Source organism: Cervus elaphus, chromosome 19 (genome assembly GCF_910594005.1).
Source record: "Cervus elaphus chromosome 19, mCerEla1.1, whole genome shotgun sequence".
Lineage (NCBI taxonomy): Eukaryota > Metazoa > Chordata > Mammalia > Artiodactyla > Cervidae > Cervus > Cervus elaphus.
Window position 1 is genome coordinate 5,829,269 of NC_057833.1, and position 144,179 is coordinate 5,973,447.

At 37.2% G+C, this 144,179-nt stretch overlaps 3 protein-coding genes and 2 pseudogenes across 3 annotated transcripts in view; all 5 read left to right on the forward strand.

Moving 5' to 3' along the window:
• Window positions 1-9,898, forward strand: part of LOC122676063 (arylacetamide deacetylase-like 2) — a 24,454-nt gene extending 14,556 nt beyond the window's left edge. The window contains exons 2-5 of the mRNA XM_043875371.1: window positions 757-979; window positions 4,162-4,231; window positions 6,149-6,320; window positions 8,273-9,898. Of these exons, the coding sequence (XP_043731306.1) occupies window positions 757-979; window positions 4,162-4,231; window positions 6,149-6,320; window positions 8,273-8,875 (1,068 nt within the window). The 3' untranslated portion in view covers window positions 8,876-9,898. The remainder of the gene's footprint in view (window positions 1-756; window positions 980-4,161; window positions 4,232-6,148; window positions 6,321-8,272) is intronic.
• A 41,285-nt stretch (window positions 9,899-51,183) lies between these two features.
• LOC122676044 (arylacetamide deacetylase-like) lies at window positions 51,184-76,401 on the forward strand. Its single transcript, XM_043875333.1, has 5 exons — window positions 51,184-51,520; window positions 62,802-63,024; window positions 64,612-64,681; window positions 66,045-66,216; window positions 71,025-76,401. The coding sequence occupies exons 1-5, from the start codon at window positions 51,383-51,385 to the stop codon at window positions 71,619-71,621; spliced, it is 1,200 nt and encodes a 399-aa protein (XP_043731268.1). The 5' UTR covers window positions 51,184-51,382; the 3' UTR covers window positions 71,622-76,401.
• A 5,351-nt stretch (window positions 76,402-81,752) lies between these two features.
• Window positions 81,753-106,353, forward strand: LOC122675864 (annotated as a pseudogene).
• LOC122675823 lies at window positions 104,219-104,811 on the forward strand (annotated as a pseudogene).
• A 9,495-nt stretch (window positions 106,354-115,848) lies between the features above and the next one.
• Window positions 115,849-132,305, forward strand: LOC122676102 (arylacetamide deacetylase). Its single transcript, XM_043875434.1, has 5 exons — window positions 115,849-116,040; window positions 123,297-123,519; window positions 124,478-124,547; window positions 125,758-125,929; window positions 130,943-132,305. Exons 1-5 carry the CDS (start codon window positions 115,903-115,905, stop codon window positions 131,537-131,539), a joined length of 1,200 nt encoding a protein of 399 aa, XP_043731369.1. The 5' UTR covers window positions 115,849-115,902; the 3' UTR covers window positions 131,540-132,305.
• The last annotated feature ends 11,874 nt before the right edge of the window (window positions 132,306-144,179 follow it).

The following is a 144,179-nucleotide window of genomic DNA, read 5'->3' on the forward strand; positions in this document are numbered from 1 at the left end:
TGAGAGACTGTCTTTCCTACATTATGTAGTCTTGCCTCCTTTGTCATAGATTAATTGACTATAGGTGCATGAGTTTATTTCCGGGTTTTCTATCCTGTTCCATTGACCTATATTTCTATTTTTTTGTACCAATACCACACTGTTTGATGATTGGTGCTCTGTAGTATTAGTTAGGGAGCCTGATTCCTCCAGCTCTGTTTTTCTTTTTAATAATTGCTTTGGCTATTCAGGCTCTTTTGTGTCTCCTTACACAATTCTGAGATTTTTTTTTGTTTTAGTTCTCTGAAAAATGCCAATGTTAATTTGATAGGGATTGCATTGAATCTGTAGTTTGTCTTGGGTAGTATAGTCATTTTGACAATATTGATTCTTTCAGTTCATAAACATGGTATATCTTTCCATCTGTTTGTGTCTTCTTTGATTTCTTTCATCAGCATCTTATACCTTTCAGAGTACAGGTCTTTTGTCTCTTAGGTAGGCTTATACTTAGGTATTTTATCCTTTTTGATGCAACAGTAAATGAAATTGCTTCTTAAATTTCTCTTTCTGATCTTTTGTTGTTAGTGTATAGAAATGAAACAGATTTCTGTGTATTAATTTTGCAACCTGCAACTTTACCAAATTCATTGATGAGTTCTAGTAGTTTTATGGTATTATTCATCTTTTATTCTTCCTCTTTGAGTATATATTTATATGTATTGATATTACTAAAAACTGAAATATTTAAAGTTCTAATTTTTTTGTTTGTTTTGACAGTCTACTATATTGGAAAAAATAGGCCTTAAAAGATTTGATGAATTGTTTTCCATAATAATAAAACTGGACTATACACAACCAATTTCAGATGAAAATGTTACAGTGATGGATACAACGTTTAGTGATATTCCAGTACGTTTGTACTTGCCGAAGAGGAAGAGAGAAAGCCAGAGACCAGCTGTAATTTTTATTCATGGTGGTGCCTTTGTCTTAGGAAGTTACAGTAAGTACTTTTTATATAAGCAAATGTTTGTGAGTATATGTGTTTGTATGTGTTGCACATTATAAGTATTTATATTAAAATAATTTTTGTATATTATATTTGGCAGAACTTTTGTTTATATAATTTATGTTTGTAAGTAAGTGTACTTAGCAGAGAGATAAACTATATCAGTCAAGGTTCATATATATATCTTCATATACTTTTTTGTAAATAAATCATAAAAATATCAGGTGAGATTTTTGCTTTAAAAAAGTTATTATCAAATAAAGTTACACTGACAATGTATAATGGGAGATTCAAGTAGTAAACTTAAAGTTTAAGTTTGAAATTACCTGATGACATGATTTTAGGTTCAGAAAAACAGAAGTGAATAAGATGATTTAAATGTTTGTTCAGAAGTGATAATATCTGCAACTTCCAAGTAGCAAATGTATACTCATATTGTAGACAGTGATGCATCAATACTTATCACATTGAGGCTTAGAATCCAATGCATATTTTTGAACTTGAAAAATAAAATACACCTGAGTAATCAAGTACCTCTCCTCAAGTATATTTCTGTCTAATGTTTGGAGATGATTCCAAGAGGTATGATGGAATAGCTAAGACAGTTACACACTCATGTACATTCCCAAACAGACACAAACTCAAACATGCTCAAACATACACACACACTCACATACACACATATATACACAGTTGCTTTTAGACTATTGATATTATTGATCTACCATACAGCACAGAATATGATTGATATTGTATTGAAGAAACTCCAAAATGTAAGGAACAAATGAAAAGACACCTTTCATCAAAGAGACACAGCCTGAGTGATTATATCTAGAATTTTGATTTTATGATCTGTTAACATTTCAAAATAACCACAAATGCTACAGTAGTTTGGTGAGTGGTCCACTCTTATTTGATAGATACTCACAATATTAGGATATGTATTATTATCATGCTTTTAGAGGTAAGGTAGCTACAGAATGGTTCAGTAACTTGTTCCAAGTCCTATTAGCAAGTGGAGGGACCAAAAACCAAACCAAGGCCTGTCAGCAGAATCAACAGACTTAACCCTCACACCACTGGTGAGCAGTCTCATCCTATGAACCCTCAAGGTGGTTTTAAGATGTTGTCTCTTGTGTGTATTTAGTTCCTATCCTTCATATCAATGCAATTTTCAAAACCTCATGCTCTTTCAAGTCTCTCAGCTTATCCTCCCTCATCTATCAAGAATGTCTGTGCAAATTCAGCAACCATCCACTCTTTACTCCTTGCCAACCATATATGTCCTCAAAAATTATAGACTGTATTAAGTCTTAACTTTACTTCTTTCTACTTACATTGTAGAAAATGCATTTTTATCTTTGCCAAGATTTAATCTCTTTTTTGTCTGTGGTCATATTTCCTACTATTGTTAGGATTTTAATCAATATTTTTCTTCTATCTATAAATGTGTCCTCTCTATTGGCACCTAAACATGTTATAACATCTTCTACCTTGATCTTCCTTGGTTCCAAATATCTCTCTCTAGATAGTCACTTATCACTCTCTTATCTTTCTCAGGCTCATTTTTATACACTGTGGAATCCAATTTCTCCTTTAATAATTCTTAAATTGTGTAATTTGACAATGATCCCTCCTCTTTGCTTCACTGAAATTCTCTGCTCCTTTGGTTTCTATGAAACAAACTTCTTTTGATTTTTGCCTCTCCCCCTTAACTTCACATGTTCCTCTTTCTTTAAAATAAAGCAAATATAAACAAATGCACAAAATGGGCCTGTTTTTAGATTTTTTTTTCCATTTATTTTTATTAGTTGGAGGCTAATTACTTTACAATATTGTGGTGGTTTTTGCCATACATTGACATGAATCAGCCATGGATTCACATGTATTTCCCATCCCGATCCCCCCTCCCACCTCCCTCTCCACCCGATTCCCCTGGGTCTTCCCAGTGCACCAGGCTCGAGCACTTGTCTCATGCATCCAGCCTGGGCTGGTGATCTGTTTCACCCTAGATAATATACATGTTTCGATGCTGTTCCCTCGAAACATCCCACCCTCGCCTTCTCCCACAGAGTCCAAAAGTCTGTTCTATACATCTGTGTCTCTTTTTCTGTTTTGCATATAGGGTTATCGTTACCATCTTTCTAAATTCCATATATATGCATTAGTCTGTTTTTAGATTTTTATAAGTGTTCGTGTTCTCCAGTAGCCCTTTCATTAGTTTTTGACTCTGCATGCTCTTGTATTTAGACCTTTCCACTTTTCAGCACTACCCCTCACACCTATGCTGTTGAATTCCAAAGCTATACCTCCAGCTGTAACCACGGTCCTAAGTTTAAGATCAATATGTATAGAACTTCAGAGCTTGCCAGCATATTTGGAGGAACCACAGATAATTTAAGGTTAACATGATTAAACAACCTGAATCATATCTACTCCCCACCCCAATAGTCTAGGAAAAAAAATAAACCCAAATAAACAACAAAAGTAAAAACAACTTCAAGAAAACAAGCAGAGGAACTGCTCCTCAGCTGTTCTATGAATGTGAGAATTGCAATCGATTACTTATTGTACCTTAGCATCTACGTTTAGTAACCAATTCTGTCCACCTGTCTTCCTAAATAGCTTTTTCTCTCTCTCCACACTTAAAAAAATTATTATTTTTATTTCCTTCTGTTGCTTCTCCTTTTTTTTTTTTTTGCTCACCACTATTTCCTTGTTTATGTCACCCTTTTTCTAATTTGCTTCTGTTATATGCTAATCTGGTCATAAATTTTATAACTAAATTCTTTGGTAAGATCTATCGCCTTGTTGACAAAGAAATCTTTAGTGTAGCATCCAAGTACTGGTACCGGTATTCCTATTTTCCAATGTGGTTTCACTTTATATCCTACTTCTGTCTCAATACTTGTTTCAGTTGTACTTAACAGTTAATTCCCTGAGCTCTGTATGTATTCTCATGATTCTTTGAGTGTATTTCCTTCTGCAGTGACCTTCCCCATTTGGTGGCAGCCATCAAATCTTTCATCTCTGGATCCTAACATGCGGCAGCAGGAAACGTGGAAGTGTGAGGATCACACCAATTAATCATATTTCTGTCAGCTTTCACAGTGTTGTCGGTTTTCAATTGCCATTTATTTACAGGGCAGATGTTCATATTAATTTCTTCATTTCAGAGCACACACCCTTGGACCTCCTGAATAGATGGACGGCAAACAAAGTCGATGCAGTTGTTGTTGCAGTGGAGTAAGACCGTGATTTTTACTAAGATTCTTGCCCTTGTGACATAGTTTTGGTTTCCAAAGAAGGCACCCAAGCCTCCCAGAGGGCTTGGGACCTAGGGATCTTACATTCATGTTAGTAGCTTTTGCTAATGTTACATTATCTTATCTTCCTCAAAGGTACTTAGTTTCCCTTCAACCTCTGTCATTGCACAGACTTCTGAGAGGCACCACAGGCTGAACGTCTTTGGCAACACAGCTGTGGTACTTCTAGAAATGTCTAGGCGCTTAGCTACCCATTATGCACTTGGGATGTTGAGTTTTGTGGTTTTTTTTCTTTTCAGTTGGTGATAAAAGATTAATTTTATAGATTTTTTTTTTTCACTGAAGTGCCATTCTTTACCATATTGTGTTAGTTTCAAGTATACAGCAAAGTGATATAATTACACTCATATATATTCTTTTTTAGATTCATTTTCATTATAGTTTATTAGAAGATATTGGTTACATAGATACTCTTAATTGGAGAAACATCAGATGCAAATGTTGGGACCGTCTGAAAATTTAAAATCATTCTCAAAATGAGAGAACTTAAGTGCTAATGATTTTTCCAACAATATACAAGAAAAACTAGCATATGTCCAGTACTATGTAATCTATTCAGGGGTTCTCTGTACTTCATTTTCATAATGAAGTTTTTTTCCCCATTTTCCAATCAGTTAAGTAGATTTAAGTTAAGCAAACAGAGAACACAGTAGTGTTTCTGTTAATTGAGAACTTAAGGGTATTAAATAGAGCATACAAGTGCAACCACTGCTGTCCTACTCACTAATGCTGCCTCAGGGCAACCAGAAGAGTCAGATGTTTTCAGAGGTACTTCTTATTTACAGTAGTTAGGATGCTCTCCCTTTCTCTCTGTAATTGAACCTAATATACCACTTTCTTATTTTAAGATGCTTTTAAAATCGTGATGCGTATTGTACTGAGTTTAAGAATTCAATCAGTTACTTCTGATATTTGTTCTTTCTTTGTACCCTGAAGACCATTTAAAGTAACAATACATTTTTGATATGCTATTTTCCTTAATTTATACTACATTTCAGATATTTTAGATATTGTTACAATATGACAAGATTGCAAGGGTCATCAGGTCAGCATTTAATGGTTGATACTGACATTATTAATTCACCAATTCTTTTGCAAAGTAAGGTTACTATTATAGGTAGAAATAATACAGCCCAATAGAGTTCACCTCAATATTGGAAGAAAAAATTTAAAAAATATATATATATATAGTGGATACATTAACAGATGCTCTAACAATTTGTCTTAGAATGACATTTACAGTTGTCATGCAAGATCACTTACTATATTTAAATATTTATTTTGAATTGTGTTTTCATGTCATATGTAAGCTCATACTCATGTACTCAGCTTATGATACAAATTCTGATAACAGAACACACTATTTTGTAGAATTTTTACCTAAATAAATTTCTAACATAAGACCTCTACAAATCATTCATTCTCAGATTTGCTGCTTTGAAAATCTAGTGCACACTCTTAATATGGTTGTGAAAATATTTGCTACCAACTGCATTTGAGAATCTAATAAATGCTACAGAAAGATCATCTCCCCTATTGATTGCACATTTGCTGAAAAAATTCTATACAATTTTATGAGGATAAAGATAGAATCCTGATCTCTTTCATCTTCCATAGAACAAATATTTTAAAAACATTATACAAGAATCTACATTTTATTTTAAAAACAGAAGTTAGTAGGAAGTCCAGGTGTGACTGATGACACTAAAGATCGAAAGTAGGGCCAATTTTGTTCTCTGGACCTGCTGGTTAAATCGAGAGATACGTGGATATACGCAACTGAAGTTTAAACCTAAATGCTTTGTCTCTTTCTTTCTTTCTTTTTTTTTTCCTGAAGCCCTAGACTAGGTCCTCAATATCCATTTCCTGTTACCCAGGAGGATGTTGCCTCTGTGGTCAAATTCTTTCTACAGGATAAAATCCTTGCAAAATATGGAGTGGACCCCAATCGAGTTTGTATTTCAGGTGATAGTTCTGGGGGCACACTTGCAGCAGGAGTGACTCAACTGGTAAGCTGTGTGTGTTATATGTTATATATATATTTATAACACATACACACATGCTATAACTCTAACACAAAATAATCATTTTCTTTGTTAGGATATTTTTAATGGTTTTATATTTTAAGCTATTAAGTGGGGAAAAAAAAAAAACAGAAGAAACCCTCCTGTCCTTTTACATAATTTTACCATTAGACAATGCGGCTTTAGCAGCATTGAGGAAAAGTGACATATAGTAGTAAGAAAGGCTTTTAATTAGTTAACAATTTTGAAGGAAACAGAACAATGTCTAGGAATCACTGTTTAATATGACAAGGGATTTTTTGTTCTCCTTAGCTATTGTAGTTCATGTATTTCAGTGGAATGTTAGCAGATAACATTTGGGCCACATGGCATGCTTGCAAGGAAGAATCACTAGTGTAATAAAAAAGAAAATGGTCTATGTTAAAACCATTGCTGTGTGCAGTTAAATAATTGTTGTTCCCAATAACTAATATAGTTGAAAAATGAATTCAGTACAATAGATAATTTTTACCCCCAAAACTAAATTTTATGGACCAAAACTAACATAAGAAGAAGGATACCTACCAGTAAAACCAGCAGGCTCTTCTAGCTCCTCTTGTATGACTTTGCTACTAGCCTGGGAAAGTATTGGTTGAGTTTCTCTCATTTTTGATCTCTCATTCTGCCTCATTTTTGTTTTTGAGGTTGCTGTTGTTTCCTCCACTCTGCTTATGACATGAGCCAGTTGATTTAGAAAATAATCTGTATGGAGGACACTGGGAAGGGATCAAGGGCATAAGAGAGATTGTTAGACAGATTTGTTTTTCTTCATTGTCTTTTTGAAACTGTGCTCCCACTATACCTTGAGTGTGTAGTTTGCAGTTGGTTGGATATCACGTCTCCTTGTGAGGTTCTACTGGGATTAATTTCAATTAATTCTCATTTTGTATGTCAGCTACTTCTGGGAGGGGTTAGCATTAAGAAACACCCTCCAGAGAGTGAGCCTTTCATGTGTAGTGGCAACTGGTATATTCATTTCTATAGATGTCACCATTGAGGCTGTTGGTCTGGGGTTAGGCTCCTCAGATTACTTTTAAGTTTTCTTCTTTAGAGTGCAGAGGTAAAATCAAAGGAAAGGAAAATATATGGTGGCTCATCTCACCCCATAGTTGAGATATTAGGATGCTTCTTATTTCTGTAAGGAAGAAAAACTTCAAATACAATGCTCCATGTCTTTTTTTGCCCTTAAAAATTTCATTAATTACTATGCTTATTTCCCACCACACTACACTTTTGTCTTTTGGTTTTCTCCAAAAGACAAGTTGTTTATTGTGCGTGTGTGTGCTCAGTCACTTCAGGCATATCTGATTCTTTGTGGCCCCATGGACTCTAACACACTAGGTTCCACTGTCCATGGAAGTTTCCAGGCAAGAATACTGGGGTGGGTTGCCATTTCCTACTCCAGGGGATCTTCCTGACCTAGAGATCAAACCCATGTCTCTTGTGTCTCCTGCACTGCAGGCAGATTCTTTACCACTAGTGCCACTATACTGTCTTCTCCAAAAGACAAATGGTATGTTAGGAATATTTTTTTTAACTTGATTGAACTCCATTTGAATTTAGTTAATATGTGAGTTTGAGTAATGGTATTCTATTATTACATTCATTATTTCTTCTCAGGTTACTGTAGGTCAGATTTTTCAGTATAGACTGCTTGTTCACAGGAATTACATAATTATTTTTTTTTTATTTGGTTGTCATATGTGAGTAAACCTGTGTGTGAAGCATTATTGATGAAAGTGGGATGACACTTTTTAAAGCACTCAATGTGCAACTATGAGGTACTATATCATTCTTGTAATTATTTACATAAAAGCTGATGTGACTGGAGGAAAGCCTCCTACTCCTATAGCGTGGAAGGCTTGGACTCACTCACATTTTACTGCATCTTTTTTCAGATACAGAATGATCCAGAATTCAAAAATAAATTTAAAGCACAAGCTTTAATCTACCCTGGCTTACAGCTAGTTGATTTGTCCTTGCCATCTCACCAAGAATTTGAGCATGGTCCACTTCTGTCAATGAAACTGGCAATCAGACTTGCAAGCCTACATTTGACCCAGGATAAAGCACTCGCCCAGGCAATGATGAAAAATCAACACATGCCTCATGGATCAATGCATCTGTTCAAGTTGGTTAACTGGAGCACCTTCCTTCCTGAGAAGTACAAGAAAAACCATGTATATACTGAACCAATTCTTGGAAGACTTAACCCTTCGTATTCAATACTTTTGGATAGTAGGTTATCACCCTTGGCAGTCAATGATTCCCAGTTGCAAAATCTGCCCTTAACTTATATCCTCACCTGTCAACATGATGTTCTAAGAGATGATGGACTTATGTATGTCTCACGACTTCAAAATGTTGGAGTTAAAGTTTCTCATGACCATATGGAGGATGGAATCCATGGAGCTTTATCATTCATGACCTCGCCAATGTACTTACAACTAGGCATTAGAATAAAAGATAAGTATATTAATTGGCTAGAAGAAAATCTGTAAGTAGTACATATAACTAACTAGCTAATCAGTGTTATAGTCCAAAGGCTATGTTTTGAGATTTGTGAATTTAAGTGACAGTATGATGTTAGTTTTGATCAATCAAGGTTTAAATCAAAGCAAAATTATTGTGTATCTTTGAAAAAACTTAATTTCCCTAATATTAGATCTTGATAAAAAGGAGACTGTACCATATTTATCCCAATAAATGTAATTTATTCAGAGTGATACATATTAAATATTCACAAATTTCATAGTAAAGTATAAAAATAAGTATGATTATAGGCAACATACACATGATAGTTTCCTAGTAGTGACATGAATGGTAATGGTGAGTGACAAGTAATTTTAAGAAAGGAAAATTGCAATGGCTTTTAGATGAGATTGGGAAGCAATACCTTTCAAGCCTTTTTATCATTTAGTGGCCCATACATTAGTTTTATCCTCTCTGTATAAATCATTAGTTTTCTTTCACTCACACAAAATCTGCTTTCAGACGTATCGCTAGCCTTCTTTGCTGATACAGGGAAAAGGCCAACATCTGAACTGTAAATCCTTTCAAAAGCCTAAAATTTTAGCCCATACTCAAATGTTTAGAAACATCAACCCAGAAGATAGATGAGTTACTCCACTGATTTCTACGTGCTGATTATCCAAGATGTCCCCTCACCAACTGTACATTGCAGTAAGTATTGGGTATTCTATTATTTTGAACTTCTGGACTGATACATTTATCTTTACAGGGAGCTATATAACTAGAAAGATATTTAAGCTGATGATATCTGAACCTATGGACTCTCCCGTGATGATGGGGCCCACACTCATGTTAGTCTAGGTGAACCTCATGAATAAAATTCATTCCCATTAGGACACGTCATAAACAGTGTCTCCTTTTCTGAAGTCCCTGTGACGCTACTCTTTGCATGCTGTTGTTCTGTGTCTTTTTTTAAACTGAGTAAATTTGGTGCTGTCTAAGTGTAATTGTATTTGCTCATTTGTTTGATAATCTAATCCCCAAACACATTGCTTGAGTCTGCAGCTTCATTATTTGCTTTTTGGTCATCTCAGCACCTAATCTGTTCTCCAATCTCTTAACATATTCTACCATGTTAAGCTCTTCCCTGAAATCCAAACACTGAACTATTATATCAGGACCCACAAGTATAGACTATTCTGTTTTTCACTGGTATTTGTTGTCTCAGCCCATGTATGAAATAGCATCTTATTCAACAATCATCTAGTTGTGTTTTTTATAAAAGAGAGACACTATTCAAAGATATTGTCTTAAATCAGATGAAAAAAATTTGCTTGCCTGAATTAATCATTGGAATCATGTGAATCTTTGTGGTTCAAGATTCATTCTGTAAACATCATTAATTACATTAATCATAAAACTTAACATAAAGCTTATAGCTTATATGTTAAAGCTTATGTTAAAGCTTATATGTTAGGTCAGTATTACAAACCAGCAAGTTGATATGTAAATACTACAGTGACTAACACACGATTATTGAGGAGAGGAAGGTCTGTGGCATTGAGGACAATTTTTAAACTATGAAAAATTTATGACTCATGCAGATATAAAAATACAGATATGTTAAAGACTATATTTTAATTCAATTCATTCAGTAAGATAACCAAGCCACTGTTATACAAAAGATAATTCAGAGGACCAATATAATAAAAAGAGGTCAAAGACAATGAGCAATAGAGGGTGTGCTTAATGTAGACAATGCATAGTTGTAAAATATTTCAAAGGCCATAGTATACTAGACCCAGATAACCTAGAGGAACACACAGATGATACAGAAGAAAGAAGATCTCTTTATTCTAGGCAACACAGAAGATCAGTTTTGTATTAAAGTACATTCTTTTTCCTTTAGTGGAAAGAAGGACAAGATGATAGTGAAGTTCTCAACTCTTTAAAGCATCAGAAAAATTTGCTAGGTGAATTATATCTGTAGTTGTAGAGCTGTATCAGTGAGCCAATTAAAGAGCTTTAGGAGAGGGGGAGAATCAAGATGGCAGAGGCATAGGAAGTCAAATCACCTCCTCCCACAGAAACATTGAAAATACAAGTGGAAAGATTCACACAGAAAAGCTCCTGAGAATTGACAGGAGACCTCAGATCTCTGAAAAGACAAGGAAACTTCCATGTAATCAGGAAAGAACAAAAGGAAGAAGAAAAAGAAGGAATCAGTCCTGTGCCCAAGGGAGGCAGCCGTGAAGAAGGAAAGGTTCCCACAACTCTGGAAGTCTTCTTATCAGCGAGGAGATCAGCCTGGACAGATGGGAAATTTCAGAGCCTAAGCGGAGAGAGCAGCAATCCATCTGTGGAAGGCATAACAGAGAGTAACTTGTCCAGAGGGTCCCCACAACCTAGACAGTCCTCTGCTGGTAGGGGTGAGAGGTGCATGCTGACACTCAGATTCAAGAGCTCAGTCCCAGGGAGAGGACCAGGGTTGGACATGGAAACAGCTGAAAAGTTCAGGCTGTAGCAACTGAGGGTGTACTAGGAAGAAGCCTGGGCCTGCCAGAGCGGTGAGGCACCATTATTGGGAGATGCCCAAGGAGAGGGGTGGGACCGCTGTGAAAGTGTCTTTCCCCGTGAGAGCCCTCAGGCTCCAAGCACCTCCCAGAGGAGCTCTGGGGATGGGCACAAGTCGCCACTGCTGTCCTGGGCTCCAAAGATGGGCACTGGCCACCTCTTCCAGACCACAGGCAGATGCCAGGCTCTGCATCTGTGGACCCAGAAGGGTATGGGCAATTCCTACCACTACAAATTTCAAATTTTGCCAGTGGGCCCCAGGACCACCCCCTCCACTGACTCAAACAGGCACAGAGAGCTTCCCAAACTAGTAATTCCACCAACAGGCCATAGGACCTGCCCACGCTGGCCCAGCAAGGAGCTGACAGCTCTGGCCTCTAGGAATTCCACCAGTGGGTCCCAGGATTTGCCTGAACTGTCCTCAAATGGCAAGGAAACATCTGTGACTAGGGCATCTACCAGTAGGTGCTGGGACTTGCCCTCCAGTCCTGGGAGATTTCCCCTACTAAGTCCATCAGTGAGTGCTGGGACCTGCCCCATTTTCCCAGATTTGTGAGGAAGGCTCTCACTATTAGGAACTCTGTCAGTGGGTCCTGGGATGCACCCTGCTATCCCAGGAGGACATGGATAGCTCCTCCAACTAGGAGGCATTGAAACCATAGCTGAGCCCCAGTGGCTGTGTGACTGAGGAAGAGGAGTTGAAATCTCTCCTTGTAGCTGCATGAACCTCCTTTGATGGCTTCCTAAATTCAGTGGTTACAAAAGATCTGAAAGAATAAATACCTTCGGAGCTGGAATAGGTCTGACTTTAGCAGCTGTGGGCTTTGTGGGCATGTACACATAGAGATTAGGTCAGGCCAGAATCGGAGATGCTTCCATCGCTGGTCCCAGTGCATGACCACTGAAGTCCTGGGTCCTGATCTCAGTGGATCTGTGCCAGTGTCCTGGTGAAAACAACACCCGAGATTCACCAGGGCCAAATTCAGGCATCCCCACAGGTAAGGTGAGACAGAGCAACGCCAGCAGCAGTGTCCTTTGTGAGCCTACACAAGACCAAAAGGGAACACGGCAGAGGACATTCACAAACGAACGGCTCCAGAGGAGGAATATTCAGTGGCTTCTCTCCCAGGGGGAGTGCTCTAATACAATACTCCTTGTGCCACAGATCAAAATGACAGCTAAGAAAGGGATCAGGGGCCTCTACTACAACAACTAGGGAGCAGACCTCACTCCTGGCAGGGCAGTGACAAGCAAAGAGCAAATGGGAGGCCATGCTCAATATCCAGGGCAGGCTCTGGTCACTATAGCACTAACCAACCCCCCTATTAAGAGGATAGTGGCACAAACATCTGGATCAACCTCACACACCAGGGATCAGACACCAGAAACAAGAGGAACTATAATAGTGCAGCCTGCAGAAAGGTGACCACAAACTCAATAAGTTTAACAAAATGAGGTGACAAAGAAATATGTCTCAGACAAAGGAGGAAAATAAAAACCGACAATAACAACTAAATGAAGGGGAGATAGGCAATCTACTTGAGAAAGATTCAAAATAATGATAGTAAATATGATCCAAGATCTCAGGAAAAGAATGGAGGCACAGGTCAAGAAGATACAAGAAAAGTTTAGCAAAGACTTAGAAGAACTAAAGAACAAACAGATGAACAATACAATAATTGAAATGAAAAGTACTCTAGAAGGAATCAGTAGCAGAATAACTGAGATAGAAGAATGGATAAATGACCTGGAAGACACAATGGTGGAAATCTCTGTCAAGGAACAGAATAAATAAAAAGAATGAAAAGAAATGAGGACAGTCTCAGGAGATCTCTAGGACAACATTAAATACATTTTTTTTTTCCTCAGAAGAAGAAGAAAGAGAGAAAGGGCCTGAGAAAAAATTTGAAGAGACTATAATCAAAAACTTCCCTAACATAAGAAAGGAAATAGTCACTCAAATCCAGGAAGTACACAGAGTCTCATACAGGATAAACCCAAGGATGAAAACACTGACACATATTAACCAAACTATCAAAAATTAAATAAGAAGGAAAAAAATACTAAAAGCTACAAGAGAAAGGCAGCAATTAATATACAAGGGAACCCCCATAAGGTTGTTATTGTTTAGTTGCCCAGTCGTGTCTGACTGTTTGCAACCCCATGGACTGCAGCACGCCAGGCTTCCCTGTCCCTAACCATCTCCTGAAGTTTGCCCAAGTTCATGTCCATTGCCTTGGTGATGCCATCCAGCCATCTCATCCTCTGATGCCCCCTTCTTCTGCCCTCAATCTTTCCCAGCATTAAGGCTTTTCCAATGAGTTGGCAGGTCTTCCAATGACTATTCAAGGTTAATTTCCCTTAAGATTGACTAGTTTGATCTCTTTGCTGTACCAGGGGCTTCCAGGAGTCTTCTCCAGCACCAGAGTTTGATGGCATCAAGAGTTCTGGCTTCTTTACAGTCCAGCTCTCACAACCATACATGACCATTGGGAAGACCATAGCCTTGACCATATGGACCTTTGTTGGCATAGTAATGTCTCTGCTTTTCAACACACTATCTAGGCTTGTTGTAGTTTCCTGCCAAGAAGCAATTGTCTTCTGGTTTCATGGCTGCAGTCACCATCCACAGTGATCTTAGAACTCAAGAAATGGAAATCTGTCACTACTTCCACACTTTCCCCCTCTATTTACCGTAAAATAATGGGGCCAGATGCCATGATCTTAGTTTTTTTTTTTTTTTTTTAATATTTAGCTTTAAGCCAGCTCTTCCCCTCTCCTCCTTCACCCTCATCAACAGGGTCTTTAGTTCCTCTTCACTTTCTGCCATTAGAGTGGTGTCATCTGCATATCTGATGTTATTGATGTTTCTCCCACCTATCTTGATTCCAGCTCATAACTCATCCAGCCCAGCATTTCTCATGATGTGCTCAGCACATACTTTAAACAAACAGGGTAACAGCAGATAGCCCTGTTATACTCCTTTCTCAGTTTTGAACCAATGAATTGTTCCATACGGGGCTCAAACTATTGCTTCTTGACCTGCATACAGATTTCTCAGGAGACAGGTAGGGTGGTTTGGTATGCCCAGTTCTTTAAGAACTTTCCACAGTTTGTTATGATCCACACAGTCAAGGGTTTTAGCATAGTCAATGAAACAGAGGTAGATGTTTTTCGGGAATTCCTTTGCTTTCTCTATGATCCAGAGAATGTTGGCAATTTGATCTCTGGTTCCTTTTCCTTTTCTAAACCCAGCTTGGACTTCTGGAACTTTTTGGTTTGTATAATGCTGAAGCCCAGCATGCAAGATTTTAAGAATGACCTTGTTAGCACTGGATATGAATCCAATTATCTGATGGTTAGCACATTCTTTGGTACTATCCTTCTTGGGAATTGGGATAGAGATTGACCTTTTCCAGTCCTGTGGTCTTCCAGATTTGCTGACAAGTTGAACGCAACACCTTGATGGCATCATCCTTTAGGACTTTGAATAGTTCTACTAGAATTCCATTGCATCCACTAGTTTTATTAACAGCAGTGCTCCCTAAGGCCCGCTTGACTTTGCACTCCAGAATGTCTGGCTCTGGGCAACTGACCACACCATCCAGTTCATTAAGATCTTTTTTGTACAGTTCTTCCATGTATTCTTTCCATCTCTTCTTAATCTCTTCAGTGCCAACTAGTTCTCTCTACTGTTTCTGTCCTTTATTGTGCCCATCTTTGGGTGAAATGCTCCCTTGATATCTCCAATTTTCCAAAAGAGATCTCTAGTCTTTCCCCTTCTGTTTTTTTCTTTTAGTTTTATGTGCTGTTCATTGAAGAAGCCCTTCTTGTCTCTCTCTGCTGTTCTTTGGAACTCTGTGTTTAGCTGGATGTACTTTCCCCTTTCTGCCTTGCTTTTTGCTTCTCTTCTTTCTTCAGCTGTTCATAAAGCCTCCTCAGATAATCACTTTGCCTTCTTGCTTTTCTTTTTCCTTGGGATGGTTTTGTTTGCCGCTTCCTGTACAATATTACAGACTTCCATCCATAGTTATTCAGGCACACTGTTAACTAGATCTAATCCCTTGAATGTATTCATTACCTCCACTACATGTTCATAGGGGGATTTGATTTAAGTCGTATTTGGCTGGCCTAGTGGTTTTCCCCACTTCTTTAGTTTAAGCCTGAATTTTCCTATAAGGAGCTGATTATCTGAGCCACAGTCAGCTCCAGGTCTTATTTTTTCTGACTGTATACAGCTTCTCCATCTTTGGCTACAAAGAATGCAATCAATTTGATTTAGGTATTGACCATTTGGTGATGTCTATGTGTAAAGTTATCTCATGTTGTTGAAAAAGGGTATTTGCTATGACCAGTGCATTCTCTTGGCAGAATTCAGTTAGCCTTTGTCCTGCTTCATTTTGTTCTCCAAGGTCAAACTTGCCTGTTTGTTACTCCAGGTATCTCTTGACTTCTCATTTCTGCATTCCAATCCCCAGTGATGAATAGAACATCTTTTTTTGGTGTTAGTTCTAGGTCTTCTAAGTCTTCATAGGACTGATCAACTTCAGCTTCTTCAGCATTGGTGGTAGGGGAATAGACTTGAATTACTGTGATGTTGAATGGCTTTCCTTGGAAACAAACTGGGATCATTTTGTCATTTTCGAGGTTGCACCCAAGTATTGCCTTTTGGACTCTTTTGTTAATTATGAAGGCTACTATATTTCTTCTATGGGATTCTTGCCCATAGTAGTTATAATGGTCATCTGAATTAAATTCGCCCATCCCTGTCCATTTTAGTTCACTGATTTCTAAAACTTTGATGTTTATTCTTACCATCTCCTGCTTGAACCACACTAAAGTTACCTTGATTCATGGACCTAAAATTCCAGGTTCCTATGCAATACTGTGTTTTTTTTTTTTTTTTTTTCAGCATTGGTTTTTTCTTTCATCCCCAGACACATCCACAACTGAATGTTGTTTCCACCTTGGCCCAGTTGCTTTATTTTTCTGGGGCTATTATTAGTAGTTCTCCTCCACTCTTCCCCAGCAGCATATTGGATACCTTCAGCCCTGGGGGACTCATCTTTCAGTGTCATATCTTTTTGTCCTTTTATACAGTTCATGAGGTTCTTAAGGCAAGTATTCTGGGGTGGTTTGCCATTCCCTCTTCTAGTAGATCATGTTTTGTCACAACTCTCCCATAATATTATCAGCTGATTTTTTAGCAGAGACTCTTCAGGGCAGAAGAGAGAGGCACAATACATTTAAAGTGATGAGAGGAAAAACCTACAACCAAGAATACTCTACCCAGCAAGTGTCTCATTCAGATTCCATGTAGAAATCAAATGCTTTACAGACAAGCAAGAGCTAAGAGAATCCAGTACCACCAAGTCAGCTCTACAACAATTGCTAAATGAACTTCTCTAGGCAGAAAATACAAGAGAACAAAAGGGGAAGGGAATAAAAAAGACCTAAAAAACAAACCCAAAACAATTAATAAAGTGACAATAGGAACACACATGGTTGCGTGGCACTGGAGCAGTGAGTGGCCAAGAGGAGACACCCCACGTCCAAGGTCAGTAGCAGCGGCCATGAGGACCTACCACACGTCCAAGGTAAGGAGCAGCGGTTGCACTTTGCTGGAGCAGCCATGAAGAGATATTCCACATCCAAGCCTTGTCTAACTCAGCGAAACTAAGCCACGCCATGTAGGGCCACCCAAGATGGATGGGTCATGGTGGACAGTTCTGACAAAATGTGGTCAACTGGAAAAGGGAATGGCAAACCACTTCAGTATTCTGGCCTTGAGAACCCCATGAACAGTATGAAAAGGCACAAAGATAGAACACTGAAAGATGAACTCCCCAGGTCGTCATGGGAGTAGCTCGACAGGCTCCTCTGTCCATAAAATTCTCCAGGCAAGAATACTGGAGTGGATTGTCATTTCCTTCTCCAGGAGATCTTCAGACCCAGGGATCAAACCTGCATCTCCACAGTTACAGTATAGGGACTGTCTTATGATTTGTTGCATGTGTATATCCCCAATTAGATTCTAAGTGTTTTGAAAACTGGGATAATAATTTTTTAAAAAATCTTTATATTTCTGAAGTCTGGCAGCATACCTGTCTTCTCTCTCCACTCTTCAGAATATCCCAGGGTTTGAACTCCTCCTCTCTTCAACTTGTTGTACCTGGTTAGCTACTTTACTTAAGCTGTCCCATTGTGTAATAGAAAACAATCCTACAGTTAATCCTCAATGTCTTTGTAGAAAAAAATTAGAGCTCTTGTCACAGAGCGCCTGGTTGAGCTTGTGGTGTTATACTGCAACTTCCCACAAGCTATCTGTTTTACAAATGGTAATGTATATGTTTAAATGCTAATCTCTCAGTTCACCTCACGGTCTCTTACTTGCCCAAAAGACTGTGGGTAGATTCTCTTTGTCTCTCCCTGTGCGGGTTGTCATTGTTTGTTTCCTTCCTTGGCTTCTGATCCAAACAAATGAAAGAAGTCCATACGTGTTATAACAGAGGAAATGAGGAAAGTATAGTGAGTGATGAGGTTAGAAACACTGGTGGGACAAATCATGAAAGGACCTTGTGGGATATGATTCCTTGACTCCAAGGGGACAATGAAGTTATTGAAAAGTTTCAATCATATTCTTATGTAAAAATGACTGATGTTGGGACATCCCGGGCAGTCCAGTGGCTAACACTTCACTTTCTAAGGCAGGTTCCAAAAACCCAAAACATAAAACAGAAGCAATATTGTAATAAATTCAATAAAGACTTTAAAAATGGTCCATATCAAAAAATAATAAAAATAAAAAAAACTTTTGTTAAAAAAAATGGAGAGTAAATTGGAAAGTGGGAAAGGAGGGAATAGGGAAAGAATTTCAGTACTTTGAGCAACAAATAGAGTGTCGTGGATTAAGATAGTGGCAGTGAGAATGGAGAAAAGTGGATGAATTAGTGAAATAAAAAGAAGTGGAATTGACAGGTCTGGGGAACTATAGTATTGGGTTGGGGAATAATGAATAAAGATGAGTAGAGGAAGTAGATTTGAGAGTTTTATGATATATACGAGAGGCAATTCAATATAAAGCAGTAACCAGAATGTCTTGCTTGGAATAAATATACATTGAATATTAGTAATCATGACTTCTCAAAGAGTAGATAGCTTGGATCCAAAGTGAACTTCTGGGAGCTAGGATTGTATTTAAAAGTGGAGGTGGGGCTTCTCAAAAATGTGTATTTTAGAGAAATAAGGGAAATAACAATAGGAGAGAACTGGGTAACAGACCAGATTGAGCAAGTCATTGAAATGGTAAAAAGAAGCAGTGCATGACAACGCTGCTCCATCATATAGTGATACTTACATAGGGTTGGGGGAGCATATATTTTTCAGAAGCCTTTTGTGGTTTGAGCCATGGTTTCTGTAGGAGTTATTAAGATGTTTGTCCAGTTCAGACAGTACCTCTGTATCTTCAAGCAAAAATGGAGCTAAGCCATCATTTCCTATGGTTTGCCTGCTGGAAGATCAACAAATATTTTCTGAAGCGTTCCAAAGATAAGCTGTTGGGTTCCTTCAACATTTATTTCAATGGCAATAAGAAATATAGTCAGTATTTACTGAGTGTCTTCTGTATGCCAGAAGCTGTACTATGAATGCTTTATCTCACCCTGGCAAAAACCATATGCCACACTGACTATTATTACATCAGTTTCAAAGATCAAGAAACTGAGCGTTTACAGGTTAAGTAACTTGCCCAGGACTCAAACGCAGATACAAAAATCTTAAGCAAGAAGTAGCACTGATTTCAAGCTCCTCTTTCCCAACTGACTGGGTATTGCACCTGGGCATGGGTCACTGTGAATCTGGCACTTTTATGTCATATGCTGTGTTGCACTGTCCTACTTTTAGAACATAATGGGAGGTGGCATTCTTGAGGGGATAATAAGAAACAGGAAAGGATGGGATGAATCCATAAAGAGGAGAGTTAAGCTGGGTTCTTCAAAGGGCCCCATCTTAGTCTGTTTGAGCTGCCGTATATAATACCAGTGTCTGGGTTGCTTATAAATAACAGAAACTTATTTCTCACAGTTCTGGAAGTTGAACTGGGGCCCTCTCCCAGCTCACAGGCTTTTCATTGCATCCTTACATGATGGAAGGGGAGAGCTAGCCATTTGAGGCTTCTTTTAGAAGGGAATTAATCCCATTTACCAGGGTTTCATGTCATGACCAAATCAATTCTCAAATGCCTTCTTACTAAGACCATCACCTTGGTCATTAGATTTTTAATATATGAATAATGGAGACACATTTAGATAACATTTAGACTATAGCAGGCCTGGTGTGGGATTTCTCCAGCTTCCAGTATGGTTGTAACACGTGTCCTAGAATGAGACCAAAAGGCCTTTCATATTGGAATTCCTTCATGGTCATCCATAGTACATCCAGATACTCACTGACTACCTGTGTTTTTGTAAAATTGGGTGTGGTGTAGGGGGTGGAGTTAGGTCAGTGGAGAGGAAATTAGTTGGTGGGGTGGGGAAAGGAGGGCGATAAAAGCTGAGGGTTCAAGGTTGAAAAATTACAGATTTGCTGGGCTGTGTGAGTACAAAGACATTGCTAGCAATGTAGGAACACCATAAATAAGTTAACATCTTGCACACATCCATTCTCTATGAGGATGAGACGGCTGAATGGCATCACCAACTCAAGGACATGAGTTTGCGCAAGCTCTGGGAGCTGGTGATGGACAGGGAAGCCTGGCATGCTGCGGTCTATGGGGTTGCAAAGAGCCTGACACCACTGAGCAACTGAACTGAACTGATTTTTCTACGAATGACAGGCAGTGGGTAAGCTGCTGTGGGTGTGTAGGGCTTTGGATGGATAACACACCCCCAAACCAGGAGTCTAAGTTTGGAAGGGACCCTTGTGAACCAGTGAGTGGAGAGAGGCAGTGGATAATGAGGGATTCAGTGCAAGGACTGCAGTATAGTCCATTGGAAGGAGGAACCTACCACTCTCCAGGAAGGCACCATGCTCTAGATATTTGGTCTCAGGACATTTGGCAGGTAGAAGAGGACTTGATAATGCTTCAAGCAGCCTGGAGCAGGCTTTATACCAGGCATAGTTGTTCATGACACAGACAACTGCTTTGAGTGGGCTTCAAAGTAGCTGAATTGGTGGACCGATGCAGGCCTCTCTGGGCATGGTAGAAAGTCATGGAGCATCATCTCTTCTCTGACTCTGTGACCAATCAATCCTCAGCCATGACTCCCAACTCCTGGGGATTGGTTGTGAACAAAGAAATTGATGTAGGAGTGTACATGTTACAACGAGCTTTAAACCATAATATAGATGCCTTTCATGAACTGGTCCCAAATCTTGCTCTCAAATATCGAGTTCAAGGATGATCTCCTTGATTATTAACATGATGTTAATAAACTACTCTCACAATAACATACTATTAGTGACAAGGCCTATAACTTGAAAAATTAGGGATTCAAATTAGGTAATTTAATAAATAAGGGACAGAGTGAATGATTTATATAGGATAATTTTTCTTTGAGTAGCCTAAATTTAGGATTAATGCTGTTTAAATATATAAGGTTTAATATCAAACCCCTTGTACTCTTATTGAAAAAGATTAAGAATGGGCTTTGTTGAACATCTTCCATAACCATTTAATTACTGAGTTACCCAAAGGTCTTTGTTTTACTGAAAAAGTAATAAAAAGTGAAACGGACAATTTAAATACAGTTACTGATGTCTAATCCTCAAGAATATTGCTATGAGCTGGGTATGTTTTTCAACTTTCTTGACTTTGTACTTTCATTCTTGTTTCTCCAAAGTAGTGACATCTTGAGATGAATGTCTTACTTATTTTTTGCATTCAGGTACATATAAGTTGACCACAAAATGAGGAATACATATCCATTTATGTGATATTCATGTCCATTTTATAGTGTGTTCCATTCAGGGCTTTTTCAGCATTAATATTTATGGTTCAAGATTAATGTTTATTTGTACCTTTGCATTCTGATTAACTGGTTGTCTTTGAATCCAGGTGGCTTTAGAAGGGATGAACTAAGCTATAGATAGTTCAATAATTCAGTGTTATTTTGGGGATCTACTTATATGCCTGTTACTGCTTTTTATATCCTGTGATTCCTGGTCCCAAGAATAGTGTCCTCTTAACAAAATTATAAAATGAACAGCAATATTTATTCATTCATTTTCTATTATTTTTTCAAACTGTATTGAGCATTTTACTATCTTAGACCCAATGGGAAATAAAATAATAACAAGTATTGAGCCAGTGTTTGTGGAATTTGAAATCCAATAGAAAGATTACTATGTACATTTTTATAAGGAGGGAAAACTTGATCATTGGCTTGAAAGAGGTAAAAGTCTTTGGAATTTAGAGGTGTTGAGAGAAAGAGAAGTCTACTTCAATCAGATGTTTACATGCATCAGTTCAGTTCAGTCGCTCAGTCATGTCTGACTCTTTGAGACCCCATGAACTGCAGCACACCAGGCCTCCTTTGTCTATCACCAACTGCTGGAGTCTACCCAAACCCATGTCTATTGAGTCAGTGATGCCATCCAACCAGCTCATCCTCTGTCATCCCATTCTCCTCCTGCCCTCAATCTTTCCCAGCATCAGGGTCTTTTCAAATGAGTCAGCTCTTTGCATCAGGAAAAGTATTGGAGTTTCACATCAGGCCAAAGTATTGGAGTTTCAGCTTCAACATCAGTCCTTCCAATGAACACCCAAGACTGATCTGCTTTAGGATGGACTGATTGTATCTCCTTGCAGTCCAAGGGACTCTCAAGAGTCTTCTCCAACACCACAGTTCAAAAGCATCAATTCTTCGGTGCTCAGCTTCCTTTAGAGTCCAACTCTAACATCCATACATGACCACTGGAAAAACCATAGCCTTGACTAGATGGACCTTTGTTAGCAAAGTAATGTCTCTGCTTTTTAATATGCTGTCTAGATTGGTCATAACTTTTCTTCCAAGGAGTAATCATCTTTTAATTTCATGGCTGCAGTCACCATCTGCAGTGATTTCGGAGCCCCCAAAATAAAGTCAGCCACTGCTTCCACTGTCTCCCCATCTGTCACATATATATGGTTTAAGTATATAGAAAGTGTGGAGAAAATATCTGAGAAGTTTACAGGAGACTGAGAACACAGATATTGAGACTATGGAAGAACTGCCAAATGTGAAGGATCTAACTAGAAGGTGCTCTCCCAATATCTTGAAAATGGTTGACTTTGAAAGGAGCTTTGGAGGACAGGAGAGAGACAGGAAAAAGTATTAAATAGCAAGAGGGGGCACAATAGGAATGCAGGGGTGGCAAAGAGTGACACATGCATAGGAAAATGATTTATTTCATGCAACAGTACAGAAAGGAAGGTTAGAGCTAGATAAGAGAGTTGGTAGATTCCTTTTTGCCTCATCCTTGGGCATGTGATCCCTGTCTCTTAAGTGTGGGACACTGAGGGTGAGTTGCAGTGGGCCTTTGCTCATTAGATCATCTACCTGAGGGTGCGTGGGAGAGCTTTGGATCTAGGGGAGTTTCTGTCAGGGGTCTTTATCTTGGCTCAGTTTTATTATATACTTGTGAAACGTCTAGAACCCTGAGCATGCCTTATGGAGGTGCATTTCCCTTTCTGGTGGGCCTCTTGAATTTCAATGTATTCCCTCCATTAGGTTCAGCTAGACACTGTGGTGAGAGGTTGACCAGAGATACATCCTTCTGTCCTGAGCTTTGACCTGGAGCAGTAGCAGGTTTTTTCATTTGTCCAGATGCCACTGTCTCAGATGCCACACTTCGGCTGAGACACTTGTTCCTTGGGCATTATCCTGAGGTTCTCTATGATAGTCTGCAGGGTCACAGATGAGACTTCAGGATACCCACTACCTCTGGAAAGGAAAATCCTTGTCCATTATTCCACATCTTTCCCTTGCACGTAAAACTGTGTGAAGGTCATCTAGATGTTTTTCGTAATTTTATCCCTTTGTTTCACAAACACGTCTCTATTTTTTCACAAGCTAAGTTCCTATTGATTGGCTTCTGTTTATTTTTTGTCTTGGTACTTCTACATTTGGATAATACTTCTTAAAAATTTATGGCATGATGTTGGGAACTTTTCTTATTAGCTAAATAACATTATGTTAAATGTTAGGAATATTTTAGAATATTTTAATTTTTAATATTTATTTTAAATACATAAACATTTATCTTTAATTTTAAAATGAAATAAGATTATTTTAATAGTTACATTGATTTCTTCTATTCACTTTGGTTACTTTCAGCCAAGAATTTTTACAAACTTATATATACTGTCAATTTTCCATAGGAATGTCTTATTTAGGTAATTTTTATTGGTGATTTTTGACAAAAACACCATACACGTAGGTACCTTCCTTTCTCCTCTCTATCTCTCCCTCTCATTCTTTATTTTCCCCCTTGCCCACTGTGCTGACCTCATTTTATGTACTGACGCAACTGATTATAAGACACCAATTTGCTAACACAAATCTAAGCAATAGTTTTTGCTGTTACTGTGGTAACGGAGCCAGGTTACTGACACTTTGTCAACATCTCAGATTGAGAACCTCACTGAGGCTGAGGCTCCAGTTTCCCCAGCTTCTCTTGGGTATAGACCAATAGTGCACCTTCTGCCATATGACTTTAGAAAAATGTGTATTGAGATGTAACTGACATATAACAGTATATCAGCTACAGGTGTACGGTATAAAAATTATATACATATGTATATATAAAACAAAAAGACCACCACAATAAATCTAGTTAATATCCATCACCACATGTATTTAGAACTTTTTTCTTGTGATGAGACCTTTCAAGATTTACTGTCTTATCAATGTTTAAATATATGACATAGTATTATTAGCTATAGTCACCATGTTATATATTACATATGAGACATTTATTTTATAACTGGAAGTTTGTATCTCTATCAGTCTCACCCACACCATGAAAACTTTTAAATCTTTACTATTGAAATAAGTTTGACACTTTTTTTTCATATCACTGAAAGATATAAGTATTGTGAAAATAATTGTGACATCCATCAATTTACATAGACTTGTTTATCTCAAGACTGCATAAATTATTAAAATTAATTTTCCTTCTCCTGGTGTTTCAGAAGTCTTTGCATTACAGGATACTATCTTTTTTTTTCAGGTGCAAAATGATCTTGAAATAAAACATAAAATCAAGATACAAGCTTTGCTTTCCCCTTTCTCACAGGTAATTGATTCTTATTCGCCATCTCACTGAGAAATTGAACATGGTATAGTTCTGACAAGAGACATAGCCATAAAACTTGTGAGTGTGCATTTAACCAAGAATGAAATATTTCCCCAGGCAATGAGAAGAAACCAACATATGCCTCTGGAATAAAGACGTTCATTCAAGTTTGTTAACTGGAGTACTCTCTTACCCAAGAAGTATAGAGAGGGCCATATTTATACTAAACCAATTCTTGGAAGATCTAGTTATTCATCACCAGCACTTATGTATATCATATTATCACCCTTTTGGACAATGATTCCCAGCTACAGAATTTGCCATCAACCTATATTCTTACCTGTGAATATGATGTCCTGAGAGATGATGGACTTATGTATGTTTCAAGACTTCAAATGTTGGAGTTCAAGTTGCTCATGACCATATTGAGGATGCAATCCGTGGAGCTTTATCACTTATGAAATCACTGTATTTAAATCTAGGTCTCAGAATAAGAGATAATGTATGTTAGTTGGCTGGATAAGAATTTATAAATACATTTATAGAAAATATGTGTGGTCATGACTTAATGGGTTGTAATTTTTGATATTTTGTGATTGCAGTGCAAAGAATAATATCATTTGTGTTGTCTAAATCTGGATTTGAATGTTACAACATTAACTGTAGGTCCTTGAATAGGTTATCAATTTTTCTGACTCACAGAACTTGTATATAAAAAAAGTATGTAATCACATCTGTTTTCCATGTGTGTGTGTGTGTGTGTGTGTGTGTTAGTCACTCAGCAGTGTTCAACTCTGCAAGCCAGTGGACTGTTTTACATCCCTGGACAGCCCACCAAGCTCCTCTGTCCGTGTAATTCGGCAGGCAAGGATATTGGAGTGGGTTGCCACTAACTTCTCCAATTTGCCCTTACTTATAGTTTATTGTAAGTATGTTGGTTTTAAAGGGACAAGTGCTTATTAAAGTTGAGAAATAAGATGGTAACTAGCAAGTTAGAGAAGAGAGTTTCCAGACAGGCACAAAAATTGCTGTAGCAAGTGGAAAGAGGAAAAAAATTGCAAGGTAATTGTATCAGTTTCCAATGCCTGTTGTACTAAATTATTGTAGGTTTGGTGGCTTACAACAATAGAAATTTACTCTCTCAAGGTTCTAGACAGCTAAAGTCCAAAATTAGTATCATTGGGTCAAAATCCAGGTTCTGACAAGAGCCATGCTACCTTTGAGGCTCTAGTCAGGCCTCCTTGACTCTTTCATCTATGGCTGCCAGTGTTCCTTGCTGTAGACAAGTCACTCTAATCTCGAAGGTCAGCATCTTTAAACTTCTCTCTTCATCTTTATATGGGCTTCTCCTCAGCCTTCCTCTCAGAAAAACACATGTTTTTGCATTTAGGGTCCATTCCAATAACTCAGGGTAATCTTCCTATCTCAAGATCCTTAATTACAGTTACAAATATTCTGTTTTTTTTCCCCCCATATCTGGTAACATTCATAGGGATTAAGATTTACATATTTTTTAGGAAGCCTTTTTTCCCCACATTTTCAGTCAATTTGTATTTTTTAAAAGGCAACAGATCAACATTATAATTTATAACTCAATCAAATCTAAATATGCACTCACCAATGTAGCCCATATGAAAGTGAAGTGAAAAAGGTTTTACAAAAAAACCCATTGTAGTGCAAAAGCTTTTAAGTTTCATTAGGTCCCATTTGTTTAGTTTTGCTTTTATTTCCAATATTCTAGGAGGTGGGTCATAGAGGATCTTGCTGTGATTTATGTCGGAGAGTGTTTTGCCTATGTTCTCCTCTAGGAGTTTTATAGTTTCTGGTCTTACATTTAGATCTTTAATCCATTTTGAGTTTATTTTTGTGTATGGTGTTAGAAAGTGTAAGTAAGGTGAAAAGACAGCCCTCAGATTGGGAGAAAATAATAGCAAATGAAGAAACAGACAAAGGATTAATCTCAAAAATATACAAGCAACTCTTGAAGCTCAATTCCAGAAAAATAAATGACCCAATCAAAAAATGGGCCAAAGAACTAAACAGACATTTCTCCAAAGAAGACATACAGATGGCTAACAAACACATGAAAAGGTGCTCAACATCACTCATTATCAGAGAAATGCAAATCAAAACCACAATGAGGTACCATTACACGCCAGTCAGGATGGCTGCTATCCAAAAGTCTACAAGCAATAAATGCTGGAGAGGGTGTGGAGAAAAGGGAACCCTCTTACACTGTTGGTGGGAATGCAAACTAGTACAGCCGCTATGGAGAACAGTGTGGAGATTTCTTAAAAAACTGGAAATAGAACTGCCATATGACCCAGCAATACCACTTCTGGGCATACACACTGAGGAAACCAGATCTGAAAGAGACACGTGCACCCCAATGTTCATCGCAGCACTGTTTATAATAGCCAGGACATGGAAGCAACCTAGATGCCCAACAGCAAATGAATGGATAAAGAAGCTGTGGTACATATACACCATGGAATATTACTCAGCCGTTAAAAAGAATTCATTTGAACCAGTTCTAATGAGATGGATGAAACTGGAGCCCATTATACAGAGTGAAGTAAGCCAGAAAGATAAAGAACATTACAGCATACTAACACATATATATGGAATTTAGAAAGATGGTAACGACAACCCTATATGCAAAACAGAAAAAGAGACACAGAAGTACAGAACAGACTTTTGAACTCTGTGGGAGAAGGTGAGGGTGGGATGTTTCGAAAGAACAGCATATATATTATCTATGGTGAAACAGGTCACGAGCCCAGGTGGGATGTGTGAGACAAGTGCTCGGGCCTGGTGTACTGGGAAGACCCAGAGGAATCGGGTGGAGAGGGAGGGGGGAGGGGGGATCGGGATGGGGAATACGTGTAAATCTATTGCTGATTCATGTCAATGTATGACAAAACCCACTGAAAAAAATAAATAAATAAATTTAAAAAAATAAAAAAAACAAAACAAAACAAAACAAAAAACCCAAACCCCATCAAATACATCATCTGAAAATAATCAAGTAATAAATTATATCTGCAAGAATTTTGTTGAGTGGAATCATAAAACAGAATACTTATTGTTGTAAAAACAAATCTATAGTACAATGGTATGAATTATGAACCTTGTGTATTATGCTTAATCAGTTGAATCAAGAAGTTGGAAATGTAGTAAGAAATCATGTGTGTGTTTTTGGGGAGTGGCAAGAAAATCTAAACCCAGCTGACCCAAGAGAAACTGAGATATCTAACTTCTTCAGTTGAGAACAGACATTGTGGCAAACCTACATATTTCAGATGGCAAATTAAAAATGAAAATTTCAACAGCCCACAAACCACACACATTTTTCAAATGCATAAAGAAATTAACTATGAGCAAAGAGCCACTTTTCTTCAGCTCAATTTTAGCACCTAAAGGATGAAAAATAACCCCATGACTGTCACAAATGAAAACAAAAGTCATTGTCATCAGTTATTTTCCTGCATTGTGGTTTATACACTCTACATAGAAATTTGACAATATAACAACTTATACTTTCACAGTTTTGATTTAATTTCCTTTAAACTCTTTTAATATATATTTTAAAAGTTGTTTTAAAAGTATTTCTTTTTTAATAATAATGAATCTCCTTTCAGTTGTCATCATGTAGAATATTGGCTACTAGTTCTTATCTGGAAAAAAAACACTCTTGTAAATCTCTTCATTATGAAAGCATATTCAGCAACAATAACTGATATGTAAGCAAACCATAAAAACTGCAGTTTGCCAGAAAAAATACTTTGTTGGTTGTTCCACAGTTTGGATGTTTTTTACAGTAATTCTTGACAAAAGATTCTTTCAACCTTATGAGTGTTAGTGTGAGTCCCACTAGCATATAGCTTTACATCCTTGGACAGGAAAGTGGCCCACATCTAGAGAAAAGCTCAAGGAGTTTAGGTTTTGATTCCTGAAAAACTTTATACTCCTCTGAGCAGGAAATCATTTTTTAAATTCTTTTCCTTCTTTTTTTTTTTTCTCTACTTAAGACTGTGGATAGATATATGCTAAGGTAGCCCAGTCAATCCTCGTTTATTTACTTTGTGAATTTGGTCTCAGGACATTTCTGAAAGAGACTGTTGAAAAGAGCCTGGATAAACTTCCACTGCAAACTCTAACAGTAAGCATCTGGCTTCCTCTTAAGTTTGGAAACATCTAAGCAAAAGTAATCTTTTGTAATTTCTTTATTGGCAGTATAAAGGAAGACTTGATTGGATCCCATACCATAACATCTAAAATTTCCAAGCTTTTTATTCTTTTCTCTAGCTATGAAGAGAAAGAGAAAGTTTTCTATTGTCATTTGTATCTTAGATCCAGTATTGATATATCTCTGTAATCTACTTCTATGGTACCTGGAGAAAGTATACGGAGGAAATTCTTGATTTCATATATTCAAACTTTGCAAATCTTCTGTCACTTTTACTGATAATCCTCCCTATGCTTCTAGAAACATCTAAAGTATAGATTTCCACTAGCATATGACACAAATGAGGTTATCTACAAAACAGAAACAGGCTCACAGACAGAAAACAAGACTTGTGGTTACTAAGGGAGAGATGGGGATTCTGGATTAGCAGATGCAAACTATTATATATAGAATGGATAAATAACAAGTTCCTATTGTGCAGTACAGGAAGCTACTTTCAATATTCTGTGACAACCACAATGCAGAAAAATATGAAAAAGAGTGAATATATACATATAACTGAATTAATTGGCTGTCCAGCAGAAATTAACACCACGTTGCAAATCAACTATACTCCAATAAAAATAAAAGAAAACATAGATTTCCTAATCGCATGTCCAACATGCAATCCAGTAACGATGTCCAAAGTAAATCAACAGTGCCCAATCCGAAAGGAAATTCCTAGGTGTTCTCCTCCTCAAATATATATTCCAGCATTGTATTGATTTGCTAGAACTGCCTAACAAAATACCACAAATCAAGTGGCTTAAACAAAACAAATTCACTGTCTCACAGTTTTGGAGGCCAGAAGTCTGAAATCAAGGTGTCTGCAGGGTCACGTTTCTTCCTTTCCTCTGCAGGCACTAGGGAAGGATCCATCCCAGGCCTCTCTGCTAGCCCCTCTCCTAATTCCTTGCTTTGAGGCAGCACAGATCCAATCACCACATGCTAGTCTCCCTGTATACACGTGTCTATTCACATTTTCTCCTTTTCATGAGAACACAAATCATATCGGATGGGGGCCCACCCTACTAAACTCACTTTAACTCGGCAATGCCCCCACGGTGGGCTCTGGACGCCTGAGGTCCGGGTGGGTGGGCCCGATCCTAGCCCCGCCTCCACGGCGCCGCGCCGCCTGCGCGGGACCTTCGTGGGTCTCTGAGCCGCGTGGCACCGTCCGGCATGCGTGCCGCGACTCCCACGTGATGAGGTCATCGTGGCTCCCCTGGCCTGTGCAGCTGCTGGGGAGCCTGGTGAGGCAGCATTTTTTCAGCCTACTGTGGTAATTATAAGGCCGGGGCATTTTGCTACCTTCCAGTCTATTTATGAATGCATGCGTGTGTGCTAGGGCGCTTTAGACGTGTCCGAATCTGTGCGACCCCGACTGCAGCCTGCCAGCCTCCCCTATCTATGCGGTTTCTCCAGGCAAGGATACTGGAATGGGTTGCGGGTTGCCATTTCCTCCTCCAGGGACTCCTCCCAGACCCCGGGATTGACCCACCCACCCCCGCACCCCAGCGCTCACCGCCAGGGCCACCTGGGAAGCCCGTTTATGAATGAGCAGCAGTCAAACCAGCTGCAGTCAGTGTGATATGTCTTCCGCTTTTATGTGAGCTCAGTGAGGAAATCCCGTGGACAGAGGAGCCTGACGGGCCGCGGTTCATGGGGTCCCAAAAGAGTCGGACACGACTTGGAGACTAAATAACAACAAATATGAGGAAATGCGCCTTCCATTGTATGACAGTTCTTTTTGCTTTGTTTGCCTCCTGGGGAATCATCCTGTTCACTAATCTTGCAGCTGGTAGTTCATAAAGCAGTCTTCCGACTCAAGTCCTGAGCTGTTGCCTCACTTCAAAAACGTATTGGTGGATATATGTTGTCCTTCCTGTTATCACAAGGTACGGTGTGCAGGGCAGGGTCAAATGTATATGATTTTATATTCCACCACCTTTGGGCTATTTATCAATTCCACCCTTTTCCATTAATGTGAACGAGTATGTGCTCAGTCATGTCCGACTCTTTGTGACCCCCATGGACTGTATTCAGACTATATTCCAGACTGGAATTCCAGTCTGGAATTCTGGACTATATTCCAGAATCCTCTGTCCATAGAATTCTCCAGGAAAGAATACTGGAGTGGGTTGCCATTTCCTTCTCCAGGGGATCTTCCTGACCCAGGGATGGAATCGGGGTCTCCTGCACTGGCAAGCTACCACTGAGCCACTTGGGAAGCACTAATGTGAATACTTGGACATTATTTCTTTCATAAAATATGTGTGCAAAATATTTCCACAGAGGCTAAGCGGAATGTTTAACAAAAGTGCTGGTGTCATAGTAATTCTGTGAATGTATGTATATTTGGATGTGTGTGTGTATAACATTTTGGTTCCTTGAAAAGCTAAAAATAGAGCTACTGTGTGATCTCACAATCCCACTCTTGGGCATATATCTGGAGAAAACCATGGTTCAACAGGATACATGCACGCCAATATCCTTACAGCGCTATTTACAATAGCCAGGACATGGAAGTAACCTAAATGGCCATTGACAGAGGAATGGATAAAGAAGTGGTACATGTTTACAATGAAATATTACTTAGCCTTTAAAAAGGATGAAATAATGCCACTTCAAGCAACAGGGATGGATTTGGAGATTATCATACTAAGTGAAGTAAATCTGAAAAAGACAAATGTCATATGATATTGCTTATATGAGGAATGTTTAAAAAAATTATACAAGTGAACTTATTTGTATCAAAACATTTAAAATAGATAACCAACCAAACAGAAACATTTAAAATAGATACCCTACTATAAAAAAAAAAAAAACTAGTAATTTTTGATGATCAGTATGACAAATAATGGGAGTTCTCTGGTAGCTCAGATGGTACAGAATCTACCTACAATTCAGGAGACCTGGGTTTGATCCCTGGGTTGGGAAGAGCCCCTGGAGAAGGGAATGGCTACGCACTCCAGTATGCTTGCCTAGAGATTTCCATGGGCAGAGGAGCCTGGCAGGCTACAGTCCATAAAGTCACAGAGAATCAGAAAAGACTGAATGACTAACACATATGCCCCCTGACACACACACGACAAATAACTACCACCTTGATACGTAGGATAAAAAAATAACAACTTTCTAACAATTTTAGTAATGAAAAAGAACATGGGAAATATTAATCATAAGTGATTACTATATGCCTAAGAGGGCAAAATATTTAAAACATAGAAGGCGTGGGCAAAATAGGTACAAAAGAAACTGGACCCTCCCTCAATTTGTAAAGGTGAAGAAATATAGGAAGTTAATAATACATAATTAGAGAAGATACAATGACTAGATGGATCCATAGTAGCATGGATTTTATCTAGTTAGTTAATTTCAGTAGTTTTGAAATTATTCCAAATGATATAAAGACAATAAAATCTCCTAGTTCTTTTTAAGAAGCAAGAGAATGATACATCAAAAGAATGATATCATTTGACCAAGCAGATTTTCTTTCAGGCATGCCATAATGACTCAATGCTAGCATATATATCAACACAACTTATTCTATTAAAAAATTAAGAGAGGAACCAAATAAGAAAATCAGATTTTAAGAAGGCATCGTAAAAGTTAATAACTCGTCCTTAATTTATATAAATTAGGGAAAATAAATGAAAATTTGTTAATAAAATAAAGACTTAATTACCAACTGTAGCAGAAATGATTATCATAATTAATGAATCACTGTAACACTTTCAATTGAAATTGTAAACAGGAAGTGATGCCTATTATCACTAATAAGTTTAATTCTTCGATAAAATAACTCCTGAGTTCATACTGAAATTTTCAATTCAAAGCCTGGACTTTGGGACATTTATCAGTGTTTTCCTTTACATCTCTATCTTCTTTTCTTCACACTGAGATTCCTAGTTCTTGTGTACACTGGAAATGACATAGTTATAATATAGTATAATTGTTAATCTGCTTTATCCCACATTCCTTAGAAATCATTTCCAGAATAATATACTGCCACCAAAGTATGGTTATTGAAAATATTTAAATCTTTTTGCATGTATTCTCCTTTTTTGTTCCCCATTTTTTAAAGTAAATTTTTTACTCTGAAATAATTTTAGATTTTCAGAAAATTTGCAAAGATAGTACAGAGAAATCCTATATACCTCTTCCCCATTTTCTCTTGTTGTTGATTTTATAGAACCATGATACATTTTTTAAAACTAAGAAACCAACATTAGTATATTACTATTAGCTAAACTTCAGATTTTATTCAGATTTCACTGTTTTTTCCAATAATGTCCTTCTTCCATTCCAAGATCTAATTCAGGATACCATATTGTGCTTAATTGCCATGGCTCCTTGGTCTCCTCTGGTCTTTCATAGTGTTCAAAACCCCAGGAATGTCTTGTAATCTGAAACCTGCCCCTTAAATGGAGGGCAGGGAGAGATCAAATAAATAGGCCGACCACTCCAGATTGGTAGGTAGCAGGTTTAATAAGCAAGGAAACTTAACTTTTGAGCCTTGTTTTGGGCATCAAGACAAGTAGATTTCTGCATCTGTCAGCAAGAATCTTAAAAGGCTTTAAGACTATATCCTTGTGGAAGCTTCTGGGAACACAGAAGGCAACTGGAAAGAATATTCCAAGGACAGTGACAGGGTGAGGAGCCTCCTGGTCAATAGTCAGGACTCAGCTTGCAGGTGACATCAGTTGTTACATCTTCTTGATAACCTCCTCCAACAGATAGTTTTAATCTTTGTTTTTCATGATCTTGACAGTTTTGAGGAGTACTAGTTAAGTATTTTATATAATGTCCTTCAATTTGAATTTACCTTTTGTTTTCCCATAATCAGTCTGCATGAAAGGCTTGGGGAAGAAATGCTACAGGTGAAATGTCCTTCACATGTCATCATACCAGGGGATACAGTACTATCAACATAACTCATAACTGATGATGTTAATCTTATTCATTTGGCCAAAGTAGTTTTTGTCAAATGTCTCCATGGTAAAGTTATGTTTGCCTCCATTTTTCCATACTGTAATCTTAGTAAGCAAGTCATTAAGTTCAGCCACGCTCAAGAAGTAGGAAGAATTAAACTTTGCCTCCTGCAGGGTAAGATCTACATCATTTATTTGGAATTCTTCTGTGGGGAAAATTCATATCTTCTTTCACATTTGTTTATTTAATCATTTACTTGTGACAGTAGGGGCTCATAAGTATTTGTTTTGTATTTGGGGTTATAGGCTAGTACTATGTTATTTTTTTTTGACACTCAAATTGTTCCAGCTTTGGTCATTGGCAGCTCCTCCTTCAGGTTGACTCATGAATGAATGCCCTTCATATATCCCCTACTTCTGATTTTTGAGCACTTCCTTATTTCTGGCACTATAAGAAGTTCCAAGCTTATATTTATCCTACTCCAGTCCAAAAGTAAGCCATTTATTTAAGGAGTCTTGGTTTCTTTTATTAGATAATATATTTAGAAGCAAACATCTGGGTATGTTAATTGGTACTTTTAAAAAACAAACAGTTGTACTCTAGCTACATTTTCAGAGCATGTAGGTAGACATTGTAGGCTGTGCTTTCTCATCCTCTAATTTGTTTATAGTTGCACATAATATATACTTAATGCTCACCACCAGTGTTCATCTTTATGTCACTCCAGTAATTTGGCTGTTTGATCCTTTCTCAGTGTTGTCTGATGCCTTCACAGTAACACTCCAGAGGAAGAACTCATAGAGATATTTCTTGAATTCTTGTATGTTGATGGTAGTTTCTTGTTAGCCATTAATATTTCATATTAATTTCTGCTGTATAGAAAATCATTTATATATATACACACAATTTTTCTTTTTCTTCCCCCTATAAGTTAGTTATTTGGTCTTTTTTGCTCAAGGTACAAGAGACTTTTATTTTTTTCTTTAAAGTCTATAATTTTTGCTAAACTATATCTGAATATTCATTATTCTGGTTTGATATTTCCCAGGTGTGTCATTTACCTTATCAATATCTACATATATATGTATATATATGTGTGTGTGTGTGTGTGTGTGTGTGTGTATTTGATTTTAGGGGCATCTTGAATTATAGCTTTTAGTTATTGTTCCATTCTCCTGCTTTTGTTTTTCTTTATATCATCATACCTATTATTGGATGTTCTTTCCCTGTGTTCATTATTTATTGGCTTTCAAATATCATTTTAATCTAGTTCATTATCTCTTTTTAGCATTCACATTTTTACATTGATAATACTGTATAATTCACTAGATTTGATGTATAATCCAATGTGTTTCAACAAGTGCATACCATCCTGTAAATTTTTCCACAGTGAGGCACAGAACAGGTTTATAACCCCAAAAACAATCTGGAACCCAAGAGAATTACTGGGAGAACCTAGAATTGTCCAAACACTCACTCTGTGGTGAACGTTAAATAATTCCATATACCAGGAGGACAACAGGAGATAAAAAGAGATGATAAAAGTAAGGGTAAAGGAAAAAAAAAGTAGGGGTAGCAATCCCATCAATTCATTAAATGGCCTGTATGAAAAATGAAGATTAAGTACGTGCTTTGGAAGAATAAAGTATTCCTACCAGTAACCTCTGCTCAGCCAAACATGATAAAAGGTCCTTGAGAAGAACATCAAAATAAAGGTGTCTAATATGCTTTCATGGGCTTCCCTGGTGGCTCAGCAGTAAAGAATCTGCCTGCAATGCAGGAAATGCAAGTTTGATCCCTGGGTCAGGAAGATCCCCTGGAGAAGTGTAGAGGAACCCATTCTAGAATTCTTGCCTGGAGGATCCCCGGGACAGAGGAGCCTGGTGGGCTGCAGTTCACAGGGTCCCAGGGTCAGACACTACAGAAGCAGCTTAGCGCACACACACGCAGTATGCTCTTACAGATTTAGTCAGAGCTTTCTTTTTACCCCAACTTCAGAAAAAAATGGAAACACAATGTGTCTTCGTTTGAACAGGACTCCAGTATATGTTTATTGTCTATCCCCATGATATCTGAGCCTTCTCAAATATTGCCACCACTACGTTAGGGGCAATTTTGATATGAGTATTAAGAGGAATGTAATTCATTGTTTCAGTAATATGAGGATAATTTCTCTCTGAGGACAAAACCAAAGTGCAGTTGATTGGCTGAGGATAGTTAATCAAACTATCTAAAATTCAGGAAGCAGCCTATATTTCCCAAGAATAACTTGATCCAGAATATTGAGATACATTCTGTGAATGTATGTACAAAAGAGCACCTCTGTTTGATGAACAGTAAGAAAGAAACACATTCACTGCAGACTGGGTGATGGTAGATGTAGATACCAATACAGAAACCCTGCTAGCTACTATACATTAAAATAGTTCTGCATTTGGCTGGGATCCAGAACAAAAAAAAAGGTATGTGCAGATGATTTTGGAGATATCCACTATTCAGACACTTGCAGATGAAGTCAAAACTGCCACAGGACTTTGGAATTCAAGACTTTGGAATTCAAGATTCAAAATCAACTTGATGCAGTAGCAAAGTGTTGCTGTTTTTGAATGACACCTGTTAGTCTATTATTGAGCTCAGGAGCAAACAGCTTCCATTACAGAAGTCCAATGTGCTATGTGCTGTGCTAAGCCACACTCAGTCGTGTCCGACTCTTTGCAACCCCATGGGCTGTGGCCCACCAGGCTCCTCAGTCCATGGGATTCTCCAGGCAAGAATACTGGAACGGGGTGTCATTTCCTTCTCCAGGGAATCTTCCTCACCCAGGGATCGAACGCACCTCTCTTCTCTCTCCTGCAGTGACAGGTGGGTTCTTTACCCAGAAGTCCAATAGATAATTGTAGAAGCAAAGATACCATTTGTGTCATAGGTAATGTCAGAGACATATCCTAATAAATACAGGACATCACAGCAGAGCTCTTGGATAATATGGAAATTATGTATTTAGGATATGTCTGGAGAAGTATATGGATGGTATTAAATCATCCCATGACTTGTTTCCTCTTTGTCATATTTGCTCATTTTTCATCATTTTTCTTGCATTTTGGATTAATTCAGTATTTTATAATTTAATCATGTTCTTCATTTTTGGGTTTTAAAATACATGCCTTGGTTTTATTATTTCATAGTAGCAATGTTCATCTTTATGTTATCATGTATAAGTTCAAATGTACTTCAGTTCTGGTCAGTTTAGTCTCTCAGTCGTGTCTAACTCTTTGCGACCCCATGAATCGCAGCACGCCAGGCCTCCCTGTCCATCACCAACTCCCGGAGTTTACTCACACTCATGCCCATCGAGTCGGTGATGCCATCCAGCCATCTCATCCTCTGTCGTCCCCTTCTCCTCCTGCCTCCAATCCCTCCCAGCATCAGGGTCTTTTCCAATGAGTCGACTCTTCATATCAGGTGGCCCAAGTATTGGAGTTTGAGCTTCAGCATCAGTCCTTCCAATGAACACCCAGGACTGATCTCCTTTAGGATGAACTGGTTGGATCTCCTTGCAGTCCAAGGGACTCTCAAAAGTCTTCTCCAACACCACAGTTCAAAAGCATCAATTCTTCACCGCTCAGCTTTCCTCACAGTCCAACTCTCGCATCCATACATGACCACTGGAAAAACCATAGCCTTGACTAGATGGAACTTTGTTGGCAAAGTAATGTCTCTGCTCTTTAATATGCTATCTAGGTTGGTCATAACTTTCCTTCCAAGGAGTAATCATCTTTTAATTTCATAGCTGCAATCACCATCTGCAGTGATTTTGGAGCCCCCAAAAATAAAGTCTGACACTGTTTCCATTGTCTCCCCATCTATTTCCCATGAAGTGATAAGACCGGATGCCATGATCTTAGTTTTCTGAATGTTAAGCTTTTAGCCAACTTTTTCACTCTCCTCCTTCACTTTCATCAAGAGACTTTTTAGTTCATCTTCACTTTCTGCCATAAGTGTGGTGTCATCTGCATATCTGAGGTTATTGATATTTCTCCCGGCAATCTTGATTCCAGCTTGTGCTTCTTCCAGCCCAGCGTTTCTCATGATGTACTCTGCATGTAAGTTAAATAAGCATGGTGACAATATACAGCCTTGATGTATTCCTTTTCCTATTTGGAACCAGTCTGTTGTTCCATGTCCAGTTCTAACTGTTGTTCCTGACCTGCACACAGGTTTCTCAAGAGGCAGGTCAGGTGGTCTGTTATGCCCATCTCTTTCAGAATTTTCCACAGTTTATTGTGATCCACATAGTTGAAGGCTTTGGAATAGTCAATAAAGCAAAAATAGATGTTTTTCTGGACTCTTGTTTTTTCGATGATCCAGTGGATGTTGGCAATTTGATCTCTGGTTCCTCTGCCTTTTCTAAAATCAGCTTGAACATCTGGAAGTTCATGGTTCACATATTGCTGAAGCCTGGCTTGGAGAATTTTGAGCATTACTTTCCTAGCATGTGAGATGAGTGCAATTGTGTGGTAGTTTGAGCATTCTTTGGGATTGCCTTTCTTGGGGATTGGAATGAAAATTGGCCTTTTCCAGTCCTGTGGCCACTGCTGAGTTTTCCAAATTACACTTACTACATGAAAATGTCAAAACTTTACAACAGTATACTGCCTTTTCTTTCATTCCATTTTTTGGTTACTGTTACCATATATTTCATTCTATATGTGTTATCAACCCAACATTGTATTAATATTTTTGTTTTAAATAGTTTATCTTTTCAAGCATTTTTAAAATGAAGAAGACACATCTTTTCTGTTGACCCTAATGAATATTTCTGGAACTGTTCATTCTTATCTATGGCCTTTTGTATGTAATTTTTTTTTTCTTTTAATGTCAGGTTCACTTGAAGAACTTCCTTTTCAATCATAGATTTTCAGTAATGTCTTTGTGACATGACTTGCTGTGGCTTATATTTTTATTAATCAGGGGGGATTTATTGAGGTTATTGGATCCTTGGGTTTATAACTTTATTCAGATTTGGAAAATTTTTGACTTTTTTAACTTCAAATAAATTCTTTCCCCCTTCAATAATTTATCTGCTACCTCTTTCTAGAACTCCAGTTACGCATATTAAGTTGCTTTATAGTTTCCCAGAGGTCACTGAGATTTCGTTTGTCCATTCCTCTGCCCCCACCATGTACCTCATTTTGAATACTTTCTATTGCTAGTCAAGTTCACTTATCTTTATACTAAGTTTGAAATCTGATTTGATAAATACTCTAACTTTGTCCTTCTTTAAACTGTCTTGGCTATTCTATGTTCTTTGTATTTAAAAAGAAATTAGAATCTATTTGCCAACCCTCCCCCAAATTTTTTGAGATTTTTAAAATCAGATTTCATTGAGCCTGTGCATTAATTTTAGGAGAATTAATTAGCTAAAAATAGTACATTTTCCAATCCATAAATGCATATCTCTCAATTGATTTAAATATTTTCTAATATCTTTTGACAATGTTTTGTAGTTCCCAGTGTTATGGACTAGAGGTAGAAATTGCTAGGCAGTCATTGTACAACTCTGAGACCACCATCTTGTTTTAAATAAACACCTCACTCCATTAGTCTAAAGCTATAGCCTGTGTTCCAAGCTCTGGAATGTGTCCTTGGTCTGATAAATAATCAGTACTCAGATCCAGGATGTGTGTGCTCAGTCACTCAGTGGTGTCCGACTCTTTGTAGCCCCATGGACTGTAGCCTAAGATCATGGCATCCGGTCCCATCACTTCATGGCAAGTAGATGGGAAACAGCGGAAACAGTGGCAGACTTTATTTTGGGGGGCTCCAAAATCCCTGCAGATGGTGATTGCAGCCATGAAATTAAAATATGCTTGCTCCTGGGAAGAAAATCTGTGACCAAACTAGACAGCATATTAAAAAGCAGAGACAGGCAGTCCTAAGATGGTGGGGGAATAGGATGGGGAGACCACTTTCTCCCACAAAAATTCATCAAAAAATCATTTGAATGCTGAGCAACTTCCACAAAACAACTTCTGAATGCTGGCAGAAGACACCAGGCACCCAGAAAGGCAGCCCATTCTCTTTGAAAGGAGGTAGGACAAAATATAAAAGACAAAAAGAGAGACAAAAGAGTTAGTGATGGACACCCATCCCGGGGAGGGAGTCGTGAAGGAGGAGAAGTTCCAAACATCAGGAAATCCTCTCACCAGCGGGTTTATGGGGCGTTTTGGAATCTCAGAGGGCAGCATAACCGGGAGGGGGCAGACAGAAAAGAAAGAAATCCCACAGAATACCCGCCTTAACTGCAACTCCCTGGAGAAAGAGTCCAGACACTTGCGGCCACTGCCAGCGAGCGGGGAAGGCACAGGTTGCATATGCTTAGGATAAGAACTGGGCCTGAATGCCCTGAGGACAATCCGGAGGAGCTAATGTGAAATAGCAACCCAAACTGTGGGATAGCTGCGGGGGTGGGGTGGGGGGGTGGTTTGAGAGAGAGAACTTTCCCCCCAAAATCTCTAACCTAACGCACAGCCTGGCCCACTCACAGAACAAAGGATTGAGCAAACACAAAAGGAGAGCTAGCTGGCTGCAGACCGGCCCCTCCCCCCACCGGAGGCAGAGAGGCAGGAGGGCAACACCCAGAGCCGGAAGGCAAGGGGCAATGGCCCCAGTGACAGCATCCTCCACCAAACTGTGAGCAGGCTCCAGTTGCTAACCAAGTCTTCCTGGGACCCTGGACAGTTGACATCTGCCAGGAGGGTTGCAGCCTGAGATCAGCTCCCCAGAGGAGACACAGCTGAGACAGCGCTCCTGCAGTGCACTCAGGGAACCGAGCGGCCGGGACCGGGGAGGTGATTAAGACTCACTGCCCACCCAGGACAGTGTGCTTACCAAGCACCTGGTTGCCTGAGCTCCTTAGACCTGGGAAGAGCACAAAACGCAGGCCCAACCGAGTCTGTGCCTTTGTGAAGTACCCAAGACCCTGAACCTGAGCATCTTAGACCTGGAAAGGACATGCAACCCAGGGCCCACTTTGGACAGTTCCCCTTCAGAGCAACCTGGAGCCTGAGCAGTGTAGACCAGGAAAGCACACATGCTGTGAGCTGGGGCAAACCCAGTGTGGTCCATACACTGTGAGCATTCCCCACACACCCCAGTGACATTTGCTTGAAGTGTTCCTCTGCCCCCTTGTGTCAGGGCGGAAATTAGATACTGAAAAGACTTGCAAGCAGAGGAAGCCAAAATAAGCAAAGAGGGAACCACTCTGGAAGTGACAAGTGCAACAGATTAAAACCCTGTAGTTAAAAAAAATGAAAATAAAAATAAAACCCTGTAGTTAGCATTGACTAAGCTTTGGAAGCCTGGAGAAGGAAATGGCAACCCACTCCAGTACTCTTGCGTAGAAAATTCCATGGATGGAGGAGCCTAGTGGGCTACAGTCCATGGGGTTGCAAAGAGTCGGGCATGACTGAGCAACTTCACCGTCACCCCCTATAGACCTTGAGAAGAAGTATAAGCTGGGACAAGGAACTATCTGAAACTGAACTGACCTCACACTGCCCTCAACAGCTTCAGAAAAATTCCTAGATACATTTTTACTATTATCATTTTTTAATTTTTTAAGTAATTTATTACTCCTTAAATTTTCATTTTTATAACCTAATATTATCTTGAAAAAAAGGACACCATTTTTAAGGCAAATTTCACATATATATATCTTATAATTTTTGTGATTGATTTTGATTTGTATTTTTAATGTTGTATTTTTTACAGTCTAACCTATACTATAGATTTTTAATCTTTGCTTTTTGGTATTTGTTATCAATTTTGTGCCTTTAAGAATCTAATCCTCAGTACCCGTTTTTACATAGGGGTGTGATTACTGGCTTGATTGCTCTCTCCCCGTTTGACTCTCCCTTTCCTCCCCCAGGTCACCTTATCTCTTCCCTCCCCCTTCCCCTCTCTGCTTAACTGTGTGAGTCTCTCTGTATGTTCTGGGCTGTGGAGAGCACACAGGAAACTGATCACTGGCTAGGTTGGGTCTCCTCTTTTGATTTACTCCTCTTCTCCTTCTGGTCACCTCTATCTCCCTGCTCCCTCTTCTCCATGTAACTCTGTGAACCTCTGGGTGTCCCTCACTGTGGAGAATCTTTTCACCATTAACCTAGATGTTTTATCATCAGTGCTCTATGGATGGAGAAGGCTTGAGGCTATTGTAAGAATAAGACTGAAAACCAGAGGCAGGAGGTTTAAATCCAAAACTTGAGAACACCAGAGAACGCCTGACTCCAGGGAACATTAATTGACAAGAGCTCTTCCAAAAGCCTCCATACCTACCCTGAAACCAAGCTCCACCCAAGAGTCAACAAGTTCCGGAGCAAGACATACCATGTTAATTCTCTAGCAACACAGGAACATAGCCCTGAGCATTAAACTACAGGCTGTCCAAAGTCACACCAAGCCCATAGACACCTCAAAACTCACTACTGGACAGTTCATTGCACTCCAGAGAGAAGACATCCAGCTCCACTCACCGGGACACTGACGCAAGCTTCCCTAACCAGGAAACCTTGACAAGCCAATCGTCCAACCCCACCCACAGGGAGCAACCTCCACAATAAAGAGGAACCACAAAATTCCAGCATACAGAAACACCACCCCAAACAGAGCAATTTAAACAAAATGGAAAGGCAGAGAAATATTCAGCAGGTAAAGGAACATGATATTGCCCACCAAACCAAACAAAAGAGGAGATAGGGAGTCTACCTGGAAAAGAATTCAGAATAATGTTAGTAAAGATGATCCAAAACCTTGAAAACAAAATGGAGTTACAGATAAATAGACTAGAGACAAGGATTGAGAAGATGCAAGAAATGTTTAACAAGGACTTAGAAGAAATAAAAAAGAGTCAATCAATAATGAATAATGCAATAACTGAGATCAAAAGCACACTGGAGGGAACCAACGGTAGAATAATTGAGGCAGAAGATAGGATAAGTGAGGTGGAAGATAGAATGGTGGAAATAAACAAAGCAGAGAGGAAAAAAGAAAAAATGAAAAGAAATGAGGACAACCTCAGAGACCTCTGGGGCAATGTTAAATGCCCCTACATTCGAATCATAGGAGTTCCAGAAGAAGACGACAGAAAGAAAGGCCATGAGAAAATTCTTGAGGAGATAATAATCGAAAACTTCCCTAAAATGGGGAAGGAAATGGCCACCCAAGTCCAAGAAACCCAGAGGGTCCCAAACAGGATGAACCCAAGGCTAAACACCCCAAGATATGTATTAATCAAGCTAATGAAGATCAAACACAAAGAGCAAATATTAAAAGCAGCAAGGGAAAAGCAACAAGTAACACACAAGGGGATTCCCATAAGGATAACAGCTGATCTTTCAACAGAAACTCTTCAGGCCAGAAGGGAATGGCAGGACATACTTAAAGTAATGAAAGAGAAAAACCTACAACCCAGATTACTATACCCAGCAAGGATCTCATTCAGATATGAAGACTTCAGATATGAAGAACGACACAAGAGAAGACTCTACAGGTGGACATCACCGGATGGTCAGTACAGAAACCAGATTGATTATATTCTTTGCAGCCAAAGCTGGAGAAGCTCTGTACAGTCAGCAAAAACAAGACCAGGAGCTGACTGTGGCTTAGATCATGAACTTCTTATTTCCAAATTCAGAGTTAAATTGAAGAAAGTAGGGAAAACCACTAGACCATTCAGGTGTGACCTAAATCAAATTCCTTATGACTATACAGTGGAAGTGACAAACAGATTCAAGGGATTAGATCTGATAAGAGTGCCTCAAGAACTATGGATGAAAGCTCATGACATTGTACAGGAGGCAGTGATCAAGATCATCTCCAAGAAAAAGAAATGCAAAAGGGCAAAACGGTTGTCTGAGAATGCCTTACAAACAGCTATCAAAAGAAGAGAAGGGGAAGGGAAAGGAGAAAAGGAAATATATACCCATTTGAATGCAGAGTTCCAAAGAATAGCAAGGAACGATAAGAAAGCCTTCCTCAGCGACCAATGCAAAGAAATAGAGGAAAACAATAGAATGGAAAAGTCTAGAGATCTGTTTAAGAAAATTAGAGATACCAAGGGAACATTTCATGCAAAGATGGGCTCAATAAAGGACAGAAATGGTAGGGACCTAACGAAAGCAGAAGATAAGAAGAGGTGGCAAGAATACACAGAAAAACTGTACAAAAATGATCTTCATGACCCAGATAATCACAATAGTATGATCACTCATCTAGAGCCAGACATCCTGGAATGTGAGGTCAAGTGGGCCTTAGGAAACATCTCTACGAACAAAGCTAGTAGAGGTGATGGAATTCCAGTTGAACAATTTAGAATCTTAAAAGATGATGCTGTGAAAGTGCTGCACTCAGTATGACAGCAACTTTGGAGAACTCAGCAGGAGACACAGGACTGGAAAAGGTCAGTTTTCATTCCAATCCCAAAGAAAGGCAATGCCAAAGAATGCTCAAACTACTGCACAGTTTTACTCATCTCACACGCTAGTAAAGCTCAACATATTACATATAACTTTACATGTTTAGAAACTTTTTATAAGCAATTTAAACTTTTTGGAAGAAGTGTTAGAGAATAATCAGGCATTCAACCAGAAGAGAATTAAGCTGTTTTTAAATAAGGAAAGAATCTAAATGTTCTCACCTTTAAAGAAAATTTTATTTATTTATTTATTTAAAAAAAAGAGTACTGAATTCCTGGGCCAGGGGTTAGGCAAGTAACCATGAAAGAAACTGTTAAGATAAGTCATTGTTATGATGACTGACATCCCTGGTTTTCTGGATGCTGAGAAGTTTCTCAGGATGCAAGACTTCTAGTGGTAAATCCTGAGACACTTTAGACGAGAGAGACACATCCACAAGGAGAGAAAGAGAGACAAAGAAGTACAATAAAATATGAAAACTTTAATAGAAATATGTCTGTGGGCACTGGGTGTATAGAACAAGGTCTAGTTTATTTAAGCTGTTATTTAGGGGTGGTTCATAAAATCACCAACCAGATTCCCTCCTTTGTATTCTGTAATGCTCTTCTGCTTTCCTTTGGGGCTTTACAGTGAGATGTACACGGATAAAATGTTAATAGTTGTCTTGTTCTTGAATGTCTGCAGTGATAAACTGTATGTTTTACATCAGGCTTATCCTGAGTCTTTCTGTGGGAAATATAATTAATTTTGTTGGTAGCCTCTTTGATCCCCAATATCTAGTAAGAGCTCATTGAAAATTAGACTGTTGGGAATCAGAAAAACAAGTAAGTGATTAATGGCATCACTTGCTCCTAAACCAGAAAATATTGTATTTTTTTCCAAACACATAGGAAAAGCCTTGAGTTTCTTTTTTGTGGAATCATTTAAATGTTAGCAACTAGTATACTCATAGACAATAAACTTCTATATTCTAGCTAGTATTTAAATTTCAAAGGCATTTAAGGACATACTGGAACCTTATACACAGTTGCAAGAGTGGCAGATGTAGGCATTACTCTGACCCAGTGAGAGCTAAAATATTGCAAAAATATCCAGGTTCACAAATGGGTTGATTTGTTGGTATTTTCCTAGGGTTGTCACACGTGTTATTCTGATATAGCAAATTTCCTGTCATTATTGGGCTCCTGTTCAAGAGATCCGGTCAAAGTGTGTGCTGCTTTTTTCATTGGATCCTTTATTTCATTGTTGTTACTGATTCGTAGGAATTCCTTATGTAATTTGGACATTAACCCCCTTATAGATATGTGGTTTGTAACTATTTCTTTTTCCCATTTGATAAGCTGTTCTTTTATTTTGTTGTTTATTTCTTTTGCCATGTAGAAGATTTTTATTTTGATGTGGTCCCTCTTGTGTATTTTTGTTTTTGCTGCCTGGCTCTTGATGTCAAATCTCAAAAGAATCATTGAGAAAAACAATGTCATGAAGCTTTTCTCCTATGTTTTCTTTTAGGAGTTTTACAGTTCCAGGTCTTATGGTTAAGTTTTTAATCAATTTTGGGTTGATATTTGTGTATCAAATAAGATACTTATTTCCATACATATGTCCAATTTCACCCTTTAACATGAAGAAATCGAATTTTTACCAGCACCATTTGTTGAAGAGACTACTCTTTTCTTTCTTTTTCTCTCTCTTTTTTTAATGCCAAACTTTACTTTCTTTTTTAAAAATTAATTTATTTATTTTAATTGGAGGCTAATTACTTGACAATATTGTAGTGGTTTTTGCCATACATTGACATGAATCAGCCACGGGTGTACATGTGTCCCCCATCCTGAGCCCCCCTTCCTCCTCCCTCCCCATCCTATCCCTCAGGGCTGTCCCAGTGCACTGGCTTTGAGTGCCCTATTTCATGCATTGAACGTGGACTAGTGATATATTGCACATATGATAATATACATATTTCAATGCTATTCTCTCAAATCATCCCACCCTCACCGTTTCCCAGAGTCCAAAAGTCTGTTCTTTATATCTGTGTCTCTTTTGCTGTCTTGCATGTTGGGTTGTTGTTACCGTCTTTCTAAATTCCGTATATATGCGTTAGTATATGGTATGGTGTTTCTCTTTCTGACCTATGTCACTCTGTATAATAGGCTCCAGTTTTATCCACCTCATTAGAACTGATTCAAATGTGTTCTTTTTTGTACCTGAGTAATATTCCATTGTGTATATGTACCACAGCTTTCTTATCCATTCATCTGCTGATGGACATCTAGGTTGCTTCCATGTCCTGGCTATTGAAACAGTGCTGCGATGAACATTGGGGTACATGTCTATCTTTCAGTTCTGGTTTCCACAGTGTGTATGCCCTGCAGTGAGGTTGCTGGGTCATATGGCAGTTCTATTTCCAGTTTTTTAAGGAATCTCCACACTGGTCTCCACAGTGGCTGTACTAGTTTGCATTCCCACCAACAGTGTAAGAGGGTTCCCTTTTCTCCACACCCTCTCCAGCATTTATTGTTTGTAGACTTTTTGATAGCAGCCATTCTGACTGGCGTGAGATGGTACCTCATTGTGGTTTTGATTTGCATTTCTCTGATAATGAGTGATGTTGAGCAATTTTTCATGTGTTTATTAGCCATCTGTATGTCTTCTTTGGAGAAATGTCTGTTTAGTTCTTTGGCCCGTTTTCTGATTGGGTCATCTATTTTTCTGGTATTGAGCTGCATGAGCTCTTTGTATATTTTTGAGATTAATTATTTGTCTGTTGCTTCATTTGCTATTATTTTCTCCCATTCTGAAGGCTGTCTTTTCACCTTGCTTATAGTTTCCTTCGTTGTGCAAAAACTTTTAACTTTAATTAGGTCCTATTTGTTTATTTTTGTTTTTGTTTCCATTACTCTGGGAGGTGGGTCATAGTAGTCTTGCTGTGATTTATGTCAGATAGTTTCTGCCTATATTTTCCTTTAAAAGTTTTATAGTTTCTGGTCTTACATTTAGATCTTTAATCCATTTTGAGTTTATTTTTGTGTATGGTGTTAGAAAGTGTTCTAGTTGGAGGCTAATTACTTTACAATATTGTAGTGGTTTTTGCCATACATTGACATGAATCAGCCATAGATTTACATGTGTTCCCCATCCTGAATCCCCCTCCCACCTCCCTCCCCATCCCATCCCTCTGGGTCATCCCAGTGCACCAGCCCTGAGCACTTGTCTCATGCATCCAACCTGGGCTGGTGATCTGTTTCACTATAGATAATATACATGTTTCCATGCTGTTCTCTCAGATCATCCCACCCTCACCTTCTCCCATAGAGTCCAAAAGTCTGTTCTGTACATCTGTGTCTCTTTTTCTGTCTTGCATATAGGGTTATCGTTATCATCTTTCTAAATTCCATATATATGCGTTAGTATACTGTATTGGTGTTTTTCTTTCTGGCTTACTTCACTCTGTATAATGGGCTCCAGTTTCATCCATCTCATTGGAACTGTTTTAAATGTATTCTTTTTAATGGCTGAGTAATATTCCATGGTGTATATGTACCACAGCTTTCTTACCCATTCGTCTGCTGATGGGCATCTAGGTTGCTTCCATGTCCTGGCTATTATAAACAGTGTGCGATGAACATTGGGGTGCATGTGTCTCTTTCAGATCTGGTTTTCTCAGTGTGTGTGCCCAGCAGTGGGATTGCTGGGTCATATGGCAGTTCTATTTCCAGTTTTTTAAGGAATCTCCACACTGTTTTCCATACTGAACTGTACTAGTTTGCATTCCCACCAACAGTGTAAGAGGGTTCCCTTTTCTCCACACCCTCTCCAGCATTTATTGCTTGTAGACTTTTGGATAGCAGCCATCCTGACTGGCGTGTAATGGTACCTCGTTGTGGTTTTGATTTGCATTTCTCTGATAATGAGTGATGTTGAGCATCTTTTCATGCCAGCACCACTTTTTAACTAGGATCTTTTGTCAAGATAGGCAGCAAACAGACTTGATACCTTGTCAAGTAATTGTAGTGTTAGTTATACTTTAGGCTTGATGCCCCCGATATCAATATCCTCTCAGTTTTCCCAAAGTAAATCTGTGTCCCAGATGAAACTGAGTATGGAAAGAGAAGCTAGTGTTAGCACTTTCCGAGGGCCAAGTTAGAAAAGACAGACACGGGTAGGTAGAGAAGGAAATGGCAACCCACTCCAGTATTCTTGCCTGGAGAATCCCACGGACGGAGGAGCCTGGTGGGCTACAGTCCACGGGATCGCAAAATCTTGACTTAACTTAAAGAGAGATGCAAGTTCTGAAAGTTCAGGAAATTGTTCAAATAAAATTAAACAGTGATACTGCATGGACATAACTAGCTCCTATGTATTTCCACTTCTCATTAGTTTGCAGAGAGTCAAGGATAAAGACCTCAAAGCCTGCAGATCTAGGTTAAAATGAAATGATAAATGATGTGACCCTGGGAAAAAAAAGTCTTTCATAGTATTAGTTCTTACATACCAGTGTTGATATGAGCACACAGTGATATATTTAAAATGATATTAAGTCATATAGTACTTTAAGCTTAGCATGAAATTTACTTGCTTCTCAAGAAAATTCTTAATGGAGTTTGAGGAAGTGAACCCTTGGATCATTTAGCAGTCCAAATTATGTGTATTTTGTGATGTTACCATTTTAAAAGATAGTTTCCAGGTCTTATGGATCTTAATTACATCTCTCTGGGAGTGCCACACATGACTTTCTTTTCAGTCCATTTGACCAGCACTTCTTCCATAATTTCACTTCACTATAAGATAAAAGATGTGAAAATCACAGGGGCACATGGATATCCAGTGAAGAGTAAACATCTCTGACATTGCTACTTGCTTTTTACAATTTTTGTTATTTTATTTACTCATTTGGCTGCATCCAGTCCTACCTGCAGCAAGTGGAATCTTCATTGCATCATGCGAAATCTTTCACTGCAGCTCACAGACTACTTGTAGCACATGGGTTTAGTTGCCCCATGGCTTATGGGGTCTTACTTCCTTAGCCAGGGGTGGAACCTCTGTCACCTGCATTGCAAGCAGATTTGTAACCACTAGACCACCCAAGGAAGTCCTGCTACTTGTTTTTGTATGACCTACTTATTTGCTTATCTGCAATCTTGAGACTAATTAAAGACTGGGACAAGTGAGGTATTAATGTGTACTCCTGGAGGCAAGCCTGGAAAAAGTGAAGCCAGAGCAGTCCTCTGTGAGTACACGTCAATACAAAGGTGAAAGAGGAGAGTGAAAAGCTGGCTTAAAACTCAACATTCAAAAAACGAAGATCATTGCATCTGGTCCTATCACTTCATGGCAAATAGATGGGGAAGCAATGGAAACAGTGAGAGACTTTATTTTCTTGGGCTCCAAAATCACTGCAGATGGTGATTGCAGCCATGAAATCAAAAGATGCTTGCTCCTTGGAAGAAAAGCTATGACAAACCTAGACAGAATATTAAAGAGCACAGATATTACTTTGCCAACAAAGGTCCATCTAGTCAAAGCTGTGGTTTTTCCAGTAGTCATGTATGGATGTAAAAGTTGGACTATAAGGAAAACTGAGCATCGAAGAATTGATACTTTTGAACTGTAGTGTTGGAGAAAACTCTTGAGAGTCCCTTGGACTGCGAGGAGATCAAGCTAGTCAATCATAAAGGAAATCAGCCCTGAGTATTCATTGGAAGGACTGATGCTGAAGCTGAAGCTCCAATCCTTTGGCCACCTGATGCAAAGAGCTGACTCATTAGAAAAGACCCTGATGCTGGGAAAGATGGAAGGCAGGAGGAGAAAGGGACCACAGAGGATGAGATGGTTGGATGGCATCACCGACTCAATGGACGTCAGTTTGAGCAAGCGCTGGGAGATGGTGAAGGACAGAGAAGCCTGGCCTGCTGCAGTCCATGGGGTCACAAAGAGATGGACACAACTGAGTGACTGAACGACAGCAACAATGACATTAAGATTTGTTTTAATACATTGCCTGGGGTACAGATTAAATGCTCAAAAACTGTTAGCTATCTCCATGATTTTATAATCAAGGAAACAACAACAACAACAACAAAGCCAGAACACAGTTCTTTATAAGAAGAACCCTCTCTGTGTTCTAACTTTGCTTGCTCAGTCATGTCCGACTCTTTGCAACCCCACGGACTGTAGCCTGCCAGGCTCTTCTATCCATGGAATTTTCCAAGCTAGAATACTGGAGTGGGTAGCTGCTCCCTTCTCCACGGGATCTTCCCAACCCAGGGATTGAACCCAGGTATCTCACATTGCAGGCTGATTCTTTACTGTCTGAACCACCAGCAAAGCCCCTAATTTTGCTAAAAGATCTCAAATTCAGGGGATTCCATGCTGAATGGATAAAGGTAAACACAAAACTGCAAAACTTGTATGAAGATTTAAAGTGCTGAAATATTTTTCCTGTTTCCTTTCCTTTTTAAAAAAATCTGAATTGTGCCCTATACTGAAGTTATTTGAATATAAGTTTTTATGTTGCATTGGAAAAAATTGTATAACTTTAACCTGCTTAGCATTTTTTGCTAATAATTTTATTTGTAGCAAGAAAGTAAAAGTAATATAGGATACAAGTGACCATGTCTATCATACTTTGTAAAAGCTGTCAATAGTTTAAACATATTTTTTCTCCCCCACGCTGAGATTTGTTATTTGAAGCATACACTGGGTTTCTTGTACTTCCTGTGGCCTTTTCTCTAATTGTTAAAGTACTCTGCAACCAGTAACTGAGCAAAAAATGTTTGTTTACTGACTGCCTAGCAACATTATAAGGCTGTTGTACTTGACAGAACCTGCAGATAATATGAGTACAGGTTTCACAGAGTTCTTTGTACTTTTCCTGAGTTAATTATTTCCCAGCAGCTTGCAGAATGACAATCAGACCAATGGAATTTGTGTCTAAGAAGTTAGATAACACTTTTTGATAAATCCAAAAGCTGTTGTGAAATTTCAGCATTCAAATATTTCAGAAGTGTATTTGCTTTGCTGCCAAGTAGAACGTGCAGTTGGAAAACATCATGGGAAGAAAAACGATTTTGCTTCTGATTATGGGGGCCCTTGGGGCATATTATGTTTACACACCTATCCCGGATAATATTGAGGAGCCATGGAAATTAATGTGGGTAACAACGTGTTTGAAAACTATTACACATTTGGTAAGTATAAACTTTTATTGACTCTGAATGTTTAGAATTTTAGTCAGGAGAAAATAATTATCTTTATTACTTTTTAAATAATTTCTGCTGTTTTGGAAATTTTACTCAAAGTTTGCTTGCTGGTTTTAAAACCTTTTTAATATTGTATCTATTGCTTAATGCAGAGCCTGAGCAGAATGAATATGGAGGGAGTAGTCAAGGAGTTTCGATTTTAAATACTAGAAGACAAAATAGACTGGCTAAGAAAGACAAAAAGTCTTATTGTGAGTTTCATGGCGTGAGTGGTGCAAGAATGAAGCGTTTTGAACTTCGGAAATGGTAGAATTGAGCAACACTGATTAGTTACAGAATTCGATACAGTAACCTTGTATTCAAATGTGCAAATCCTTTCTTACTGAAATGCCTGTGAACAAGTCAGCTGGTTTCCCAGGGGAAACAAGGAACATGGCTTCCAGTTGAAGGGTTTAGTTGCTGAGTGATAGGATCCTGCATGGCTGGCTCACTACCTCCCGTTCATAGGTCGTCCTCAAAGACTTGTGGTTCTTTTCTAATGAGGCTAATTACTTGGAAATAAAGCCATATAGTTCGCTCTTTTAACTTTGTAGTGAATTGCCTCCCTGCCGCAAAAACAAAACAAAAACAATTCATAGACAGTCTGGGTATTAATGGGTATATATGGGTATATATGCAACATCTCTTGCATATATTTTTTCAGTTGTTTCAACACTCTTCTGGAGCTTAATGTGGCTCTGAATAAGTGCAATGCTTGTCTTATTTTTATTTTCTTATTAGTGATTTGACCAATTTTAGTAATTTTATAGTACATGTTATTGGGTTCGGGTCAGTTTTGGTGGAATATAGCTTCAAGTCATTTTTTAAAAGTTATTCTTGGTTGATTTTGATTGATTGTTTTGATTTCTTTTATTATTTGGATTAATTATGTGTGTGTGTCTGTGTATGTATACATTTATGTACACATGTAGTCCTTGTTTGTCTTCGGAAAAATAACATTTTCTCTATAGCACTTAATCTTTTGCAATTTTCTTTTGTTTGTTTTTCTCATTTCTTTTTTTTTTTTTTTTTTAATTTTTTTATTAGTTGGAGGCTAATTACTTCACAACATTTCAGTGGGTTTTGTCATACATTGATATGAATCAGCCATAGATTTACACTAGTTTCTTATAACTCAGTGTTTATTTCTGAAATTATTTTGTCTTTTTTTCTTATTCCTTTTCTGATTTTTACCAGTACCATTTTTCAATCACTTCTTCTTTTCAATTAGAGATTATCTCCAAATATCTTCCTATACCTTCCTTAAAGATTTGTACTTCTGCTTTGTGATCTTTATTCTTATATTATTTGTTCTGAAGCATTGTGTAATTTATTTCATCTACCTTGTACCAATTATTTTTAAACTTGTTTTCTTCATATGTTGGAGGCTATTATTTTTCTTATAGCACATAGTACCTTGCATGAGTTTTTGTTTTATCATGAATGTTATGTATATACCTTTTGTATTATTTCTATTTGAATGAGATGACTTTGACAAACTTAAAAGAATGTACTGGAGAATGGTGGAAGGGACAAGACTTTTTTCTTAAAGTATTTTTGCTTAAGAGCGCCTATCACTATGTATGTATGAATTTATAAATTTCTAATAAAAGACAATGGATATTTAGTCCAATAATGAAAGAGACTCACCATGATCAATGACTGAAACATAATGAGGCTTGATTACTGGGACAAATTGCTATACTAAAAAATTGCCCAGAAGTAACTCTTATCTTTTAAATTATTTATCTTTTTCTTTCCCCTTGAATTGTGTGGTTTCATACAGATGGAAAAAAAATGTAGATTTACCATAAAACTCCCACTCTTTTCTTTTTTTTAAGGAAAATATTTAATTTGCTAAGTACATCAGATTGCCATATAATATAGTATCTTATGAAAATCTCTAAAAAGCCCATCACTCACTTCACTTCATGTTAAAGAAGTAACCAGGTTGTTTTTTTTTTTTATCATTTTCCTCATCCCAAGAAGAAAAAAACAAAACTTTTGCTTGACTTTAATGCCACCTGACACTACTTTGTTCTTTACCAATCAACTTAAGCATAAGTTAAAGAATGGTAATTCTAATTTTTAAAAATTTTTTTAATTTTTCACTTATTTTTATTAGTTGGAGGCTAATTACTTTACAATACTGTAGTGGTTTTTGTCATACATTGACATGCCAATGATGAAGATAAATGAAAATCATTGAATACAATCAACTATCAACTAGTTGGTGATGCAGCATTATCTCCTGAAATAGGAATCGCAAATATATTTTACTAAAATGCCAACTCTGATAGATTGCTCAGCATTACTCTGAAAGGTAATATGAGACTCTAAAATGACTCTGAGGTTGCATTTAGTCTTGATAAGAAATAACATGGCAATCAAATAACATTTTCAGACCTCTACCCGGTTTGGGATTATAGACATTTGTGAAAGCATTTTCCACCCTTACACCAGATTATAAGATTTTACTTATTTGCTTTGGGACACTTTGAAACTTCCTAGGTTTAAGGCTATTTAAAAAATTTGTTAGTTTTATTGCCTTCTATTCTTTTTTTTCTCCATTTGTCACTGACTCTTCCAACCCTTTCTACTTCTTTTAGCTGCTATGCCTTCTCAAAGATATCACTGGTTGACCTCCAAAGGATGAACATTTTGAAACCCAATAAATACTCCTTTGAGTTTCCAAACTGCTGAGTAACCACAAATAATAGGCAGAATTTTGACTAGGTGCAGCCAATGGCATAGGCACTGTTTTCTCAACAGAAATTCAGTTTTATATATATATATATAAATAATATACTACTGTATATATATATATAAATATATATATATATATTTAGGTGATAGATCCTTGTATGATTGATTAAGATGCGTAAAACATTTTGTCCTTACACTGAGGTATATAAATTCCTGCATTAGTGAGAATTTTCCCTCTCTATCATTTGATATTTCAAATTTACATAAAAAATTGCTCCAATGTAAAGTAATTAGCTGCCAACTAATATAAATAAATGAAAAAAAAAAAAGAAAAAAGAAAAATCAACGTGAAAAAAAATTTCTCCCAGAGTATAGAGTCAGTATAAAGAAAAAAAGATAATCTGAGAAGGTATGTCCATAAGCTACTGCTCTAGTTGCTTCACACTTCACCAAATAGAGTCAAAGAAACTAAAACCCTTGTTATTCAATTCAGACTCCAGGGACACTGGGCAATATTTGTAGCACAGTGGTGACTTAGTCTTTTGCTATGTATTTATTAATATTACAATTCCTAGTAAACTCTAAAAAGTTGTGAAAATACAAAGTCACGTATAATTTTTTATACTTAGTACTTTCTTACACACAAATGACAACTACTTTGTTGTTCAGTCTCTTAAGTCACGTCCAACTCTTTGCAACCTCTTGGGCTGTAGCACGCCAAACTCCCCTGTCCTCCACTGTCTCCCAGAGTTTGCTCAAATTCATGTCCATTAAAGTTGGTGATGCTATGTAACCATCTCATCCTTTGCTGCCCCCTTCTCATTTTGCCTTCAGCCTTTCCCAGCATCGGGGTCTTTTCCAGTGAGTCAGCTCTTCGAATCAAGTGCCCAAAGTATTGGAGCTTCAGCTTTCAGCATCAGTCATTCTAATGAATATTCAAGGTTGATTTCCTATTTTCATATAAATACTCATCTTTAACTTGTATAACATATACCATTCTCCTATCATTTAAAAATATTTACTTGAAACTAAATAATCTTATTCTTTGCAGATAAGATACTTGAGTCTAGTGATTTATGTTTTGAAAGAGGCCTTGTATTTTATGTACTTAACTTTGATTGAAAGCCAGAGGGCCAGCTAAATTAACATAAATTTTTGGGGGGAGAAAATGTGGACACTTTATGTCATAGGTCATAGGAATTCTAAATTTGTTAAAGTTAAGTAAATAAATGCTTGTGACCTGACTATCACCTTTCTATGTTAACATTTAAAGTAATTAAAAATTGCTTCCACATTTGACACTGAAAAGTAAAGGGGATGGAAAATGGTCCACTGGAAGTAAGAGTCTCTACCCCTTGTGTATAGCACGGAGGAACAGGTATGGGATACCACGGTGTTGGGGGCAAGGTCAGTGTGTGTGGAAGGGGTGACCAGAATGTGGAGAAGACCTGGAATATCCTGAAAGCTATAGAACAGTTGATCTAAGCTCATCAGGCACTGACTCAGCATCTGCACTTCACTTTGACCTGCATGACGTGCTTCTCCTCTGCCTGCAGTTGTAGCAGTAAGGCGGTGCTTTTTGTGAGTCTATCTTCTGGCATCTCTTTAGGACAGCGGCGGGGCACCAGTGAGGAGAGATGTTTGTGTGCTACTTGAACCGAGTGTAGCGTGAGTGGGCTGGGGCATGCAGGAGGCCGTGGGAACCACCACCATTCTTGTGGACCCTGGGCAGGGCCCAAGGTGCCGTCAGAGTTGGGTTCCCGCCCAGTCTCTCTGCCCAGTCTCTCACACCCATGGAAGTTCTGTGAATCCTAAGGGATCCTTGAGCACTGTACCCATGGCCACGCTGTCTCTTCAATGGGCATTCCATAATGATGGCCACTACGGGACAGCGTATTGTCCGGTCAGGCGTGACACCTGGCTCCAGGGATCGGACCTGGACTTGAGTCCCACAAGTAGCACTTTTTGTATGACTAGTCATAAATATGCCTCTTAACCTCTCCCACCTCAGCATACTCAATTGAAAAATCTGGGAATATGTTCCTGTTGACCAGGTTTTCGTAAGAATTGAATTGGTACACAAATGGAAAGCGTAATACCTGGCAAAGATTAAAAACAACTGTAAGTATAGTTATCTATCTCTATCTCCTTTCTTCTGATATTAGCAATGCAACTTCTTTTTTGATATAACTTTATTTATTTTTGGCTGTGCTGGGTCTTCATGGCTGCATGGGCTTCTCTCTAGTTGCGTCGAGTGGGAGCTACTCTCTAGCTGCGGTTTGTGGGCTTCCCACTGCCATGGCCTCTTATTGTGCAACCAGGCTGTGGGGAGCTTGGGCTTCAGTAGTTGTGGCTCCTGGACTCTAGAGCACAGGCTCAGTAGTCATGGCCCATGGGTTTAGTTGCTCTACGGCATGTGGGATCTTCCCTGAAGCCCCTGTCTCCTGCGTTAGCAGGAGGATTCTTTACCACTGAGCCACCAGCATAACTTCTTAAAAGGATAACATTTTCTCCTAATTCTGTAAGGGGTCATGATAACTTACTGCACCCTCCATATATGCTTACTTGGACTATGTATCCTTGGTAAGCTTTACGTAAAATATCAATATGTCATTTTGATGCATGATCCTTTGCTCAAAAATGTATATGACTGTGTCTTTGACTTCTAGTCAGCAGAACAGTTCTCAGACCTTTCTGAGATTCTGTCTCCTGGGTTATCATCCTCATTTGACTCAAATAAAAAGCCTCTTTTTTCTTCTTAACTGATGGTTAATTGAGTTTTCATTGACATAAATAGAGATACGAATATTGAGACACAATTGAATACATATTTGGACATGGATTAGATATGGGTATAAATGCCTAACTCAGTATAAATATGGGTAGCACATTATATGACTTCCCTTGTGGCTCAGTGGTAAAGAATCTGCCTGCACTGCAGAAGACCCAGTTTCAATCCCTGGGTTGGGAAGATCCCCTGGAGGAGGGTATGGCAACCCACTCCAGTATTCTTGCCTGGAAAATCTCCATGGATAGAGGAGCCTGGTGGGCTATAGTCCATCAGGGTCGCAAAGAGTCAGACATGACTAACTGACTAAAGCAGAAGCAGCACATTATATATAAGTGAATATATATTAAAAGCTTTTAGTATCTTTTTATCTGTCTACCTACCTATATATCATCAATCTATTTATTGATTACATGCCAACTTTTACCATTTCTTTTGACTATAACTAACCTCTTAACTTCAGGAGTATCTAGTTAAAACTCCTGAGTACAACGTATGTACAAATCATAATACTATTTATTTTGGATCAGATTAATCAGAGACATCAGACTAGATAATATAGAATAATAACTGGAAATGACCTTTCAATACATTAATTAGAAAATTATAATAGAGCATGGTCAGCTTAACTCGCAGGTTATGTTTCACAATGCCCACTGTTTAAAATTAAATTAATGTTTTAAGTACAGACAGTTCCTGATTAATGATGGTTTGACTTACGATTTTTTTGACTTTATGACGGGGCAAAAGTTATACACATAGAGTAGAAACTGTACTTCGCATTTTGATTTTGATCTTTTCCCAGGCACGAGATATGTGGGTGACTCCTTGTCATGAGGCTGGACAGCAGTAGGGAGCCGCAGCTCCCAGTTAACCCCTTGATCACACGTGTAAACAACCTACATACTTACACCACTCTCTACTCCTACAACCATTGTGTTCTTCACTTTCAGTACAGTATTCAGTAAATTACACCATTTCTGTATTTTCTTGTAAAATAAGTTTTGTGTTAGATGATTATGTCCCGCTGTAGACCAAGCAGATGTTTGGTAGGTTGTGTGTGTGTAGTTGCTCAGTCTTGTCTGGCTCTTTTTTGTGACCTCATGGACTGTAACCCGCCAGGTTCTTCTTTCTGTGGGATTTCCCAGGCAGGAATACTGGAGTGGATTGCCATTTCCTCCTCCAGGGGATACTCCTGATCCAGGGATTGAACCCCTGTCTCCTGCATTTGCAGGCAGATTCTTTACCACTGAGCCACCTGGGAAGCCTGTTTGGTAGGTTACATATATTTAAATGCATTTTTGACTTACAACATTTTCAGTTTACAATGAATTTACCAGGACACAACCTCATTGGAAATTGAGGAAGATCTAGTGTTTCTTTGATCATTATACTTAATGATAATATGTATATATCATATATGGATATCATTTATTTTGTTGTTGGCTAGTTAGAACACATTAAGCTGCTTGATGATACGTTTACAAAAGAAAAATAGACACTGTGTTCTGAAAGTAGCTCCCCATACTGTAGTGTCAACAGAGCTTCCCACTGTAATTTCAACCACATAGACCAAGCAAGTTAGCATTCAGATAAAATGGTTTTGATGAACACCTTTGAAATTTCTTTTCTTTAGGCCTTTGATCAAATTATTTTGCCTGTCTGACTAAATCTAAAAATTTTAAGCAACTATAATTTTTCACATTCAACAGGTTGAAATCAAACAGCGCACCCATCAGAAACTTATTTTTCAGAACTGATCTGTCTTCTCTTTCTACCTGAGCAGCCATTCAAGGTCCTTTTTTGATCTGCCTTTTATTAGAGTTTATTTACGTGAATGTCTATTTTTAGCAATAGTCTGTAAAGATTGGAAATTATATCACAAGCATCTTGCATTAATTATACCTCTAGCACTGTCCTTTTTCCCCCCCTTTATTTTTGACACTGCCACACAGCTTATGGAATACTTTTGGTACAAAAGTAATTGTAATTTGTAGTGTGAATTTTGAATCATTATAACTAGGCTCAAACACATCTTCATTAATCAAAATAAGAACCATTACAAAAAAAAAAAAAAAAAGAACCATTACAGTCAACACATTTTGCCAACAAGGAATAAGTTTCTTTATCCATATAGCATCAGAATCTATGTTTCATGATTCAACGAACACTTGGAAAGCATTTTTCTGCATCCTGCTGGTTGTGGAAGTGTTTTCTCTGCAAAAGGTTGTCAAGATGCTTGAAGAAGTGGTAGTCAGTTGGTGAGAGGTCAGGTGAAAATGCCAGTTGAAGCAAAACTCTATAGCCCGATTTGTTCAATTTTTGAAGTGTTGCTTGTGTGACGTGCAGTCAGGCATTGTTGTGGAAGGGAAATGGGCTCTTTCTGCTGACCAGTACTGGCTGCCAGCGTTGCAGTTTTTGGTGCATCTCATAAATTTGCTGAGCATACTTCTCAGATGTAATGGTTTCACCAGGATTTAGAAAGCTGTAGAGGACCAGATGGGCAGCAGGCCACCAAACAGTGACCATGACCATCTTTTGGTGCAAGCTGGGCTTGGGGAAGTGTTTTGGAACTTCTTAGTCCAACTACTGAGATGTTCATTGCTGGTTGTCACATAAAATCCACTTTTCATTGCACGTCACAATCCAGACAAGAAATGGTTCATTGTTGTTGTGTAGAATAAAAGAAGACGATACTTCAAAACCATGATTTTTAAAATTTTCGGTCAGTTCATGAGACACCCACTTATCAAGATTTCACCTTTGCAATTTGCTTCCAATGCTAAATGAACATAGAATGATTGACGTTGAGTTCTTCAGCGATTGCCTGTGTATTTCCAAGAGGATCAGCTTTGATTATTGCTCTTAGTTGTTGTTGTCACCTTCTAATAACCAGCCACTATGCACCTCATTTTCAAGGCTCTCGTCTCCTTTGCAAAATTTCTTGAACCACCACTCCACCATATGCTTGTTAGCATTTACAGAGCCAAATGCATTGTTCATGTGAGTTGTCTCCACTGCTTATAACTGATTTTGAACTCAAATTAAAAAAAACTGCTTGAATTTGCTTTTGTCTAGCACCATATCTATAGTCTAAAATAAATATAAAATAAAGAACACATAATAAATCATTAGCAAAAAAAAACATAAAGAGAGAAATGTGCATTAAAATTGTGTATAATGTAACAGCATTTATTTAAGAATATATTCCAGTGGCAAGTGGCAAGTTTCAACAGTGTAAAACTACAACTACTTTTGCACTAACCTTATAGTTCCCCAACCCGGTATCAGTTCAGTTCAGTTCAGTCTCTTAGTTGCATCCAACTCTTTGCGACCCCATGGACCGCAGCACGCCAGGCCTCCGTCCATCACCAGCTCCTGGAGTTTACCCAAACAAATGTCCATCGAGTCGGTGATGCCATCCAACCTCATCCTCTGTTGTCCCCTTCTCCTCCAGCCTTCAATCTTTCCCAGCATCACACCTGTGCAAACTGCAGTGAAAGCGCAGAGTCCTAACTACTCACCTCACAAACCTCTCCCTTAACGGGGACTATTACAAGTGTTACATTAAATAACTATTTTGCTACTATATTTCATGCATTAACATGTCATTTAACATTGGTAACAAGGGCATTATTATCTTTAAAGAGGTCATTTATCTAATTTCAGCACGTCTTTTTTTTTTGTAATGAAACCACAACCGAATTTTTGGCATTTATTGTACACAGCCACCAACACTCCATTTTATGCAGTTTGCGGGCCTGGGTTCACAGGGCATGGGCTGGGACAGCAAGGCTCCTTTACCTGTGATGGTAATCTTCCCCTTGTCCCTTTATGGGCCCATCTCCAGGAGGCAGCAGGGAAAGCTGGAGGTGTCCCTTTAATTACTTACTAGAGAAGACCTGGAGAATGTGACAGCAGACAGCAGGGATTTGAGAGGCAAGCTGCTCAGACTACGCGGGTCTGAGGTCTAGGGCAGTTGTAGGAGGAGGAGGACGGACACCACAGACGAGTTTCAGAGGCTGGTTTGAGATGCTGGCAGTTGCTACTAAACTAGGGCAAGAACAAAATATTTTCCAAAGGCAAGTGGAAACATTTTTCTGGAGAATCTGGGGTCTCAATCAGACATTCTGCTGCTGCTACTGCTGCTAAGTCGCTTCAGTCGTGTCCGACTCTGTGCGACCCCAGAGATGGCAGCCCACCAGGCTCCCCCGTCCCTGGGATTCTCCAGGCAAGAACACTGGAGTGGGTTGCAATTTCCTTCTCCAATGCATGAAAGTGAAAGTGAAGTTGCTCAGTCAGGTCTGGCTCTTCGCGACCCCATGGACTGCAGCCCACCAAGCTCCTCCGTCCATGGGATTTTCCAGGCAAGAGTACTGGAGTGGGGTGCCATTGCCTTCTCCGTCAGACACGCTAGAGTTGTGAAATGTTTCACCAGCACTTCTCTCTGAGGAGGGTGCGGAGGCCATGATGGACCAACTTCGCCTCCTCTCCAGTCCTCACAGCTGGATACCATGGTTATCCAAACTTACAACGGATGGTTCCTTAGGATAGGCAGCCGGTCCAATGAGGTGGTCCCAGCAGCCTCAAGAGCCCTCTTGCCTAGACCATCCACGTGCCCAGGCTCTGGGCCAGGCTGACCTCTCTGCAGAAGGATAGCAGAAGGTCAGAAGCCATGATTTCATTCAAATAACTCTCAAAAACAGAAGCCCCCAGTGCCAGGGTGCATGATTCATAGCTTCAAACAGCAAAGAGTTGCATGAGCTTCCTTCCCAAGTGGGAAGTGGGCGCTGTGTGGTCTTCATGAGACTACAAGAGCTGCCCAGCCATCCATTCGCTATTCCCAAGCTCAGGTGGGGAAGATGGGGCAATGGTGTCATCCCGATTAGTCAGGAACTGCACTTTGAGATGAACAGGTTCCCCAAGGCAGACATCGAGGCTCTTGAACCAAAGTCACATACAGGAACAACTACATAAGAGGACAAGGCAGTCAGCTGTTCTTAAGAAAGGTCCTTCCTCCACTTTGCCCAGTCTGGTCCTGGTAGGTAATTCCAGCACATGTCTTAAACATTCTTTTTTTCTGAAAACTCCCCCTAAACTGTATGCTTTGTCAATCATACTTTGTTAGAATAGCTTTACTAGCTTTACTACTTCATGGTTTAGTAAATCACCTGCATTTCTCTGTAATAAGAGTGTCCCTTGTCTGTTCCTTTGGCCTCTGGTGAGATTTCCTTTTTGGTTGGCCACATTTTTCTTCCCTTTTCAATATTCATATCAGAGTTCGCCAATATCTGAAAACTCCTCCCCAGGTCTTATGATCAGGCATCTAGTTTATTGAACTCTGCCAGAGTTCTCTCTATATGTCTATGAGACATTGGTTATATTGTTTTTTTTTTTTTTCTTTTTTTTTCTTTTTTGGTTATATTGTTTTATGACTATGTATCCATTTCTTTCTCTTGACTTTTGAACTTATATAGAGAACTTACCTTGTTTATCTTTGTACTCAAAGTAGAAAGTATAAAATCTGCCAAATTGTAATACTTTAATAATTCTTTATCTTTTTTTTAAATCTGAGGCCAACTATTGTGGTAAAGATTCTGAACCTCTTCAGATTCACCTGTGACAGTGTGACGCAGGACCTTTAGGAACACATGTGCATCCTTCTAGGGTCATTAACAGCACTGGCATTTGATATCTGTAACCTTGATGTGTTTTTCCCCTTCACTCTTATTTTAGGGTCACTTTGCTGAACTGTTGGGAATCAGTAATTCCATGGACATTACAGGGTTCTTCATGAGCATTCAAGAAGTCCCACCCACATCTGATGAAAATGTCACTGTGATGGAGACAACTTTCAACAATGTTCCTGTCCGTATATATTTACCAAAACGGAAGTCAGAGACACTAAGAAGAGGCTTATTTTATGTTCATGGTGGTGGTTGGTGTATGGGAAGTGCTGGTATGAGCCTCTTGTTGAGACTTTTAGTTTATCACCTAGCATACATTTTATTAAGATGCTGATTTTGACATATGTTAAACATTATCACAGATAACAGAACACTTCAGCTGTCTGAAGTTTAATTCTTTGGACCTATGCTATTAATAGTTTAAAGGAATTATATTAAATCTCTTTCTGAAAAGGAATAATCAATATCAAAAGCTATAGCAGAAAACAGGTAAGAGGGAAAAGAATTTTATGAACTTAGAAATACAGCATTAAACTTGTTAATTGCAGAAATGATGGAACATTGTGGTGAAAACCAAAATGAAGTGAGCTGAATAGTAGTTGAGAAATGAGGAAATGGAGATGGTGATGCCAGTTTTTCAGTAATCTTTGTTATGAAGGAAATGAGAAGGAAGGTGTTAGATCGAAAAGAAGCACAGAGTTGAAAAAAGGTATTTTATTTTTATTTTATGTAGGATACATGTACATTTCAATTTATTTGATGCATTTTTATATATAATACACAAATTTATTATATATAATTTTACTTATAAAAACTTTTATGTATGTATAAATATATTTTTTATCATATATGTTTCGTATTTATCTATGGAAGGCCTGTGAATGTGCTTATAAGTCGAACATGAAGATGTTGAGGAAGTGTGGAGAGGGGGAGGATGGGATGAGATTTGTCTGACCTAGAAGAAGTAGGAGGGAATTGGACTCAGTAAACAGAAGTATTGACAACAACTTTTTGTAGCAAGTGTTAAATAAAAGTTTAAAACTTAGTGTATATTTGAAATTTTAAGAATAGTCAACACCCAACTTTGTACTCCTCCTTTCACTTGATGGAACATTTGCAGCAACTTTGTATCTTGATATTGCCCTTTAGCATTTTATGATTTCTTTCTCTTCCTATTTCTGACAAATTCAATTTGATGTTCTTAAACTTTTCTTATATGCAAAAGGGAGGATTTACCCAAGCCTAGTAGCAAACACGTGTGGTCCATCCCAATCCTGTATACGTGACCAAAAAAAAAAAAAAAAAAACCCAAACAAACAAACCCCAGAAAGCACATATTTTTGTCTGTCTTTTAGAAAATAGGAATGTATAAATCAGGTCTCAGGTCTCCCTACTTCCCCTTTACTCTTTATCTTCCTCTGGCAGTTTTGATGGCATCTAATACAATTTCCAGAGAGCACTTATTACGCTCTTCCATTTAAGCAACTACTATTTCGCAGTATTCCTGTCTGCCTATACAGCTGTCCCTCCCTATACTTGTCTTCAGTAGACAGTGACTTCCCAAGTATCAGGGAGTTAATATTTCTGTGTCAATTTTTTCAACACATAACAGCTGCTAAATGAAGGTAACAGAGATTAATCTTGAAGAGAATGAAGTTTGTTTAATATATTTAGTGTGGAAATGAGGCATATGTGAAAGGACCACTGAATAGAGGAATTTATGTTCTGTAGCTATGATGAAATTTTAGAAATATTTTTCCCAGAACATTTCATTGAGGAACAAGGTAGAGTAGTAAGCTTTCTGCTGAAGGGAACACCCTTCATCTGTCAGTCTCTGATTTTATTTTCATTTGTTTCAGCGTTCTTTGATATTGACTTTCTATCAAGACGGACAGCCGTTATACTAGATGCTGTTGTCATTTCAACCAAGTAAGAACATGGTGGGATCGTGTGGTTTTTGGCCAGATGCCTTGTCCAGTCAGATACTCACAGTCTTGGTCTGTGAGTATCTGGTCAGCAGTCTTGGTCATTCCTTGGTTATGTCAGGAGTGTTCAAATGAAGTTGAGAAGATGGGAATAGAAAAAGTAAGTTTGAGCATGACCATAAAAGAGTCAGATAGAAAAGACTTTTATAGTTAGGCCAAGTCGGGATCAAAAAGAGCAAGTCAAGAAAATTTTATAATAAAGTCTAACTATTGTATCTCATGGACAAAGGACCTCCAATGACTTTTAGCCTACTCTTAATTAGCAGGGCTTCAGAGTCAGAAAATGAGGTTCAAAACCTGGTGCTAGAGTCAACTGGATGGCTGCCAGTTAAATATCATGTTAGATCTGTTTTCTCATCTGTAAACTGAGAGTCATAGTATTTTGTATATTATATGGTGGTTTTTTTTTTTTGAGGATTAACCAATAAGATATATTTAAAGAAATTAGTATATATTTCATGGGCTGCTGCTGCTGCTGCTAAGTCACTTCAGTCGTGTCCGACTCTGTGCGACCCCATAGACGGCAGCCCACCAGGCTCCCCCGCCCCTGGGACTCTCCAGGCAAGAACACTGGAGTGGGTTGCCATTTCCTTCTCCAGTGCATGAAAGTGAAAAGTGAAAGTGAAGTTGCTCAGTTGTGTCCGACTCTTAGCGACCTCATGGACTGCAGCCCACCAGGCTCCTCCGTCCATGGGATTTTCCAGGCAAGAGTACTGGAGTGGGGTGCCATTGCCTTCTCCATTTCATGGGCTAATCCTCCCTTAAAAGAAGTTAGTCACCAAGTAACATGTGGGAATTCAGACAAAATCTAGTTTCAAACAACATTCTAGGTTAATGACCAACAGTAGAAAAGAAACCCAGTGGGAATGACTAGAAAAATGGAGAAACTATGAAAAAAATAGTGAACCCTGCATGCCAACTTGATCATTAGATTAAACTGGAATAGAATAATTCCTATGATTTGTTCATTATTTATTGGTTGCTAATAAGGTGTAATGACTATAAAGAAAATAACATTTTGGGAGAAGTTTAGTTTCAGGAAGTTATCACCAGGGATTTTTTTTTTTCTTTTTAATCTAGTCCAAGCTTGTCATTCAAGATTTTACTTATATAAAAATGGCATTTGTAAAAACCTTCATGTCAAGCACAATCATAAAGATTAAGATGTCTTTGAATTCATAATGACCTAAAATATGAGGTTGCTAAAGAAAAATATTACTTTTGATTTATAGGTTAGAGCATGCACATCCATGACATTTTTTGATTAACAATAACTGACTTAAAGAACATTGTTATTCTGCCCACAGCTACCGACTAGCACCTGAACATCACTTTCCAAGCCAATTTGAAGATGTCTATAATGCACTGAAGTGGTTCTTAAGCCAAGATGTTCTTGACAAGTACAGTGTAGATCCTGAAAGAATTGGTATCTCTGGAGAGAGTGCTGGAGGGAATTTAGCTGCAGCCGTGACTCAACAGGTATATTGCTCAGATTTATTTGATTTTTTAAAATATCCTACACTTAAATACATGTATTTCAAACATTGAAATATCAGTGCAGTTATGTTATTATTATATTAATCAGTTTAATTCAGTCACTTAGTCGTGTCCAACTCTTTGTGACCCAGTGGACTACAGTATGCCTGTCTTCCCTGTCCTTCACCAGCTCCCAGAGCTTAGTCAAACTGATGTCCACCAAGTTGGTGATGCCATCCAACCATCTCATCCTCTGTTGTCCCCTTCTCCTCCTGCCTTCAATCTTTCCGAGCATCAGGGTCTTTTCCAATGAGTCAACTCTTCGCATGAGGTGGCCAAAGTATTGGAGTTTCAGCTTCAGCATCAGTCCTTCCAATGAACATTCAGGACTGATCTCCTTTAGGATGGACTGGTTTGATCTCCCTGTAATTCAAGGGACTCTCAAGAGTCTTCTACTAACACCACAGTTCAAAAGCATCAATTCTTCGGCTCTCAACTTTCTTTATAGTCCAACTCTCACATCCATACATGACTACTGGAAATGGCATAGCTTTGACTAGACAAACCTTTGTTGGTAAAGTAATGTCTCCACTTTTTAATATGCTGTCTAGGTTGTTCATAACTTTTCTTCCAAGGAGTAAGTGTCTTTTAATTTCATGGCTGCAGTCACCATCTGCAGTGATTTTGGAGCCCAGAAAAATAAAGTCAGCCATTGTATCCACTGTTTCCCCATCTATTTGCCATGAAGTGATGGGACTGGATGCCATGATCTTAGTTTTCTGAATGTTGAGCTTTAAGCCAACTTTCTCACTCTCTTCTTTCACCTTCATCAAAAGGCTCTTTAGTTCTTCTTCACTTTCTGCCATAAGGGTGGTGTCGTCTTCATATTTGAGGTTATTGATATTTCTCCTTGCAATCTTGATTCCAGCCTATGCTTCCTCCAGCCCAGCATTTCTCATGATGTACTCTGCATATAAGTTTAATAAGCAGGGTGACAATGTATTTCCTCAAAAGCATATATTAGCAAAGAAAGAAGGATGAATGTTTGACCCAAAAAATCAAATTAAAAAATAGAAGGAAGATAGTAATAATGACAAGAACAGAAAATAGGATAATCAAAATGAGCTTATGGAAGATGTGAACAAAAAGCAAAAAAGTCCTGTTTAGAGGACTAACACAATTTTTAAATGTCTTCGAAGATAGTGAGGAAAAATAAAAGTTAATTACAACTAGTTAACGTCAAAATTGAGAGCAGGACAACACAGCAGACCCTTCGATATGGAAAAGAATTATTCTTTGAAGAGTTAAACATGTATATTGTATCCTTGAAAGAATTTTTTTTGAAGAACTTTGAAATTAAAGTGTTGTAATATTTCATTTAAATGGACAAATTCCAAGAAAAATAACTTGCAAAACAGACAGAACAAGAAATAAAAATCTGAGCCATTTTATAGCCATTTTATTCCAGATAAACAAAATATATGCCTAAGAATAGGAAAAGAGTATACACTCCAGTTATTTTCAAAGAATCTTGATCTTTATGATCAATCTGACAAGAACAATTTCAGGAAGGAAAACAATGGGTCAATTACACTCAGAAAACTAAGATATTATTATGAATAAAATATTAGAAAAATACATATTATATACATACCATGACCAAGCTGTTAATAATGCAAAGAAAAGTATATTTTATAAAAATAAGTTTCAATACATTGAGAGATCAAGGAAGTAAAATCATATCTCATGTACAAAAATAAGTTTTTAAAAGTCACACTAACAATTATTGCTTACCTAGGAATAGATGTGTGTGTACTCAGTCAAGTCCGACTCTGCAACTTCATGGACTGTAGCCCACAAGGCTACTCATTCCATGGAATTCTACAGGCAAGAACACTGGAGCAGGCTGCCATTTCCTATTTGAGAGGATCTTTCTGACCCAGGGATCAAATCTATGTCCTTGCATCTCTTGCATTGCAGGCGAATTCTTTATCCCTCTGCCGGGAAGCCCTAACCAGTTTAATTGCATTGATATTATGCCTAGTGTAATTTTAAAGAAATACACAAAATTGAATGTAATAAAATGAAGGTTGATGGTTACTGGAGAGGAAGAAGGGTGTGCAAGGGTATGGTGAATTCCCTGACCCTTAAACATATTTATTACATTTCACATTTCTGCCTTATGCTGTTACATATATGTGCTATATTGAACTATAAAACCATAAAGTATAATTTTTTAAAACAGAAATGGATTCACAGATGTAGAAAACAAACTTATGGCTACCAGGGGGAATAAAGGGAATAAATTGGGAGATTTGGATTGGTATAGAATACTACATATGAGATAGATAACTAATGAGGACCTACTATATAGCACATGGAACTCTACTTAATACTCTGCAATGGCATATATGGGAAAAGAGTCTAAAAAAGAGTGGAGATATATATATATATATATATATAAACTGATCCACTTTGCTGTACAGAGAAACTAAAACAATATTGTAAATCAACTATACTCCATTAAAATTTTAAAATAAAATATAGATTTGTTTATTTTTTAAATCTACAGGTCAAAGATTTTGGCTATCTGTAAAGTTTTAATTAATTGGTCAAATATAATGTATTTTTGTATGTCTTCTTAACTCACTAAGTCAGTCACCTGTGAGCTATCTATTTAATAATTGTGTGTTCAGTCGCTCAGTCACATCTAACTCTGCGATCCCATGGACTGTAGCCCACTAAGCTCTCTCCATGAGATTTTCCAGGCAAGAATACTGGAGCAGGTTGCCATTTCCTACTCCAAAGGCTATTTCTGACCCAGGGATGGAACCCACATTCTCTTGTGTCTACTGCATTGACAGACAGATTCTTTACCACTGTACCACCTGGGAAGCCATTTAATAATTACCACTCCTGTACTGATCTGAACAGCATTCTTCATTCTAGGTACCAAGATAAATGGAATGTGGTAATTTTACCTGAAATAAAACACTGAACTGGTTATTTAAATTTGGAAATTATTTTTACATAAAATAATCTAGTGATGAACTTTTAAATATTTTATTCTACTAACTAGTTCTAATTCCTGTGATCTAAATGAAATAAAGTAAAAATTGTTGCCATTTGCTTTTGCAGGCCTGTGTGTGTGTGTGTGTGTGTGTGCGCGCGCGTGTGTGAGTAAAATGTCATATTTATATCAAAGGAAAGAATGTCACGGTCCTGTCCTATCTTCAACTCTATATCAAGTTTTCAGAAACTTTCAGGAACTTCATCTAGCCATTATACTTTACTCTGAGCATCACCAGAGTGCATATGGCTTCAATAATTACTGTTTATGACCTACACCAGTGGAGCTCAAATTTTTCCTTGCATCAGAATCACCCGAAAGATGACAAAACACACATTGCTGGTTCCTCCCAACTTAATTTAGTGAGTCTGGGCTAGGTTGTAAGAATTTTCATTTCTAACAAATCCCTGGGTGATTTGAGTACTAGTCATCTAGGGACCACACTTAGAGAAGCTAATCTCTGAGACATCCTGGGCCATTTCAACGTGGGAACCAAATAAATGTACATAGGAACATCGCCTAAAATGTAATGCTTAATATTGTGTGTGTGCTTGCTGAATCGCTTCAGTTGTGTCTGATTCTGTGCAGCCTTATAGACTACAGCCTGCCGGGCTCCTCTGTCAATGGGATTCTCCAGGCAAGAATGCTGGAGTGGACTGCCATGCCCTCCTGAAGGGGATCTTCCCGCCCCAGGGATCAAACCTGGGTCTCCTGCCTTGCAGGCAGGTTCTTTACCATCTAAGCCATCAGGGAAGCCCCATGCTCAGTATTACTGGTTCCCAGATATTTGGGGTTATGCATCCTATTGATGGAAAAATTTTAGTACACCCCAAATATATGCATATTAATTTATAGATACAGTTGTCTTAATGCACTAACCTGAATATTTGAAACACTTAAACATTAAAATCAATTAGACTTTTACCCAGGATTTATTTGTTTAATGTCAGCATTGAATTAGAATTCCTAATGACATGATCTCCTTAAATGTTACTGCCTGTTGATATCAGTTCAGTTCAGTCACTCAGTCTTGTCCGACTCATTGTGACCCCATGGAGTGCAGCACACCAGACTTCCCTATCCATCCCAACTCCCAGAGCTTACTCAAATTCATGTACATCCAGTTGGTGATGCCATCCAACCATCTCATCCTCTGTCATCCCCTTCTCCTCCCGCCTTCCTCTCCTCTCAGCATCAGGGTCTTTTCCAATAAGTCAGTTCTTCACATCAGGTGGCCAAAGTATTGGAGTTTCAGCTTCAGCATCAGTCCTTCCAATGAATATTCAGGACTGATTTCCTGTAGGATGGACTGGTTGGATCATCTTACAGTTCAAGGGACTCTCTGTTAATATAATAACATGTATATAAAATCTTTATTTAAAATATATCAATTTCCTCTGATTGCCATTCTTGGCTGTAAGAGTAGATATTTTGCTTTTTAATCACAGATTAGATGGTCTTTTCCCCCATCCATAAGAAAAGTAGGGGGCTTCCCTGTTGGCTTAGATGGTACCACCTACAATGCAGGAGACCTGGGTTCTATCACTGTTTATGTTCATAGTATTTAAGTAATACACCTAGTCTTAGATATAATTGAAACTGGAATGTTCTTTGAGATATATTTCTTGTTTCTGATTATCTTTTTGAGATTCTGATTTTAACTCATACCAGTTATTGTTTTTAAATTAAAAATATATTTTTAAATGAAATTACTATTTGATCAACTGTAAATTATTTTCAGCTCATAGATGACCCAGATGTCAAGATCAAGCTCAAGACCCAGTCTTTAATTTATCCTGCCCTTCAGTCTCTTGATCTGGATTTACCATCATATCGGGAAAACTCAAATTTTCTTGGTCTGACCAAATCATTCGTGGTCAAATTGTGGAGTGGATACTTTACCACGGACAGATCACTTGAAAAAGCCATGTTCTTCAATCAACATGTACCGGTGGAATCAAGTCATCTGTTCAGATTTGTTAATTGGAGTTCTTTGCTCCCTGAGAAGTTTAAGGAAGGGCATTTTTACAACAGTCCAACTTATGGTAATTCTAAGCTGGCTAAAAAGTATCCAGGGTTTCTAGATGTGAGGGCGGCTCCCTTGTTGGCTGATGACAACAGATTGCGTAATTTGCCCCTGACCTATGTCATCACCTGTCAATATGATGTATTAAGAGATGATGGAATCATGTACGTCACCAGACTCCAGAATGCTGGAGTTAGGGTGACCCATAACCACATTGAGGATGGATTCCATGGAGCACTTGTTTATCGTGGGTTTAAAATTGGATATAGAATAGAAAATCAGTATTTGAGTTGGTTAAGTGAAAATTTATAGTAAAATATCTGAACAGTGGTTTATAAAAATATATAAACCTCAGAGTAGAAAACAAATTAGTGATAAAAGGTTGTGTTTGCATTGATATTTGATTATCTCTGACCTTTCTAAAGTTCTCATAACCATTGTATTTTCTTTGTTTGTCTTTTTAACTCAGCAGATTCTTCTCTATCCCTTATTCTAAATGTTGTTTACTCATCTGTGTACTTTAATATTTATATTCTATATTTTTTCTTGCTGCTATTACTCATTTCTCATAACTCTAATTTATAGCCCTAGTTTTTTGTCTAATAGTATTACTATTGAGAAGAAAGTTTAAAGGAATACATCTGGTTTGTGAAATGCTAGAGCTTCAGTTGGCATGGATTTGGAGTCTTGAAATGCTGCCTTATAGGCACTCATATTTTCTTGCCAATTCTTTTTTCAAAGTGTTTGCCTCAATGCAACATCATTTGCTTATCACTGCAAAGTTCACTTCTTAATGCAAACTTCTTCCTGTGCTCAGATACCAGAATCAGTGCCAATGATCTCATAGGCATTTTAGGAAAAAGCAGCTCTCTTCTTGTGACAAATGAGGGGCATTTAAGTGGGAGGCAGTAACTCTACATGTAGCAGCAATGAGTGAAGCCCAGGACATAGAGGAAATCACAAAACCCATTTGAAAATTTTGATCTCTGAAAGTCCTGTTGTCTATATGGGGTTAGTAGGCTGACAAATAAAACAGCTATGTTATTGGACTGTCTTAGTCAATTTGGGCTGCTGCAACAATAACTATAGTGTTCATGGCTTATAAAACAATAGAAATTTATTGCTTGCAGTTTTGGAGGTTCAGAGTGTCAACATGGTCAGATTCTGGTGAGAGCCGTCTTCTGCATTGCCAACTGTGACTTCCGTGATGAAGAACACAGAGGGGGCAGGCTTTTCTATGACTCTAATAAGGGCACTCATTTCAGTCACTAGGGCTCCACGGTCATGAACTCACCTAATCCTAATTGCTTCTCACAGTCTTCACTTCACTTCCTAATACCATCACAGAGAAGGTGGGGTTTCCACAGAGGAAACTTGGGGGACACATTCAGTCTATAGCATAGACTGGTGAATAAACAGTAATGACCATATATTATGTAATGTTTGATAACTTTGGAGAAATACTGAGGGAAGCAGCTCAGGGCTAGTATGGCATCTCCTCCCAACCATCAGAAATCAAGGCTTCTTTCCATTCCTCCTCAGCTATTATCAGGCAGTAAGAGGGGCAGGTTAGGGGAATGGGAGAATCAGAAACTTTCATTTCTGTTTTTATCAAGAAAAACAATAGCATTTCTGCAAGTCCTACCTGGTACACGTCTCATTTTATGTTTCATTTTACAGAACTGTATTTCATGTGGACACACATAGCTGCCAAGTTTGCTTAAGGAGTAATATTTTTTTTAACATGGGCACACCGTCCTGAACAAGATTTTTTTATTTTTTTCAAGTAAAACCATGAGAGAGAAGTAAACAACTAGTAGTTAGGTCACAAATTCTGTAGGCATAAATGGTTTAAATTACTTGTGGAAAATACATAGGAATATTTGTGGTCATGTATTACATGAGACAGAAGTATAAATGAATCATACTTATGGTTCCAAATGGAGCACCATTGGGATACTTGTGTAATATTTGTGTACTCAGTTGAAGAGGACTTTTTTACTTGTATCTGTATGTCCCACTCTTTTACCTCCTTCAAACCACCTACCCGTAAATCAAAACAATGTATGTTAATTACCAGGTGGGAACATAGTCTTAATTTGGAATAGAAAGATATGTTTAAATATGGACATAACATATGACACAAAGTACTTTTTTAAAGCTATATAAATAATAATGATGCAACAAATTGATGTCAGTTGCATGTGTCTCCTTAGATTTCCAGCCTAAAGTTATAGCAGAGGGAGGGATCAATAACTAACAAAGCAACAACAACAAAAGAATTCTCTATTCTCAGCTTAAGTTTCCTATTACAAAAGTCCATCCAAATCCCCACATTTGGTTTTTACCAAGTACAATAGGATGAAAAATTATTGGTGTCCTGATGACTTCTTGGGCTTTACTGATAGCTCAGTTGGTAAAGAACCTGCCTGCAATGCAGGAGACCCTGGTTCAATTCCTGCGTTGGGAAGATCACTGGAGAAGGGATAACTGGCTGTCGTTAACTGATTTTTACCCCTCTCTACATCAGTCCTCACTCTCAATCACTTTCATTTCTCACCCCCTAATCTCTGTAATGTATTCCCTGTCCCTGATTCTCCCCTTTCCACAACCCCTTCTCAATTCCTATAATCTTCCACTGAGCTCTCTGGAACTCCTGAATCATCATGAACAGATATCCGTAAGATTTTATCTGTGCCTTCCATTAACTGTCATCTGAGATGTAGTACTTGATTGAGGACAAGGCTTCTATTTTCCCTCCCACATTGATCAAACCATAAGTATCTTCCTTGTTCATTAATGCTACCAGACTATTCTTTCTCCCTACAGCCTCCCATATCATGATAGTAGACTCTATCATCAGTTACCTTTCCATTATGTAGTCACTTGCCAACCTCTGCATCACTGACTCTAATGTCTCAAAGATTTCACCTTTAAAGTCTCCATCGCTATCTCCACTATTACAATTGGGGATTTCAAAATCTATATAGATGATACAACTAACAGTGTGGACTGTAAATTGTTTGGCTTTCCTTCCCCCTGATAATGTTGGCTTTTACTCTGCATAAACCATTTGCTTTTATGATCATGCCTTAGACTTTGTTACTAACCGAAACTGCACCCTATAATCTCAGTATCAAAGAGGCTATTATCTGACTGTAACCTGCTGTCATTCTAGGTCACTGTCACTAATACTCCTAATTACCATGCACTTGAATTATATCAGCATTTTAAATTTCCTCATTCTGCATGTATTTTTCCTTCCTTATTCAGATTTAGTTCTTCAGTCACTCATTATGATCACTTTCTTGTATACATCCCAGATTCTATCTCTTGCTCTCCATTACATTTTCTGCATCTGTCTTTTTTCTTGATCTCTTAGTGGAGTGCTTCTGCATATGGGTTTTGTTGTTGCTGTTTGTTTTTAAACCCGTACTCTCTTCTCTGGTGATATTAGCTAGTCTCATGGCTTTCAATAATCTGTAAATTGAAGCCCCAATCCACATCTCTGGTCTGAACCTTCTTAACTCCAGATTAGGTATACATATACATCTATATACATACTTTACAATCCCAGTTGGATTTAAATAAATACCTCAAACTTAAATTTCTGATCTTTTGTCAAATAACTGTTGATCTTCATCTTTCTCATGTCTGCAGATAGCAACTCCTTATTTCCAGTTATTCAAGGCAAAAACAAACAAAAGTAAAGTAAAACCAAAACAAATAGACAAAAACTCACTATTATTTGTCTCCTTATTTTTTCTGTCACAGATATCATTATTAAATCCTCTTAGCCAAAATATATCCTGTATCCAACCTTTTTTTATTCTTACTTCCATTGCTAACACCCTGATCTAAATGACTATCAATTTTTGCTGGAAATAGTCCAATGGAATTATAATTTCTCTCTCCTTTTCCATTTTGAATCCTTAGAATCAATTTGCAAGATGTCAAACAGAATGACCTTTTTTAAAATGAAAGACATGTTACTCCTCTTCTCACGGTCCCCCAAGAAGTTTTGTCTTCACTAGGGCAGTAGCCAAGATGTCTGAAGAAAACTTTTAGGTACATACACCTCAAACTGCTAAATGAAATATGCGATGACTCTTTCTAAATTATGAATGGGTTGAGGGGGAAAGTAGAGGAAAGTTCGGGGACAAAAGTGTTCATAAAGCACAAATCCTGAGATTCCTACTTGAGATTTCTCTGACATTGCAAGTGAGACAGTAAGCACATGTCTTAGGTTATCAGGCCACCTTCTGTGGCAGGAGCTATTTGTCCCATAGTCCAGGTACCGGATATTTGAATCTATAATCTGACTTTAAAACATAAATTTTATTATTCTCCTATGGCAAAGAGATCAGGGGATGACTGCCGATTAAAAGAGCTTCTCACAGGTGTCGCGAGAGTCAGGCCACTCCATGGGGGTGCCACACGTGCAAGCACCAGAGTCGATCAGGATGCAGAGAGAGCAGGGGGAAATGTGGACCAGAGCTTTACTGCAGTTTCCACGGGAAAGAATATAGGCAAGGCAGGGTAAGCAAGCTTAGGATCGGCTAATTTGAATAATTTCAGGGCACTGTTGGGTATAGGGGCTGTCTCTGGCTGGTACTTGGCCCTGTGGTGATTAGGTGATTAGATGATTAAGCCCTGGGGTGATTAAGATAAAGAGACTTTAAGGGAATGGGTTCTGAACGGGTTGGTTTGCATATGAAAAATGTGCTCACAGGCAAGTTGGTGGCTTATCTCTATCCATTAGCTGAGCCTGAGAAGGGTAGTCCCTCCGTGGTCAGAAAGACCTCAGATGTTGAAACACCAAAATATAGAGAAAAGGAAACAAAAACATGCTTACTGCAAGTCCCAAAGGATGCCACTGGATAGCAACACTTCAGTTCTACCACAGACTCAATCTGCAATTGACCAGGTAATGGACACTTCCAAATTCATCCTTTCAATGGCTGCAAAGATTTCCCCCCACCCCACCTCTTTTTGATTTGTTTGCTTACTTAGCTAGTTCAAGAGTTGAGTGTTTTTTTTTTTTTTTTTTAGTTGGAGGATAATTACTTTACAATATTGTGATGGTTTTTCCCATACATCAGAATGAATCAGCCACAGGTGTACATGTGTCCCACCCATCCTGAACCCCACTCCCATCTCCTTCCCCATCCTATCCTTCTGGGTTGTCCCAAGCACTGGCTTTGGGTGCCCTGCTTCATGCATCGAACTGGCATTGGTCATCTAGTTTACAGATGGTAATGTACCTGTTTCAGTGTTATTCTCTCAAATCATCCCACCCTCATCTTCTCCCACTGAGTCCAGAAGTCTGCTCTTCACGTCTTGTCTCCTTTGCTGCCCTGCCTGTAGGATCATTGGTACCATCTTTCTAATTCCCATATATAGTCATTAATATACAATGTTTATCTTTCTCTTTATGACTTACTTCACTCTGATAATAGGCTCCTGGTTTATCCACCTCATTAGAACTGACTCGAATGTGTTCCTTTTTATAGCTGAGTAATGCTGCATTGTGTGTATGTAACCACAACTTTCCTATCCATTCATCTGCCGATGGACATCTAGGTTGCTTCCATGTCTCAGTTATTGTAAATAGTGCCGTAATAAACTTTGGGGTACATGTGACTTTTTCAATTCTGGCTTCCGCGGTGTATATGCCCAGCAGTGGGATTGCTGGGCCTCTATATATCCTAATTGAGAAGAAAAATACACCAGATAAAAATTAATGAATGTTCTGTGCTTAGTCGCTCAGTCGTATCCTACTCTTTGCGACTGCGTGGACTGTAGCCCGCCAGGATTCTCCAGGCAATAATACTGGAGTGGGTTGCTGTGTCCTCCTCCAGGGGAATATTTTTGACCCAGGATTTAAGATAATGTCTCTTATGTCTCCTGCATTGCAGGTGGATTCTTTACCACTAAGCCACTGGGGAAAATCCAACAGCAAAATAAACTGAATCTAAAATATATTTTCAATATACATTACCATACCAGAAATTTAAAAAGAATTCTGACTGATCAGAAAAAAGCAGTGTTCCTGGGATGATCTAAAGGAGAAAATGTATCAAACCTTTAAAAGCGCAATTCTAAGACACAAAAAGGAAACATTTCTGTATTCATTTTATGAGATAGTTACATCAAAACTAGAAGGATAGTAGAAAAGGAGAACCTACAGATTGATTTTACTTATGCATAGTTATGAAAAATTCTAAAAACATATAAGCAAAGAGAATACATTAACAGAGTATAAGAACAATATATCATGACTAAGAAGTGCTTATATTAATATTAGGAATAAAGGAATTATTCAGTATCTTTGTTAATAGTAATGAGAAAAATCATATGCTTATCTCTAAATATCTCAAAGAGAAATAAAAGTTCACATTCACTTTTTAACCTTTAAACAATATTCATGTAATAGTAATAGGAGATTTATATGGCTAAATAAATTATTATAATCCAAAATTAACTTCATGATAATATCAGAATTAAATAGAACTTATGAATATCATTACCTTTACTATATTTCATTTTCTGGGTAGATCCTATCCATCTCAATTAGATAAGAAAATAAAATTTAAAGATAAAACAACTGGAAAGGACTTAAGTTATTATTGTTTCATATGACTTGGGTAATTTAAGATAACTAAATAAAAAAATATTAAAATAGATATGCAAAAAGGTGCTTAGAAAATTAAAATTTAGAAAAGTATATGAAATTATGAAAAATTTTATACTTCATATAAACAAGAAGAAAAGTTAGAAAATATTTACCAACGTTATCCTTTCTTTTTCACATTACTCCCTGACCTATAAACCCCCTCTGTTTCATTTCTTCTTCCTCCCCAGTTCTCAACCAAAATGAGCAGTGTACGTATTTTATTAAGTCTCTTCATTTTAGTAAGTTCTATGATCTACTAAAAAAAAGTGTAAGCAGTGACAGATTTATTTTCTTGGGCTTCAAAATCACTGAGGATTGTCTCTGCAGCCATGAAATTAAAAGATGCTTGCTAGCTATGACAAACCTAAACAGTGTATTAGAAAGCAGAGACATCACTTTGCTGACAAAGGTCCATATAGTCGAAGCTATGGTTTCTCTAGTAGTCATTACCGATGTTAAGAGTTGGACCATAAAGAAGGCTGAGTGCCAAATAATTGATTCTTTGGAATCATGGGGCTGGAGAAGACTCTTCAGAGTCCCTTGGACTACAAGGAGATCAAACCAGTCAATCCTAAAGGAAATCAACCCTGAATATTAATTAGCAGGACTGATGCTGCAGCTGAAGCTCCAATACTTTTTCCATCTGATGCAAAGAGCCAGCTCATTGGGAAAGACCCTCATGCTGGGAAAGACAGAAGGTGAAAGGAGAAGAGGGCAGCAGATGATAAGATGGTTAGATAGCATCACTAACTCAATGGACATGAAATTGGGCAACTGCTGAGCAGTAGTATAGGACAGGGAAACCTGATGTGCTTCAGTCCATGGGGTTGCAAAGAACCAGACACAATTTAGTGACTGAACATCAACAATAAACATCTACTATGACTCACAGAAGTTTCAACTTTGGGATATTCTTTCTCTTTTGAAGAAGTGGGTAATTGTATCTCAGTCTCAGGCTCTTCATTTTATTCTCTTTTGTGTAGTTTTTTCATACATACTCTCCAATTTCCCATTCTCTGTAAAGTTTTGACAAGAGCTTTAGAAATAATTCTGATGTAATGTAGAGCTTACTTTTCTATTTACAGGTAATTTGGAGTTTGAGATTGTGTAGTATTATTTGTTATACTCAATGAATTGTATGGTTTTTTGGGAGGATATTTCTTTATGTTTGAAATTTACATGGTCACCATTATTCTTGACTACTTGGAAGATTAACAGTTGAAAATTAAAACCTAAAAGATGGCTTTAACAACATATCAAACTCAACTGAAGTGGATATTAGAACAACAGATAGGTATAAAGAAGTAGAGTACATCAAAGAGAGAGAGAAAGATATGGAAGATTTGAGAGAGAATTAAATGCATGAAGACTAAAGAAAATAAATACTTGGGACTAATTTGCATTTTTTGCCATAATGTGTGAGATATTTATGGCATATTTAATTTATTTTCCCATAGCAGTTCATAATATTTCTCTCTATATCTATTGTCACTGCTGTTTTTATTATCAATTTGTAACAATGTTACATATAGCAAAGAAATTAATCTGCCATTGCTGAGATGTCATTTTCTTTTGATATGGTCATTTTATTTATTTATTTATTTTTTTGATATGGTCATTTTATATTTTGACAAAATTTGAGTGCATTCTACAAAATTTGATATTTTAAAACTGTTAAGTATTCTTAAGAAATTTGCATGTATGATTCTATAGTTGCAATCATAATTTTATGAAGTCTTGGTAGAAAAATACCTTAGTATTTTTATATTGATAATTGCATATTAATAAAATTAATTTAAGTTGTTTTTACTTTTTTAATGTTTATACTAGAAAAAGTTTAATTACATAAATGGCATTTGTGGTTCTTATAGTTCTAATAAAAAGGATATAGATTCTTCTTAACTCATTTTTATTATGGATACAGTTTATTAGAAAGTTTATTTTTACACATTTTCTCTTTAAATTGAGTTATAAACAATGTATGTACATTTAAGTGCAGAGTGTGGGTATTTCAAGTAAGTTATCTTGGGCTAGAAGAAACATTTGGGAGTATATTTTAAATGTTTGCTTACATATTTAGATATATTCCATATACATTTTACTATCCTGTTTATAGTTGAATATTTCATTATATGTGTAATTACAACATATTATTAGAGAAGATACTAAAAAGAAAGCAAACATTGAAAAGAGTTTTAAATTCTTTGTGAAAGAGACATTGTAATTCCCTTGCAGTTAAAGAAAGTTTTATTTATTGAACAAGCATGTACTGTACGGCTACTCTGCACCAGCTTCTGGGTTTCAGATTGGGCATGTGGCCATAAAACAAGCTCTCAGTGTTAAGTCTCTGTTGAGAGAAGAAAGAGAATAATTAATTTTTCTTTCTTAGAAAAGAAACAAAAGATTTTTTGTTGTTAGTTTATAGAAATACAAGTGATTTCTGTGTATTAATTTTATATCCTGTGACTTTACTAAATTCATTGATTAGCTCTAGTAATTTAGGGTTTTCTAGGTATACTATCTTGTCAGAAGGAGAAATTGAGACAACAATCCCATTGACTACTGAAACAAAGAGAATAAAATATCTAGGAATAAACCTACCTAAGGAGACAAAAGGCCTGTATACAGAAAACTGTAAGACATTGATGAAAGACATCAAAGATGATACAAACAGAAGGAGAGATATATTATGTTCTTGGATTGGAAGAATCAATACTGTCAAAATGAATATACTACCCAAAGCAATCTGCAGATTCAACACAATCCCTATCAAATCATCAATGATATTTTTCACAGAACTAGAACAAAAAATTTTTACAATTTGTTTGGAAGCACTGAAGACTCCGAATAGCAAAACAAACAAACAAACAAACAAAAAAAACCCCCACAATCTTGAGAAAGAAAAACAGAGCTGGAGGAATCAACCCGCCTGACTTCAGACTATACTACTGGAAAGGTTAACTGCTAGGCAGGTCTCCTAGGGAGGCCAGAGGTCCCCAAGCCACAGGAGGGAGAAAGCTGCAAGTGGCAGACCTTTTTTTGTTTTTTCCTACATTCCTTTGATCCCACTTTAGTCAGGATTTAGGAGGCTCCTTTAATCCTGTGTTGCTATGATGACAATGGGTTCCACCTGAAAGTGACTTTTTTCCAACCTTGAGCTACTAACTACCCCCTCCCCTGCAAAAAAAATACATCTTATTCATGAAAACTTTTTTTTAAAGCTATGTTAATGAAACTGTGTATCTTGTTCGGAGTTCTGCTTTTTTTTCAAGACTTATACAATATGTCTCACCCAGAGATGTTTTGTCCAGAGATGACTCCCCTTGTGCAGATATGTATGTTGTGGGAGAGAAGCCTGGTGCAACTCTCTTGGTCTTGAGGCGTTTCTTTTTTCTATTCTCAACAGCTAACAGAAAAGTATATAATTCCCTGCTTAAAACTAGCAAGACAAATAATCTTTCTACCCCCTTCTGATGTCTATGTCAGAAGATTTTTCTGTCACTATTACTTTAATAAAATTTCTACAACACAAAGCTCTGGGTAATTTAGACTGTCGTTGGTCCTGGAGTTAAAGCTTCTCCTTCAGAGACCACAAATCCAGTGGAACACCATACGCTTTCATCCATCATCTTGGGGACTCGTCCAGGATTCTGAGACAAGGTGTAAGCTATCATCTTGGGGGCTAAGTTATAAAGTCTATCACTACAAAGCTACAGTCATCAAGACAGTATTTTTCTGGCACAAAAACATATATAATTCAATGGAACATGCTAGAAATCCCAGAGATCAATACATGCACCTGTGGGCACCTTATCTTTGATGAAGAAGGCAAGAAATATACAATGGAGAAAAAATAGCCTCTTCAATAAATGGTCCTGGGGAAAGTGGACATCTGTGTGTAAAAGAATAAAATAAAACTTCCTAACACTTTACATGAAAGTAAACTCAAAATGAATTAAAGATCTAAATGTAAGACCAGAAAATATAAAACTCTTAGAGGAAAACATAGGCAGAACATGTTGACATAAATTGAAGCAAGATCCTCTTTGACCCACATCCTAGAGTAATGGAAATAAAAGCAAAAATAAACTAATGGGACCTAATTTAACTTAAAAGCTTTTGCACAGGAAAGGAAACTATAAACAAGATGAAAAGATAACCGTCAGAATGGGGGAAATTACTTGCAAATGAAGCAACTGACAAAGAATTAATCTCCAAAATATACATGCACATGGGCAGAAGACCTAGACAAACATTTCTCCAAAGAAGACATACAAATGGCCAATAATCACATGAAAAGATTTTCAACATCACTCATTGTTAGAGAATGCAAATCAAATGAGGTGTTAACTCACACCAGTCAGAGTGGCCATCATCAAAAAATTTATAAACAATAAAATGCTGGGGAAGATGTGGAGAAAAGGGAACCATATTGCACAGCTGGTGGGGATATAAATTGATATAGCCATTATGGAGAACAGTATGGAGATTCCTTAAAAAGCTACGGATAAAACTACCATGTGATCCAACAATTCCACTATTGGGCATACATCCTGAAAAAACCATAATTCAAAAAGAAACATGCACCCCAATGTTCTTTGCAGCACTATTTACAATAGCTAGGACATGGAAGCAATCTAAATGTCTATTAACAGATAAATGGATGAAGTTATAGTACATATATACAAAGGAATACTACTCAGCCATAAAAAGATATGAATTTGAGTCAGTTGTAGTGAGGTGGATGAACCTAGAGCCCATTATACAGAGTGAAGTAAGTCAGAAAGAAAACCAAATATTGTGTATTAATGCATATATATGGAATCTAGAAAAATGGCACTGATGAACCTATTTGGTAGCACAGTGGTAAAGAATCTTCCTGCCAGTTCAGGAGATGTAAAAGATGTAGGTTTGATCCCTGAGTCAGGAAGATCCCCTGGGGTAGGAAATGGCAACCTGCTCCAGTATTCTTGCCTGGAAAATCCCATGGACAGAGGAGCATGAGGGGCTCCAGTCCATTGGGTTGCAAAGAGTCAGACACAATTGAGCATAGCACAAGGAAAGGAACCTATTTCCAGAGAAAGACTGGAGATGTGTAGAGAACGGACTTGTGGACACAGTGGGGGAAGGAGAGGATGGCATGAGTTGAGATAGTAGCACTGACATGTATACATCACCATGTGTGAAATAGATAGCTTGTGGGAAGCTGCTATATAAGACAGGGAGCTCTGTACTCTGTGCTCTGAGCTCCAGTGTTCTGTGATGGCCTAGATGGGTGAGACGGGGGTGTGGGAGGAACGTTCAAGAGGCAGGGATATATGTATACTTATGGCTGATTCATGTTGTTATACAGCAGAAACCAACACAACATTGTAAAGCAATTATCCTGCAATTAAAAATAAATTTGAAAAATAATTAAAGCATGCCAAGTACTTTGATAGAGTTGAATTTGTAAAGGTACGGATGCGCAGATCAGAGTTCAGCCTGTTTTGATGCTCTTTTCAGAGAAGCATAGATACTACCTCCTATTGTAAACCCACTGCACTCATCACATTTCCTAAGCTGCAAAACTGAGAGACTTGCAAAGAACAGTGATAGCATTCACTATTTCTTCTTCATGCAATTGTTCCAGGTCTTGACACTCAGAGGTTGCAGCCTGACATAAATGAAAATCCTGACTGTGGGAAAGATGTTTCCCAAGATTTTTTATGCTCCTTGACCTACAGCCATGTGGGCCAGTCCATGGAGGAAGTAATTGATTTTTCCACTTCCTAACTCACAATTCTCTCCTGCCTCCCATCATACAACCCATGGCCCTGCCAAGTTGAGACACTACTTTGCAATATTGCCTTATTTCAAGTGACTTATGTGTATATGTCATAATTTATGTCATGTTCGCTTGTGTCTTTCTGAAGCAGTAAATATTGCTTTAGCTAAATCCCTTTGGCCCATCAACAACTAATGAGAGCCTATTTGATAAACAGATTGCTTATTACTAGATGGAGTGAGAAGATCAAGGGGAGTAAATGCAACCACTTTGTTCATGGTGTTCTCTCTCCATGAGATCTTTTACAATATCCACAATGTTTCAGAGCAGATTACTGAATCCTTGTAAAGAAAGATTGGTATTAATGAAAAGACACAGATGTATAGAACAGACTTCTGGACTCTATGGGAGAAGGTGAGGGTGGGATGATCTGAGAGAACAGCATCGAAACATGAATATTATCAAGTGCGAAACAGATCACCAGTCCAGGTTGGATGCATGAGACAAGTGCTTGGGGCTGGTGCACTGGGATGATCCAGAGGGATGGGATGGGGGGAAGGGGAGGTGGGAGGGGGATTCAGGATGGGGAACACATGTAAATCTATGGCTGATTCATGTCAATGTATGGCAAAAACCACTACAATATTGTAAAGTAATTAGCCTCCAACTAATAAAAATAAAGGGGGGAAAAAAGGGGAAAAAAATAAAAATAAAATAAAGACAAAAATAAACCTGAGATGAATTTGGTGAGAATCACATAGTTTCTTCAAATCACAACCATTCTCTAAGCATGTGAAAAAAACTCCTTAATTTGCTATTGGAAACCTATTTAAATTTTAGCACTTAATTAGGTCACAGAAAAATAAGAGCCTAGATTTAGTTAGTTTAAATTCCAAAAGCTTTTCCACAAACATTTTGGAAACTTCCTCATGGCTAAAAATTTGCAAATCATACGCATCTCCTGCCTTGCTGAATATAAGTGAATGTCAGAAAAAAAGTCAAGAATTTAGTTCACTGACAATCTCTTCTGTATTTTTACAGTGTTGTGTATGATGCTCTGCCGTGCCATTATTTTAATCCCCTTTTTCTGTTCCCTAGTGTACAGATAGATCCATGTAAGGGAAACATGTCCTTTTTCCTAGCGCTTAACATTGCTTCGTAGCATACTCACCCCATGAACAGGGCTTGTCTATCCTCAGTGTTTTCGCCCAGATGAGGAGGAAGATTTTCCCCATCAGCTCGCTCTTTAAAACCTGACTTGCTTGCTTCTTACAGAGTGTGTTATCTAGAAGAGAGAGAGTGATTCAGGTGGAAGAGTAGGGAGAAAAATCAACATATTCGTGTAAAAGCTATACTCCTTTAATTCATAGAATTCTGATTAGAATTCTTTCTCTACTTTTTAGTGGATTAATAATCCTCCAACAGTCGAGAAGATTTTGACTCTCATAGTTGATTATGCCTTTATTCTACTATACTTTCTGCTCTGGTTATTCTTGGCCTTTTCTATATTGCCACCTACTTTGCTAGAGCAGTGGTTTTTTAGGGTTCATGCATTAAATTGCTGTGCTTCATATTTCAATCCAGCAATTTAGGCAGCACCAAAGAGTAAATTGTTTTAAATAGGGCATGAGTGAAGTGATATATATCTGGGCATGAATTTTTTTTTGGGGGGGGGCGCCATACCTCATGGCTTGTGGGATTCTATTTCCTGACCAGGAGTCGAACCCAGATGCCCTGCAGTGAAAGCACAGCGTCCTAACCACTGGACAGACAGGAAATTCCCTGGGCATGAATTTTGATTGTATTCCTTTCTTACTGTAATTTTAATAATAATATGTATATTGATAATAATAGTAATGATAACATTGCAGTTTAATGAAGACCTCCAAGATGCCAAAATTTATGCTTAGGTCTCTATATTTATCAGTAATTTAATTCAAATAACAGCCCTAGTATATAACTGACAGGCCTTTATTATAAATGAAATTATTGCATCAAGAATAACCTTACCTTTGACCATACAAGTAGCAACCGTGTAGGCTTCAATGATCTTATCTTTATGATTATAAACATGATATGCTTATTATATTTTAAAAATAAATACCTTTATTACATAGGTTATGATGTAACTAGCTTTCTCTATTTTGATCCCTACTCAGAACTTCAACTTCTTGATCTCTAGCATATAAATTGTGAAAGGATTCCCTCCCTTAATTAAAACATGCATCACCCACACATTTATTTACCTTTTTTTTTTTTGGATGATAACATTTAAGTTCTCTCAGCTAATTTCAATTGTATAAGTGTCAACGATAGTCATCTTATTAGCACATTATATATTCAGATCTTATTCATTTTATATTCATCCTATTGTGAAAGTCTCTACCATTTCACCAACTTCACCCTATTTCCTCCACCCATGTCAGTCCCTGGCAACCACTTTACTGTTGTCAGTTTGGCTTAAAAGAAATAAAGAAACAAATTCTACATATAAGTGGTACTATGCAGTATCTGTCTTTTTCTTTTGGTTTATTTTACTCAGCATGATGCATTCCGGATTCATCCATGTTTTGCGAATGATAGGATCTCCTTTTGTAAAGGCTAAATATGTGTATTTTTTTTTCACCTTTCTTGATCCATTCATTTGTTGACATTTAGGTTGTGTAGAGTCCTCTCTTGTGTTGTTGGAAGAGGGTGTTGTCTATGACCAGTGTGTTCTCTTGAGAAAACTCTGTTAGCCTTTGTGCTGCTTAATTTTGTACTCCGAAGCCAAATTTGCCTGTTACTCCAGGTACCTTTTGACTTCCTACTTTTGCATTTCAGTCCACTATGATGAAAAAGACATCTCTTTTGGGTGTTAGTTCTAGAAGTTCTTGTAGGTCTTCACAGAACTGTTCAACTTCAGCTTCTTCAGGATTAGTGGTTGGGGCATAGACTTGGATTACTGTGATACTGAATGGTTTGCCTTGGAAACGAACAGAGATTGTTCTGTAATTTTTGAGATTGCACCCAAGTGCAATTTCAGACTCTTTTGTTGAATACGAGGGGTACTCCACTTCTTCTAAGGGATTCTTGCCCACAGTAGTATATATAGTGGTCATCTGAATTAAATTAACCCATTCCAGCCCATTTTAGTTCACTGATTGCTAAAATGTCTATGTTCACTCTTGCCATCTCCTGTTTGACCATTTGCAATTTACCTTGATTTGTGGACCTAACATTCCAGGTTCCTATGCAATATTGCTCTTTATAGCACTGGACTTTACTTCTGTCATCAGTCACCTCCACAACTGGGCATTGTTTTCATTTCGGCTCCATCTCTTCATTCTTTCTGGAGTTACTTCTCCACTCTTGTCCAGTAGTGTATTGGGTACCTACTGACCTGGGGAGTTCATCTTTCAGTGTTGTATCTTTTTACCTTTTCATTCTGTTCATTCTTCTCAAAGCGAGAATACTGAAGTGGTTTGCCATTATCTTCTCCAGTAGACAACATTTTGTCAAAACTCTCCACTATGACCCACACATCATGGTTGGCCCTACACACAGGGTTCATAGCTTCATTGAGTTAGACAAGGATATGGTCTATGTGATCAGTTTGGTTAGTTTTCTAGAATTCAGATCATGAACTCCTTATTGCAAAATTCAACTTAAATTGAAGAAAGTAGGGAATACCACTAGACCATTCAGGTATGACCTAAAGCAAATCCCCTAGAACTATACAGTGGAAGTAACAAATAGATTCAGGGGATTAGATTTGATAGACAAATAGACAAAGTTCCAGAACTATGGCCAGAGGTTCATGACATGGTGCAGAAGGCAGTAATCAAAATCATCCCCAATAAAAAGAAGTGCAAAAAGGCAAAACAATTGTCTGAGGAGACCTTACAAATAGCTGAGAAAAGAAAGGAAGCTAAAGGCAAAGGAGAAAAGGAAAGATATACCCATCTGGAAGCAGGGTTACAAAGAATAGCAAGGAGAGATAAGAAAGCCTTTCTAGGTGATAAATGCAAAGAAATAGAGGAAAACATTAAACTGGGAAATACTAGAGATCTCTTCAAGAATAGTAGGGATATCAAAGGAACATTTCATGCAAAGATGGGCACAATAAAGGACAGAAATAATATGGACCTAACAGAAGCAGAAGATATCAAGAAGAGGTGGCAAGAATACACAGAAAACTATACAAAAAAGATCTTCATGACCCAGATAACCAGGATGGTGTGATTATTCACCTAGAGCCAGACACCCTGGAATGTGAAGTCAAGTGGGCCTTAGGAAGCATAACTATGAACAAATCTAGTGGAGATGGGGGAATTCCAGCTGAGCTATTTCAAATCCTAAAAGATGATGCTGTGAAAGTGTTGCAACCAAATTGCCAGCAAATTTGGAAAACTCCGCAGTGGCCACAGGACTGAAAAATATGTTTTCATTCCAATTCCTAAGAAAGGCAATGCCAAAGAATGTAAAAACTACCCCTCCATTTCAGTCATCTCACACACTGGCAAAGTAATGCTCAAAATTTTCCAAGTATGGCTTCAACAGTATGTGAACCGAGATCTTCCAGATGTTCAAGCTGGATTTAGAAAAGGAAGAGGAACCAGAGATCAAATTGCCACTATCCGCTGGATCATAGAAAAGCAAGAGAGTTCCAGAAAAACATCTACTTCTGCTTTATTGACTATGCCAAAACCTTTGACTGTGTGGACCACAACTGTGGAAAATTCTTCAAGAGATGGGTATACCACCAGCTTACTTGCCTCCTGAGAAATCTGTATGCAGGTCAAGAAGCAACAGTTAGAACCAGACATGGAACAACAGACTGGTCCAAATTGGGAAAGGAGTATGTAAAGGGTTTGTATTGTCACCCTGCTTATTTAACTTATATGCAGAGTACATCATGCAAAATGCCAGACTGGATGAAGTACAAGCTAGAATCAAGATTGCTGGGACAAATATCAACAACCTCAGATATGCAGAATACATCATCTTATGGCAGAAAGCAAAGACAAACTGAAGAGCCTCTTGATGAAAGTGAAAGAGCAGAGTGAAAAAGTTGGTTTAAAACTCAGCATTCAAAAATCCCTAATACCAAAACCAGACAAAGATGCCACACACAAAAAAACTACAGACCAATATCACTGATGAACATAGATACAAAAATCCTCAACAAAATTCTAGCAAACAGAATCCAACAACATATTTTAAAAGATCATACTTCATGACCAAGTGAGTTTTATCCCAGGGATGCAAGGATTCTCTAATATTTGCAAATCAATCAATGTGATACACCACATTAACAAACTAAAAGATAAAAGCCAGATGATTATCTCAATAGATGCAGAGAAAGCTTTTGACAAAATTCAGTATCCATTTATAATAATTGGGATGGGGAATATGTGTAAATCTATGGCTGATTCATATCAATGTATGACAAAACCCACTGAAAAAATAAATAAATAAATAAAGGAAAAAAAAAAAAAAACCCCAGAAAACAGGCATAGAGGGAACATATCTCAATGTAATAAAAGCCATATAGATAAAAACACAGCAAGCGTTATCCTCAATGTTGAAAAACTGAAAGCATTTCCCCTAAAGCCAGGAACAAGACAAGGGTGCCCACTCTCACCACTACTACTCAACATCGTTTTGGAAGTTTTACCCATAGCAATCAGAGAAGAAAAAGAAAAAGGAATCCAGATTGGAAAAGAAGAAGTAATACTCTCACTCTTTGCAAATGACATGATCCTCTACATAGAAAACCCTAAAGACATCACCAGAAAATTACTAGAGCTAATCAGTGAATATAGTAAAGTTTCAGGATATAAACTTAATACACAGATATCGCTGTGTTTCTATACATTAACAATGAGAAAAAGGAAAGAGAAATTAAGGAAGCAATTCCATTCACCATTATGATGAAAAGAATAAATACTTAGGAATAAATCTACCTAAAGAAACAAAAGACCCGTATATAGAAAACTATCAAACACTGACAAAAGAAATCAAAGATCACACAAATAGATGGATAAATATACCATTTTTATGGATTGGAAGATTCAATATAGTGAAAATGAGTATACTACCCAAAGCAATCTATAGATTAAATGCAATCCCTATCAAGCTATCAATGGTATTTTTCACAGAACTAGAACAAATAATTTCACAATTTGTACAGAAATACAAAAAACCTCGACCAGCCAAAGCAATCTTGAGAAAGAAGAATGGAACTAGAGGAATCAACCTGCCTGACTTCAGACTCTACTACAAAGCTACAGTCATCAAGACAGTATGGTACTGGCACAAAGACAGAAATATAGATCAATGGAACAAAATAGAAAGGCCAGAGATAAATCCACACACCTATGGACACCTTATGTTTGACAAAGGAGGCAAAAATATACAATGAAGAAAAGACAATCTCTTTAACAAGTGGTGCTGGGAAAACTGGTCAACCACCTGTAAAAAAATGAAAGTAGAACACTTTTTAACACCATACACAAAAATAAACTCAAAATGGATTAAATATCTAAATGTAAGAGCAGATACTATAAAACTCCTAGAGGAAAACACAGGCAAAACACTCTCTGACATAAATCACAGCATGATCCTCTATGACCCACCTCCCAGAGTAATGGAAATAAAAGCAAAAATAAACAAATGGGACCTAATTAAATATAAAGGCTTTTGCATAATGAAGGAAACTATGAAAGTAAAGTGAAAGTAAGTTGCTCAGTTGTGTCTAACTCTTTGCGACCCCATGGACTGTAGCCTACCAGGCTCCTCAGTCCATGGGATTTTCCAGGCAAGAATGGAGTGGGTTGCCATTTTCTTCTCCAGGGGATCTTCCCGACCCAGGGATCTATAAACAAGGTGAAAAGACAGCCTTCAGAATGGGAGAAAATAATAGCAAAAGAAGAAACTGACAAAGAATTAATCTCCAAAATATGCAAGCAGCTTATGCAGCTCAATACCAGAAAAATACATGACCCAATTAAAAAATGGGCCAAAGAACTAAACAGTCATTTCTCCAAAGAAGACATATGGATGGCTAACAAACACATGAAAAGACGCTCAACATCACTCATTATCAGACAAAGGCAAATCAAAATGACAAAGAGGTACCATCTCACACTGTTCAGAATCAGTTCAGTTCAGTTCAGTCGCTCAGTCGTGTCCGACTCTTTGCGACCCCGTGAACCACAGCACGCCAGGCCTCCCTGTCCATCACCAGCTCCTGGAGTCTACCCAAACCCATGTCCATCGAGCTGGTGATGCCATCCAACCATCTCATCCTCTGTTGTCCCCTTCTCCTCCTGCCCTCAATCTTTCCCAGCATCAGGGTCTTTTCAAATGAGTCAGCTCTTACCATCAGCTGGCCAAAGATTTGGAGTTTCAGCTTCAGCCTCAGTCCTTCCAATGAATATTCAGGACTGATTTCCTTTAGGATGGACTGGCTGGATCTTCTTGCAGTCCAAGGGACTCTCAAGGGTCTTCTCCAACAACACAGTTCAAAGGCATCAATTCTTTGGCATTCAGCTTTCCTTATAGTCCAATTCTCACATCCATACATGACCACTGGAAAAACCATAGCCTGACTAGACAGACCTTTGCTAGCAAAGTAATGTCTCTGCTTTTTAATATGCTCTCTATAAATATAAATTACTATAAATATACATATAAATATAATTAATAATAATCATATTAAAATATATTAAATATATTTATGTATTCTACAATTTTATATAATATATAATAACATTAATATATCAACAATAATATAATATTATTAATTGTTGTTGATTAATTATTAATATTATTAATATATTTATGTATTATATTTATAAATATATATTTACTAAATCTATATAATATATTTAATATGTTTAATCTTATATATTTAATTGTTTAATATATATTTAAATAAATAAATTTAATATATGCATTTATATATAAATATATTATTATATATATTTATAACATAAATATATGTTATATATTTATATATTTAAATATATAAATATATTATATATAATATATAAAATATTCCATTGTATATATATATACACCACATCCTCCTTATCCATTTATCTTTTGAAGGACTGTTAGTCTGCTGCCAGTAGATATCAATGTCTGAAAGATATTCCTAAGTTTTTTTTAAAGACACCAGATGCCCACAGATGAAAAGTATGAACCATAAGCACATAGGCCTCAGATTGACTGGCCCCACAGGGTTGATGATGTTGACTCCCAAAATAGCACCCTTAGCCAACAACCAATCAGAAAAAGATCCAAAAGCTTCTCGGACACCCTGCAACCCACTCTTGTAACGTTGCCTTTAAAAAACCTTCCCCAAAAAGCCATTGGGGTGTTCAGGTCTTTTGAGTACATACTGCCCATTCTCCTTGCTTGACATTTGCAATAAATGCTGTACTTTCATTTACCACAATCCAGTGTCAGTAGACTGACTTTGCTGTGTGTTGAGTGAGCATACCCAAGTCCATGTTTGGTAACACTAGCAGATGATGTTTTGAGAATGGCTGGTGCTGTCCTTGAAGTTTACATAGTTTGGAAAATTCAGGTTTTCAGTTATGCAGAAACATGTCCAAAATCCCATTCACAATGAGAAGCAAGAACAAGCAAAAACAAATGGAGCCATCTGGTTCCATTCTGGATGCCTGAACCCGAGGTTTATATTGTCAGAACAAGCAAACAACAAAAACAGATTCCTTCAAGCTTTCAAAAGAGACAGTATAGCATTATATAGTGAGTCAGCAAGACACTGGTGTTTAAGAAGAAAACCTCATCATAAAAGGAGTACTAGCATTAGTGACAGAAGAAGGGGTCATGTATTCCTATCTTCAAAGGTGGACATTCTAAAGAGTTTGGTAATTGCATTCTTGTTTTAAAAATTGGTTAAAGCCGAAGAATGTTTGACAGGTCATAAGACAGACTGTTCTACTTGGCATAAAGTTCAGCCAAATCATGTATAACACAGGGTGACTTCCCCATATCACAATATATGAAAAGTTCTTCCATTAAAAATCACATGAAAATTACATGAAAAGTACCTGATATCACTAATCATCAGGGAAGTATAAAAAATTACATGGAGGGTACTCAATAGCACTAATGATCAGGGAAATACAAATCAAAGCCATAGTGAAATATCACCTCATACCAGTTAGCATGGAGATTTTTTAAAAAGACGAGAGAGAAGCTAGCAAGAATGCAGGGAAAGGAGAAGCCTAATATACTGTTGGAAGGAACATAAACTGGTACTGCCATTATGTAAAACAGTATGCAGTTTCCTCAAGAAATTTTTCTAAAAAGAACGAATTTTAATGATGAAGTTTAATTTCTACATATCGACTTTTATCTGAGAAAGATTTTCTTTTTGATAAGAGAATTATTGTCTGCAATTTCTATTATATCTAATACTGTGACTTATTAATTCTCATCATAATGCTTTTAAAATTGAAGTATGTATTTTAAGAAAGAAACTGTTAAAGCAAAAAGAGAGACATAGAGATAGAGAAATGTGGCAGGTGATCTTTAAATATTTTCCTGCTATTTAATCCTGTCCAGTGACTTTTCTCTTCTGACAAATAATAAAACAAAGACTATATGAAAACTTGTTTCAGTTCACTTCAGTTCAATTCAGTCGCTCAGTTGTGCCCAACTCTTTGCGACCCCATGAACCGCAGCATGCCAGGCCTCCCTGTCCATCACCAATGCCCGGAGTCCACCCAAACCCATGTCCATTGAGTCGGTGATGCCATCCAGCCATCTCATCCTCTGTTGTCCCCTTCTCCTCCTGCCCTCAATCTTTCCCAGCATCAGAGTCTTTTCCAACGAGTCAGCTCATTGCATCAGGTGGCCAAAGGATTGGAGTTTCAGCTTCAACATCAGTCCTTCCAATGAACACCCAGGACTGATCTTTAGGATGGACCGGTTGGATCTCCTTGCAGTCCAAGGGACTCTCAAGAGTCTTCTCCAAAACCACAGTTCAAAAACATCAATTCTTCTGCACTCAGCTTTCTTTATAGTCCAACTCTCACATCCATACATGACCACTGGAAAAACAATAGCCTTGACTACATGGACCTTTGTTGGCAATGTAATGTCTCTGCTTTTCAATATGCTGTCTAGTTTGGTCATAACTTTCCTTCCAAGGAGTAAGCGCCTTTTAATTTCATGACTGCAATCACCATCTGCAGTGATTTTGGAGCCCAGAAAAAGAAAGTCAGCCACTGTTTCCCCATCTATTTGCCATGAAGTCATGGGGCCAGATGCCATGATCTTAGTTTTCTGAATGTTGAGCTTTAAGCCAACTTTTTCACTCTCCTCTTTCACTTTCATCAAGAGGCTCTTTAGTTCTTCTTCATTTTCTGCCATAAGGGTGGTGTCATCTGCATATCTGAGGTTATTGATATTTCTCCCGGCAATCCTGATTCCAGCTTGTGGTTCCTCCAGTCCAGCGTTTCTCATGATGTACTCTGCATATAAGTTAAATAAGTAGGGTGAGAAAATTTGTTTAATGCTGAGTTAATTACCAGACAGACAACACATGCCAGACAAGAAATTCACTGAATTATTTTCAGAGGAGGAAAACGTTTTTAAGAACTAAAGAGTGAAACAGCATACTCCACAATGGTTGTGGTCATTAAGAACTGAAAACTAGATGGCTATGTAGTACTCATGGATCTATTGGTCTCTATGCAAGTCTCCTTGATGATCTAACTGGAGAGAATATTCAGTTAGACTGATGTCAGTGTTACTTAAAGTCCATGGTTGTTTAAGAAAATTGGCCTCAGAAGTATCATGAAGCACAGCATTTTTAATTCTCTCCTGGGTAAGTAGTTCTATAAATTAGAATTATTTCTCTTATACCACTTACCCTTTATTCAGGAATTCCTTTGACAACACAGAAAAGGGTGGTTATCCAAGTTCTTTTTCTTGCTTTCTATAAAGCAGAACAGTAACAAAGGAAACACTTATTTACATTAAAACCAGCAGAGTTAGATTAAGGACACATGTCTTTAATGTGTGGCATCTTCATGTAGAGCATCTTCATTTCTGATATTATTTAGTGGAGCTATCTAGCAACCTATCAATTGAAATTATACATTAACCAAGATAGAATTTGAAAAAGCAAGTTATACATTAAGATGAGAAATAAATACACTTTAAAAATTGGACTCACATGTTCGTCTCAAACATATTGCTTAAACATATTTGAAATGGATAACCAACAAGGGCCTACTATATAGCACATGGAACTCTGTTCAATGTTATGTGCCAGCCTGGATGAGAGGGAAGTTTGAGGGAGAATGGATCCATGTATATGCAATGGCCAAGTCCCATCCTGTTGACCTGAAACTGCTTGCACAAAGCTAAAGAAGTATCAAATGCCTCTCCTTTTGTAACTACCAGCTTTGTTGCAGTGTTTGTAGGTGCAGTACTGTTCATAATAATGGTTTACATATATGCTTCATTATGGAAACAAAATAGTCTAACCTTAATCTGTCAACATGTATCAATCACAAAGTGTGTGTAATAAATAAAGTTTGATTTAGTTTATGTATTACTATGAATAATAACAATTTAGTGTGTAATCTTTTTGACTGATCACAAGATTTTTTTGGCTTGCTTTTCTATAAATTCATTTCTCAAGTCAACAAAGTCTATACTTTTATTCATTTTTAATGCATATAATTAAAAGAGAAAATAGGTGCATTTGAGAAACATAAGATCACAATTTTTAATAATCTTTGTATATTTTGGATATTAGCCACTTAGTAGTTATTTAATTTACAAATATCTTCTCCCATTCAGTAAACAGCTTTTTCATTTTGTTGATAGTTTCCTTCATTGTGCAAAAGCTTTTGAACTTGAAGTAGTCCCATTTGTTTATTATTCCTTTTGTTTCCTTTGCCTGAAGACACGTATCAAAATAAAAAAATATTGCTGAGACCAGTGTTGAAGAGTATACTGCTATGCTTTTTTTGTAGGAGTTTTATGGTTTTAGGTCTTTAAGTCTTTAATATATTGAGTTTATCTTTTTTTGTTTTTTTTTTGTTTGTTTGTTTGTTTTTTTTCTTTTTTGGTGTGAGAAAGTAGTCCAGTTTAATTCTTAGCATGTAGCTCTCCAGGTTTCCCAACACCATTCGTTAAAGAGGTTGTCTTTACCCCATTGTATATTCTTGCCTTATTTGTCATAGTTTAATTGCCCATATAAGTGTTGATTTATTTATGGGAAGCCCTATTCTATTCCACTGATGTATGGGTCTATTTTTGTGCCAGCACCATACTATTTTGATTACTGTAGATTTGTAGTATAGTTTGAAACCAGAGAGCATAATAACCACCAGCATTGTTCTTTTTCCTCAGTATTGTTTTGGCTATTCGGGTGTTTTTGTGTTTCCATACAAATTTTAGAATTCTTTGTTCTAGTTCTCTGAAACATGTCTTTGGTAGTATGATAAGGATTGCATTGACTCTATGGATTGACTTGAGTAATATGGTCATTTTAACAATATCAGTTCTAATTCGTAAGGACAGTGTATTTTCATATGTTTGTGTCATCTTCAGTTTCTTTCCTCAGTGTCTTATAGTTTTCCAAGTCATGGTCCCACTATGCCTTACACTGCACGCTCACTGGGTGGCCAGACCAATTGGTTTGAACACATACTGACTGCTGCCTACTATGTCTATGAGCCTGGGCATCTAAAATGATGTCCTTCACGAATTTCTGATATTGGTAAACTGCATCTTCTCTTTTTTCCTCAGAAGTCTGACTCTAGGCTAATCAATTTTATGGTTTCTTTTCAAGGAATACATCTTTAGTTTTCTTTATTTTCCATTTTTATTGATTTCTGGTCTTTGTTTTCCCTTATTCTTTCCTACACACTTTGGGTTTACTTTGCTAGTCTAATTCCAAATTCTTAGTGAAGGAAGCTTAGATCACATCCCTAAGATCTTTATTTTCTTCTAATATATGAATTTAAAGCTATACATTTCCTGAAGTCTGCTTTCTGCAAAGTTTGACATGCTAAGATTTTCAATGTCTTCAAAATGTGTTGATTTTTTTTTCAGTTTGTCCAGAGATAACTTCCTCAATCAATGAGTTATTTAGGAGCATGCTGTTTAGCTTCCAAATATAAACATATTCCCCCAAAATCATTGGGTTTTTTATTTAATTTTATTACTGCAACTTAATTATACTAGCTATATTTAATGTAATTTAATTATATTTAATTATACTAATTGCACTACGGACAGAGAACATACTTTGTATAATTTTAACCCTTTTTTAGCTTGTTGAGATTGTCTCCCAGATTTGTCATGTGGTGCATCATTGTGAAAGTTCTGCATACAGTTGAAAAGAATGTTATTCTGTTGTCATTGGATGGAATGCCCTCAATAGGTCAATTAGTTCTGTTGGGTTGATAGCATTTTTCAAATTTTCTATATGCTGATTGTTTTCCTATTTACTTGCTTTACCAGTTAATAAGATTGGAGTATCAATTTGTGACTAATAATTTCAGATATTTCTGTTTCTTCTTTCAGTTTTTTTTCAGTTCCCAATTCTTGCACTATGAAACTTGCTACTATACACTTAAACATTTTAAGATGGCTGTGTCTTCTTGGAGAACTAGGTCTTTTGTTCTTATAATTCCTGATACATGTGTACGCTCAGTCACTCAGTCGTGTCTGACTCTGTGGCCCCATGGGCTGTAACCTGGCGGGGTCCTCTGCCCATAGAATTTTCCAGGCAAGAACACTAGAGTGGGGTGCCATTTCTTACTCCAGAGGATCTTCCTGGCCCAGGGATGAACCCTGTCTCTTGCATCTCCTGCCTTGGCAGTGGATTCTTTACTGCTAGCATCACCTGGGAAGCCCATCTTGTTATATATACTATTCTTTATGAATTATATATTTGAAAAATGAATTTTTTTTTCCTTAGAGTCCCAATCAGTCTAGACCTTTGAAGAGACAACCATTGAAGTCTTCTGTCTCTTGAACTGTTGGTCTACCTCTCATTTTTATGAGCTTGTTATATATTCTAAAAACTAGCATTTTCATAATAAAAGTCTTGCAAATACCATTATTCACATTGTAGCTTGTTTTTCAATCACTTTATAAGATTCTTAAAATGTAAATTCTTAATTTTAACCAAGCTGAATTTATTAATATGTCTATCATAGTTTCTAGGGATTTGTGTTTAATATGTATATATATATTTTTTTTGGGGGGGGGGAGGCTTCCCTGGTGGCTCAGAGGATAGAGAAACTACTGCAAATGCAGGAGACTGGGGTTCTATCCCTGGATCAGGAAGAGCTCCTGGAGAAGGGAATGGATTAAATTGTTCTTCAGGATTTTTTCCTCTCACTCATCTTCATAGACTCTGGAAGTATAGAACAGCAAATGACCTGCAATTCTTTATCTCCACATTTTTGTTTTTCTCTAGGCTAAGCTCATTCAATCTGCCTAAAAGCCTTCTTCTCAGCTGATCCCAAACTTTACTTTCTCTTCAAGTCTCAGTTCAACTGCAAATTAAAAACCTTTTCCTTCACCAGCATCTTTACAACTATTCCAATGAATTTTGCCCATATTTGTATTAGGATGTCCTTTTATAACTTAAGTCCTTCTTTTGGCTCTGAGAATAAAGAGTTTGCTTGGTTCTCCTACTCATTGACAGTATTTAATACAGAGTTATATATTTCCTATTAATATTCCTATTGGATGAATGTATAAATAAAGAATTACTGTCACTTATGGGAAAACATCATATAGTAATAAAGCATCTGGGTTTGTATATCTTCTGGTGGTATCATGACAGATTTTTTGAAAGATTGTAACTAAAACTTTCGGTGTCATATTGAATATTAATGTGCACTCCTTGGATCAAAAACACCTTTTGCATTTAGAATAGATGTGTGTGTCTGTTTTATTTTAGGCCCTGTGTGCTGAAATATTGGGGCTAAACCAATTTATGGAGTCATGGCATTCTTTTCAGGTTTTCAAAGCATTTCACCAATACCAGATGAAAATGTAACTGTGAAAGATACAACATTTAACAACATTGTGTCCATATATATGTGCGCTAATGGAAGCCAAAATCATTAAGAAGGGGATTGTTTTATATCCATGGTGGTGGTTGCTGTTTGGGTAGTAATGATAAGGGTGATATTTTGGAAGATTCACTTCATATAATATAAATGGTTACTCTCATACTATGATCTATAAGTTAAATATCATGTTTCTGCTTCTGAGACTCATTTCATTCAAGCAACATGAATTAATGGAGTTTTTGAAATCTCAGCCTAAATAAATGTTTATTAACATTTGGATTTTAAAACATTTATGTTACAAAAATTATGAGAGTTTCTGATCCTACCACTCACTGATAGAACTTATGAATTTTCCAGAATGAAGATGAAGCTCCTTAGAAAATAAAAGTGTTTCTTTGTCTTTGAGCTTACTAAAATATGGCTGCAAATATCTTATTTATCCTTCAAGACTCAAATGATTATACTTCAAGTATGCTTTCCCAACGGCACCATATAGAGGTCAAAAAATGTTCAGTTTTTTAAATTAAATGTTAAAATATCATCTGCTTTCTTGAAATCATCTCCTGATTAAGAGCATACAACTAAATAATGAGTTATGTTTTCTTTCTTATTTTTCCCCCAGCAACATTTCTATCCCTTTCCCAGATCAAAATGTATTCAGAAAAATAGTTTTGTTTTTATGTTAAAAAGACTTTTAGTAAATTTTTTTTTCCATGTAGGATATCACAATGGATAGGGCTGTGGATTAAAAGTAGCAAGATTCTATTCCAGGCCCAAGGTCCAAGGTGCTGAGAGTGTGGTTTGCAATGGAAAGACATGCCACTGTGCTCTGCTGGGTCTATGCCCTGGGGTGAGGCCGGAACCAAAGAAGTCCAAACAGTCCTTCTAAAGTGTGGAACCCAGAGCAGTGCCCCAGTTCCCCAGGTTGGAAGGGAGTCTGATTGCCAGTGTTCTCGGCTGGGTGACTTAGGGAGTGTTGGCAGGAAACTAGTAATATTTTCGAAAGGTGCAGGAAGAGATGATAGCCATACTGTGGGGCTAAGAACGGTCAGAGACACGAGAAGCCTAGAAACAAGAGGACAGCAGGAAAGAGGATGGCGCTGGCAACACCTAACACTAAAGGCATCCTGAAAAGTTAAAGAATGCCTCATGGACAATTCTATTGATTGTATGAGAGCAGAAATTACAGAATGATGTGATGTAGATGAATAGTGAAAGAGATCTGAGGGCAAAAAGCTCTGCCAGCACACGAAAGGAGGAACACGTCTCGCTAGGAGAGGTAAGAAGACTTCAGTGGAGAGGTTGCAAGTTAGTTGTATATATGTGGAGTTGATTGTATGAAAAGTAATTAAGGGAGTGCTGCTTAAAAATTACAATGAATAGGCAGTATTATTAACTGCTGTTGATACAGTTGGGTTTCTAAAGTAAAACTTTTTTTACCATGGCTGATTTGTCTTTCAAACGGGCCCAAATGCTGAAAGCTTTGTTCCTTAAACTATTTTGCTAGATTTGTACTTATATGAGTGCTAATTCCCAACTCACACACACACACACACACACACACACTCTCATGAAAAATATTTATACAAACTTGCAGTCTCTCGTTTACTCAAATCCTTTCTAAATTCTACCCAGAACCCTTGGGAGGATTAATGAGAGATTTCTCCCCTATATCTCAACAGGGCTGCCCACTCACCTCTGTTAAGGCAGCTATTTTATTTTCTTTTGTAATTTTGTTGTTGACCTGTATCTGTGCCTGTATACCTCATTGATGTGAGCACCTTAAAGTCAGAGAATATATCTCTTCATATTTGCATTCCCAGCCTCTAACTACATACCAGTTGCATAAAAGGCAGGTGAACAAAGCTAATTTGGACTAGGCAATTGAAAAATTTCTCAAATGGAAAAGGGGCAAATGAAAGGATCACCAAAGAGAATGATTCACATTCTATTGAGATGTGACTATGTGCATTGATCAACATGAAACTAGGATCATTTTTTTTTTTCCTTTTGTTAGTATTTCACAATAAAGAGAAGAAATTTACCATATTGCCACGGTAAAGTTTATTCTTAACAGTACCGTTTTTCAACTGTTATTAGTAATCCATTATTTTTTCTTTTATTTCAGATTATTATACCTCTGACCTTCTGTCAAGATGGACAGCAGACAGATTGATACAGTTGTCACATCAACCAAGTAAGAGCTGTGTTCATTTGATTTTAGGCCACATGCCTCACATATCAACATACAATCAGCTATATAGAGTGTCTTTTATGGCAAAAATTAATCCATGCCACTGATGAGACTGACTATAAATAGAGAAATCTAATGTCAGAGGCTGTCCAGTCCAGCATTGGAGAGAAGAGACACACACATAATTCAAAAAGAAACAAACACCAAAAACTTAAAAACTTGTTCAAGGCTGCAGAATCAGAGGGACTTAACTACTGGCTCTGGATTTTTCCCCTATAATTAGTAGGGTACTAAGGAGGTGGACTTTGGGGCCAGAGGACTGGGATTGAATGTAGATTCTGCAAATTGGTGACTGTGTGATATTTTAAAGGATGCAAACTCTAAATATTAACAATTTGCAAAACTCATCATTTATATGGGGATTAAATGTTATAATACCTGTAACAGTGCTTGGAATGGTGCCTAGAAGCTAGTAATCCATTGAATAAAGCAACTATTGCCATGTTAACTATGAAAGGTAAGACAGAACCTATCTTAAAGTCCTTTTTAGAGCACTCTTTAGAAAGAGTAGGAAAAAGGTTTAAATTTTCTATGGAATATACTCTCTGTGAGAAGCTACTTAAACCTTAGAAAATAAAGAATTAATGGACTAATGCAATAAAGACTATGTCAAATGGGAATAATTTTATAAAGTTGGAAAATAACTCTGGAGAAACAGGTAGTAATAATGACTGATTTTTTTAAAAATACAGTATGGGAATTACCAAAACTAGTCATTCTGTAAATATTTGTTGCTAGCAAAAGATAGCAGCTAGAAAGTTTTCCCCCAAAACTGAACCAGATTGATCATTCAAACTCTAAATTTTGATTATAAAAATGATATTCAGAGATTGCCAGTCACATTTCATGATTAGGAAAAATACATTTTCAACAAGTATCCTGTTGATAAAAACAAAATTTTACTTTTGATTGTGAATCAGAAGTACCTGCCTTATTTTAGTATATGACTAAGAATCAATGGTTACAGCACAGGAAACTCTACTCAATATTCTATATACCCTTTTGTAATAACCTATATGGCAAAATAATCTGAAAAAGAATGGACATATGTACAACTGAACGACTTTACTATACACTTGAAGCTAATACATAAATCAGCTATGTGCATGCTAAGTCACTTTAGTCATGTCTGAGTCTTTGTGACTCCAAGGACTGTAGCCAGGTTCCTCTGTCCATGGGATTCTCCAGGCAAGAATACTTGAGTGGATTGCCTTGCCCTTCTCTGGGGGATCTTCCCGACCCAGGGATCAAACCTGCGTGTCTTATGTCTCCTGCATTGGCAGACAGGTTCTTTACTACTAGCACCACCTGGGGCACTCCAACAGAAAATAAAAAGTAAATAAAAAATAAAACTAATTTAAAAGGTAAATAAATCAGTGATTGTTTTTCTGTCTACAGCTACAGACTAGCCCCAAAGTGCCATCTTCCAGTTCAATTTGAAGATGTGTACACTGCATTAAAATGTTTTTTACACCCCCAAATTCTTGAAAGATGTGTAGATCCTGGGAGAATTGGTATCTCTGGAGACAGTACTAGAGGGAATTTAGATGCAAGAATGACCCAGCAGGTAAGATGCCCAGCATTTTCACTTATTGGGTTTTCTTTTGTCTTTTACTAAAAAATTTTGATTCTTACTTCTAAATTATACATACACTCTTTAAGTATTTTTTCTTTTACTTATTTTGAGGAACACTGAGGTGAACAATTTTACACTTTAATACTTTTGTAAATACTGGTACAATTTCCTGTATAGTATATAAGTATTTTTTAAGAAAGAAAATCAATAAATGATAGCAATAACTATAATTAGGAAATCAAAATATTTTATTTAATCTGAGTATATTCATAATATATATTCAGAATGTTGTATATTATAACATACTATAATATGTGCATGCATCTTACTAGAAGCAAATATAGGTCATTACTGAGAGAAGGCAACCGGATCCTAGGTCTCAATTTATTCCAAAAATTAACTTTTCATTTCAATAATCAATAGAAAGCTGAAAGTAAGCAGGTATATAGACAAAGAGGAAAGTAAGAACTAGTTACAGGGAGAAAATATCACCCCAATTCATAAACATTATCCTTAGAAAAAATGTTTTAGTAGAATCTGTTTAATAGAAATAAAAATATATTTTAAAACTTAGAAATATGCTCATGGAAGAAGCTGTAAATTATGGATTATTCAAAAAATAAAGAAATAAAACTTCAATATATAAAAATATTAACCTTCAAAGTTAAGCATTTAATATAGACTTTAATATTATTTGTAGAGCAGTTTTAGATTCATGGCAAAATTGAGAAGAAGACAAAAATTTCCAGACTCCCCTCTGTCACACATACATAGCCGTCTTCATTATCCACATCCCCACCCAGAGTGAGTCATTTGTTTCAGTTAACGAATTTGTATTTACACATCATCATCACCCAAAGTTCATAGTTCGCTCTTGGTTTTACAATGTAGATATTTGTTATCATGTTGACTGCAATACAATATAGAAATTGGAAGACAGATCAGAAAAAAATTGTAATACTGAACAGCTAGATTAAAAGAAAATGCAAAATGAGAAAAGACGTTTAAGACTAATATGAATATATTAGACCAATATATGAAATGACTAATATGAATATGTTAGACCAATATATGAAAAGACTAATATGAATACATCTTTCTAATCCGGGGACAAAATGAGGACATATTTTTACAAATAAAATTAAAGAGAATTCACTGCCCAGCCCACTGTCGCTTTGGATTTTAAAGAGGATGATTTCAGGCGGAAGAACATCAACCCCAGACGGAGGACCGAAAGGGCAGGGAAGGACTCACAGTGCGGTCCACGACGTGAGCGACCCTTGCTGTATCCTCCCTCACGGGGAAACAGCGAGCCTCAAGAGACAGCTGAGCCTGCCTCTGTTCCCAACAGACTCGCGTTCAGGCTCCCTCACACACCAAAAAACAAACAAAAGCCAGGAAATGTTTATTAATCCTTTTTTTCTAAGTTAATATAAACTATGGCAAAATTGAACCTGAACTTTCCTAACACAGGTGGAACCACCTGCAGTGGCGGCGTCCTCTGTGGGAACAGAGATTTAATGTAATCGATTTTCTGTGGTGGTTGGTGGGTCACTAGTCTCATGGTTCTGGAAGCTGCACATTTTTTGGAGGAAAACCGAGAAACTGCTGGAAGTTTGGTTCTCCACGCAGCAGCCCATCACAAACCAAGGATCTGGGGATCTTCTCACCATACCGAGATCAGACTGGGTTGTGTTTTTGAAGACTGTGCTGCGTTCAATCCTGTAACAGAAACTGACAGGCAGGAAGCTTCTGTACTCAGTGAGAGTGGTATCTTTGTCTCTAAGAGACCCTTTCATTTTGAAGACATGTGGTACCATCCTCTTGCTGAAAGCACTGATTCCCTTGTTGAAATTTGCTAGGGATTACAGTGAATTTGGCTTAATTTAAAGCTTCTTTTATTCTCATAAGAATTTCATGAAGTTGTCTCACCAAGGGTACCCCCCACAGGCAAAAATAGACTTTGTTAATGCAGTTTTCCCAAATGAAACTGCATATTGTATGGGACGCAGGAATTCTGACTGTTGGTATTTTGTATACTTTGGATTTCCCAGAGAGTTGGGTAATCAATCAGTCAGATCAAACCCTGGAAGTTCTGATGAGTGAGCTTGACCCAGAAGTCAATTTAAAGAAGGAAATCATATGGTTATCTTAATAAGCATGAACTGTTTAAACAGATAATACTCAGCATCTATAAAGATGAAACAAATAGGAAATGGTGAATAGAAGAGAATTTCCTAACTTTGAAAAAAGTATGTAAACAAAAACACTTAGAAGAAACATCATTCTTATTGGGTAGTTATTAAAAGTTTTCTCTTGAAAATTGGATGCACACTACCACTACCAAATTGTACCTGAAGTCCTGGCCAGTTCTCTGAATGATGAGTGAGCAATACCATTTTTCAGTGTGATAATCAGTTTGCCTTCTATTAAATAGGCCAGTACTTGAGGTATACCCAAGACAAAGTTGGTAGTGTTTGGAAAAACAACCTTTTGAAAGTCTGAAAATTTTAATTTATCCAAACATTACTGTGCAACAAAAAAGAAAAAACTTGGGTTACTAGATACATATCTTATGACTGGTAGAATAATCATTTTGTCTCATTGTGCTCAGAAGCACATTGCAGGAAAATTAGCTTGGAAGAAAATGATAAAATTTTACTGTTCCTGGAAAGACAAGGACTAGACCTAGAAAAGGTAGAGCAGTGCTGAAAAAAATTAAAAATTAATAGTTTCACATGGTTTATACTCTTTCAAGATCAAACGTCTCTTCAGTATGAGAGCTATCTCCTTCCCATCATAATGTTTCTTGACATACTTAGATATTTAAAATAGTCTTAATAATGAAAAAGAGGATCAAATACCTGCAGGTTACATAAGTATGCAATTCATATTATAATAAAAGATCCTTTAACAAGGTTTATGCAGAGAGTCCTGATTATTTTTGTTTTGAAAATTAAAATTTATGTTTAGTTTATGGACATCTACCACAAAACTTTGCTTGATATTAATATTTTTATTCTTTTACCAACTGTGTAAATTATATTTTTAAGGATTTTTAAATTTAAGTATGTCTTTTTTGCAATGTGGTTTTTATTTTTCCATTAAAATGACTTATACAATCAACATATCCTAATATTTCTCAGCTCTTAGAAGATCCACATGTCAAGATCAAACTCAAGGTCCAATCTTTAATATATCCTGTTCTTCAGAATTTTGATTTCGATTTACCATCATATTGAGAATATACACAGTAACCAGTTCTGTCTAAATCACTCATGGTCAGATTCTGGAGTGAATATTTTACTACAGATAGGTCAGTTAAGAAGGAGATGCTTTCCAAACAACTCATTCCTCCGGAATCAAGCCATCTGTTCAAATTTGTTAATTGGAGTTCTTTGCTCCCTGAGACGTTTTAGAAAGGCCACATTTATAAGACTCCAACTCATGGTAGTTCAGAGCTGGCTAAAAAATATCCAGGGATTCAGGATGTGACACTTGACCCTCACTAGCTGATGACCACAAGTTGCATGGTTTACCCCTGACCTATGTCATCACTTGTCAATATGATGTCTTAAGAGATTATGGCCACATGTATGTTCCTCGACTTTGGAATTCTGGAGTTCGAGTGGTGCATAAACACATAGAGGGTACATTCCATGGAACACTTTCTTTTCTTTTTACTAAAGTTGGTTAGAGTGCAGTCAATCAGTATATTAGTTGGCTACATGAAAACCTGTAGTAAAAATCTGATCAATGTAGAAAAATGTAAACCCCAGTGTTGTAGGAAAAGCCTGCAAAGAATTCACATCAAGAATGTGTGTTTTATAGATCAGTCTTCCTAAATCCACAGGCATGTCATTGTTGTTATTGTCAAAGAATGTTTTTTATACATTAGTCTCAGAGTGGATTCACTCCTTTTGTTTCTCAGAATATATTATTTTTCTGTTATTTTTATCATCTTAAAAAGTCTAGGTTTCTTACATTCCTTTCATTTTCCTTGCTTGATAAATGTTATTTCAGCCAGAAGAAATATGTGCTTGTTTATTACAAAGGATTCACTCAGCATGATTTCAGGTCCTTGGAGAAGATCCATTTATTGATGGCAGGAATGAAGCTGATGCTGCAGTAGCGGTTTAGTCACTAAGTCGTGTCTGACTCTTGTGACCCCCATGGATGCTAGCCTGCCACCTTCCTCTGACCAGGGGATTTCCTAGGCAAAAAATGCTGGAGTGGGTTGCCATTTCCTTCTTCGGGGGATCATCCTGACCCACGATTAGGACCTCCATCTCCTGCATTGTCAGGCAGATTCCTTACCCTGAGCAAGCAGGGAAGCCCAAACACTGTCATTGGTCTTCCCTTCACTGGTGGTCAAGTGGTTTGGAATCTGCCTGCCAACGCAGGGAACATGAGTTCGGCCCCTGGTCCTGGATGATTCCACATGCTGCCAAGAAACTAAGCTCGTGCACCAAAACTATTGAGCCAAAAACAGCAAAGTTAGCTGAGGATGTTTATATAAAACAAGCAAAATCATTGCTAAATAAATGAATAAATATGAATTTGACAAGAACAGAAGCCCAGAAGCATAACTTATATATCATTATTATGTACATTCTCTAAAATTTATGCCTCACCTCAGTCATTGAGTCGTGTCCGACTCTTTGTGACCCCATGGACTGCAGTGTGCCAGGCTTCCCTGTCCATCACCAACTCCCGGAGCTTACTCAAACTCATGTCCATGGAGCTGGTGATGCCATTCAACTGTCTCATCCTCTGTCATTCCCTTCTTCTCCTGCCATCACTCTTTCCAAGCATCAGGGTCTTTTCCAATGAGTCAGTTCTTCGCATCAGGTGGCCAAATTATTGGAGCTTCAGCATTGGTCCTTCCAATGAATATTCAGGACTGATTTCCTTTACATTTCACTTACTGTATCTCTTTGTAATCCAAGGAACTCTCAAGGGTCTTCTCCAACACCACAGTTCAAAAGCATCAATTCTTTGGCACTCAGTTTTCTTTATAGTCCAAATTTCACATCCATACACGACTACTAGAAAATTTCTCCCGGCAATCTTGATTCCACCTTGTGCTTCATCCAGCCTGGCATTTCACATGATGTACTCTCATATAAGTTTGATAAGCAAGATGACTATATACAGCCTTGACATACTCCTTCCCTGATTTGAAACCAGTCTGTTCTTCCATGTCCGTGTTGCTTCTTGACCTGCATACAGATTTCTCAGGAGGCAGGTCAGTGGTCTGGTATTCTCATCTCTTGAAGAATTTTCCACAGTTTTCTGTGGTCCACACAGTCAAAGGCTTTGGTATAGTCAATAAAGCAGAAGTATATGTTTTTCTGGAACTCTCTTGCTTTCTCTATGATCCAATGAGTGTTTGCAATTTGATCTCTGGTTCCTCTGCTTTTTCTAAATCCAACTTGAACATCTGGAAGTTCCCAGTTCATGTACTGTCAAAGCCTGGTTTGGAGGATTTTGAGCATTACTTTGTTAGCATGTGAGATGAGTGTAATTGTGTGGCAGTTTGAACATTCTAACAGAAGCAGAAGATATTAAGAACAAGTGTCAAGAATACACAGTAGAACTATGCAAAAAAGATCTTCATGACCCAGATAATCACAATGATATTATCACTCACCTAGGCCAGACATCCTGGAATGCGAAAACATGTGGGCCTTAGGAAGCATCTCTATGAACAAAACTAGTGGAGGTGATAGAATTCTGGTTGATCTATTTCAAATCCTGAAAGATGATGCTGTGAAAGTGCTGCACTCAATATGCCAGCAAATTTGGAACACTCCCTACTGGCCACAGGACTGGGAAAGGTCAGTTTTCATTCCAGTCCCAAAGAAAGGCAATGCCAAAGAATGCTCAAACTATTGCACAATTACACTCATCTCACGTACTAGTAAAGTAATGCTCAAAATTCTCCAAGCCAGGCTTCAACAGTACATAAACCATGAAATTCTAGATGTTCAAAAACTGGTTTTAGAAAAGGCAGAGGAACCAGAGATCAAATTGTCAGCATTCATTGGATCATTGAAAAAGCAAGAGAGTTCCAGAAAAACATCTATTTCTGCTTTATTGACTATGCCAAAACCTTTGACTGTGTGGATCACAACAAATTGTGGAAAATTCTTAAACAGGTGGGAATACCAGACCACCTGACCTGCCTCTTGAGAAATCTGTATGCAGCTCAGGAAGCGACAGTTAGAACTGGACATGGAATAAGAGACTGGTTCCAAATAGGGAAAGGAGTGAGTCAAGGCTGTATATTGTCACCCTGCTTGTTTAACTTATATGCAGAGTACATCATGAGAAACGCTGGGCTGGGTGAAGCACAAGCTGGAATCAAGATTGCTGGGAGAAATATCAATAACCTCAGATATGCAGATGACACCACTCTTATGGCATAAAGCAAAGAAAAACTAAAGAGCCTCTTGATGAAAGTGATAAGGGAGAGTGAAAAAGTTGGCTTAAAGCTCAACATTCAGAAAACTAAGATCATGGCATCTGGTCCCATCACTTCATGGCAAATAGATGGGGAAACAATGGAAAGAGAGAGAGACTTTACTGGGGGTGGGGGGTGGGCTCCAAAATCACTGCAGATGGTAACTGCAGCCATGAAATTAAAAGACCCTTGCTCCTTGGGAGAAAAGTTATGACCAACCTAGACAGCATATTAAAAAGCAGAGACATTAGTTTGTCAACAAAGGTCTGTCTAGTTAAGGCTATGGCTTTTCCAGTGGTCATGTATGGATGCGAGAGCTGGACTATAAAGAAAGCTGAGCGCTAAAGAATTGATGCTTGTGAACTGTGGTGTTGGAGAAAACCCTTGAGGGTTACTTGGACTGCAAGGAGATCAAACCAGTCCATTCTAAAGGAAATCAGTCCTGAATATTCATTGGAAGGACTGATGCTGAAGCTGAAATTCCAATACTTTGGCCACCTGATGCAAAGAACTGACTCATTTGAGAAGACCCTGATGCTGGGAAAGATTGAAGGTGGGAGAGAAGGGGACCACAGAGGATGAGATGGTGGATGGCATCACTGACTCAATGGACATGAGTTTGAGTAAACTCTGGGAGTTGGTGATGGAAAGGAAGGCCTAACATGCTGCAGTCTATAGGGTCGCAAAGAGTCGGACACGACTGAGCGACTGAACTGAACTGAACTGAACTGGTATTTCCTGCTTCCCTGGTGGTCAGATGGTAAAGAGTCTGCCTGCAATGCGGGAGACAGAGATTCGCTCCCTGTGTTGGGAAGATCCCCTGGAGAAGGAAATGGCAACCCAGTCCAGTATTCTTGCCTGGAAAATCACATGGACAGAGGAGTCTGGCAGGCTACCATCCGTGGGGTTACAAAGAGTCAGACACAACTGAGCGACTTCACTTTCTTTCTTTTTTTCTTCTTATTTCATATTTAAGGCTGTTACAAATTGCAATACTTTATTTGTAATTTTCATTTTCTTATTATTGATATCAGGAATATAGAAGCACAATTGCTTTTATATATCTATCTTATATTTCAAAACCTTGCTTTAATTTGCGTAGTAGTTCTAAAACTTCTCATTGAAATATTTATGACTTTCTATGTAGATAATCCTGCGATCTGTGAATAATTATCCTTAAAAATCTGCTTACTTTTTATGCATATTTCTTGTCTTATTGCACTGCCTCTGACCTCCAGTATAATGTTAGGGAAAGAAAGAGTGGCAAGAAAGGACACTTTTTTGTTTTTTCCAGTGTTCAGATTTTAATTATTTGATATCAAGTCTACTATTTAAGTGTTTGATATTAGGTCTGTACTTTGGAGTTGCTTTTTACCAGTGTGTATATTCTCTTCTCCTTTAAGATTTGAAGTTTCACTGGGACAAGAAAATAATTGCTGAATTTTGTCTAATATGGTTGCTACATAAATTGATATGATTGCAAGCCTTTTTTCCCCTTTATCCAGTTTATCTGGTTGTTTAATCTGCAAGGTTAATTTTTGTACTCCAGAGATGAACTCCATAATGGCATATAATACTTTATTACTTTTTCTTTCTTTCTTTTTTAAGAACAGATTTTTATTCCACTTAGAGACTCTCAATTGTGCTCCATAATCATCAGAGCACATGACAGTCAGTAAATGACTTTGTAAATAAAACCCCTCATTTTTATCAACTGCCATTGACTCCTCTGCTCTCTGCTGAAGAAAAGGAGAAAGCATCACTGTAAAGTTGTCAGGTGGGGTAGAAATACACAACAAAGAACACAGCACAGAGTCCTTTCATGTGTGAATTTCCCCTCGCCCCACAAGACCAACACTGTATCATTCCATTCAATCTATTACCAAGCCTGTTATTTTGATAAAGGTCTTTGAGAACCTTTGTTTGCAGGGCAGGAACAGAGATTCAGACATAGAGAATGCACATGTGTACACAGGGGCGGGGGGAAGGGTGAGACAAATTGGGGGATAGGACAGCCATGCACGTGTGGGAACCTCCGGTATAGCGCAGGGAACTTCGCTTGGGGCTTTGTAGTGACCTAGAGGGGTCAGATGGGGGTGGGTGGCAGGGAAATTCAAGAGGGAGAGGATATATGTACACATATAGATGATTCACTTAGTTTTACAACAGAAGTTAACACAAAGTTGTAAAGCAATTATACTCCAATTTTCAAAACGTAATGATTTGGAAAACGTGAACATGTAGCAACAAAGAATAGCTATTGGGCCAGAAACTAGTAACACTTTAGAAAATAGATCAGCCTTATAGCAGGGATACAGAACATGATAACATGCCTCCCAGAACATGATAACCCTGTCTGAAACACATTTCTAAGTTGCTTTTTAAAAAATAAGTGTGTATTTATTTGATTGCACCAGGGTTAAGGTGCAGCACATGGGCTCTAGTCCCCTGACTAGTTGAACCTGGGTGCCCAGCATTGGGAGCTCAGAGTCTTAGACAAGGGACCCCAGGAAAGTTCCTCCTAAATTGTTTTTACAGACACCAGACTCCCACACTAGGAAACTGTTAACCACAAGTACATAAACCTCAGACTGGTTGGTACCATAAGGTTGATGATGTTGACCCAAGTATCTCCCTCAGCCAGCAACCAATCAAAAAAAAAAAAAAGATCCAAAGTCTTATCAGGCACCCTGCAACCCACACCACTAATGTTGCCTTTAAAAACCCTTCCCTGAAAGTCAATGGGGATTTCAGGTATTTTGAGCACTGACTGCTCATTCTCCTTGCTTCAGTTCAGTTCAGTCACTCAGTCATGCCCCACTCTTTGTGACCCCATGGACTGCAGCACACCAGGTCTCCCTGTCCATCGCCAACTCCTGGAACTTACTCAAACTCATGTCCATTGAGTCAGTGATGACATACAACCATCTCATCCTCTGTCATCCCCTTCTCCTCCCACCTTCAGTCTTTCCCAGCATAAGGGTCTTCTCAAATGAGTCAGTTCTTCACATCAGGTAACCAGAGTATTGGAGTTTCAGCTTCAACATCAGTCCTTCCAAAGAACTTTCAGGGCTGATTTCCTTTAGGATGGACTGGTTTGATCTCCTTGCAGTCCAAGGGACTCTTAAGAGTCTTCTCCAACACCGCAGTTCAAAAGCATCAATTCTCCGGTGCTCAGCTTTCTTTATAGTCCAACTCTCACATCCATACAAGACTACTGGAAAAACCATAGCTTTGACTAGATGGACCTTTGTTGGTAATGTCTCTGCTTTTTAATATGCTGTCTAGGTTGGTCATAACTTTTCTTCCAAGGAGCAAGAGTCTTTTAAGGCAAACCATTCAATATCACAGTCATCCAAGTCTATGCCCCAGCCAGTAATACTGAAGAAGCTGAAATCGAATGGTTCTACAAAGACCTATAAGACCTTCTAGAACTAACACCCAAAAAAAGATGTCCTTTTCATAACAGGAGACTGGAATGCAAAAGTAGGAAGTCAAGAAACACCTGGAGTAACAACCAAATTTGGCCTTGGAGTACAAAATGAAGCAGGGCAAAGGCTAATAGAGCTTTGCCAAGAGAACTCACTGGTCATAGCAAACACCCTCTTCCAACAGCAAGAGAGAAGACTCTACACATGGACTTCATCACATGATCAACACTGAAACCAGATTGATTATATTCTTTGCAGTCAAAGATGGAGAAGCTCTATATAGTCAGCAAAAACAAGACTGGGAGCTGATTGTGGCTCAGATCAGGAACTGCTTATTGCCAAATTCAGACTTAAAGAAAGTAGGGAAAACCAACAGACCATTCAGGTATGACCTAAATTATATCCCTTACAATTATACAGTGGAAGTGAGAAATAGATTCAAGGGATTAGATCTGATAGACAGAGTGCCTGAAGAATTATGGACAGAGGTTTGTGACATTGTACAGGAGACAGGGATCAAGACCATCTCCAAGAAAAAGAAATGCAAAAAAGCAAAATGGCTCTCTGAGGAGGTCTTACAAATAGCTTTGAAAAGAAGAGAAGTAAAAAGCAAAGGAGAAAAGGAAAGATATACCCATCTGAATGCAGAGTTCCAAAGAATAGCAAGGAGAGATAAGAAAGTCTTCCTCAGTGATCAGTACAAAGAAATAGAGGAAAACAATAGAATGGGAAAGACTAGAGGTCTCCTTGCTTGGCACCATGCAATAAATGCTGTACTTTCCTTTACCACAATCCAGGGTCAGTTGATTGACTTTGCTATGTGTTGGGTAAGCAGACCCCAATCTATGTTCAGTAACACTAACAGATGATGTTCTGAGGATGACCACTGTTGTCCTTGATTTTTATATAGTTCATAAAGTTCAACTTTTCAATGATGCAGGAACATGTCCACAACCACATGTACAATGGCCACCTGGCCCCATTTTGGATGCCTGAACCGCAGTTTTATATCTTGTCAAAACAAAGAACAAACATCAAACGTGACTGGTACATTCCTTCAAGGTTTCCAAAGAGACAGAATGGCATGCACATAGTAAGAGAGAACAACATTGGTGTTTGGGAAGAAAACCTCATCTCCAGTAGTACTAGCATTAGGGACGTAGGAAGGGGAGCATTTATCCCTACCTTCAAATTTGGGCATCCTAAACAATCTGGTGACTGCATTCTTTTTTTTAGTTGGTTAAAACAGATGGACATTTGACAGGCCATAAGACAGACTGCTCTACTTGGCAGAAAGTTCAAGCCAAATCATGTATAATCCATGATGACTTCTGCATATCACAGTATCTGAAAATTTCTTCCATCAAAATGATCAACAGGTACATGAAAAGGTACTCAATATGACTAATCATCAGGGAAATACAATTCAAATAGTAAGATATCACCACACACCAGTTCGGATGGTGACTTCTTAAAAAGCCATGAGAGAAATGAGATGTTGAGAAAAGGGAAACCCGATCCCATGTTGGAAGGAATGTAAACTGGTTCTTCCACCATGAAAAATGTTATGCATTTTCCTCAAGAATTTGTTTTTAATTAATAGCATGTTAATACAGAGGTTTAGTTTTCATGTATCTGTTTTAATCTGATAAAGGTTTGCTTTTTGATAGGCAAGATATTGCTCACAAATTCTATTACTTATACTATTACTGTGACTTATTGCTAAACTTCACCTGAATGTTTTTAAAATTAAAGTATGTATTTTAAGACGGAAACTGCTGAACAAAGCAAGAAGAAAGAGACAGAGGCAGAGAAGTATGAATAGTTGATCTTTAAACATTTCACCCTGAGTCTTAACCTGCTCTTTCATCCTGTCCAATGCCTTCTCCTAAAACAACAACTATATGAAAATTTGTATGTTTTTGTTTTAACACTGAATTAATTGCCAGGCAGAGAACACATACCAGGTAAGAAATTCAGTGAGTCATTTTCAGAGGAGGAAAAGCAGACGTTTTTAAGAACTAAGGAGTGAAAGGGTATACTCCACAATGATTGTGGTCATTAAGAACCAAAATGCATCAGTTTATGTAGGACTGATGAGTCCATAGGTCTGTATACGAGGCCCCTCGATCAATTGTCAGGAAAGAATTTCCAGTTAAATTCAGGTCAGGGTTACTTAAATTCATGGTTCTTTAAGAAAATTAGCCTCAGAAGTGTTTTAGCATTAAGTTTTGATTCTCTCCTGGGCAATTAGTTCTGTAATTTAAAAATTTTCCTTTTATACTATCTACCTTCTATACAGAAATTCCCTTAACAACACCTAATAAGGTAGTTATCCAAGTTCTTTTTCTTCCTTTCTAGAAAGTGGAACAGTGACAGAATCACATATTTTACATAAGTCAGCAGAATTAGCCTGGGTACACGTGTATGACATCTTTACTGCCAATATTATTTAGTGGAGTTATGTAACAATTGAGGTTTTATATTAACCAAATAGAATTTGAAATAGCAAGTTATATATTAAGCTGAGAAATGCACTTTTAAAATTGGACTTACAAAGTCTACATCAGTGCCTTTTATTTCACAAAGTCCATTATCTTTCCCTGGTTAACCCAACAGCAGACCTAAGACTTGGCTTGGGCTTGGATGCTGCAAAGTTTTCCATTATTCACCCCAAAACTACTCCAGTCACTACATAGCATTAAGATGATCAATTTGTATATGATTGGCTTTTAATAAAGCTATAATAAAGATATCATTAAAGATATATCAAACTTTTTCATGGATCCCTTTGTTTTCCTCTCTTTCCTGGTGGCTCAAATGGTAAAGAAACTGTCAGCAATGCAGAGAACCCGGTTCAATCCTTGGATCAAAAGATCCCCTGTAAAATATCCCTTGGAATACCCACTCCAGTATTCTGTCCTGGAGAATTCTATGGGCAGAGGAGCCTGGTGGGCTACAGCCCGTGGGGTCAAAAGAGTCAGACACAACTGAGTAACTAAGACACATACACAGAAGAAGCGTGTGTCTGTTCTATTTTCCAGAATCTTTGAGAATATTCTCTAAATTGGTGTTCCACAGTTATTTTTCTCATATGCTAATGCAGGCAGATTTGATATGACCTGTCAAAATGTGAGTGTTATCCCTTACAAACTGCACACGAGCTGGAACTCAGCTCTTTTCCTCATCTCTAGTCCTTTGTACCTGCCATGTAACAACCTATTGTGCCAATGAGGGAACTCCATGGCCCAGAAGTTACATAATAACTAGGTGGTGTTTGCCTCTCTTTAGCTTCAGGTATTGAAAGAGGCCTAATACTGTCTTGCTTAAGAAACAGAACAGTCACAGCATGGGGAAAAAATCTTTTGGCTTTCTGATATTGGGAGTCCTCTTAGCAGGTTATATTTATGAACCTCTTCCAGATAATGTTGAAGAACCATGGAAAATAATGCTGCTAAATACCTTTATAAAAACTTCATCATATTTGGTAAGTGAAAATATATTTTAATCAAGAAAGTCAAGTTTTCTAAGATTTTAGTTTTGTTTCATTTCGTTTTGGCAAGTTCTTCATAACCTTGGCTTCCTGTTGTCAAATTCTCCTGACTGCTATGCTGCTGAGTGGTCTCAAAGCAGGCTGTAGCAAGATGACCAAGGAGGCATTCAGGTTGTGTTTCTAAAGTGATGTATTCTGCTAGCAGTAAAAATGTGTGTGTGTGCATATGTGTGTGTGACAATCTTGGTTTTTTCTACTCTTGCATGCTTTCAGAATTCCCCCCCCCTTTTTTTTAGTTTTATTTATTTATTTTCTTTACAATATTGTATTGGTTTTGCCATACATTGACATGAATCCACCATGGGTGTACATGTGTTCCCCATTCTGAACCTCCTTCCCACCTCTCTCCCCATCCCATCCCTCTGGGTCATCCCAGTGCACCAGCCCCAAGCATCCTGTATCATGCATCAAACCTGGCCTGGTGATTCATTTCACATATGATAATATACATGTTTCAATGTCATTCTCCCAAATCATCCCACCCTCACCCTCTCCCACAGAGTCCAAAAGACTGTTCTATACATCTGTGTCTCTCTTGCTGTCTCGCATACAGGGTTATCGTTACCATCTTTCTAAATTCCATATATATGCATTAGTATACTGTGTTGGTGTTTTTCTTTCTGGCTTACTTCACTCTGTATAGCTTTCAGAATTTCATACAAAATTCAGAAGTCATAAGCTTGAACTACTCTGTAGTTACCTATGACATTTAAACACTAGTAATGGTTTTGGAACACAATATGTGCTTTAGACATGCAAGTAGGTTCTCATGGTATAGAAAAGCTGACTGTAAATGCCTAATGAAAAACATGAGAGGTCTGTTGTTGGTGGTCAGTTGCCCAGTCCTGTCTGACTCTTTGTGACCCCATGAACTACAGCACGCCAGGCTTTTCTGTCCCTCACAATATCCCTAAGTTTCCCAAGTGTCCAAGTTCCTTATAGTCAAGAATGAGAGGTTTAGTTAGAGGCAATCAGTTATCACCACTGGATTTGTTATGACTACTTATTTGGAAACTGACCCAGTTTACTCCTCTAACCTCCTCACTGCAAAGTTAGCCTCCTCCCTCTGTCTGTCTCTCTGTCTTTCTCTCTCTGTCCCTCTATATATATATAAAAGGAATCAGCAAAGATTGTTTGGTGACAGATTGGAAACTGCTAGAGTTCTGACCAGTAGAAACCTTTAATCTCAATAAGCATATTTCCAGGAATGGAAAGCTCACTACTGTTTTATGTAGTCCACTCCAATTTTTTAAAAACAATTTTAAATAAATTTTATTTTTGAATAGTAATGTACCCATATATTTCAAAAATCAAAACAATATGAAAAAAGTGGACACTGAGAATTCCTGCTCTCATTCTTGTCTCTTTCCATTCTTTTCTCCCAGGCCTTTGGAGAACATCAGTTTTATTAGCTATAGTGATTCATCCTGGGGTTGCTTTTTGCACATGATGCTAATAATAATGAATACAACAATAAAAACATATTTTTGTCTCTTTTCCATTCTTCCATAAGAAACAGCATAACAAGTATTCTGTTGGGTTTTTTGCATTTCTCATTTAATCATATATCTTATAGATCTTTCCACATCTTCATGTAAAAAGTCCTCTCATTCTTTTACATAATACAAAGGATTCAGTAAGTGTATAAAATATAGTTCACTTATTCAGCCTTATTGAGGTTTTGTTATTTTCAGTATTTTGGTATTACAAGCAATAAAATAGTAATACATGAAAAACTTTCAGAGGTTGCATTTTGTCTATGATAAATCCATGAAATGGGATTGCTGAGCCAATTGGAATTTTGCTAATTATTGCAAAGTCATTCTGTAATATTTTCCACTCCAACCAGCAAGGCATGAGAATATCCATATTCTCTCAGTTCTTAACAAAAATATATTGCAATTTTTCTTGATTTTTTTAATCAAATAAATGATAAATTGTATGCTAGTACCATTTTATTTTGGGTCTCTCTTAGATTCTGCCTAAGAAGCTCAGGAAGCAGAAACTGTGTTTCCCACAGATAGTCCTTTAAGCTGATTCCTACTGCTAGTATCGTGAGACAAGTCTGGGAGAGCTCCAAAAAGGTTAAGGAAATAACAAATGTCTTCCTCTTTGCAACTACCAGCTTTGTTTCAGGGTCTATATCTGCACTAGTATTCACGATAATGGCTGGCACGTGTACCCCATTAGGGAAGCAAAATAGTAGTCTAGCCCCAGTTTGTGTTTATCAAGTAGAGCTGGCTATATAATTTTTTGAGCCTGGTGCAAAATGAAAACTCAAGAACCCTTGTTCAAAAGGTAGGGAGAAAAATGCACAAAAATATTTAATCATAAAACTTCTCCTTTAAAAACATTTATTACTCATGATATGTAGTATATGTGAGCTTCCCAGGTGGCACAATGGTAAAGAATCTACCTGCCGATGGAGGAGATGCAAAAGACAGGGGTTCGATCCATGGGTTGGGAAGATCCCCTGAAGTAGGAAATGAAAACCACTTCAGTATTCTTGCCTGGAAAATCCCATGGACAGAGGAGCCTAGTGAGCTACAGTTCAGGGGTTGCAAAAGTCAGACACGACCGATCACACACACACAGTGTTGAGCTAGGTATGTTTGGGCTTCTCTGGTTGCTCAGCGGTAAAGAATCTGCCTGCCAGTGCTGGAGATGCAGGTTTTGTCCCTGGGTTGGGAAGATCCCCTGGAGGAGGAAATATCAACCTACTCCACTATTCTTGCCTGGGAAATCCCGTGGACAGAGGAGCCTGGCAGACTACAGTCCACGGGGTCACAAAAAGTCAAGCACGACTTAGCAAGTAAACCGCAGCAACAAATAATACAGGTAATAGTGGATACATGAATAACATACACAAATTACAAAAATATGTATGTCTTTATGTGTTACAATGAAGAATAATAACATTAATGTAATGCTTTTGATTTATTAAGTCTTTTCTCATCTTTCTATAAAGTTACTCATCAGGTCAACAAGATCTATACTTTTAGCAACTTCACTTTCGATACATATAATTGAAAGTGAGACCGATTGCTTATGACAAACATAAGATCACATTAGTTTTTAATAATCTGTATATCTTAGATACTAAACCCTTATCAGTTATATCATTTATAGAACATCATTTCCCATTCAGTAGACAGACTTTTCATTTTGTTGATAGTTTCCTTCACTGTGCAAAAGCTTTTTAACTTGATGTGGTCCCATTTGTTTATTTTTGTTTTTGTTTCCCTTGTCTGAAGAGACATTTCCAAAAAAAATATTTCAGAGACTGATCTCAGGGGGCATACTGCCTATTTTTTAAAGAGTTTTATTGATTCAGGTCTTACGTTTATGTCTTTAATATATTTTGAGTGTATTTTTTAAATGATGTGAGAAAGTAGTCCTGTTTGATTCTTAGCATGTAGCTGTCCAGTTTTCCCAACACCATTTATTGAAGAGGCTGTCTTTTCCTCCATTGTATATTCTTGCCCTTTGTCATAGATTAATTGTCCTTATAAGTGTGAGTTTATTTCTGGTCTTGATATTCTAATCCATTGATGTCTGGATCTGTTTTTTTCCAGTATCACAATTCTAATCCTCTGATGTCTGAGTTTGTTTTTTTTCCAGTATAGTCCTTATTTGATCAATATAGCTTGGTAGTATAGTTTGAAATCAGAGAGCATGATGCCTCCAGCATTGTTCTTTTTTATCAGAATTGTTTGGGTTATTCAGAGTCTTTTGTATTTCCATACAATTTTAGAGTTCTTTATTCTAGTTCTATGAAACATGTCATTGGTATTTTGACAGATTGCTTTGACTCTGTAGATTGCCTTGGGGAGTATGGTCATTTTAACAGTAATAATATCAATTCTTCTAATTCATAAGCATCGTATATCTGTCTATTTGTGTCATCTTCAATTTCTTTCCACATGTCTAACAGTTATCCAAGTCCTGGTCCCATTTTTCCCTACACTGCACCCCCCTGGGTGGCCAGTCCAGTCGATCTGAGCACACGCTGACTGCTGCCTACTGTGTCTATGGGTCTGACCATTTAAAATTGTGTCCTTTCATTTATTTCTGATATTGGTAAACTGCAACTTCTCTTTTTTTTTCTGATTATTCTGACTGGAGGCTGATCAATTTTATGGGATTTTTTTTCAAGGAATAAATCTTTAATTTTCTTTGTCTATTTTGATTTTATTGATTTCTAGGTTTTTTCCCTTTTATTCTTTCCTTCATACTTTGAGTTTAATATGCTAGTCTAACTCTAAATTTGTAGTGGAGGAAGCTTAGATCAGTTCCTTTAGACCTTTCTTCTCCTCTAATAATGCATTTAAAGCTAAGAATTTTCCTTCAGTCAATGTTTTTTCTGCACTCTACAAATTTTGATATGCTATAATTTCATTTCAATTGCTTAAAAATATTTTTTCAATTTGTCTAGAGGTATCTTTTCTTGGCCAATGAGTTATTTAGGAATATGTTGTTTAATTTCTGAATGTGTAGGGATTTCTCATACACTATTATGTTTCCAGTTTTTATTTTACTTATGCTGTGGGTTGACAACTACTTTGTATGATCTTAATTTTTTTGGCTTGTTGAGATATTTTTTTCCCCCAAATTTGTGATGTGGTACATCTTTGTGAAATTTCTTTATGCAGTTGAAAAGAATGTGTATTCTGTTTTCATTGGGTAGAATGTCCTCAATACATTAATTCTGTTGAGTTGATGGTTTTTCCAAATTTTCTATATGCTTACTATTTCCCTATTTACTTTTTCTATCAACAAATGAGATAAGAATGTCAATTTCCAACTAACAATTTGGATTTTTTTTTGTTTCTCCTTTCAATTTTTCAGTTCTCAATTCCTGCATTATTAAGCTCTGTTATTGCATACACATTTTAGTATTGCTCTGTCTTGGAGAACTAGGCTTTTTGTTATTATGATTCCTAATACTGTGCCTTTTTTCAGAAGTATATATTATAATACAGTCTTGTTATCAAGGTGGCAGGCAATTGGTTGCAAAAACCCCCTCAGAAACCAATATCAATGCTGCAGTCCCTTGTATTAAATGGCACAGACCAATTAATACAGCCGGTCTCCTATCAGTGGATTTTGTATCTGTGGATTCAACCCATGTGTGCCTGCTAAGTCGCTTGTTATGTCCGACTCTGTGCAACACTACGGACTGTAGACTGCCCGGATCCTCCGTCCATGGGATTCTCCAGGCAAAAATACTGGAGTGGGTTGCCATGCCCTCCTCCAGGGGATCTTCCCAACCCAGGGATCAAACTGGCCTCTCCTTCGTCTCCTGCATTAGCAGGTGGGTTCCTTACCAAAGTGCCACCTGAGAAGCCTAGATTCAACCCACCAGAGATCACAACCCTAGGATATGGAGGGCCAATTGTATTTTGCTTTCTTAGCATAACTGTATTAAGATTTTTATTTTACCATCATTTTAATAAAATTAGGAGAAATGAAAGAAGGTTAAAACAGTGCTTATTCCACCATTTTGTTGTATTTGCCATTCCTTTTGAATTATATATTTGAAAATTGAGTACTTTTGTTCCTTAGAGCTGCAGTCATTGTAGACCTTTCATGAAAAAAATTTTGGAGTCTTTTGTCTATTGACTTGTTAGTCTATTTCTTACTGTAATCAGTTTGTTATATATTCTAAAGACTATCATTTTCATAATTGCAAGTTTATTATTTACATTGTGCTTTGACTTTTCAACCACTTTACTAGATTTCTAAAATATTACTGTTTAAATATAACAAAACTTAATTTATCAATATGTCTTTCATAGCCTTTGGGTTTTGTTTGGTTTTTAATATGTATGTGTTGTATACTTTATTAAATTCTTCTTAAGGACTCTTTCCTTTCATTCAACCTCTTGGAGTCTGAAAGTATAGGATTAGCTAACAACCTGTATTTCTCTATCACCACATTTGGTTTTTCTCTAGACTAAGCTTACTTAATCTGACTGAAAGGTTATCTCTTCAGTTAATCATCCAAACTCTATTTTCCTTTTAAGTCTTAGTTAAAGTGGAAGTTAAAAACCTTTTCCTATGGAGAACAGTGTGGAGATTTCTTAAAAAACTGGAAATAGAACTGCCATATGACCCAGCAATTCCACTTCTGGGCCTACACACCAAGGAAACCAGATCTGATAGAGACACGTGCACCCCAATGTTCATCACAGCACTGTTTATAATAGCCAGGACGTGGAAGCAACCTAGATGCCCATCAGCAGACGAATGGATAAGGAAGCTGTGGTACATATACACCATGGAATATTACTCAGCCATTAAAAAGAATTCATTTGAATCAGTTCTAATGAGATGGATGAAACTGGAGCCCACTATACAGAGTGAAGTAAGCCAGAAAGATAAAGACCATTACAGTATACTAACGCATATATATGGAATTTAGAAAGATGGTAATGATAACCCTGTATGCAAAACAGAAAAAGAGACACAGATGTACAGAACAGACTTTTGGACTCTGTGGGAGAAGGCGAGGGTGGGATGTTTCGAAAGAACAGCATCGAAACATGTATATTAACTATAGCGAAACAGATCACCAGCCCAGGCTGGATGCATGAGACAAGTGCTCGGGCCTGGTGCACTGGGAAGACCCAGAGGGATCGGGTAGAGAGGGAGGTTGGGGGGGGGGGGATCAGGATGGGGAATACTTGTAAACCAATGGCTGATTCATGTCAATGTATGACAAAACCCACTACAATATTGTAAAGTAATTAGCCTCCAACTAATAAAAATAAATGAAAAAAAAAAAACCCTTTTCCTCACCTTGACAGTTATTCCAAATAATTTTTCCCATATTTATATTACAATGTCCTTTTATAACTTAAGTCTTTCATTTGACTGTGATTTTTTTTCTTTTTTTTTTTTTTTTGAGGATGAATAGTTTGCCTAATTCTACTGGGCATTGACTAGAGAATTATATACTCCATATTAGTATCTATTGGGTGAATGTATAAGTGAGGATTAATGTCACTTAGGTTATTCTTCAAACAGTAATAAAGCACCTGGGTTTGTATATCTTCTGGTGGTATAATCATTAATTCTTCTGACTATATAACTAAGATTTTGGGGGTCATATTGAATATTTATGTACACCTCTTTACTCAAAACATTTTTTACAGTTAGAGTATATGTGTACTTTTATTTCATTTCAGGCCCAGTTTGCTGAAATATTGGGGCTAAACCATTTCATGAAATCGATGACATTCTTTTCAAGTTTTCAAGGTTTTCCACCAACATCAGACGAAAACATAACTGTGAGAGATACCACATTCAACGATATTCCTGTCCGTGTATACGTGCCCCAACGGAAAATAAAATCATTAAGAAGAGGCTTGTTTTATATTCATGGTGGTGGTTGGAGTTTGGGTAGTAATGGTAAGGGTGATGCACTGGTAGATTCATTTCATATAATGTAAATGATGATTCTCATACTAGGAGGTACAAATTAAATATCATGTTCCTGCTTCTGAAATTCTTTTCATGAAAGCAGCATGAATTAAGTTTTTGAAATCTGTCTGAATAAAATTTTATTAACCTTAAGAATTTAACACATGTTTGTTACAAAAATTAAGACAGTTTCTGATCCTACCACTCTCTGACAGAACCTACAAATTTTGCAGAATGAAGACTAAGCACCTTAGCAAATAAAAACCCTTTTTGTCTTTTGAACTCATTAACATATTGCTGGAAATGTCTTATTTATACCTCAAGACTCAAATGATTATTTTCCAAGTTCCTAATGGCCCAATATAGATGTGAAAAAACTTTCCAATTACTTAATTAAATGTTAAGATATAGTCAGCTTTCTTGAAATCATCTCCTGATTAACAGTATAGGACTAAATAATGGATTGCATTTTCTTTTATTTCCTTGAAGAACATTTCTATCCTTTCCCAGATCAAGTTGTACTCCAGAAAAACAGTTTAGTTTTTATGTTGAAAGAAGACATTTAGTACCTTTTTTCATGTATGTCAGCATATGGACAGGACTGTGGATTGAAAGTAGGAAGATGGTGTTCAAGGTCCAAGGTCCAGTGTGCTGAGAGTATGGTTGGCAAGGGTAAGACATGCCACTGGGCCCTGCTGAAAACTTTGGCAAATGAAAAGGAAAACTGATCAGGGGCAGGTGAAAGGATCACCAGACTTAACGATTCACATTCTACTGACATGTGAATATGTAAACTGATCAACAGGAAGCTAAGTATTAGACTTTTTTCTTTAGGTAATATTTTAAGATAAAGGGAGGAAATATAAAGTCATCACAGTGAACTTTATTCTTGACAGTATCATTTTTCAATTCTTATAGTGGTCCAGTATTTTTTCTTTTATTTCAGATTATTATACCTATGACCTTCTGTCAAGATGGACAGCAGACAGACTTGATGCAGTTGTCATATCAACCAAGTAAGAGCTGTGTTATTTTATTTTAGGCCATGTGCCTGACATATCAGTATACACTCAACTATATAGAGTGTCTTATTACAGAAAAAATTAATCTGTGCCTCTGATGACATTGACTATGGACAGACAAGCCTAATGTCAGAAGCTGTCCAGTCCAGTAGAGGAGAGAAAAGGCATACACCATATTTGAAGAAGGAAGAGAGCCCAGAAAGGCAAGATGTTGTTCAAGTGAAGTTAGCCAACAGTATCACATGGATTTAACTACTACCTCTGGATCTTTCCCTATAATTAAGGAAATTTTGGAGCCAGAGGATTGGGGTTGAATGTCAGCTCTGCAGATCTGGTCTGTGTGATATTTTAAAGGATACTGAACTCTAAGTATTAGTGATTTGCGTATCTCATCATTGACATGGGGACTACATGTTATAATACATGTAACAGTTCTTAGAAAGGTGCCTAGAAGTTAGTAATCCATTGATATTACCCATATTTACCATGAAAGTAAGACAAAACCTATCTCAAAGTCCATTCTAATATACACTTTAGAAAGAGTACAAAAAGGGTTTAAATTTTCTATAGAACACACTCTCTGTGAGAACCTTCTTAAACATAAACTAAAGAAAATTCAGTTAATTGACTAATGGAATAATTATCATATTAAATTTATATATTTTGATAAAATAACAGTAATTCTAGAGAAACAAGTAATAATAATGATATATTTTTTTTTAAAAATTAAAACATTTACCAAAAATAAACACTCTGCAAATATTTTTTTCTAGGAAAGGTAGCACCTAGTAAGTTTTTCCCCAAGACTGAACCAAATTTAACAATTGGACTTTACATTTTGACTATAGAAATGGCAATATTTAGAGATTCCCAGTCAAATTTTATGATTAGGAAAAGCATGTTCCCAAAAAATATGTTGGTAGAAGCAAAATTTTACTTTTGATTTTGGGTCAAGAGTCCAGGAAAATCAATGGTTATAGCACAGGGAAGTCTGCTCAATATTCTGCTATAAACTATATGGGAAGGGAATCTGAAAAAGAATGGAAATAGTATGTATATGTGTAATGGAATCACTTTGCTGTACACTTAAAACTAACACAACAATGTTAATCAAATATAAGCCAATATAAAGTAAAAATTAAATAAAAATTTTTAAATGATAAGAAAATCAATGATTAAGAGAGCATTGTTTTCCTATCTACAGCTATAGACTAGCCCCGAAGTACCATTTTCCAGTTCAATTTGAAGATGTGTACACTGCATTAAAATGGTTTTTAGACCCCCAAATTCTTGAGAGCTATGGTGTAGATCCTGGAAGAATCGGTGTCTCTGGAGACAGCGCTGGAGGGAATTTAGCTGCAGCAGTAGCACAGCAGGTAAGAGGCTCAGCATTTTCACTTACTGTGTTTTCTTTACGTTTCATTTACTAACTTTTGACTCATACATCAAGGTTATAAATATAATCTGTCACTAATTTTATTTTACTTATTTAGGAAACGTTGAGAAGAATGATTTCATACTTTGATACTTCTTTATATATAAAATGCTGAAACAATTTCCTATATAGTCCATTGGCATTTTTAATGAGAGAAAATCAATAAAGGGTAACAATTAGCATAATTAAGAAATCAGAATATTGTATGTAATCCAAGTGTATTCATGACATATGTTCAGAATATTGTATATTATAATATACTTTAATATGTGTATATATGCTTGCCAGAAAGAAATAGGTCATCACTGAAAGAAGTCAACATGATCCTAGGTTCCAATTTATTCTTAAACTGATTTTTTTTTTCAGTAATCAACAGAGTTGAAGGTAAGCACATATACAAAGAGGAAAATAAAAACAAGTTAACAGGAAAAATATATCACCCAGATTCAGATATTGTTATTGTTAGAAAAATGTTTTAGTAGAATCTGCTTAAAATAAATGAAAGTATATTTTAAAATTTGGAAATATGCTCATGAAAGAAGCTATAAAAACTAATATATTTGAAAAATGAATAAAATTTCAATAAATAAAAACATTACCCATAAAAATTAGGCTTTCAATGTAGTTGTTTTAAGATTTTATATTTTTTGAGCAATTTTGATTCATATAAAAATTGAGAAGAAGATGAGAAATTTACAGTCTACCCTCTGCCACACATTCATAGACTCCTTCATTATCAACAACCCCACCCAGAGTGGTACACTTGTTACAGTTAATGAACTTGCATTTACACATTATAATCCTCCAAAGTCCATAGTTTATATTAGGGTTCATTCTAGGTTTAACTATGTAGAAGTGTTAGTATATTGACTGCAATACAACAACATAGAAAATTGGAAGAGAGATTAGAAAATTGTTTGTAATATTGAACAGAGAGATTAAAAGATAGAAAATACAAAATAATGAAAAGTCATTAAATATATGGCAAAAAGACTAATATGAATATATCCTTCTAATCTGAGGACAAAATGATGACGTTTTTTAGAATTAAAATTCCAGAAAATTCACAACCCAACATACTCTCCCTCTGGATTTTAAAGAGGATTGTTTCAGGCAGAAGAAAATTAACCACAGAGGGAGGATCAAGAAGGTAGGAAAAAATAAAAAGAAGGAAAAAAAGTAAATATATTCACAAACTAAAATGAAAATGAACATGACTCTATAAAACAATAATAATTGTGTCCTGTGATGTAAAAATAGAAATAAATTATTATGCAAAATAACAATAACCCAGGCATAGAAGGGCTAATTAGAATATCAAAATATTCCAATAACTTTCTATTCTGTAAGAAGGTAATAAAGATATAATTAGTATTAGACATTGATAAAGTAATGAATTTTATGTTTATCCTTAGCATACATATAAAAAACTTTTATAAAAATGTACCAATAAAATGATATCACAGGAAAATTGAATAATAAAAAATATTTCAAAGAATACAAAAGGAAAAAAAATAATAGAATAGATGAGATAAATAGAATGCACAATAATACATAAATTATAAATTTAAACCAAAAATATTAATAAATGTTCTGATGTAGATGTACTAAAAATTCTGGTAGAATACAAAAAATAGAAACAATAAAATTATAAATTCCAACAGAAGTTGCATGAATAGGATGCTTTAAAACATAGATATAGATAGATGAAAGAAAAAAAGACAGTAAAAGATACGTCAAGCAAATACTAATCAGTATACTTATTTTAGAATCATATTAAATAATCTTAGAGGAAAAGAACTATTCCTAGAATTAACATGCAACATTCCTAACTATAATTCCCTTTATTGGAAGATGAAAAAAAAAAAAACACACATCCATTTACATGCATTAATAACAGTCTGAAAACACAGAGCAAATCTGATAGGAAATAAAGGAAAATAAACAAGTTAATAGCAAACTTGGAAGAATTTTACTAATCTCTTTCAGTAATAGAACAGCATGGTTGATAAATTTAAACAGTGAACATAAAATAATAAACAGCAGAATGTACATTTCTTTGAAACACACAAAATATTTTTCTTAATCAGGCACATATGCAGGGTTATAAACCAAGTCTCAAACAATTCTAAGAACTGAAATCAAATAGACCCCTGCTATTCATAGCATCGGAGAATGCAATGGCACCCCACTCCAGTACTCTTGCCTGGAAAATCCCATGGACGGAGGAGTCTGGTAGGCTGCGGTCCATGGGGTCGCTAAGAGTCAGACACGACTGAGCAACTTCACTTTCACTTTTCACCTTCGCACATTGGAGAAGGAAATGGCAACCCACTACAGTGTTCTTGCCTGGAGAATCCCAGGGACGGGGGAGCCTGGTGGGCTGCCGTCTATGGGGTCGCACAGAGTCGGACACGACTGAAGTGACTTAGCATTCATAGCATAGTATGTGGACTGGCATTATCAGCAGCATCTGGGCACTTATTGGAGATAGAGAATCATTGGTCTTACCACAGACGTCCTGAATAACACTATGCATAGGTAACAAGAATTCCAAGTGATTCCAAGTATGCACAATAAAATTTGAGAAATCAAATTATTTTGATTATATCTCTGTCCACAGTTAGCACAATGCTTTGAACTACTAATAAAATATCAAGAGAAAACTGTTATGTTTTGAAAGTAAGATGCTCGTTCCTGATTAATCCAAGTGTGAAAGAAGAAATCATAATGAAAATGTGAAAATATTTGACCTGCATTATGATAGATATACATTATCCTGTGTGAAATACATATATATCATCATCCAGAGGAAAATATACAGCCTTAAGTAAATATAAAAAAATTGCCAAAATTGACAGGTCAGTATCCATTTCATGAAATTAAAACGAGAAAAGAAAGCTTAAAAATAGAAACAAAGACAAAATAAAAAGGGATAAGAGATAGATGAGAGCATAAAATGAAATTAAAAATAAACACAGTAAGATCAGCAAAGTCAACAGAAATGGTTTCTTGAAAAAGCAATACAGTTGATTAGTCTGGGTGAGATAGACCAAGAAAAAATGATGAGAATCTTAATAACCTGATATAAGGAAGAAAAGGAGACTATAGCTATATATCTTACAGATATTAAAAATACAGTAGTATACTTTGAACACCTTTACTGCAATGCATTCAAATTTACATGAAATAGAAATATTCACCATAAAAAGAACTGACTCTAGGGGAAATATGAAACAAGGATTATATTATTATCACAAAATAAACTGAATGGTCATTTTAATATTTTTGCACGCACACACTCCAGGATCAAATAGTTTTAAACACAAACTCTAACAAGTATTTTTAATAGAAATATCTACTTCTAAAAGCAAATTCCGAAAGTTTGCAAAAGTTGCATTTTGGGAAGCTGACGTATCTTGATTTGTAACCTGACAAGGTCAATTTGAGAAGGAAAATGATAAACATCTACATTTATGAACACAGATGCAAAATCCTGAACTATTTTGAGTTCATTCTAGATTGTGATAGGTTTAACAATAAAATACCTTTAATAGAATTCTCCAAATTAATAATTTAAAGAAGAAAATAATGATTATCTTAATAAAAGTAAATTGTTTAAAGATAATATCCAGCATCTATAAATATGAAAAAATTAGTAAACAGTGAATAGAAAAGAATTTCCTTAATTTGAAAAAGTATGTATACAAAATCACTTAGAAGAAACATCATACTTAATAGGTAATTCTTAAAAGTTTTCTCTTGAAAATTGGATACACACTACCTGTACCCAACTGTACCTGAAATCATGGCCAGTGCTCTGAATGATAAGCAAGCGATACTATTTTTTTGGTGTGCTAATCAGTTTGATTCTTCCTGAGTATGTCGGTGCGTCAAGCATATACAAGATAAAGTTGGTTCTGAAAATTTTAACTTACCAAATGTAACTATGCAGTAAACTACATACATATTTTATGACTGATAAAATGATCAGTTTGTTTCAGTAACAGAAGCACATTGCAGGAAAATTAGCTTTGAAGAAAACTATAGAATTCTACTGTTTCCAGAAGAAGATGGGGACTATATTTAGAAAAGCATAAAAATTCAAATATTATTTGAACTATTAAGTTTAAATATTAAATTTGAGTAGTAAGTTAAAATATCAAATAAGTTCAAATATTAAAAACTTAATAGTTCTGTATAATTTAAACTTATCCAGAATCAAGCATCTCTTTAAACCTCAAGCTATCTCCTTCCCGTCTCAATGCTTTCTAACATATTTAGATATTTAAAGTAACTCTAATAATAGAAAAATATGTTAATCACTCAGTCGTGTCTGACTCTTTGTGACCCCATGGACTGTAGCCTGCCAGGCTCCTCTGTCCATGGAATTTTCCAGGCAAGAATACTGAAGTGATAGCCATTCCCTTCTCCAGGGGATTTTCCTTTTCCAGGGTTTGAATCCAGGTCTCCGGGATTGCAGGTGGATTCCTTACCATCTGAGCCACAAGGGAAGCTCAGTAATAGAAAAGAGAAGATCAAGTATGTGATTATAAACTAATAGAACCTCAGATTATAAATCCAGGTTCCATAAGTATGAAATTACGTTTAGTAAAAGATCCTCTTTAAAAAAATAATGATTCTCTTGTACAGTCTATGAGGAGGATACGAATTAATTTTTCTTTGAAAATTAAAACATGTTAAATTTATGAACATCTAATATACAGAGAGGCCTGGCGTGCTGGGGCTCATGGGGTTGCAAAGAGTCAGACGTGACTGAGTGACTGAGCTGAACTGAATACTAAAATTTACTTGATATTAACATTTTTATTTTTTATCAAAATGCGTTATTGAATTGTATTTTTAAGAACCTTAATAATGCATTATTTTAACATTGTGGTTAATTTTTTCATTAAAAAGACTTATTAAAACAATATATTATAATTTTTTTCAGCTCTTAGAAGATCCAGATGTCAAGATCAAGCTCAAGGTCCAATCTTTAATATATCCTGCCCTTCAGAATTTTGATTTCGATTTACCGTCATATCAAGAAAATGCACATTATCCAGTTCTGTCGAAATCACTCATGGTCAGATTCTGGAGTGAATATTTTACTACAGATAGATCACTTAAGAAAGCGATGCTTTCCAACCAACACATTCCTCTGGAATCAAGCCATCTGTTCAAATTTGTTAATTGGAGTTCTTTGCTCCCTGAGAAGTTTAAGAAAGGCCACGTTTATAAGACTCCAACTCATGGTAGTTCAGAGCTGGCTAAAAACTATCCAGGGATTCTAGATGTGAAAGCTTCACCATTGCTAGCTGATGACAGCAAGTTGTGTGGTTTACCCCTGACCTATGTCATCACTTGTCAATATGATGTCTTAAGAGATGATGGACTCATGTATGTTACTCGACTTCAGAATTCTGGAGTTCGAGTGATCCATAACCACATAGAGGGTGCATTCCATGGAACACTTTCTTTTCTTTTTACTAAAGTTGGTTATAGAGCAGCTGATCAGTATATTAATTGGCTACATGAAAACCTGTAGTAAAAATCTGATCAATATAGTAAAAGGTAAGCCCCAGAATTTCAGGAAAAAAGGACAATAACCCAAAGGATTCCTGTTAGGAACACATGTTTTATCTACCACAGTCTTCCTAAATCCACATGTACATAACTGTTGTTGTTGTCAAGGAATGATTTTTATAGGTTAGTCTCAGAGTAATTCACTCACTTTTGTTCCTCAGAATAGATAGATATTATTTATCTCTAGCATGAATTAAGTTGTTTCTCTAAGTATTTTTTGTCCCAGTTCAATATCAACTGTTCACCATTGCAAAATACATTTCTTAGTGCACAACTCATCTCCTTAGTCCAGGAAAATGAAATATAAGTCATTATATAATAAAGATATCTGGATCTCTTGAATTTTGATGAGAGGGTAAGGAGAACTTACTTTAACCAGACAAAAGCAACATATACATTTGGTTAATCTGGGTCCTTGAGATTGGCAAGGAGTCAGTATAAGTAAATAATTCCAAATATGCATGGCTGATCAGTAACAGGAGAAACACAAGTAAACAAAATATATATGTATGTACATATGTATATAAATATACACATATATGTGTGACATATGCTTGTATATGTATATATGTGTAAACACACACACCATACATATATCCATATCCACATACCAAACCTCAATATAGTAATATGTATTCTAAAATAATTCTGGGAAAATTAATTATTGAGGAATGAAATAGGTAAGTTTGAAGATGTTTTACTTGAAATAAATTGATTTTTAAAAATTGTGTGTGTGCCCCTAATGGAGACTTCCTGAAACATTATGAATTCAATAATTTGAAAAACGCATTTCAGAAGTCTTTGTGGAATACTTTTGAAAGGTTGTTGCTGAATGACAAGATGCCAGGATTCTTGGCCTCCGGAGGAGATGAATTCAGTCCAGGGCCAGAGACGAGGCTGGATCACTCAGAGCTTTTGTGTAATAAAGTTTTATTAAAGTGTAAAGGAGATAGAAGAAGCTTCTGACATAGGCATCAGAAGGGGGCAGAAAGAGTACCCCCTGCTAGTCTTCAGCTGGATGTTACATGGTCACTACTTGTCTGTTAATGAAAAGAAAGGAATGTTTTAAAATTCAGAATGGTACCAGGCCCCTCATCCATAAATTGCATTTTGTGATAATCCTGGCACCAGATGATTCATCCCAGGCCATAAAATGATTGACTTGAATCTTGTAGAAGGGCAGGTTACCATACAAATAGTTTCATTTACGTAGATTAGGAGAACAATACCTGAGTATAACATACTGGTTTGTCAGGTAGGTTCTGAGCCATTTGGATTGAAGACAGAGTCTGGGGTACATTAACATAGCTTAAGACAAACATTTCCATAAGAAAACTGTATTGGTTAACTCAAGGTTTGAGAATAGTTAGCTTCAGGTGAAACCAGGTGTCATGGCAACAGAGCATTTTAAGAGAAAACTCCTTTTAAATTTGTAGAGAAGGAAAAAAATATCTCTAGTTTGTTTCCTCCTGCCGCTTAAGAGAGAGAAAAATGTCTGGCACTTGCAGCCTATTTCCTCCGTTTGGAGACCCCTGGCCATCCTGCCTGTTACCCGCCCTCTCAGTTTCGTTACTGGTGTTTGCCATTATCCTCTGCCTGCCTCAAAGGGTGCTGCAACAGAAAAATTTATCTAATAAAGATGGTCCAGTGTTACTCAGAGCTCAGTGTACTAAACATTTGTGCTTAACTGAATCAGTGTATTATTACATGTGATGCTATAACATAAAACAAGCAAAATCACTGCCAAATAAGTGAATGCCCATGAATAGAGCTGGTGAGGGACAGGGAAGCCTGGTGCGTTGCAGTCCATGGGGTCACAGAGTCGGAACTGACTGAGCGACTGACCTGACTGATGAATTTGACAAGAACGAGGTACAGATGTGTAATTCCTATATGATTATCATTTATACTTTCTTAAGCTTACACCTGATTATTTCATATTTAAGGCCATTGCAAATTTCAGTGTTTTCTTTTTGTAATTTTCACTTTCTAATTGTTGATATCAGGAATATAGAAGCACACTTGCTTTTATATATTGATCTTATTATATCCCAAGACCTTGCTTAATTTACTTATTAGTTGTAATAGCTTTAGACTAACTGATTTATGATTTACTTTGTAGGTAATCCTGTCATCTGTGAATAAGAGTTTTAATTATTCCTTAAAAATATGTATGTCTTTTATGTCTCTTTCTTGTCTTATTGCACTGTCTAGGATCTCCAGTATAATTTTAGGGACAGAAAATTTGAGGAGAATGGAGACTATTGTTTTTTCCAGTGTTCAGATTTTAACTATTTGATATTAGGTCAATCATTTAACTGTTTGATATTAGGTCTGTATTTTACAGCTCGTTTTCACCAAATGTGTGTATTTTCTTCTGACTCAAGTTTCCTTGGTGACTTTGGGACCAGAAAATAATTGTTGGATTTTGTCTAATATGGTTGCTACATAAAGTAAGATAAAATATGCTTTTTTAAAATTCAGTTTATCTCATTGATTAATCTACAAAGTTGATCAGTTTTTGTATTCAATAGATGAATTCCATAATGGCATACAATACTTTATATAATAATTTTCTTCTTTTCTTTTTTTAAAGAACACATTTTTATTCCAACTAGAGACTCTTAATTGTGCTCCATCAGCATTAGGGTACTAGACAGTCAGTGAATGACTATAAATTCAGCCCCACATTTTTATCAACTGCCCATCATGATGCCTTCGCTCTCTGCTGAAGAAAAGGGGAAATCGTCAACAGAAATTTCTGTCAGGTGGGATAAAAATGCACAACAAAAAACACAGCACAAAGTGCTCTCGTGTGTAATTCCCCACAAGACTGGCACTGTGTCATTCCATTCAGTCTATGCCAAGCCTGCTTATTTTGTCAAAGGTCTTTGAGAGACCCCCGCACTGTCCCACAGCCTGTGAGGTCTCCTGTGTTCATGCACTTGCCTTCTTACCAGCTTTTGAAGTTGATGATTTCTTGCTCAGCTCTGACATCCTACTTTGCCTTTTGCCTTTTCTTTTGACTTATTCATCATTGATAATTTAATCATAGTTGTTTATTGCAACCTCTGTTGTGCATATCCTCCTTCATCTCTACATTTTGCAACTGCTTGGTGCAATCTGAGCTTCTAATTTATCTGGAGAGACAGCATCAGTAGTAGCTCCTCTAAAAAGAAACAAAATGAACACAAATATTCTCTACCCCACCTCCTCTTGACAAGACTTTCATTTGGCTGCTTATTTTAAGTAAATTTACATATTTTAAAATGGAAAGAAAGGCAAATGCTGTATGATATCACTTATATGTGGAATCTAAAATCTACAACAAACTAATGAATACAACCAAAAGAAGCAGACACAGGTATAGAGGACATACTGGTGATTACAGGGGTGGGAGCGATATAAGAGTGGGAAGCAGGAGGTACAAACTGTTGGGTGTAAGATAGGCTAGAAGGCTGTACTGTGCAACATGGGGAATATAGCCAATATTTTGCTGTAGCTGTAAATGGAGCATAACCTTTAAAAATTGTCTTAAAAAGTTTTTTAAGAATACAAGTTAGAAAATGTATGTTTTTAGAAAAAACAATTAGAAAGTATATGTGGTCAAAAAAGAGAAAACCCAATTAGTATTTTCATGAGGTCACCTTTTTGAAGATTTGGTAATTTTTTGGTGAACATTCTACTCAGAATGGTTTTCCAAGAAAAGCACATTTTCCTGCAGTATTTTCTCTAAATATCCTGAATTGGCTAGGTTGGGATGATTCAAAAGACCCTGGTCACCATCACACCATAACATCACATTTGACTTTATTCCCTCTGCTGAAGACAAGACATTTTATTTTATTTATTTATTTATTTTGATAGCTTTGGATATTTATTTGAAATAGCTTCCATGTCATCAGGAAAATAAATCCATAATGAAGAGTTTGATACAAATCTATACCAAATACAAAAAATATTATCTGTATATAAGACATTTTAAAATATTACTTTTTCTGTAAGAGTAATTTGTTAATACTTTGCTCAAGATTTTTATCTATGTCCTTGAAGAACATTGATATGCATTTCTCTTTTCTTTGTAATGCCCTGTCTGCTTTAGTATCATAGTGCTGATCTCCTAAAATGAGTAGAAATACCACTTTGTGTAGCATTCATAGTATGTCTTCCTCAAATATTTGAAAGAACTCAAAAACACCTAGTACTACAGTTTTCTTTGTGAGATTTTTAATTATGAATTTACTTCTGCAATAGGTATATAGGACTGAAGCACCTTATTTTTTTAAATATCAGTGTTAGTACTTTGCATTAAAAAAAAAAAAAAACTATCTCCTTAGTAGTAGACAGTTTCTAAAATGACTCCCCATCTCTTGCTCTTCACACACAACCATGCATGTTGGCTTTCCCCTTTCTATGAGCTGGACTTCATGTTTTCCCTCTTAGGCATAGAATAGGGCAATAATGAGGACACGGAATTTCCAATATTGGGTTGTAAAAGGCTGTGACTTCTCCTTTTCAGGCACTCACACTCTCCCTGTGTTACTCTAATGAAGCCAGCTGCCATGTGAGTGGCCCTGTGGAGAGGCTCCATGGTAAGGGATCTGAAGGCAGGCTTCCCTCAACAACCCAGGAACCCATGAATAAAAGGGACGGGATAGTGGTCATAACCCAGGTGTGCAGAAGAAGGGCAGTTGCACACCCGGTGTTCAGACCTCTCAGAGAGGCCATGTGACTGATGTTGATACTGCAGGTGCTTAAACCTTCAGCAGGCAGTGGTTGGGCTCTTGTTGGTCGTTCAGAAATGCTGGAGCTGGTATGTCTTTGGCTATTAGAAGGCTGTCAAAAGAAACCAGAAGTAGGAAGAAGATAATTTTTCTTCTTTCCCATTGTTCAATCTCGTATGAGTGTTTTCTACTGGCAGAAAGTAATCAGTATCCAGAGGACAAGAGTTTGAAAACAGTTTATAGGAGTCCATCCCTAGCCTTACAGAGAATACAGAAAGGTGGGCTATAATCAGAGATACAGTAGTATATTGCTAAATATTTTTGTTGTTGTTGTGTTGGATTGCTAAATCATGTCCGACTCTTTGCAACCCATGGACTGCAGCATGCCAGGCTTCCCTGTCCTTCACTGTCTCATGGAGTTTGCTCAAACTCATGTCCGTTGAGTAGAGGACAACATCCAACCATCTCATCCTCTGTCATCCCCTTCTCCTCCTGCTCTTAATCTTTCCCAGCATCAGGGTCTTTTCCAATGAGTCAGCTCTTCACATCAGGTGGCCAAAGTATTGCAGTTTCAGCTTCAAAATCAGTCCTTCCAAAGAATATTTAAGGTTGATTTCCTTTAAGATTGACTGGTTTGATCCCCTTGCAGTTCATGGGACTTTCAAGAGTCTTCTGCATCACCATAATTCAAAAGCATCAATTTTTTGGCCCTCAGCCTGCTTTGTGGTCCAACTCTCACATCCGTACATGACTACTGAAAAATCCATAGCTTTGACTATATGGATCTTTGTCAGCGAAGTAATGTCTCTGCTTTTTAACACCCTGTCTAGGTTTGTCATAGCTTTTCTTTCAAGGAGTAAGCGTCTTTTAATTTTGTGGCTGCAGTCACTGTCCACAGTGATTTTGAAGCCCAAGAATATAAAATATGCCACTGTTTCCACTTTTCCCCCATCTATTTGCCATGAAGTGATAGGACTGAATGCCACAATCTTCATTTCTTGAATGTTGAGCTTTATAAAAATAATTTAGATATAGAATATTGCCACTAGTTGAATACAAATGGAAACAAATGAACCTAGCCATATTTTATATTGGTAACGTTACAAAAGAATGAATTTCTAGTGACTTTATTGTGTAATTGAGGCAAATGGATGAATTCAAGGTAGAAAGTACAGCAAAGAAATGTAAATAATCTCCAGGTGATTTTATTAATTACAGTAAATCGTTACTAATATGCATGTGTGTGCTCAGTTGCTCAGTCGTGTCTGGCTCTTTGTGACCCTCATGAACTGTAGCAAAGCCAGGCTCTTCTGTCCATGGGATTTCTCAGGCAATAACACTGCAGGGAGTTGCCATTTCCTCCTCCAGGGGTTCCTCCTGACCCAGGGATGGAATCCACATCATCCATGTCTCCTTCATTGTAGGCAGATTCTTTACCACTGAGCCACCTGGGCAAATATTGTTAATACTTTGAGACATTTCCTGTGTAAAGCAAATATGAAATAATTATCAGCAACAAAGTGTTCGGGATAATAAACATATACAACTAATGGGTGATAAACCAAATGCAAGCCCAGACTGTCTTACTTTAAAGAGAATAAAAAGCAAGAGTGAAAAAAGATACAATTCCACACTGGAGTAAATTATTCATTTGTAATAAGAAACTACTGTGATAGCAAAAGATAATTCGCTGTATGACATTGGTGAGTTAATTAACCTCTCTGTGCAACAGTTTCCTCATTTTTAATACATAGACAGTAACACTTCATCAATGTGAAGAGAATTAAATGAGAAAACCACGTGTGTCAATAATGTTAGATATAATTATTATTATTACTACCTGAAGAAGCCAAGACTTCTGGAAAGTTCCTTATAGAAAAGACCACAGGTGACTGTCTCAAATGGTAAAAACATAATTCCTATGGAGGTTCAATAAAATGTGACACAGATTCACCTCATTTCAGGGTAGTAAACATCATCACAGGAAGTTAAATATCACCACAAAAGAGCAAAGTGAGCCCTAAATTACTGGGTGTATAAGCAACATGACCCTGAATGTGCACAAGTAGAAATGTCATCAGGTCAGGTAGCTGAGTAAGCATGGATTTGTTGCTTTAATTTTTAAAATCTGCTTTATTACTGTATTATACTACTTCTAAACCCAAAATGAATACACAAAGAATATAAAAAATATCTATTGAGTTTAATTATTCTCCTACTCTTTTGCTTTAAAAGCAATATTCCATGGAATACTTTAAAGGTTTATATTTTCCTTTTGGCATATCAATGTTTTCTAATTTTACAATCATAAGAAACAAAATTTTAGTAATATAAAATAAAATGCTTACTTAAAAAGTATATGCAATTATAAAAATAAAAAATTAATAAACAATCCTGTAGTGTTAAATTTATATGATTGTAAACTCATGTATGTATTTTTAAAATATGTATTTTTTTAGCTCTGTACATTAAAATAGATTACTGTCAATGAGTATGTGCCAATTTTTTTTTCTTTGCTTTCATTCCTCACTAAAGGAATCCAGGACTCCTTGAAAAAATGGTTATCTCAAGTTTCAGACAGAAAAGATGTATGTGTACAGAAAAAAATTATGGCAGAAAATATACTAAGGTGTCAATGTACTGTCAATGTACTGATCTCAGCAATGTAGAGATGTGATTTTTTATTATTATTTCCCTTTTGTATTTCCAAACATTCTAGAGTGTATATATATATTAGTGAAAGTCACTCAGTTGTGTCCAACTCTTTGTGACCCCTTGGACTGTACAGTCCATGGAATTCTCCAGGCCAGAATACTGGAGTGGTTAACCTTTCCCTTCTCCAGGGGGTCTTCCCAATCCAGGGATCGAATCCAGGTCTCCCACATTGTAGGTGGATTCTTTACCAACTGAGCCACAAAGGAAGCCCATCTGGGGATAAAAATTAAAAGTTAAAAAATTCTTCTGTTTCCAGCTTTGAAAGTGAAAGTGTTGGTCCCTCAATCCTGTGCAACCCTTTGTAATCTCATGGACTGTCACTTGCCAGGCTTCTCGGTCCATAGAATTCTTCAGGCAACAATACTGGTGTGGTTGCCATTTCCTCCTCCCGGGGATCTTCCCGACCCAGGGATCTCACCAGGTCTCCTACATTGCAGGCAGATTCTTTACGGCCTGAGCAGTCAGGGAAGCCATCCTTAGCCACCTCAGTTCTTCTGGCTGTTGTACTTAAGACATACGATCTTGGCCCAGTTACTTAACCTTCTAAAAACTCATTTTATTCATTGATGAGAAAACAATAATTCTGGTCTCATAAATCTAACATTTGGACTGGTCTATATGTAAATCACTAGAGCTTTCCTCCTAGCTCAGTTGATAAAGAAGTTGCCTGCGATGCAGGAGACCCACATTCAATCCCTGAGTCAAGAAGATCCTCTGGAGAAGGAAATGGCAACCCATTCTAGTATTCTTGCCTGGAGAATCCCGTGGGCAGAGGAGCCTGGTGAGCTACAGTCCATGGGGTCAGCAAGAATCAGACACGACTTAGCGACTAAACCACCACCATCTTTTGTTTATTTATTGTTTATAAATGTTGCTTCCCTGTTTGTTTGCTTTCTAGTTTATATATTAATAACAGAAGTCATGGTTTTAAAAATCAACAAAAATAAACAAGGAGTCATTTGAGCAGCTTTTACATAAAAATGCTTTGTTTAGGTAGCATTAATGTCAAAAGAGTGGCAGCTCTTTGAAATTCTCATTTGAGATGTTGTTTAGTATTTAACTTCACCAACATATCAGAGATCATCTGACCCTGTGTTAGTTGTATACTATTAGGCCATCATCTGGGGATCCAGAGTGTAAACTAAAGGCATGTGAGGAAGTCTTCAAGGAAATGCTCTATAAGCAAGCTGATTGACCTGTACTCAGGGTTAACAACGAGAGACATGATATGCAGAAATGGAAGGAGGGGAAGACTTCAGGATGTCATAGCAAATAACTGCCTGCCAGAGTAACTCTGATGCTGACCTGCAAAAAAATGTTTGGCTCTGTATAACCTCTTGGGTATGTTTTCCTATTATTTCTTTGATCATTTTATTCCCTCCACTGAAAAAACTCTCTTTCTAAAGATGGTATATTCTTTCTCCTTTATTCAACAATGAATTCTTTATTAGATGCTACCAGTCAAACAAGGAGTCTGTCCCCACAGAGCATTCATTATAGTGGTGGAGAAAATTAACAAATTAACATCAAATTAATGAATAAATGAGCAATTTAAGATCAGGAGAAGTGCTCTGAAGGAGATAAACAGGAGTGATTTGGGCAGATGGGAGGGGTTGGGCTGTGTGGTCACAGAGCTCCTCTCTGAAGAGGAAACATCTGCTTAGAGACTGGAATATTGAAAAAGGAAACAGCCATCCTGAATGTTGAAGTTGCCCGGCAGAGCTAGTGAAAAAGAGAAAAAGTCCTTGCCGCAAAATACCAACAAATTCAAGAAATCCTATGAGACATTTGGGATTGATGGGGAAGCTGTAATTTAATTCAAAGATGTTAGATTAACAGTGGTCTGTAGGCAGGACTTCCCTGGCACTCCCAATGCAGGGTTGATCCCTGGTCAGAGAACTAGATTCCACATGCCTCAGTGAAGATAGGAGATCCCACATACTACAACTAAGGGCCGGTGTAGCTAAATAAGTAAATAAATACCAGAAACAAAAACCCCGCAGTGGTCTGTGGGCAATGGCAGCCAATTTTGCTTTCATTCTTTGGGCATTGTAGAGCTATTGAAGAGTTTCAAGTGGTAGAACATTTTTTTTTTCTCATAGTTGCTTTTTGCTCTACAACTTGTGAGTTCCTTGATTATTATTTCTATGAGTCCTGCAGCTAGTTACTTTTTAAACATTGGCCTTAAAGGGACTTAGTTGTGAAAGTAATAAGCAAGAGGATGATAGGTTGAAGGAAGAATAAAGAAACATTTCATTTTAATTTTTTTATGTGGGAGAGACCTGTCAGAGTTCATAAACTGAAAAAAGTAAGGTTAATTAATAGCAATATGTTAGAGAAATAGATGAGCTGGAAATATTGACCAATGGATGAATATCCCAGAGAAAATAAGAGGGAAGAAGATTCAGAACACTGGCAAAGAATCAGATGTGGATAGAAGGATTGGTGATTTAGCTGCAAAGTTGTGTCTGACTCTTTGAGATCCCACAGACTGTAGCCCACCAGGCTCCTCTGTCCATGGGATTTTCCAGGCAAAAATACTGGAATGGGTTGCATTTTCTTCTCCAGAGGATCTTCCCCACCCAGGGATTGAACTTGGGTCTCCTACATTGCAGGCAGATTCTTTACCAACTGAGCAACCAGTGTAGAAGGATTGGAGAAGCATACAAAGAACATTGGTACTTCCTCCTAGACAAAACAAAAAGAGGCAAAGACAAGTTTTAGCCAGATACATTTTTAGGATAATAAAGCAGACAAAAGCAATTAATGAAGGCATTCCAGCTTTGCGTTTTAACGGAATGTAGTTCTATCTTGCTTATTTTTAGAAATTTTGCTATTGTCCTTGAAGATTTAAGTGGTCCTTCTATATTACCACAATTCTGTTTATATGTCCTTGGCTCACATATCTAATAGCACATTGGTCAAGTCAATGACTTGTCTTTTTATGTTTAAATATTCATCACCTAACACAGAGGCAAATTGACATCTCTTCCTATAAGGGAGTTGGAATTAGTCTTTCAGAGAATGAAGCTGGTTTAAAATAGCCAATGACCAAATATGCAGGACAGAAGATAAAAGAGACAAAGAACTTAGGGGGTTCACTGAGAAACTCCAGTTCTACTGTACTTGAAAGAGTGCTTTCTTATAAAACCCAGCATTAAATTTGTCTCCTTAGTATTTCAATGTGAAACAGATGGAGAGCTGCCAGAATATAAAGTAAGTACAGAAGAATTCTTGTGAAGGAAATGCAGTTCTTTTCATGTGTTCATTCTTACTAATATCCTGCTTTTATTCCTTTTATTTCAACTTCACAAAATCATGACCGATTGTCAAGATGGACAGATATGCTATTGTCATATCAACCAACCAAGAGTTGTGTTGGTTTGTTTTCAGACCGGATGAGTTACATACCAAGATTCTCAGTTTTATTGGCTGATGCATGATTACACCAAAAGATAACAATAATAGTGCTTCTTAGATAAGATTGAGTAAGTAATGGAAAGTGAAGGCTAGGACTGTGCTGATCAGAGTCAAGAAAAAAAAATGTGTATGTGTGTGTGTTTTTCAGGCAAAAAGAAGATCTAAAAGTAAGTGATGGTTTATTTCTCAATGATGATCGGTATCACTTAAAATGTGTCAGACCTTACTCCTAAAGAGATCTGTCTCCTAAAGACATAAATCTTAGACCATCATAATACTTATCATACAACTAAATGAACATCTAAGTATAAATATATATATATATTTATATAGAGAGAGATATATAAGTAGAGATTAGGTAGGTTCCCATGGACACATGGCTAGTAAGCGGTAAGTTTGGAAATCAACACCAGACAGCTCAGTTTCAAAGCCTGTCCTATAAATGATTTAGTGATATTGGAGGCTACTCTTCTTCCTTAGGGAGGGGATTGGGAGAAGAGGGATAACTATAAAACTGTTAACTACCTAGGTCCCCTCGGGCAAATCTTGAGTTTCCTGTGTCTGCCCCAAAGTTCCACAACTCCACTGGGGATAGTGTATCACATAAACCACAAAGAATGCTTCCTTCATAACTCAGTCAGTAAAGAATCTGCCTGCAATGCAGGAGACCCACATTCAATCCCTGGGCCAGGAAGATCCCCTGGAGAAGGAAATGGCAACACACTCCAGTATTCTTGCCTGGGAAATCCTGTGGATAGAGGAGTCTGGCCAGCTACAGTCCATGGGGTAGCAAGAGTCGGACATGACTTAGGGACTAAACCAGTTGTTTATCACACACACCAATCATATACACCAATTTAGAACATATTTCTGAGGTACATCTATAGTACAAGCATCATTTAACTCTCTGCATAACAATCACTGCAAATAATAGCGTGTATTCTTCCTAGTAGATCTGGCTCAGGCTGTTTCTTTCCCCAAGTGGATGTGTTGGGAGAAGGGCAGGGGAGTGTCTGAGCTGCACAAAAGTGCCCAAGTATTAAGAAACTCATCAGATTCCAGAGGGGGCAGGAGAGAGAGGAGCCAGAAGCCAGAAGAAAGGATTTAGATTTTCTTTGTGCTCTGAGCATTTTAACATGGATCTGAGGAGAATCTGCCCAGCAACCTTTCAAAACAGGAAGCAGTGGGGGAAAGTCACACACTTGTGGCTGGTGAATTTAGAACATTTTAGCTCAAACACGGGAAATCTTTGTGTTCGAATGTGAGAAGATCACCTAATATTATTGACTGTGCCATATAATTGATAACTACCTTTCTAGTTTTTAAAATTTTACAAATTTTGACTTGTCTTTTTCAAATTTTTTTTCATATCAATTTTTTTTTAACTGGAGTCTAATCTTGGTAGGCAGTATTCTACATAGGAATGTTCTCCCAGGACTAGTATTCACTTCTCTCTCTTGATTAGAATTGGAATTGTTTCTAATTGTATTTCTAAGATTCTCAGCTCTTCCATTCCCCTAGGCTCTAGGCAAGGGTCATCATTATAAAATAACATCACAACCCTCTTTGGAAAGCCTAAGATCACTTAAAACTTAAATCTCTTATAAAAGTTTGTAGAATTCTGAAAGGGGGCCAAGGGTGGGTTAGGGAAGTGTCTCATTCTTTGGTTTCTAGAAAACAGGAGACTTCTGTGTGTGTGTGTGTGTGTGTGTGTGTGGTACATTTAAGACTCTGAGGAGATGA

What these genes read in the sequence shown, in the direction of transcription:
- LOC122676044 (XM_043875333.1), top strand. Translation starts at nt 51,383, where the DNA reads ATGGGAAGAAAAACGATTTTGCTTCTGATTATGGGGGCCCTTGGGGCA. An exon ending in TTGGTGTATGGGAAGTGCTG is followed by an intron (nt 63,025 to 64,611) that starts GTATGAGCCTCT and finishes CATTTGTTTCAG; the next exon opens with CGTTCTTTGATATTGACTTT. An exon ending in GCTGTTGTCATTTCAACCAA is followed by an intron (nt 64,682 to 66,044) that starts GTAAGAACATGG and finishes TTCTGCCCACAG; the next exon opens with CTACCGACTAGCACCTGAAC.
- LOC122676102 (XM_043875434.1), top strand. Translation starts at nt 115,903, where the DNA reads ATGGGGAAAAAATCTTTTGGCTTTCTGATATTGGGAGTCCTCTTAGCA. An exon ending in TTGGAGTTTGGGTAGTAATG is followed by an intron (nt 123,520 to 124,477) that starts GTAAGGGTGATG and finishes CTTTTATTTCAG; the next exon opens with ATTATTATACCTATGACCTT. An exon ending in CTGCAGCAGTAGCACAGCAG is followed by an intron (nt 125,930 to 130,942) that starts GTAAGAGGCTCA and finishes AATTTTTTTCAG; the next exon opens with CTCTTAGAAGATCCAGATGT.